Below are 144,179 nucleotides of genomic sequence, written 5' to 3'. Positions count from 1 at the left end.
TAAAAAATCAGGGGGGCGGGGGTAATACTTCATTCCCCAAAATCGAAACCATAACCTAATTATTTGTGCTTACGCAAGTCGTAAAACTTATTTTATAACTATAGGAAACAAAAATCGTTTAAGCCCATATTGTTAAATAATATTAAATACCTAAAAGTTATTTAAAAAAAAAAGGTGTTATAATAATTTGTTTGAAAAAAATAATGTGATGATCGTTCATAAATAATATTATTTAATTTTATTAGCTACGCAAATAATCGAGAACGTCGACAAATGACAAAATATATCAACATAATATTATACACAACAAGATAAACGTGAAATAAATGTTCTTATTCTCGAATAATATACAATATTTGAGGAAAAAATATTTTTCTCTTATAAAAATATGAATTGCATCCTTTTTTTTATTTTACACGTTTTAAGATCTCTGCTGTTGGTATATGCGAAGGAGAGGGGTAAAATGATAACATTGGACCAAACACGCACTCACATAAAATTACGCTACTGACCACACGGACTTTAATATATTCAAAAGCAAACAGATATTTTATAGCATTTAGAATGATCACTGCAGCGGCATTACATTTATATTTTGGCTTTCGCATTTACTATGATTAAGTACCTACTATACTGTCCCACCACCATCACCCCCATCAACATATGTGTAGAATTCACATGCATGCGATAATTTATACCCTTAGATCATATTATGTGCAAAGAAAATATATGGATAAACCGCGTGTAATAAATCGATTGTAAATGTATATTATATTGATGTATGCGTATATTATAAAAACATTATACATATGTTTTACGTCCAACATGCCTTCGAGACGAAAGATCGAGTTTATGAAATAATAATAATAAAAACCGATTGATTTATATTTGTGTCCAAACCAGCGGATACAGGTTTTTGATTATCGTGTTCGTGTATATCATATGTAGGAGCATTTTTTATTTGGGCATCGAGGGAATTTCGGTGTATTTATACTGTAATAATGAATAATGATACATATTGTTATGTGTACGTACAATATATGTACATGTACGACAACGATATAGGCGATATTGGAGTATTACTTTCGTTTTCGTCGGTATATTGTTTTTTTTTCTAATTTTATGGACTTCGCCAGTGAACCGATGGGTATTTACTATTGCGGTGTCGACGGGTATTAAATTGTGTTTTGTAACCAAAGTTTTCCAACGTCTCGTGTTACGCATATCTTCCAGTTCAGAAAGTTTTTGTTTTTCCACGTTCCACGATGAGAACCATATATATTATGCAGTATGACATATTGAGTTACCAATTACCAATAGATATTTTACGTCTTCGTGTAATCGCATTGTATCTACGCGTATGATGTTTATATTATAATATTATAGCCTTATAGGTACACGCGGAACACAGAAGACGCTGTTATAGATTATGATCACTGATCGCTTTCACGATGTTACAAATAAAACCGAGTTAAGTATACACGGCGGCCGCACCTGCAGTCATACACACACACGTACACACATATACACACACATACACACACACACCTTGATTCTTTTTTTTCTTACACTACGCAGTGGGTATAGTATACAATATATATATATATATATACGTCATCCAGGTACCTAAATAATGTTTATATATATATATATGCATTTTGATAAACTCGGTCGAAACAAATGCAAATAAAACGTATATAATATAATAATTATCACCCTCTTATATCTATATATATATAATATAATATTATGTGTTTTTTATATACATATACACGCCGCACTGTATGTATATACTTTTGTTTACCTCGACAGTGGTGGTGTGCGTATGGCGAAGAAAAGGCAAACACCCCTTTCCCATTGTTATCCAGTCGCGCGGAGGCATAAATATACATATATGAGGTACCTACGCGTGGGCGGGATAAAATCCAAACAGGTGCCGCGATCATTGTCAAGACCTGACAGGAAGAAAAAAGAAATCCTTAAACCATTATTATACAGTGTATACACTATATATATTATGTATGGTATACGTATGTGTGTATGTATATTATACAACCCGATTGCACGCATATGCAGGGAATAACATAATGATAATCGTAATATAGCAACGGTGAAAAAATGGGTGTTTTTTTAATGAACATCGTCGGCTCGCGGACCTTGCAGTCGTCTGCGTGTTGCGGTAGATGTCTATAGATCGAATCGGTCGGGTAATGGTGGATGTCGGGTATAACGGTACCTATACACACATTTACGCAGACACGCAGACGGGCCAAAAGGGTTAACACTATATAAACGGGCGAAAAAAATCGTGTGTATACCTACCCTCGAGGGACAAGGTAGGCGAAAATCGATGGGGTTAAAAATGTAAGAAAACAACGGTACATTCGCCGGTTCCCACGACCGTAATACTTATAGTATTCATCATCTGTACATCTTTTTTTTTTCGGGTGTGTTGATGAAGACTGATTGAATTTCCGGAGGAAGACTAAAATTGCAAATGATCTCGAACCGGAACTTGGAATTTTCGGGGGAGGGTTAAAAGGGTTTATTTTTTTATCCCGAACATACACAGTATTGTACCGTTATCTATACACAGACGAAAAGCGGATTAAAAACATCGATATAGCGCACTCAGTTCGTAGTTCATACATTACATATATTGATCATTTGTTATGTATGGCTATCTAGTATCTATTGCATAATGAAAAATGTATAAGAAATATACATTTAGTTTTTAATATTGACAGAAATATTTGCTTCAACGTTATGAGCACTTGATAGTTGATAGTTTGATTTTGTTCAAACATTGTGTAGGTGAATTTTTTATTTGAAAAGAAATAAAATTGATTTAAGAAATACCTGTATCACATAGCGGTACCGGCACTTGTAAATAAATAAATAATTTATATATATATATACGTATATGGTATATACATAGTGTTATAAAATATACGACTTGTTCAAGGAGAGAAATTATGATACTGAGCGCTAAATAAACAAAAATAATTTCCCACCTTTCATAAACATTAAGTGGTTTTAATAAATTCCAAAGCAAGTAGTTTGACAGTAGACAAGTAGACAATTTTCGATATTGTAAACTAAATTATATAATTTATAGTTTAAAATATTTGTCTTTGACTGATTTATAATGATGCAAAATATAATAAACGGGCATAAATATTGTAATTTAAGATTTGTTTAATGTCGTAAATATATTCAGTGTTTCATTTTATCTATTCTTCATCTTCTGTATCTTTTTCATTGAACGTTTCTTTTTTTTAATTTAACACTTAAACTATAAACTCTACTTTAAAATTTAAATTATAAATTAATATAAATCCAACTTAAAACTCAAACTCAAACTAATATAACATTAAGATTGATTTATTGACACATTTATCTATGCATAAAAGTACTCGAAAAAAAAATATTGTACGTTAGTCATGCATAGGTAATATTAATAGTAGATAGTATGCCAAATACTGACATATATTTTTAAACATTTAAAAATGTATAGTATCTACCAAGAGAATTTTTAATATTTATTTTTTGAAAATTAAGGTCAACATTGTGAATACTTCTTGAATTTTTGACACCTTTTTAATTTGTACATTACGTATTTTAATAGTACCTATACTAACCTAATAGTTTAAATCTAAATAATAATAAAATTAAAAACACAGATAATATTTAACATCTACAGAGTAATAAAAATAATAAATGTATACAAGTACGTGTTTGGTACAACCAACATTCAGCAATAAAATTACTTTTTAATTTTACAACTATTTGTTTATTTAACTCGTTTGAGTTATTTGCCATCATTTTATAACGATCCTATAAAAATACCGTATACAACTGTCAAAAACCCATTATTTCAACTGATACACACCCTGTAAGTCTTTTAATTTGTAGCGATTCGAGTTTTACCTCAGACTATTTATCACTTTTACAGTCGTACACTAAATTTGAACATCTTTTTTCGCTTTTCTGTCAGCTAAAATGCATACACATGTGCTAAAATGAACCCCTTCGTTTTTATTATATACACAGCTGCAAACGATCTGTTTAAAGTGTACTCGACTTGTATCGTATACGTAAAATATGTCACTTGATTGTACTGCATGCCCTTGGCATACAACGTTTACTACAGAAGTAGTACAATTTGTGTACACAATTTATTATATACGAAGCTATGAACCTATCCGCGTTTAAGACGATTAAAATCGTCAAAGCATAATCTGACAGGCAACAGCTATAACAAGTGTAAATTTTACTTGTACGCTGTGTGTATAAATTGCGATGACGTGAACGTGTATATGTTTTTGTTTTCCGGCAGAAGTGTCCAAGTCCTTTAGTACTCGGTATATACTCGATAGTCGATACAAACAATACAATAAAATGTTCATACAGAGTATGAAAAATGTGACACATTGTAAACGCAATCAAAATTTGTTTTCGTATTTTTCTTTCTCTTTCTTTATTGCGTCTCTTCACGACTGATTACGCGGTCTTAAACTGAAACTGAAACGGTAAAATAATAATTATAGGCATAGTATAATATTTGACAAAGAACTCGTCGGAATGTTAAAAAAAAAAGAATATGGTACTTATCGACCTTGCGGTAGAAATATTGGCGAGTAGTGATTTTATAAGATGTGAAGTCGTGAGGAGAACTACGATAACCTGGGAAAATATATTGGACCATACACACAGGACAGTCGGACAGTGAGTGTGTCTGTATCAATGTAAATAACTTCGGTAATTTTTCCGCAGTGTAATAAGATAAATAATAATTATTGGAGACACACTAGAGTCCGAACGCTGCAATTGTGCAAATAATGTATTAACACGTCATGTGTAATATAATAACGTATTGATCTCTATAGAACACACAATCAATAAACCGTAATTACGGCAAGCTAGAATAATAATTGTATTATTTTTTTTAATTTTAAACACATGTGGAGAGGCCACATTTAGGATACAATACGTATGCGTCTATGCAATACACAATGTTTAATTGCAAAAACAATACTTTTTCATTATACGAACACATAGTTTTTATATAACAATAATTAGAATAATATTGTTATGCTTCGTTTTGTTTTTATTACAGAGTACAAAATCGAACATTTAAAATGAATTTAATTTAGGACCTTCTTACGCATAATACTGACCTCAGTCAAGTTGCTCATTTAAAATTGTTTTTGTTTTGAATGTTTAGGCTAACCCTGTGTGACCCAATGACAATAAGTCAATTACATCGATTGATATACTATATGTTGGTCAAACATATATCAGACAAGAGACAATACTGTCTGTATACGATTTATGAACGCACAAAAACAGGCCCAAATATACAATAACATTACACGCACGTTTTTTCATTTAGGTAAATGTGCAATACAAACAAGATTTTGAAAGAGTCCAATTATTTTATGTTTATATCGATTTGAAATAGCTAAAAATGTCTGAACATAACATACTTCCTAAGCACTAAAATCACAAAATAAAAGTTTCAAAAATATAACGTACCTATATAATGATAATATATTATATATATTCTGCAGACGCATTGGTGTATACTGTATAGTCTAACTGTATATATATATATATATGAATATATATGTATAATGTATATGACTTAATATTTTTCTCTTCAGCTTTCTTATCGGACAATATCGAACGTGCAAAAATATTGCTCAATACGATCAATTTACATTACAATCTTTTTCTCGTGTTCCTAAGTATGAACCACGGTATATTATAGTATACTATAGTCTATAATATACCGTGGTTCATATTATAGTATACAATAATATACCGTGGTATGAACGGATGGATGCAGTGACTTTCAACAATACATTTTATTATTTTAGCTGAACACGCGCATGATAAATTGGCACAAGAAAATTATTTATTTATTGATCATCAACTGTACCTACAGACTACAAAGTTTATTATCTCACATTAAAATATTAACATTAGATTAACCTATAGATACAGACATTTTTCTCAATAAGAAATGAAATTATTTACATTTGCAAATGGCCCAATTGCTTTGTACAGTTATTCCGGTACGGATAATATTCCTTTCCGGTCTCTATAGAATTTGGACAGTGGACGATATTATAATGTGTGCTTGACTGTACACACGATAAGCATAATGGATGTTTCATCTTGGCAATAATATCATTATATTACTTCAGTAAGTAGAAGAATTGAATACGTTTAACGGATTTTGAATACACCAAACACGCGTACACGAACTCGTTCGCGCCCAATCCGCATAAATATATTGTATACAAGTATTGAAGTACGTAATTTATTGGGTTTTATTGTATATATTTGTACACATTATATTATAGTGCACATACTGGCACTATATAATGTACACGACGTGGAAATAGGGCGCAGTTCATTTTCACGGCAAATTATTATTCGGTCGAGAAGGGTTAAGGGTCCAATAAATCACGTATGCCACCTACTATTGTCGCTTTGTCGCAGTCGTCATACATATACATATACATATACAGGCTCGCTGTACATATACGCATGCACTACCGCCGACACGTGGTGCACGGTCCCGTACATTTCGTGACATTTTGTAAAAATGCAATATAATTTAGGTCCACCGAGAAACCCTTTTGGCCGGATAATAATGGTCGAAGGACTAGTGGATGGTGAATTTATTGGTTTATGTCGAGCGAAATCGTCGGACACACGGAGTGCGGTGGGAAAAAAAGATAGGTGCTGTCCCCCCCGCATTGTCGGCAACCGATTTTATTTGTGTTTATAACAAATTTTTTCACTATAACCCCGGTGTGAGGGTCAAGCAGATTTTTTTTCGTATTGTTTGCGTGTCATCCGTATTGCGTCATTGGGCAAACGGCCGTCGTATTTTAGGGTATTAAGAACACTGAGAACCGAGTAGGTCTTTCTAAATATATACTAATAATATTGTTCGTTTTGCTATTCTGTTCCTATATATAATAATATGACGTTCAAAGAAATTGGGACTTTTCACATGCAGGTAATCGCTTTATTTGTCGGCATCTGTAGACCATATATACAGAGCCTTACTGCCTTAGGTATATAATATGCTTTATAGGCATTCAGTGCAGACTATATGGCTGCATATTATATAGTTGTGTACGATTTACACTGCAGGAGAAGGCGTCTATTTATTTGAATCCACCTTTCTATGAAATATAAATAAATATAAATATGATTTTTTTTATAGCAATGCATTATTAGGTATATGTTTACCGTATACGCCGTTATTACTTAGTAACCTTGATTAATTTAATCGTGAAAATCTTATACGACCATTTAGTTAAAGCATGAAAATAGTATTTTTAATCTTTAAAAGAATATTTATTGACATGTTAAACGACAATTAAAGATGTAAAAATGTGTGTTTTTTTCATCTCAAACAACAGTATAATATTATCTAAACTCTAAAGCATGATTTTGAACGAAATACGAGTATAATACTATAATATTAGGTGTATGATTCTAATATATTACATTTTATCAAACTACAAATCACACTTCGTATTTGTCATAAGAATTTTGCTGAATATTAAAATTTACATACCCGTAATAATGGTCTTATTCTAAATGTAAATAATAATTAAACGTGTCATTTTGCTTTTCTATTTGTATTTTTGAATTATATAGACTTAATAACAATAACTGACGAAATTCATAACGAGGTAAAGCATTCGTGTTATTAAATAGTTGTAAACAGAAAACATCATTATTCCGTTTGTATATGATTAAAAGTTATAAGAATTCCGAGAAACAAATATTAATAATTGTTCAGTAGCATAGGCGTGTCTCGACGAAATATTATGAAGGGTTCCTCAACACACCCTGCAGTTGGGGTCGTAGATTTCTTCAATGCATTTACTTGACGTCAATAATTATATATTAGGTATATATCCACGATACAACGTTTACAAAATTAATACTTCCAACTAATATATAAATAAATTGTTTTAGGGGTTTACCTAATGTTTACGACAAGTTGATACGCTCACTGATTAGTATAAGTTTCAATTAATTTTTTTTAATCAATAATCGGGGCTAGAGCAGACCAGCCTAATAGGCTTAGGCTATAGAGACACCAAGCATGAGTGTCGGAATGACTCGCAACCTCGTGAGGTACATAACCATATACACTCAAATCTCAAAAGTTAACAACTACTTGTACGAACGATATATATCATATTCTACAAAACTCGAGTACTCTGTCGGTCTCTGTGCATAGATTATACTCAAAAATAGTGCAGTATAACATTTTCTAAAGTATAAAAATATTAGGTACCTATATATATATATATATATATATATATATAGTGTGTCTGGCCCGAATTGGGTAGACGAAATTATTAAGTCGATACTCAAATAACGATTAACGAATGAAAAATATACGCACATCACAAGTGTTTTTTATACTTGGAGGACGTCGTGTATATACTTTAATTGTCTGTCTCTCAAATATTTTCGCATTCGATAGTTTCGTTCGTAGATATTTCAGAAATCCAAACAATAATTTTAAACGGGTCACGGGTGGTAGGTATTACCTCTATTATTACGGTGTGAACGCACTTGCGAAACTCAGTCTGCATTACAAAAAACACACGAGTACAGTTTACATCAGTTATCTACACCAGAATCGCTCTTAGAATTTGCAAGACCCGCGTGGACAAAAGATCATTGTGAAGCACTGAGACCCTTTTGTAGTTCTGTCCCAACATAACAACACATTTTTAATCGGCTTTTCGGCTTTATAACAATGATTTGAATCAAATAAATTGTTTACATAGGTAACCTTTATATACTAAGTTTAAAATGTCACATAATTCAACATTATTAAAAACATAATTCATTTAAATACCACAGTGTATCTATATTTTAGTGTATACATTTAATAACTATGTCGTCTATATATAACAAGAAAATGATTTTAGAAACAATATAAAATATAATATGATAATTCCTAAATCTATAGAAATATTGGAAAATGTGTTACAGCTGTTACAGGTCATTTTCGGAATATATCAAAATATTCTAAAGACGTTTTTTTTTCGTTTAGTGTTTGACAAAATATTTTTAATTCGTAAAACAAATGAATACGGTATTATCATTATAATAATTATGTACCGACTATTCGTAGCTGTTAGTAATATCTGTAAATTCATAAAATGTTTCTTCAATTTTGTATTATTTTATATCAGTGATCAACTTGAAACTATTATTCAACATAGTGATGGACATCATTATTGATAAATTATCATTGATTAAATATAGCACTGACATTTAGATAAACGATAGCCGATAAATGTCTGTCATATAATATATATATATATGTATTTATATGTTTATAATATAGAGTTAGAGTATAATATATTTTCTACAATTTAAAGATTAAAAAACTTCCTCCTAAGAATGGCCTTGATACCGATTGTACCTACAATATATAGGCTTATGTACCAAATATAAGGCGAAAAAGGCACTACAAGATATTGCGACCTATTCCAACCGACGTCGTATGCTGTGTGTATATAATATATATAATATGCGTAAACGCTGTACGACTCGGGAAAATATTATTATCATGTGTACACGAGTACACGTGTTTTCGTGGAGGAAAAAAACTGTATACGACTTCCCACTCGTTTAGAACACGCCTTCGGCTGTCCGTTTATAATAATATTCGCCCGACGAAACGTATAATTTCCTAAACGTGGGGGGCTGACGCAGTCGCGGTAAACGATACAAATATTATTATTATATACATACGACGTCAGAAATATCGCCGAGAAGGGTAACTTTATAGATATAGGTACTATATATATTACGGTAATTTACTCAAAAGGGCATTTATACAACATCGACGGGTATATTATGTAAGTATGATAAAAATTAACATTATCCCCGCGAGGAATCGGTGCAGTATATATATATACATATTATATTATACAGATAGGTTGGTATATAGGTGGTGTGTGTAATGTATAGGAACACGATTTTAGCGTTGTTAAATGGCAACCCAGCAGGTGTTTCGAGACGATGCGTGTGAATGAAAATCATATAATGATAATTATTGTTTTGATGAATTGCCTAACAAGAATACATGTACGTCTCTTAACGATGCACTAAATGAAGTGATAACTGACAAGTGGTATCTTATTTTTTTTTTTTGTATTTGTTTAATAGAAATTATCCTGAAAGTCAAGTTCTAATGCGAGAAATGTGTAAATTCGACGTGCGTGTTATAGTCAAGCAATATATTATTATTATTATTATTATTACTATGAGATGACACATTATATACGATTTACGAAGCACGAAGCGGGTGAAGCATTATAATGGTATAGAAATTATGAAATAAATTAATATGTTTCTTATCGGTCGTAAATATAGAAACGGTGTGGCGTATTTCTAAAATCGTATTAAATCCTATGTAAATCGTGATCGACGTTTTTAGGCTGAAAAAAAATAGGTACAATAAATTCTTGGGTACCTATAATATATATCATACATTTTCATAAACCGCGTATTATTTTAACAATATTATTTACTCTTTGTTTAAACCTTAAACCAATACGACTGCACTACAAAACAAACAGTAGGTAAGAAATAATTGAAATGTATATTATTGGTATTATGATATTGTTCTCAACTTTTTTTGTGTATATCCATTAAAGTGTTTTCTTCTCTGTATTGCACAAAATTATCAATTTATAGATTAAAAGTTTAGTAGTTTGAAGTATAATAATATAAAACATATAGTTGGAAAACACCAACGGATCGAAAACGACAAAAACTGGTCAACTCTTTACGGTTATGAAATATTCGACGCAATATACACACGAAATATTTACTAATATTATGAAGAGATCTCGTACACAGTGCGTGCGTTGTGCAACATATTATAATAATAACACGAACGTATGAACTTTAAATATACGCAAAATATTTTCCAGCTAATGTTCCCATTGTATTTATAATTTTCTTGGTCTGATGAATAATAATTTGAACACACAATATTTGTTTTAAGGAACGGAACGGGTTCGAAAACGAAATACAAAAGGAAAAAAAAAGAGCCGCGTATTCAAATTCCGACGAAGCGTGTTTTTACCACAAATCGTCAATAGGTATATACATGAAAAACAACAATGTTGAATATTTAACTGTATCGATGGGAAATAATTATTTTTTGAATAACTTGCGACGCGAAATAACCGCCTGAAAGGAACGAAACATTATGCAGAATACTATTTCGTACCCGACAATGAAACACAACATACGTATAATATATAAAAACGCTGTGCATTATTTCGTGCCCAACCCAACTACTCCATGCCCGTATGTATACAATACAAACGTTCGAAACCAATAATAAATATGTATGAGGTGCTGCCGAAAATAATAACACGCGCACGGAACCAAGTGGTTTCTAAATCGTACAAGTCGATAGTATAGTATACCCATACTATATATAGTAGGAAGGTATGTACATTATATAGGGTGTCTATAGCCGTGTTTGTCCCGGTCTGCAGGTAGTATAATTCGGTTCAACGGTAATTTCGGTTAAAACGAATGCAAAAATGATAAAAGTTATCATATTATATTGATTTACGTTACTTTTTATATTTATTCCACCGTTGGTCGTTCGTTTATATTATGCTCGGTTGACTTTTGTAAATATTTTTAGAGTTCAACTCGAACGTAGTGATATATTACGTAACTTTTGTCAAACGCGAAGTTACGAGCCGGCGCCACGGGGCACATAATTACTAACTTTAAGAACGTATTGAATGATGATAATATTATGATGATGCTATAACGGTTTTACATCCACGGATACCCGCTTTCTTGCCGTTAGTTTGAGTTATTTTATTTACCAGTAAAAATACAAGTGTCCACGCACCCAAACTCGAGATTCAAGTGTTTTTTTTTTTAAGTGTTTTAACGCGATCGTAACTTAAACGTTGTATAACACCCTGTATATACGTGGCGAAATCCGACACGCGGTAAAGTCGGTTTTTCGAGACAAAATATAATCTAGCCGGAATCTCGATCTCAGAACGCGATATAACGCAGACGATAATGACGGGGGCGGCGAACGTATGAGGGGAAAAAGGCGATAGTGAAATGTACAATAAAGTCGCCGTTATAATTGTTTTGCAATTTATTCGACCTTATGACGTCGACAATGACGAGTGTGTGGCTTATGCGTGCAGGTATACCGTCGTCATGGGGACGCACGTACAGTGTTCCGTGCTGCAGCGGTGGTGCGTGCGATTGCCGTACATAATATTAACGTGAAAAATAAATTAGCTTGCGTATAAGCAAATTTTTCGGAATTGAAACCCTGACAGATCGGCACGTATATGATATGTTTTGAGGGCAACGACGCGTCGATCGCGGTGAAACGTCTGCAGTCGGCTATAAAATGATTATAGAAAATTTTGCGGTACAAGCCGGTTTTATTTTTTTTATTATTAGTATTATTTTACTATTCCGTCCGCTATCGCGCGGTCGATTACGCCCGAAATGGCAATTGCAGTTCGGAATACGAAACGAGACTCGCGGCGATGGTTTTCTGTACATAGTACACACATAGATATTATTAACATTAAAACATATACATATTATATAGATAGGCACCTCCTAACCGCTTGCATTTATTTTAAATTCGTACATAATATGCGCTACACGGAAATAATAACGCGTTGCACCGCGACGAGAGGGGCGTTTCCACGAAACAATAATAATAATACAACATGAACAACTTTACTATATATAGGTACGCTGCATAATATAATCATCCCGAATATCCGCCATAGTACAGGGTGTTGTCGCCGAATTAAAAAACAAAAAATGTATAGGTAATAGGTATATGCATGTAAAGCATGTAAAGCGCTTTACGATTTTCTTTTTTCGTTGTAATCTTGTATTTGGTGACATATCCGATTAAGGTATCAAAAAACCTAATACCCATGGCAACCAGCTGCAATGACTACAGTGAAAAAATTATATGGTGAGGGAATACACCTTATAGTGTTTACCTAAAGTCTTTAAATTAGTCGTCTATAGTTTTATAGAAACACCAATTTTTTAAGTGTCGAATACCGTCGACTGCCGATTGAAAGTTCGATACATCGATACCGAGCCCGGTAGGAGTACACCTCCCCACGACTCCCTTTCGGATCGTCCTTTCGTGCACGGGATATATATAGCGCTAAATTTTAAGTTGGCAGTACCACCATCTGTTCACACGACGGATATTTGTCAAGGTTTTTTGGTTTTTTTCGTACGCTCGAATCGGAGACGTTACTGCAGAATACGATCACTGCAATAAAAAAAATCTTAATTTAGTGTATACGAGTTATATTATTGCGTTTTCTTATATATGGCGATCCATCCCGGACAGTGGACACCCTATATATTATTCAATGGTACCGGGCCCGGTCGCGGTCATCGCCGTCGTCGTCTTCGTCGAGTTATAATATACGTATAGGCGTAGGTACACGTATATTAGTATATTATATTATATTATTATATATAGTGTAATATATAACATGATATTATATCGCATGCGGTGTAAACGCAGTGTTATTATATTGCCTCGTCCGACCCGCGGAGATCGGCATAATTCGGCGTGTGGTTGCGTGCGCCGCCCCGCCGATTTTGTTTTGCATACAGATGTTTCGCGCGACGGCGGTGGCTGCGGTTTGACCCGTTTGCGCGGCGAAAACTAGTTCCGAGAGAGAGAAGTGAAAAAAAAAAAAGACCAAACGCGCCCGCCGCCAACGTTAAATTATTATACACAGTACACACCGACTTATTATATTATGCGTATTATGTATACGTGTATATTTTATTTATTTATTATTATTATTATTACTGCTTTTTTTATTTTAGCGAACATGCGCGAAGCCTACGGGCCGCCGCCATTATCTGCGAGGCCGTTGACACCGCCGCCGCCATTTCCTCCGTATATACCACGCGCCCGGCGGCTTCGGGCGATCGCCAAATTATCGGTTAGGTGCCGCCTGCCTACCTGGATCTGGTTGTGAATACGTTTTCGTGTTGTTTTTTTTTTTTTTTTTATCTTTTTATTCGTTCGCTCTCTCGTAATCGCGAGTCCGACGGCGACGACGGCGACGACTATACGACGACGACGATGACGGTCGTTTAAAATAAATGACTATTATATTATTATTGTAGTATAATACACGTCCGTAGTTTTTTACGAATAATAATAATACGTGCTGATAATTGTGGCGTTATGCGCTCGCATAGATTATACTATAATCATATAATAATAATAGTAATAATACTACACTATTACGCCTCTGCGACTCGCAACTCCGACAGAGTAGGTACAAATAGGACATGTCTTACAAACATAATTTGAAAGGATTTACGTCACAAAACTTTAAACGTTTTAAGGATTTGGCAATAATACCATGTTATCAATGTATTATTGTACTTGCTGCAATTTATAAAAAATATACAATTTTGTGGGTGATATACCGATCATGGAAATCTAGTAAATTAATTATACTAACACATTTTTTAGTGGTATATATAGTAATAAGTGTATTGGTTTTTTTAACGTACTGGACTGTACGCTTTGATTAATTATTTTAACTATTTTTATAACTTATAATTCAAATTATTAACCAATTGATATAAGATAATATGGAAAACAAACATAAGGTTAGTAATATGAGACGTAGAGAGGGAGTCGTTCGTCTAGTATTTAATATTTATAGACTCTATTACTTTAAATAGTCGTATAAACAATTTGAATCGATCCCTATTACCCCTCGGTCGAGCATAAGATACGTCGCTGGTAATGCAAATTACAGATGGCGAATATATATATATACGTACATGAGCTTTCATTATTATTATTATCATCATACAAAGGATATTTTATTCGTTTGTAGATTACAATTTTTTTCAAGTGCTGATGATGTATGAACGGAAACGCGAAAACGAACTAACGATTGTCGGTACTAAACGACCGACGTTTTCGACGGTGTACGGGCGACGTGCTTCTCTCCGGAAACGGGTCCGAATAGACCGCGTCCGTCACTATGCGATACCTATGGCTATGATTATGTAATATGATGTATATTTTATTATTATATTATTGTATATGTACAGTGCATATGCATGGTACATCGTATACTCACACTGGCTGTTCTTAAATACATACATATTATGCACTATTATTATTACTATTCCTATGGGGGGAGGGGAGTGTTTTTGAAATTGTTTTGAATAGTATTTTTTCTGTTAACCAAGTAACAACAATTACTATACTATTACAATCATTTACTTATTTTTCACAGAAACAGAACGATAACGAAACTGACATTTGCGAATATTTTGTAAGAATTATAAAATATAATTATTAATTATATAATTTAGTAATTACAGAGGCTAGATCTAAAAAACCAAAGTTCTCAAAAATTGAATTCAAACGATACAATAAGTATATATTCAAATAATAATAATAATAATAATGAGTATACATTACATATAAATTATATTTTAATTTAATAGTTTATAATTGTATTTACAATCGAATACCTTTAAAATATCATTATAAACTATTTTCTATTGATTTGTTTAGAATAGCTATACGCTATAGAATGCTAGATTACTGAATATATTTGGTGATTTCGACCTTATGTACATTTTCAATTTTAAATATCCTCTTGCAAGGAAAATAACTAATAATAATAATATTTTACGTTAATATCGTGCATTATTGCTTCAATTGTTTTATTTGTTTACGCAAAAACTAAAATATCCAATTAATGATTAATAATTAGTACACACATTAAACGCATGAAAAGATTTTTTTACAAAAATATTGTTAAAATGCCCGGGGGGCTAAAATCTAAAAGTGTTTTTTAAGGCTAAGCCCCCCAATACTCGTCCACCATAGTTGAACCGACAGAAACGTTAATTTTTTTTGCAATATATTAATAGATGGAAGCGAATTTGTTAGGATCGCTCAATACAATGATTAGAAACATTAACTTTAAACATACGTGCACACTGTTGAAACGCTGCACGTTCTGTTTCTGCAATGTTCGACAAATATTTAGATTATGGTTTCTTAGTTATTTTTTATTATAGAAACGAACATGTTTACTAAAAGCCATTAAAACTATACACTATATAACAGCACTGATGACACGTGGGAGAATTTTGAAGAAGGGAGTTGAGTTTTTTAGTATGATCAATGATCAATATATATATGCAGTCAACTTTTGAGAGCACCATATATAAATCCAAACAAATATACATATATTATGTACATTGTACATTATAGAATCGGTAGTATCACAGGTTATGTATAATATATAAGTTTTTCAATGTAAACTGATTTTTACATAACTAAATTCGTATTGTTTGACGTTTAACTCAATATTTCACTATAGCAAACAAAACTAATTTAGGTTTGAACGTTTAATTTAGAAGTTGTTTACGAGTTTCTCAATTAGCATAAACGTGGCGTCACGTCCTTATTTTCGAGCCAAGCCTTCAATTATTCGAAAGTCATCTGTGTACTTAATCATTAAAATCATGATCGAGCCTACTTTTATTTTTATAAACCTACTTTTTCCACCCAATTGTGCAATTTCTATCTAAAGAAAAAAACGCCTATCACACAAAATGTTCGCCTACGTACTCGGTGGACAGCATTATATTATTTTGACGCGTTTATCTATTTTCCTCGGCAGGTTCTCCGTTCGAGCGTATAAAATACACTACGGCTGCAGTAGCATAATAATAATAATAATAATATATTGTTTTAACGTTTCGTCCGTTCGTGTTATAGATAATTTATAGCTTAGAAATAAAAATAAATTTGTCGATAGTTTTCAGCGATTCTCGTTGTAATATAATATAATATAATGCTCTACTACTCAGTTTTTATATGTGTGGTGTTTTGCTTTGCAATCAATTCGTTGTAATAGGTTATATTATCATATACATATACATAATACACTCGTATACCTAATACGTATAGAGACACAACGTACACAGATAAAATCAGCATAAACGATTCGAGCCAAAAATTGGCCGTTGTTTTTGCAGTCGTTGAACCCAGCACGAGTTGTTATCGCAAAATATAGGTTCAACGAAATCATTTGTTAAAAATAATTACATTTTTACATGATGTCTAAAACTATATACAGGTAATATATAATAATATATTATAATGTAATATAATATATTATATCGGTTTGTATAATATTTTATCAATTACGAAATACATTTTATTTTAAACGCTAAAAGTTTGATGTCTATATGTTTTTTATGAGACTCCCTTGGAATCTTCCTTTTCCGAATAAATGGCGCCAAATTAACCCTAGCCTATTCTGACGATAAATTCCATAATCAAGCTCTGGTTTCATATAATGATTAACTATATAATATTATTTTGATATATTAAAAGATTGTCTATAAATACTACCTGTTTTAACCTGAAAAACGATAAAAATGTATGAATTGAAGTATAATGTTTTTGTTTTAATTTTGCAACTTGTTCGATGTTCGCTGGCAATATAATACCTATACTTTGTTTAAAAGTAGTTAACATCAAAAACAAAATAATGTTATAACATTTTGAATGTAAAAATTAAAAAAAACAATTTACATCATTATAGATCCATACTTTTTACTTCTAAATATTATAAAAATAAAGAATTTTCTGTTTTATACTTTTTATTATAACAACTGTTTAGGGTCTTAAATAATACTCGTTTAATACGCGCTTCAAAATGGCATATCATCACAAGAAAAAAAAACCATGCACATTTTTCTAAAGTAAGTATATTATCATATTTTATACATAAATATTGTTAAAATTATCTTTAACAAATTTTATAATATTTTACTAAATTTTTAATTTTTTTAAATTAAATTCATCACATTGATCGTCGACGTAAAATTGACACCTTTATGAGAATTCAGTTTTAATGGTAATTTCAAATTAAGTATCTATTGTTTATAAGTTATAACTAATATAGGTAAAGTATAAAAAAATGATGGACTATTAGTTTTCAACTATCTACTCAATAACTCTACATCATCAATTCATCAGTATGTCTACCGTAAATAGTATTTAATATTTATATTGTAGGTATAATAATTCATATTGTGTAATGTGTATATTAACATGAATTTAAATATACGTTTATAATTATAATTATGCAAATTATTACTTTTCTATATATTATAAAAAAATATAATTGTTCATTGCATGTATTACTTATATTCTAAACCTAGAGTATGAACAACAATTAAATACATTTTAAAGATATTTATTTTCCATTACATAAAATATTTTAGATTATGAGCGGAGCGATGATGTATTGGTTTTATATTGAAGTGCGTCTTTTCAAAATTTTAGTTGTCACCTTTAAAATGGTTTTTAAATTTGTAATAACCATAATCTTTAAGTAACAGCTAGATACCTAACCCAACTAAATAACTATATACAATTATACATTTTCATAAAAATGTTAACTGCTTTATTTTGTGTCAACAGACTTATAAATATTTCTTCAGAAATATAAAAACTTGATATTAATTTTCAGAAAAACAATAATTTTCATCAAAATATGTTTGACTCTATCCCCGAGTCCTGATATATATTATATATTATAGTGTAATCACTAATAAAATATTGGCGATAATCCAATGCACTATTTTAATTAACTGTTATGGCGTGTAAAAATGCTAAAATAACCACAATTGTTTTAAGAATATATTTTATGTAGGAATTCGGGTATTTTTCGGAGAGAATACCAGTTAATCTACTTAATTCACATCAGATAAAAATGAGAAAAATAACGACAATGTCGTGTACTTTTAGCCTTTAGGCCCATGTATAATAATAGTCGTATGAATATTAGATTCTCATTTATATAATATTATGTTATATTATTATACACATTCAATGTGCAACTATGTATGTATATTCCAGTCAACCTTCTCAACCGACTGCGGGTTGTCAAACCTAATTAGAACCGCACGACCGGTTTGCTAGCTTGAAATATATTCCTGTTACCTATATGCATTTAGATCTATCATACATACCTGTGTCTTGCGTTAACATTTTTCTAACTTCGAACAAAAAAAGACTTATTTAATTTATTATTTTAATTACAATATTATTACCTGTTTAATTGCCTTATTTTTTTATTTTTTACATATTTTATAGTGTTCTAATTATACGACGAAAACTAGCGAGATTAAACACGTTTACCCTTTTTAAAATGTATTTTTTCTTTTCTTATTGAAAATAAAAATAAATGGACAATAAAATGCAGTCTTCTTAATTGTTTTCAAATTATAAAGAATGCGTACATAATATTATAACAGAACAATAATCAGTTTAATGAAGTATATTTGGAAAAAAAACTAACCGATTGAATAACGTAATTTATAAGGATGAGGAGTGTTTTGACGAAGCGAATTGTTTTATTTCGTTTATAGATGCACAAAACTAGCCTAACCTGACGCGTCGCACTGTCGCAGTCACTGAAAATTTCTGGACATAATACACAATGGTGGTTTGTGGATAGTATATATTTTACGGTAAAGACGCGAAGAGAGGAAGAAATAGAGAGAGAGTGAGAGAGTGAATGAAAGTCTCTCAATAAACGAAATAACAACTGGTACTAATTACTTTATAATATACGCATTGTACACATATATAACGGATATTCTGTATCCGTGCATAACAACAAAACACGCAGACACACGACCGTCAGGGTATATCGAGCGCTATCGACTTTGTTGCCGTTTGTTATCCGCAGTGTGAATAAACTGTAATAATATATTATATATAAGCATACACGTACACATGACACATCCATACATTCACATTCACAAGCACAATAATAAACCACGTCATATCCTCTATCCTCTAACCAGTATAACCGTATATCTACTTGTACATAATATTAATATTAATACATTAATATATAATATACGCGTATATCGTCCACGATATTTTACCGATATTCTGATTCTACGGTACGTTATCGTCGAATGTTTCGTAAACGACACAAGCACACAAAAAACGATATTTAAAAATATAAAAATGAAATAATATACGCACACCCCCATTGTGGTAATAATTTGTACACTTAACTATTCAATCATGTATACCAAGGGTGGCCAAACTGCGGCTCGCGTCGTCTTACCGCAAGACGTTGGCAACTTTTACTTGTATCTATATAAAAATATGTATAGAGAAATTGTAATGATTATTAATTTATTATTCTATGTAGGTACGTTTGATGCCTATCTCATCTATACAATAATAACAAATGGGCCAGTTGTGTGCAATGTATTTTTATTTTTTTCATTTTGATTTTTGATTGAGGATTATTTTTTCTTGCTTTTGGATGATCTTGAATATACTTTTAATTTTATTGTGCGGCTCGCGAGTATCTTCTCATTGGCTACCCCTGATATATTTTATACATGTATATACTTACCATGTACTACATTGCATGATGTGTACAGCGTACAGGAATGGGTTAAAAAACTTTAAACAAAAATGCCGAGGATAATATAATATACACGGTTATTCGACGGCGGCGTAACAAATCGCAGACAGGAAGTCCTTGAAAACGCGCTCCGCTATACACACCCGAGCAGTGTCACGGTCGAATCCGTTGCGTCGAGGCCACGCCGAGGATGATTTCAGTGTCTGCTCCGTATACAATGTATATAAATGCATGTGTGTGAGTGTGTTTCAATGTTTGTATCACACAATGTATAGAGCCGGTGTTATTATTATATTATTACTATTATTATACTATTATTGTTCCAGTTCAATTAAACCACTGTTGAGAAGGTCCGACGACACCGACGACCGTAATCGATGCACGCCGAGATTTTCCACGGTTGTGTGAAAAACAGACTGCCTCATATATCTAACGATCATCGAATGTCATCCAATCGCCAGAGCCGGGCCCTAGTCGAAAAAGTATAACCCAATAATATTAAACTAACTAGACAGGGTGACTCTTTAAACAATTAAACATTCATCACTATCTCCGCATTTTGAAGATATTTGTTTTGCATGATTTTAACTATTTAAATGATGTTAACTATTTGAATTTGTCGCAAGTCTTGCATAATTTTTGTCAAAAATCATCTTTTATGGTTTAAATTTTTGACCGATGGTATACATTTTTGATTTCGTATTCTCAAGCAAAATATTTTTATGAAAATACATTCTGGTGTTACAAATTTAATTTTGAACGAGTAGTTAATTTATTAACAATTACAGTTACAAGTGTTTAAGGTTTAAATAAATTACGCATTTTGTTATTACATTACAACATTACTCATAAATCATAACAATTAGGTAATACAAATTAACAACTCTTTTAATATTATAAGATTTAAGAATGAAAAAAGCTAAATTTGAGAAACAAGTTAGCACAGCATGCTTTGCAAAGTTAATAGTCATTATCCAATGTATTGCCTCATCGAAAAAAACATTTTACGTGACTTTATATTTTGTATATATTATTTATATAATATTATGTTTGAAGGAGTCCCTATACATTGAATTAATTTAAACATATTTAAAAAGCAAACACTTACAACGAATTAACTATTCATTTTAAAATACTGTTCTTATTTATTGAAATTTTCAATAAAATATACTACTGCGGAATATGAAATTAAAAATGCATACTGGAAAAGAAATCAAAAACGTTTGTACCTATGTGTACTAAAATCAGTGTTAAGTCACCAGTGGTGGATTTAGTGGAGGGTGTTTGGGAGCTAAAGCATCACCCCATTCCACGTATTTTTATTAAAAATTACTAATAATTCACCAATTTAAAAAAAGTAATATATTATGTTAAATTATTTACAATTTTTATATTACCTAATTATGTTTAAGTACCAAATTATTATTTTTTTTTTTACCCAAATTGTACATAATAAGTACTTTAGGACTATTTTTATTAACAAAATAGCACCCACCATAAAAAATCCTAGATCCGCCACTGTAAGTCACTGTTTACTGTTAAAATAATCACCCTAGCTATTAAATATTTGCATAAAAAACTAATAATTAATAAATATAGGAAATAATTGATCTATTCCCAAGTTTCAAACAAGGTATATTTATAATACAGTACCTATAGCATAAATATTGAATACGTTTAATGACATGTTAATTAAAAAACGTAAAATGCGAAATTATAGATAAATTTGAATTGTATATAATCTTTGGACCATATTCCTATTTTATAAAAATATAATATTAGTAATATTTTGTATGAAGTGTTCCTAGTCGAAATAATGTTCACAAATAATCTGAATTTTTTTCTAAACGCTAAAATTATCATATAAAATACCATTAAACCACCCATAAAAAAGATTATAATAATAACAATTATTATTATCATAGTATATTAATGTTTAAATTAGAAAAATCTTTTGATAGGTACCTACATTAATAAATTGCTAATTACATTTACATTATTTTACAAAGACATAGGAATAGTATAATATTACAAAATTAAATCGATGGACATTTTTCATAATTATAGTATAGGTAGTTAAAGTATTACTGTTAAAAACGAATTCATATTCATTAAATGTATAACAATAAATTAAAATTGTTTGTTCAATAATAAATACATATTAGAATAATTTAATGTGTTAGTTACATAATATACTAGTAAAAAAAAAATAATACAAATAAAAGTATTACAATTAAAAAAAAAAAAAATATTTTATGTAGGTAATCTACCCTAAAAAACAAATACTATATAAACAAATTCTATGTATATAGGTATAGTTATAGTAGATTAATAGATTCAATAATATTTTTTTAATTAATATTAAACATTATTTAAGTCTATTGTACCTATATAAGTTTATTTCCCTAGTTCTTTAACTAACTTTATATTCAACATTTATAAACCAATAAATTAAATTAAACTTAAGTCCGTTTATATTCATTAATAAATATACATATGGTATTAATAATTTAAATAATAAACATAGTAAATAAAATATTTCCTATAAAGTTTAAATCTTAAACTAAAAAATTAACATTTTATTTAGGTACACGATTTTTGAAACGTAATAATAGTAATATACAATAAACTGCAGTGATTATTTAAAAACACTATTATACTTGTCAGATGTCAGTTGTCCTGTAATCTATGCACCCATTATATATTTACAATGTTTGTTATTTACAATTGCACTTCGAGCGCCATTATAAACATAAATTGCATATCTGTAGTAAACTTTTAACAGGTTTAGGTAAATATATCACATTTACTAAACTGGTATAATATTAAAACAGTGTTAACAGCGTAGGCGTAGTTTTATCACATTTTTAAAATTATTGAAACTGTTTAGAGCGAGCAAATTAAAAAGTAATTTAATATTTACTGAAATTATAAAATAAGCCGTGAAATTGGTTATTTTTTTCCATTATTTATGATTTATTTGTATATTTAAACATCTATGATTTTTGGAAAATTTACTTTAAAATAAATATTGAGTATTAAAAATATAAGAATAAATAATTAATGCTTGCGTTGAATAATAAAGTAGTTGTAGCCTTGTAGAGTTGTAGGCATAATAATAATTATATTTAGTAATAAAGAAAATTTACAACAATTAAAAATGTATAAAAGTGTACAAAATGAATGATTTGTGATTATCTATACCTTTTTTTTATTTGAATTACCAACATGGGAAATATAAAATATATTATGTGCAGACATAGGTATATAATACATGTAATTGACTAAAAATAATTTGTTTGAATTGCATTAGGCATTGGCTGTATATTTTAATGGGACTGTCTGTATATTTGTAAAATAATATAACTACAAGTTTTATGATGGGCTTTTTATCTTTTTAATAATGATATTTAAAATCATTAAATAAGCGGACAAACGAAATGAGCTCTCGCAGTACAGTGAACCAATTTTTTTTTTTTGCCTTTTTTTGTCTGTATATTTTTCGTGTGATAACAAAACACCAAATACCTACTTAATGAATGATAACTTTTTAACTCTATACATATATATTATTATTTGTGTTGCAATAATATACGTAGTTCGATATAGTTTATCTCGGAACATGGGCGTATTTTATGAATTATGATAGGTAATATAATATATGTATATCTAAACCTACCATATTGGCATTGAATATATATACATGTATTATATTTATACAACTTAATCGATGGTATTGTAGATATATGTTTTTATAAGAATAATCTCAGGAAATTTGCGTAAATAATATATTTTTTATTATCTATATAGTATATTAGCATATATAATATGTATTATGCGTGTAGCCGTGTAGGTACTTTGTACAAATATATTACGATCTAATATTCTAACGTAGAAGGTAGGGTATACGTTTATATGTAATGAAAAATAAAAAATATCGCGATTATAATTGTACGATATAAATATAATATAATACACCAATCCCAATACTATATAGTTCAATATACATATTAGACGTATATTAAAGTTTATTTCAATAATCATAAATATAATATGATAATAGTAATAACATTATTATGTTGCTGTCGTAGAATATATAATTTGCAGAACACATTGACGCGTACATTGACGCGAAGCGTTAGGTTAAATTTGATAAGTGAGATTAGCTGATAATTAACCTTCATAATATCAAACATGTAAGTATCTATGTATAATTTGAATATCCATTATCCAAGTTCATTCAATACTGAATACACTGCCGTTTTCCACAAAAGCTTGACCGTTTAAATCAGTGTTGTTTACTACGTTAAAATATAACTGTACGCGTTATATAACCTTAACGACGATAATTATTTTAATAATTATTATTCATACATCACGTACACTCACAAATCCACAATCGTCAATCGTATACGTATAACGGTCATACTTTACGTATTCTATTATTCACTTTTCAATTAATTACTGTTTCGTGAAACGTTTAAACGAAACATTAGTTTTTAAAGTGTGTTTTCTCGCAGATAATTCATAATTACATAATCGTTTAGAATATATATATAGTATATACATAGTAAGTCATCGTTTCAGATACCTAAGTATTATTTGATCCTTGATCGTATAAAAATACAAATTGTTTGTATTACAATACATATGTTTCAATTATCTATTAGCTGTATTGTGTATGCTCTTGTATAGTCTTGTTGTTTTGTTGTTTTTAACCTACAGTAATACGGAATATTATTGCCCAGCACTCTGGCCCGCGTAGATGTATTGTTTGTAGGTATAATTTAATTTGCCAACTAGTTTCGGACGAAATTATTATTTCATTCGTTTCCTTTTCTAATTTATGTGAACATGTGGTGCGGTCGTTGATAACCCATGGCTTATTAATGATGGCGTACAGTCGGAATTGCACGTTTGTTAGACGTGGGGGAAATGGATAAAAAAATTAAAGAGAGATAGCTCTTGCGATAAGGGTTTGAATATTTATTTTTCGATGCCAATTTAATGGGTGTAGTTTATAGTTTTTTTTTTTAAATACGCAACTGGAATATTATACATACGGATATACGTAACATACGTTTAACGTTTTGAAGATAATATATTATAATAAATAACAAACCGGCGCTGCACCACTGTACCAGCGTGTAGAAATATTTAGCATATTATATATAATGTGCAAAGAAAGCTTTATAAGTTATAAGTTAAACGATCAAGTACGTGTAAATTGTACGGTGGTAGTGATCAACTGCCCTATATAAGTAGAGTAAAGAGTGAAGACAGAATTAAATTGTAGGCTACAAAAACCTTTGATGTCGAAGCATTAACAAATAAAAATAAACTATACTAATGATTTTACTTTGTGTTATCATAGTTTATACTAGTAGCTAATAAAAAAAAAATGTATTTATCAAAAGAAGGAAATTATTACTGTTTAACTACAAGCTACAATAAATCATAATATGTGACATAATCCGAAATTCAACCTAATTTAGATTTATTTTTGTGTGAAAAATCTGGGCGTGATCATAATTATAGAATTATATGACAACCCGTGAAATTTTAGATTTGAAGTCGACAAACGCTTCAAAATTTACAGCGAGGACAGATATAGACTTAACTAGCTAATTTCAATTATACTCTAACTCTAAGTCTCTAACTTAAATCAATTATTCTTAAAATCTAATATAACAATGTATATAGGTTTTGTTGTTTTGGTATATTTTTTAAAAGAAAAATCACTTTTAAACTATAAATACAAACATATATTTTTTTTACCTACAGATAAATAATATAGCATTATACCTTTCAACTATCATCTTGATAAATTTGAATTGAAAAAAACTTATTGAATAATTTTTCATCTTCCGCACTTTGTATTGGTATAATAGCATTATTTATAATACATATATATGAAAAAATACAAAATTATTGGATGGTTTGTTAAAATTTAAAATGTTAGTTAGGTACTTGTAGTTTTCGAACTTTGCAAGGTACAAAACCACAAAGTACGAACTGTTTTATGTGCGTTATAAAATTCTATGTTTGTGTTATTTTTTCGCGCACCCTCGTCTAAAGTCAACGCACGAAACATAGAACAATATACATGTACATATATATAACCACTGTTTTATATCTATCATTAATAGGGTGTTCGAGGGGGACATTACGACCCCTGCAGTGCAATGGGTTCGTGAGCTTCGTAATAACTAATGGTTTCGTGAAAGGTGCGCGTCTAGGTATATATCGAAAAATAACCACGTAAATATGGCAAAACAACTATATATAATGTACAATTCACTCTATGACATAGGGGAAAGTATAAATCGATAAGGAAGCAAAAAAAATAAAAAATTAGGGTGATTTTCCAATGGTTGCTGAAGCCAAACAAATGGCACAAGTATATATTATATTATACTTTATACCTGCATAAATAGGTTTTACGCGTATTTTATTAAAGAGGGTGAACTATACCTACGACCGCACTGCCTATACATCATACATGCGTTATATGCGTATTATTGCTGAACTTAAATCGATATACATAGTTGTGTTGTTATTTTTTTTCTAGTTTAAAAATAAATATTGTATAAACCCTGGAAGCTAGAATAATACATGGACAAACAATTTAACGTTTATATAAGCGGTGCGATGTCAGGTGTCTGCAGCGGGGATGATAATCTCCCGCACTGAAAATGTTTTGCCATCGGCAATACATTGCCGCAGACTGTAGTAGTACCATTATTATATATTATATAATCTCTTTAGCCACTATAACGCATATTATGTACATTGCTGTTTGCTATTATAGTGGTTACTGGTTCCCAATGTTCGCGTGTTCCCACGCAGTATGCTAATATTTCATATTTGCGGTTGGTTTAGAAAATTCTATTGATCCGAAGATGAACAATTACAAGTTACACAAAATATAAATCAAATTTGAATGGAGTGACTACTTTTGTGTGTTTTAATTCGCAACAATAATCGTTTTTATCAAAACTATTATTTGAGAATATAGAGAAAAAATGATCCTAATTCCCAAGTGTTCGGTTATAATAACTATCATATTCGTGTATTATGTTATAATGTCAATATATGAATATCGCATATTGGTTTTTTTTTTTTTATCTTTTTTGATGAATAGACTTATGTGTTAAGCCATTATCCATAAAATGTAATCGTAATTGGTAAACAAAAACGTGTTGGAACGTACAAGCAGTTTCTGGGTGTGTCAAAAATACGTACAAATCATAATAGTATAAAAAGTACGCACCTGCCTTGTATAATAAAATAAATCGGTGGAATTAAAACTCAAAAAGATATATATTGTTTTTTATTTATTAAAAATCATAGGTACGTGGGTACTACGTATTCAATAATGATCAAATATAATAACATCTTATAATATTTTATAATATATTGTTATTATTGTTGTTACTATTTTAATTATTAATAAATTATTGTTAAAAATGTATTGTAAATTAGTGAAGTAAAAATAATTCAGTTTTTGGTTTACAAAAAAATACAACAACAAATATCATGTTGACACAAATATGAAGACGAAGGCACCACACTAAGATATGTTATTTTGGTATGTCACACGCTGGCAATATAGTGAGAAACTAAAAACTCGTTCACACATGTGATTTACTTTCATGTTTATAATATGTGTTTTAGGTTAGTGTTTTTAGCTAAGTGTTAAAGTTTTAATCATTTATGATTTTTCTACTCGATGTTTTTGGTAATATGCCTTACACGATTAAACACACGGAAGATAAAGAAAACGAAAATTTCAGGCGGGGTGTGTTCTAAAATTATACATTTAAACTTAAATATAATATGTTTTAGTATTAATTAAAAAAAGTATTTATTTATTTTTTCATAATTATTTTGCTTTTCATTTTAAAATCATTCACATGACAATATAGAGTCATATGACATATCCTGAATGTATACAATAAAAATGTTTTATCTTAATTTTGAATACTTCAAGTCATGCGTATTGAGTCAATTTAAAATACATTTATATAGAGTTATTTAGATAATAATAGATAGATATTTTCCACAAAACTCGCCGATATGCATTTTTTTAAGTACCTGTATTATTTTAATAAATTTATTTTTATGCAAACTTATTAGAAGGAAAAATGTTAAAAATTGCGCCAATCAATAATAATAAATAAATAAATTATGAAAAATAAATCATACCTCAAAACAGAAAAAATAGCTCAAATTATATATTTTAAATATAATAAATACTCTTATTTATTAATATAACTAGTGAAATGTAGTGTACATAGTTGATTTTTTTATAAAAGTTTAAAGTACTGTCATAAAAATAAAGAGATTGTGAATGTGTGATTATCATTCGCCTTTCGCTTATTAGCTTACATCATTCCAAAGTCAATGTTGTATAATAAATATGAATATTAAATAAACGATCTGAGGGTAATTTGGATAACTAAATGTTAATCTATGCTTAAAATTATTTTAAAAATTAAACGAGAATAAAAATAAAATTAATTAAAATAGATAGAACTAAACTTTAAGATAATGATAAAGTATATATTTAACAATTAAATACAAAAAAAAATGAGTATGCTGAGCCAAAACAATTACTTATTTATCTTGACAGTGAACTATCTGGTTAACGAAAGTTAAATTTTAAATTAAATTAATTTACCATTTAAAAAATTCAAAAAGACATATTTTATAGTAAAAATTGTAAATTAACAAAATTATAATACAGTCTGGACAAACTTAAATGAGTAATGTATAGGAGTTTCAAGATTCTTGCAATGTTAAAAAATTACTTGAACTGTAGGAGGTATTTACTATTTAGTACACATTATTTGAAAAAATGAATATTCATACTATTTATTTTTTAATTAAATATTCACTATAAAATATGGAAAAATTAACAGTTGAACATTCATTTTACTAAATTAATTGTTTTTAAGTTAAATTTATCGACATGAAAATATTCACTTAGGTAAAATACAAGACAAAAATTAGAAAACAATATTTTGTTTATTTAATTTAATTTAATTTAAAAAATAAACATTATATAAATACGCTATTATATTCAAAGAATGAAAAATTATATTTCTCTAAAAATATAAAAATATATTTTGGAAATTTATTTTGTTTATTTATTTTATAAAAAAATATGAAGGTAACATAAAAAAAAATACCTTATAAATCACTACCTATTTATCTATATTTGGTATATCCGGCATAATGTGATTACAACATTTTCAAATCACTAATTCAATTATTAACTTTGCGTTTGAAATAAGTTAGATAGTTAGAACTAAAACTAAGTAAATGTAAACATTTAATAACTATTAAAATGTAAAGTAAACTTTTTTATTTATTCCTGATCGAATTTCGATTTTTAATTTTATTAAAGGCAGTTTATATATTGGCGTATAATGTAAAATAATAAAATTAAAACTATTAGGAATTGCGTTAGGACCTTTTTTTTAAATTTAAATATTTAATAAAAATAGAATTTCACCACTTTATGCATAAACTAATTTTTTATTTTTAAATTTTAATACTTTTAAAAAATCTTATTCAATAAAATAAGACTGATTATCAATAACAAGGGTATTTTTTTTTGCTCCAAATTTTTGTAAAAATTGGATGTTTTTCTAAATAAAAACACATAGATATAAAAATTTGCATTATTTTCTATTTGGATATATTTTTTTTATGACACAAATTTTTTTGTAAGTAACGAAAATGAGCACCGAAAACGTACAAACAGTAGACACTCACCGAACCGAACTAAAAAAACTAAAACAATAACGGAAACTTTATACTCCAAGAGTAGTGTGCAAAACGGTTGCCACGGGCGGACTGAATGCTGTTGTGAATAATTTCTGCTAGTTAACCCTTTATTTTTTTGCAGCCAATGTCCTCCCACTCCGGATAGTGCGAAAACTCAATTGTGTACAGACTAGTGGGGGGAATACGTAGGAATGTTTACAAGAGAATTGTGCAAGGTCAAATATGCGTGCAAAACATGGCGGAGTGGCCCAACTCAACACAGATTGTCAATGGTCAGTTAGCAGTTTGCACGCCCACCCGTTTCCGGGCACCCCGGTTTATTTAGACGCCACGTGCTTTCAGCGTATACGGAGCGAGCAAATGTCGATATTCCAAATAAACTAAACGACCTATAGTTTGCAAACGATATTTAATGACCTAGTGACAAATTTAATTTTCATAATTTTATAAAGGTTTCAGATGAATTTAGTTTTGCTATATATTCGTCCTTATTATACAAGATATATAAAATTAAATATAAACTATAATTAATGAAAAATGAAATATTTAATATCTAACTGATTGTAACAAGGTTTAGACTACTTATCGTTTTTTTTTTTTGTGTTCATCACTGTCTACAATAGTACCTAACTATGAATTATATCGTAAAATCATAATATAATGAATATAATCTTAAAATTATAATTTTAATTGTTATTTTTTTGGTCTACAGATAGCAGTTAAAATTATTAAAGGTTAAAATTAAGACAAATTTCTGTTTTTAATATATTCTAAAAATGGCAGAACTTGCTGCCGTGCACCTAATAAGTTAATGAATAGGTAAATGGTATATAAATAATAACATTGCACGCACATTTCACTATATTATAGTGAATAGTTCAATATTGGTTAAAAAAAATTAAATATATTTTATTAAATATTGATTCATTAGTTAATATTGAAATAGCTTATTTCGGTATAATTAGCAAAATTAGTTTGTTGTTTTTTATTTAAGAACTTTTTAAGAGATATCATTATTGAATAATTACCGCGATAGTTAAAATGTATATATTTCTTAATTTTTACACAACTCAAATAAACAATAATTATTAAGAATAGTTAAAATAATATAATTAACATTTCTTAAATGGGAAAAATAAAATAATATTATAATAAACAGTAAAATAATGTAAAAATAATTAAAATCAGTAATTAAAACGTAATTATGCCAAAGCTATACATAATATATATAAAATAATATTATAATACATAATTAATCCAAATCTTCTTATCACACTTATGGATAATTTTAAAATATTGTTTCTTTAGTAATTTTTTATTTTTAAACATTATTAACATATTACATATTAACGTTTTTTCTTATGTATCGCCTATATATAAATATAACATTATTACTAAAATAAACAACATTATATAGGAAGATAATAACTATTGCACGTTAAATATGCCATTATTTTAGAAATGCAATATGAGTTGAAGTCTATTATATATAGACCATTCTAAATTATTAATAGCAAATTTTAAAAACTGATTTTAACAATTAATATTTTCCTGAACAAAAAACGTGAATTTAAGCATTAAAATTAATACTGAATATAATAAAAAATTATAATGAAAAAGGTGTAATGTATTTTATAGGTACTATATTTTATAACATTACTCGTATAAATAATGTATTCAGAATAATTTTACATTTGATTTGTATATTTTTTGCAAAATGATAAATACTTAATACATTTTATAACTGATACGCCTATTAATATTTATTAATTTATTATCAACACAAAATAAACTATGAAAACATTTTTAAAATTTACTCACACTTATTTATAAATTAATAATTATTATATAAAATGTAATGATAATATTAACTTTAATTTTTTACATATTATTATTTATTTACTCATTGACGTGCTAAATACATTTTATCTTATTTCATTGTTCAAATATATTTTTAAATTATATAATTAATAATGCATTTTCGAATACTCGGAGTATAATATTTTCCTAAAATCATCTTTACTTATCAATTCGGGTTGTTATACAATATAATACAAGTTTTATTTTATATTACAAAATAAGGAGTAAAACCATGTCGGTACCATAAGTCCATATAATATATATTATATATATACGTATCATAAACGGCTCAGTATTATAACAACATCATTACTATACCTAACGCAAGACCCTTTTAAGTCTGAATTTTATTACTTATTCTAAGATCTAAGCAAAAAAAAAAACTGCCTTTTTATTCGGTATTTCAGATCTCAAAATACTTCCGCCAAAGGAAGGTAGACCTTTTGATGTGTTCCGACAGAGGTTAAAACTTTCACCCGAACAATATACATATACAAACAAATAAAATAATATTGGCATTTAAATTCGGTATGTCGTGTAGAGATTAATTGACGACAATGTATACGTGTACAACAAATAAATAATTGTTATTAACTGCAGGCTTTACAGTTAGTATATATTGTGGTATAGTATAATATAATAATATATATATATATATATTATATAAATGCCGACAAACTATATTTTTCGGCGTGATAATCAAAGAAATCGTATAAAGATTATTCACAATAATATGTTGTTCTCTATATCGAATACAAATCCAGTATGGTTACGCTAATAAATAGTTAGGACAGCATGGTTAAAGTGGCTAAGTATTAAATTATATATTAACGAAATTACGAATACATAGAGCATATTGACGAAAACAAAATATGTAGTGCAATATCAACAAATTATTAGGTATATATCAATGCGATTTTTGTAACTATTTATGTTATAAAAACGAATTTTTACAATACATGGACAAATTCCACGTGTGCTTCATATTACTGTAGTGTAAACGTAATTTATCTAAAATCTTTCCTACACGGATGAGTTATTATGAAAAACTCAAATTTGTTGTGAAACGACCGACGTGATATCTCCTGGGTCGTATATCACACGAGTCGCGTTTCATTATATGGTCCCTTGGTCTTGTGAATTATTACTAATTGAAAACAATATCGATGGGGGCAAAGGGTAGAAATAGGATTATTATATTATTTTCTATTCGCTTACGGCCAACACAGGTCCAAATCGCCCCCATTCGTATTATCATTTATCTGTACACTGCACACAATATAATACAAACGACATATTATTATACTGCACCACCGTTGCACCGTCGCCTCGGCCGACACAATATTATTTTGTTCAAGAAATATTGCAGTGTATAATTTACTTGGGTGGAACATACAATCCAACGGTACGATTTGTACCGCATGGTTAAACGGGTCGTAACACAAACAAGTATTAAATTGCGTGTTAAAACCAAGTGAACATACATTTTGTACTCCGGCGGTTCTATATTTTCTTTATCTGCGATGACCAACACATCCCGTCATAGCATATTTTGTAGTCCACCCGAGTGCCACCCTTTGTTTTCTATTTTGTGTAAGTATCCTTTATAGTCATCGATGTATATATTAAAAATAATTATTGTTTTATTTGTTAATACGTGATTATAAACCTAACTACAGCGTATTTTAAAAACATTTTAACACTATTAAAAATGCACTAAAAGTGTAAGTAGTGTTACAACGTAATAGTGATAAACATAAACGTATAAGTATTTTAAATATTTTATATCTACCTATTCGATTCAGAGCTCGTTTGATCTTATTTCTACGTATATAAACTACATGTGATAGCCGAAAAAATACTTTAAAATTATATTTTTATTTCAATACCTATAATATTATTTTTATACGCTAATATTGCATTATGAAATACTCGATAAAACTGCTTATTCATTTTCTCAATTTTTTTCATATAATTTATTCAAACGTATATATTTCTTATAAAGAACACCGTGCTATGAATATCGACGGTATTATATTATTTATGCATAATATTGACATAAAAAGGATCACAACGACTTGTTGTATAAATATCCGTATCGCATTTTCGACATGAGAAATTTAGCAAAATGCATTTTTAACAGGTTGTATTGTGAATATTGTATAAGGACTGCGGAAATACACGACCTAAGATAAAAAAATAACTTGAGGTCGCTAAGACAACATTTATGCAAACATTGAAAGGGTGAAAGGTTCGTGTAGGTCCGTCATATAATATAAGGGAGGTTGAAAAACGTTCAGAAACCAATGGTAGTATATATAGGTTGGTAATAAACAAGTATATAATAATATAACAATTATGAACTACTTTGATACAGTTTGTGTGTATTAAAATTTAAAAGTACTATGACCTATATAGGGGGAGCTTAGAAATATAGAATTTTATTTTTTGTTTAAGCTTTTTTATAAGTTATAATTTATAATTTATAAGTTTATAACCAATAATTTTCAACCTAAGGAAATAATTTTTTCTCGTGCACAACGCGTGACTCTTTTATGCAATGCAAACGGTTCCACCCCACTCTAAATTCTAAAGGTCATTATAAATAAGCAAGACCCAACAAAAGACGATGATTAGGTCCTAACCGACACGTACACCATACATGCAATTTACAATAGTCATTATTTTTGGACAAGACAATAACAAAAAACCTTTATAATGAAGTCATTTGTAAGATTTTTCTAAACAGTGACTTAACTAGATCATATACCAGTAATTAAGCATTAAAACATATTCAAAATACCAAATCGTCATCGTCTTTAATATGTTAAGCATGCAAATAGTTAAGTACCTAATTCATGTTATGATCAACCCTTGATCAGCGGCGATGCCATTTTAATATTTAACAAAATCTAGATACAATATGACATATGTATAGTATATAATATATTATTGTATTCCAATTTTAAACATTTTACTTTAAGCTATATACGTTAATTTGATACAATAGTTTATTAAAAATGGGATATAATAATATCATAGCGAATTTTTAAATTGCATGCATATTACTATAAATTTATAATTTAATATTTTTTATCTTGATAATAAAAATAAAAAAACCAGGTAATTCGCTATATTGTGTGGTAGTTTTGGAGTTTGGTTCGATATTGAGTAAGTCACTGTAATATATATGTCAAAATTGAATTAAATGATAAATTATTGTTCAACTCTATTTCTACAAAGATATTTTAAAATATAATATTATAATACTATTAATGTTACAGTATTTTGAATACATTTTAGTGAAAACCATAGACATAGAGATCATAATGTTACTAATATTATTATTTATTACAATATTATTTATCATAATATATATTATTATAAAAGTAAATACCACGTTTATAATATAAATAGTAATTATAATTAGTTCAAATACTTTTAAAATTGCATTATATATAGAAAATAATAGTAAAAGAACTTACTAATAGCAAAAAATTTGAATTACAACATATGACTAAATTCGTTAAAGGTAAATTTATTTTTTCGTTTAAATATAGGTATAATTTTGTTAAATATTGAATTTCTAATATCTATTTATAAAAACAATTGTTACTAATTGTGATTAATCTATGAATAGAAATGTTTAAATATATAGTTTTTAATAATATTGATATTTCTGTCAGAGTATTTTTTAGCACATGCATATATATAGTCGATTTTTATATAAAAAATAGTTCAATATCTGTATTGTTCAAGTGAATGAATTTAAATAATTTCATTATTATTATTTATTTCAATGTTATTCAAGAATTTTTATGTCATTCTTCTTAGCATTTTTTTATCACCATAAGAATTCTAGGTAAAAACCGATTATTTAATATTTCCATGACTACATTTGTCATTTGCATTATGCATTTTTGAAAACCGATGGAGGACAACGATACCTAATTACGTATCGTTTCGACCTCGGAGTTGTTATTTTGGTAAGCACGGCTAATCTGTTTATTTGGCAATAATAAATGCACTCGGGGCGTGTAACAACCTAACAATATTATTGTCGCATACTGCTCGACAATTTGACCATACATCATGTTTGCATCTGGTCAAAGTCAACTTTCTACACGATCGTCGTCGCGCGTTTCCGCGGGGCACTAGCGACATGAGAAAAATCGCTATACTTAACACAAAATAATTTGCAATTGTTTAACGAAAATATTATGATACATATGATAACAAATGGGCAACGAAGATAAATGTCGACTATACTTGCACACCCGAAAATAATATAATTACGTTATCGACAGCACACCCTTATTATCTAAAATCGCAACAGTTTCAGTAGTTTTACTGGGCCATAATATTATTATATCGTTGAACAGCATGTGTGTCCGGCAGTTCCTAGGAGGTCCATGTGGCTGGTGCCTTTATTATATAAGATATTATAATATTAATCGTCTTCAACAAACCAATATTGACCTGATAACGAATTCTTCGAAAATAGTTATTCATTAATTGCAAACATAATGGTACAAATATGTTAAAAACATATTTTGTTGTTGAAACTGCGGTTATGCCGATATGTACAAATTAAACGATTCGAAGAAAATAAAGATTTCACTTATGTTTAGGTCGTTTAGAGTAATAAAAGTTTAATAAATGAACACATTTAAATGACCGATTAAATACATTTTTTATTATCCCGATTATGATAATAGTTTAATTTAAAATTTAATTCTCATCCCTTCCCTTAAAAACTAACCTAAAACCATGAAAATTAAAACTAGTTTTAATGTTCAGGCCTAGAACCTTCTTAGACCAAATTGTATTCATTAAAAAATCTAAGAATATACTTTATAGTATAATATAGTTTATATTAACATAGCATACCACTGCGAGTATATTTTAGATTATAAAATATACTCTTAATAATAATGACCAATGTTATACACGATGGGTACTATACATAGAAAAACACATTAATTATTATCGTTATTCAATTTTAGCAAATATAAATACAATAATGTAAACATTAGTCATAAAAATAAACGACACTACGACATTAGCTACAAATTAACTAATTTAAGATAAATTGTGTATTGCTAATATGTTCAAGGTTTACATGCCATTAACACTATTTTGACGAAGTATAAAAATTATTCATTGCTCAACCTGTATACTGTGTCGTCTGTATCGTAATTAGTGTACAATTCTGGCATAGGTAACTCGTAAGAAAATATATTTAAATGTGGGTTATTAATTTTATCACAAATTATAAAATATAATTAATTTAGAACATGAGTAGGTATATATAGGTATATAATATAATCAAAACACAGAGTATCCGTTTAAATTGTTAAGGAAGAAATGCGCATATAAACAACAACCAAAATGTATCCTTGGCCAGCATTGAAAAAGATATTAAACTATACTAAATAAAACAAACTGTTTACTACAGCTTTAGAACTTGCGTAATTTTAGAAGCTATTATTTTAACATCTAATAGTTAAAATAGTTAAAATAGCAACCTGATATAGCCTTGAAAAATAATGTTAAAAATGTTAATTACCATCATAAATAACCTTAATACCTGAACTTCGCAATGTCTAATACTGGTTTTCCTAGACGATTTTGTTTATGATGTATATTATACAATTTTGATAAATATCAAATATGATATATTAATATATATGAAAGTCTAATCACTGTATAAATTGAACTATGAATGATTAATGTCATTTTTTTTATTTATTTTGTTTCTATGCGCTTTTGTAATGTACTATATCAATTTTAATATGCAATCTGCAGATGATAAAAAATGATTATAAATAAAACATTATATAATAACATATACTTATAATGCTTTATGATGATAAAAGATAAACTTTTAAAAGTTTGTGAAGTTGTACATTTCTTTTTAATTTGTGCTTTATGCCGTTAGCTATTAGGATATAAAGATCATTTGTGATGTCATTTTTAAAGTATGTGCTGTGTAGGTACTTGTGTGTTGTGTGTATACATTTTTTGACGAGGAATTTTATTTTGATCCAGATGAATTCTATAGATGGTCTGTTCCCCGTGCAAACTAAAATCTGAATGTAGATTATTTTTAAATGTTGTCTCAAAATAGTGGCTCCTCTACAAGTTTAAAACATATACATATGTGAATATGTGATCCAAAAAAAACATCGCCGAACTTCTCGAGATACTATAGTTTTTCTAAACGTACAAATCGTACAATATTATTGTCCAACCGTGTATATAGAAACAAGTAACAAACTAACAACATAAATTATAATATTATACTTGAACAATTAGTTTATAATAATCAGTTATCTCTGTTCGTTTTAAGTATATAATAATACAATAAATGATTAATAATAAGTGGATGTTAAAGAAGAATAATTAACAAATAATCACTATAACAATAATGAATTTATTTAATTTGATTAAATATGTCAATGGAAAGGTAAACGGTTGTTGATACATGATACATTTATTATTACTACTTAGATACAAAGATTTTTTTATTATTAGATTACGTTATAATACAGTATATTATCGATTTTAAATTTATAATATTTTAAGTTTTCAGGTAGGATATATTTTTTTTACTAAAAATAAATTATAAACAGTACCTATTTATTTCTTTAGTTTCTTATAATATGTAGGTAGGTGTTATGACTTATGTGTATGAACTATGAATAGGTATTAGCAGAGGTAAATTGTAAATGTTTTTTTTTTCATAGGTGTGGGGGCGGAGGAGAATAAAACATTTTTTCACCGCTTTTTCGTAATATTTTACATATTTTTAAGAATTTGTATATAAGACGTAAATACATAATATAAACAAAGCATATGTGGATGATCTATACCTAAATCATAGAATTGTACGTTAAGCATATATGTGTATTGATAGCAGTTTACAAATTAAAAAAAATATCGGTATAATTTTAAAGGTAAACAACGGACGGTTTATTATTTGCAAACCTAAACAAAGTCATATATATATATATTTAGGAAATATATTCACTGTAATATTTTACAATAGAAAGACAATTTTAATTATTGACGGGCTGAAGTATATTCGCCGCAGGCAGTGGCCCTACTCAGTAATCGGGTGTTTACCCCTCACCACAATAAAAGAATCTATATGTTGGAAGTTAGAGCTTTAAAATATTTATAACGTGTACCTATGTACGTCCAACCGCACTATTATTTAAACAAATTGCCGTCTACGACACTAAACCCGCCGGACAAGACAGACACAATATGAGGTTTACGCGGTATGAATAGTACGATACAGCCGATGACGATTCGGTGCAAGTTCCTGTCCTTCCCTCCTCCTCGCCCCCTCCCCGCGACAACCAACTCGCTCGTTATATTCACACGGAAATCGAAAAAACAAACCAACGTTCGTCGTACCGAGCTATATAGTGTTCGCATTGTGTGCAAGTGTCGTCCGCAAGTGTCACGGCAGTGGCATCGGTAGGGAAATCGTATCCGACGGCGCGTATTGCGCGCTTTGCATGTATAATTATTATTGTCAGAGGAGCCCGCCGCGGCGGCGTCGCCCGTGAAATACTTTTCGGCGGTTGCGGCAGCGGCGGCGGCGACGGGCGTGGGCGTGGGCACGAGGCGCGAAAAGTCAAAGAACTCGACGCGCGCGTGCGTTTGTTTTTCGCTTCGGCCTCTAAAAATAGCGCGGCCGGGGCGGTCGTTTCGCGGTGTGCGCACGGCGAGAGCTCTCGTTCTCGTACGACTCTGCGGCGGCGGCGACGGATCATAATAATAATAATAATAATATACCGCGTACACGTGGTGTGCGTTCTCCGGCGCGCCCGTGCAAAGAGCGTGGGCCTCGTCGCGCCGCCGGTGACCCCTACCGAATACGACGTATGTGCGCGTATTTTGTGTTATTGTTATTTTTAAAGCGGCGTCGGCCCGTCCGCACAATTTCCGCATCTCCAACTCCGTGTAGCCGCCGTCTCTCGCCTCTACGTCTCTAATGCACTATTTCACTGTCCCTCTCTCTCGCTCAGCGTTTATATATATACATATGCATAAGTATGCATCCGTACAATATTCATTATTCACCAGCTAGGCCTCCGCCCGCCCGCCCGTCAAGTCCGCCGGCTGCTATGTATTCTGCCCGAATATTCGATTCATTATATCTGCGGCGACGAGAAGGGGTTCTCTACCAGAAATAAGTCTTTTCCTCCCTAGCCAGTGTGTATTTATACTTAACGCCGTTAAAAAGCCTCGCGCGCCCGAATCGGCGACGACTGATTAGAATGTGCCTACCTATCTGCCCGTGAGTTTTGCGTGTCGTTACACATATACATATGTCCCGCGCCAACCGCACAAGGCACAGCGTGTCAGTGACGTCGCGTTAATAATAAATAACAATAATTATAGGTATATTCATTAGAATATTATATTATGCCAACATATTTTAAACGCATATTATTTTTATACATATACGGTACGACCGACGAACACGGTTGGCAGTAGGCACCTCGATGGCTTGCCGGCAGCGTTGTCGTGGTGATCGCGACCGACATCAAAAGACGCCAACGCGTCTTGCACAGTTGCACTAGCTTTTTTCGCTATACCGGTGGGCCCACGCGAACACCTTATCGTGTACACGGCTAGAATAATTTAATAAAAATACCAAGTATATACCCAACCTCCGCCAAAAAAGAGAAAAAAATCATTACGGTGAATGGTAGGAGGGAATCAACCTAATCGTTTCAGAAATAATAACAAATTATAACTATATATGTATAATAATATATTATGGTATTCTGTGTAATAAAACCATAATATGTCCAAATTTATGTATGTTAATCCAATATTTAGCTGAAATATTTTGTAATAAATTGATTTAATTTTATACACAACCAGCAGTGTTAGTGTATTAGTGTGTAAGGCATTTCAACTCATTCATTTCGCTAGACTAAATTTTTGAGATTTTAAAGTATTTGTAAAGTTTTTTAATGTATTTAAATGGTTTTTATTGAATTAAATAGTTAAATATACATTTATAATTACTACTAACCAGTAACCAATTGTATAAATAATGTTCATACAAAATGTGTACGCCCGTGTTACGACGTTGGTTGTTTATAAAGTATATAAATTATCGCTAGGATTCTGAAAATATAAATAATAGCAATAATAAGAACAGGAGTTATTCCATATCCATATCAAGCCGGTAACTGGAGTTAAACGGTACATAATAATATTAATTGTTATAATTACAGATTATAAATACGTTTTGTTTTTGTTTAGAATATTAATTTAAACAACGGGATGATGGTGGTATAGTGTTTCTAATAGCCTTCTTAAAATAATTTGCAGTCCCCAACTTTAAAACTCAATTTGCGCCACGATGATAATACATACGGGTGACACTTTCAGTGACGTAAACAAAGTATTCTATAATTGTTTGCAATTTTCAATTCTCTGTCTCTCTGATGATAATTAACTACTACTTAGTAAAATAGTAAATATCAGATATAGTTATTCTTGTAAAATGTAATAATAATAAATAATATGCGTACGTATGTTTGTATGTGTGTGTTGTTATAACCGTATGCATAATATTATATTATGCTTATACAAACATAATATATTTATTAAATAAATAATGTGTAAAAATTTCAAAGTACATTTTTTTTTAATATACGATAATTAAAATTTGTGTTACAATAAATATCCATAGATGATCTTCTACAAATTATTTGTATTTAATTTGCATAATAATTAAGCTTTAAATGAATAATGATGTCAAGTGAAGTGATACAATTTTTTTTTTACTATTTTAATGTTCTTAACTATTGTCACCTACCAACGCGAAAAACGGATAAACCCAGTATCCACAATTTTTTAGCAATAAATCGTTGTATACGCCACACGTACTCGATATATTAGTGATATTACGCGTTATAGTCAAAAATAAAATACAATAATTAATTTAAGGAGGTCTAAATCATATGATGAAACTGTGTAACTAAATATTTACCTTACCTTTTATATTCATTCTTCTGTTTCTTTCATAATTCGCCGAATTTATTTTTATTGTAATCTTGTTTACAAACAATTGTATGACCTATGCCTTCCACAATGGATAATGTCTTAAAATATACAGAACTACAGAACTAAAATAAATGATTGACAAGATTCAAAATTGTATAACCATAAAGCAAAATACAAATCCGTACAAATCCGTATTCACTATTGAAAAAAGGCTTAGATCTTTATTTTTGTGACCATTTTTGTCAAAATAATATGTCTTGTTATCTTTCAAGTTGTGGTGCCATTTAAATTTTATTAGAAATTACGTTTCTATTTTAAAAATATAAATATATACTTTAATGTTTAATCCCAATTCATTTTTGCAGAATAATCAAATATGTAATAATAATAATAACACAATACAATTTTGCATCCATTCAACATTTCTGGAAATGATTGTATATAATTACAAAAACATAATAATTATAGATTATATAAAAGTAAGATAAAATGAGAACAATAAGAATTTTAATATGGTGCATTTAAAAATATGTTTCTATTTTAATTTTGGATATTACAATCATATAATATAGAGTATATTCAATTAGTTCATAAAATTATGTTAAATATTTTGTAATTTTGTTAATATTTATCATATATTATGACATTATGTATATTGTATATAATTAAAATTATAACTTCTGTTTATTTGTATTATTTTGTATAATGTAGCCATTGACATATATTATAAAAAGATTTTATGACCATTAAATCAAAGATTTTTGTTTGCAATTTAATTAAATAAATGATCATGAGATAAGAGCTGGTTCCAACATGGAAAATGTGGGTCAGCAACTCGGAAAAAAAAGGTAGATTATAGACTACAGACAAAAGTTTAGTAAAACAAAACGCTAAGGCAGTAATCTTAAAATATAAATAACTTTATATCACTGAAATTCGAAACGGTAAAGTATTTGGCATTGGCTATTTGAGTAGGTACAGTCGTTTAATATTCAATACAATAGCTGTGAGACAGACAATTTATTATATTCGATATTTTACTAAAATATGTCAATAGAAACAGCAGTAATCATAATGGTGAATGGTGATAGTGTAAAATATATCATGTATAGTTTTTTAGGTGGAACTTAAATTCGCATCATAATCATACAAGGTTAAAATAGGCATTCTTATTAAAATTTAAAAATTAAAGAATCAATATTATTTTATATACTTATATTTTTTTAGGCGAGTCTGTTTTTGTTTTATTTGTATGAACAATTTATATTTTAAATCATTAAGCCTTAGTTCTTTCTTTACTAACCTTGGATTTTAAAACTATGTTATTAGATCATCGGTTTAAGTATTTGATGTAATAATCCAGAAACACATGCAATTATACGTCGTCGCCGAGCAACGTAATGTAGACAATTATTTTCTACTTAGGACTGAATAGACGTTTTATGTAAAAAATAAGTTTTGAATTTATCACCATTAAATCGATTGACGTTGCTCGTCATGTCCGGGTATCTCCGGGCTATAGATAGGCCTACGTATTCAGCAGTTTTTTTTTATTCCTCGACCGCAAATCGCAATATGGTTCAAAAACCGTTATTGAAGTATGTGAAATTGGCTATCCAAGCAGGGCAATAACTGATAAACAATTAAAACGTAATAACTGTGAAATCGGATAAACAATTTATTCTCGTTTGAACTCGTTACAATTTATTTTATTGATTGAATTTCATAAAATTCTTCAATTATTATAATATATGGCATGTTTAATACCTAATACCTACATAAATATCCAATAAATGTATTTACTCTTATTTTATTGTTATTGCAGATATTGCAGTTACAAACTTACTCATTTCAAATTCGTCAAAATCATACAAAAATCTATTTTTATATCATTACTATATCTTATTACTGAATAATTAATCATTGTAAATCATTATTAATTATTAATTTTCCATATTTTATGTTGCACTATTGCAGTCTAAATATACTCATATTTTTTAGAGATACTAAATAAATAATAATTTCAGGTAATCTATTATTTTGAAAAAAGCGGATTGAATCAAAAACATTCTTGTAACAGTATAAATTGTATTGTTTACATTATGTAATTAATCTAAAATTTGAACATCTAACATAATATTTATTTTTTGTAATGACCTTGAACTTCAACGTGTAAACATCATGTTTTTAAACAAAAGAAACGCTAATTGTGACGATTCTTATTGATTCAATATAATTTTTAAATTCAAAATCAATCTTGGGAATAATATAATTTATTGTTTTTATTAAATGTACATGAATTCTCGCAGTGTTAGACCGGAAAGTTTGATTAATAGGGAAAAATTAAAAGTGAAAATAATAAGAATAATTAATATTTTATAATTTGATCCACTCGAAACTATTACTGTTCACTCGTATTTAAACGTGATCTAATAATATTAGAAATAACGCAATATTTGTACGCGTTTAAACGTTCAATAGCGACAAAATCGTTCTCCAAACGTCACATCGCGCGCACACACATACACGCGCGCGCACTACGACAATTCTATATAGATATAGAAACAATATTATTACAACTACTTGTTATTGCATCGTTGAAAACGGACAAAACGGGCGGAAAATCTATTGAAAATCTGCCGGGGAAAAGATAGCGAACATCGCTGCGCGCGTGTAAACAGAAAACATGTTATGCGTGTCGTTTTTCCTTTTCTTTTTCACTTCATTTTAGGCACCACTCCAGTTTGAATATTCAAATATCGTTGTGCGCGAGTGTGTGTGTGTGTGTGTGTGTGTGTGTGTGTGTGTGTGTGTACAACACAAAATAATATACGCGTGACGAGAGGAAGAGAGCGGATAGCTCGCCGCGAGAGAGACGAAAACACACACACACACGCATACGGAAAGTCATAAAAAACAGGATACTCAAAACACACACATACGCATACGCACACATATGCACATGCACATGCGATATGCGTAAAACGCACACACACACACATACACGCGCGCGCGTAAACGCATCCGCGTAGGACTTTTTCGGAGTAGGAGCAGTGCACACACACACACGCGCACACTCTCTCCGTCTGGAGAGAGATAACGTATGGTGAATTGTACGTAGTACATTTAATAATATTATTATATACGCGCACACACACACACACACACGCACACACGCACACGCATAACTATTACTATGTGTCTACTGCATATGCCTACGACGGCGCTGCACCGGTGGTGGGGGGTAGAAAAAAGTGCGTGAGTCGCGTGCGTGTGTGCGCCGCCGACCAACCCGTTTTTTTTTTTCGGGAGAGAGAGTGCGTGTGCGAACGATACGACGTCGCAACGTGCGTATATATACACAGGGCGGGGTGGGAGAGAGAGAGAGAGTGCGAGAGAGTGCGCGGCGGTGACGTTGCGCCGGAGAGTTTGTGCGAGCGGGAGAGAGTGCACGTGAATGCGTGCGTATACGAGTGCGGCGGCGGCGGCGGCGGCACATTATTATACGCGCGCGCGCCGCTCGCCGAAAGAGAGTTGCATTTATTCGGGCGCACCCTGTCGCCGGCGTTACAACCACCGCACTGCACACGCACGTCGCTCGCACACACCAACACACGTCACGCACACCGACAGTCGGCCCGGAGTCGAAGACACGACCGATACGCGTACGGCCCCCGCCGCGAACGTCTTACGACTCTCTCCTTCTATCTTTCACCACTTTCGTCGCTGTTTGTTAAATGTATTTTGTATGTTCGTATTTATTATGTTTTATTATTTATTATAATATATTATAGACAATTATTATTATTTTACTAGATAATTTATTCTATTGAATTTTTAAAACTACAAAACGAGAAAGAAAAAATTTGTTCTATATAAAATATATCGTAAGAGTTGTTTATTCGTTTGTTTATTTTTTTTTTCTTTAAAAGTTTATCGCCGGTACTTTAATATAATAATAACGTTTTCGTACCGAATTCGCGCCGAATCGTCTGCTCGGGAGTGTGCTGGATGGGAAATCTGCAGTAATCCTCTGGCTGATCCAGGAAATGCATCCCGGTACGTATTTACAAGTTCTAATTGGATTTTATTACACACTTTGTATATTAATAAATCGTAAATAGTATAGTTACGATTAATTTATAGTTTATACGGTGCATGCGGGTCGGGCCATATAGCCACTTGACGGGGTTGGCGAAAGTATTCCCCGCCAAATATTAATTATGTAAATCACTGATGGATACCGCGGGTTGCATTTATTTTATTCAAATTTTCGCTTATGCAAATAAACCGGTTAACCCTAATAATGTACCCTATACGGGTCACTGAAAAATTCTCGCGTTCCCATGTCCCGTATGAGAACCGTTTTTTTACTTGCAGATGGTTTGTTATATTTTACATTGTCTCTCTATACCAACGGTCTTGTAGACTACAGATCTTTGATATTAACATACATAATATAAATCAGCGGTTATCAGTGATTTGACTTTCATAAATATATTCGTATAGGGCCTGTAATTTCATAAAAGCCTTGCTTTCGTGTGTTTCATAAGCTTTCAAACAAATAATAATTTGGATATTTTCGAAAAATCTTTGTTTTCCATTATCCATTTCCTTTGATTATCATTTTATAAATTATCAATGCAATCGGAAATCGCTTGTCTTTCGAACGGTATTCTATATTCGCCACCCTTACACCTGTCATCTGCACGACACCTGTTTGCTTTTACTACATTTTAAGAAAGTTTTGCTTGTATTCAAAAAATTGTTTGATATTTTGTTTTAAATTTGAGAACTTTATTTGGTTTTTTTTTTCACTAATGTATATCTAATTAATTTGTAATGTTACGAAATTACTTGTGTAATGAGTAGTATAGGAAATATAAAAAATAAAATACTATTAATAATGTAAAATAATAAAATATTACCAAGATACGTACAGGATCAGTTTCCGGTGATGTACTTTTTGTATGGAATTGTCGGAAAGTAAATTATTTTTTGCGTTATTAGCGATATTCACTGGAAAAGGTGTGTTTCCAACCCCTCCGCACCTAATTTTCGTCTGCCTCCTATACGCTATCCTCGGTTAACCGTGCGCACTTCCTATTTCCCACCGATCGCGATGACGAGTATACAATTATATTATACTTGTTAGTTGCTTTTAATACAAAACCATTAATACGAATATAAAATAAAAATATATTTATCATAATAGGGCGAATAATAATTTTATATTTAAAATAATTACAATTCAAGTAATTTCTCGCCTATCATCATTTGAGAGTGATTGTTTGTTTGATGATAAAATATAAATTGGCGAAATTCAAACTCTAGAGACTAGAATATTATAATTATCTGCTTCTACGAATAATTGATTTTTGACACACTCAGATAACGAAATGGCGATTATGAACATGGTGGGTGTGGGTGTACTTTAATTTTTAGAACAAAATAATATTTTTTCAATGGCGATTATTTTAATGAAAAAAATATCGCAGATACTTATTAGTTATTAGTTATTTTATATGTATGCATTCTATAGTCCATTGCTGTTTGTTTTTAATGTGTAATGTGTAGGTACGTAATATGTATGCTTATGCGCTGTGGCTATAAATAAGTAAAAACTAAAAACGCGTTGCTTCATTGCTTATTTGCTTATAACTCTAACTTTACTTATTGTTTTATTTTTGCAATAGCTCAATTGTTTTTCGTCATAAATAAATAAAATATATATTTATTTTTGTATCTATAGTTCAAATTACTTGTTATCTTCTATTGTTAATCGTTCTATAGGTATTTTATATATTTTTAGCATCCGAATGTAGAATGCTTCCTGTTTATTTGAAGTATCTTTTTTCTCGCTATATCGAGGGTAATAATTGTGGGTGTGTCATTATGCATCAACTTCTAAATTTATATTATCGTACGTCGACGCATTCAGAATATAATGTTGATAAAAGTTTTTGTTCTTGGAAAAATATTGCATTATTTTTCGCTATTGATTTTTAATTTGATTGTTTTGATTTATTGCTAAGAACTAAAAGCATAGTAATAGCACATCGTATAAATTAAAATTAAATTTTGTATAAAACTATATTTTGCTTTATAAAAGTGATTTTTATAATTATGTTACAATTCTTGAATTCAATATTTAGTTAACTGTATTTTATAATGTAAAATAAGTTTGGCATTTTTTTATTAAATTTTCATTGGTCAGCAGTTAAATATTGTAAGGATATTTTCTATTGTGTTCATATTAAGAAGTTTATTACACATACACTAAAATTAAGTATATTTCAACTTGTTTTAAGATTTAATTAGTAACACTCTTGACATTCTTGTATGAAACTCATGGGTTTCATATAAAATATTGATTTATTTAATGATTCACTAAAATTTAATGGATCATTCGTAGGCTAGATACTTAATCGCATGTTAAAGGGATGATAAAACATTATTGATTGATTAAATTAGAAAAAACTAGGAAGCCTCAGGAACAATCTATTAAACTTTCATTTCATAGATACCAAATAATGATAATATTTCGTGATATCATTAGCAGTTCAACAGTTGTGTATTAGAATAATATGGTACAAATGTGTACATACAACATATTATTATAGTTATGAGTCGTTATTGTTTTGAGCATACCTACATTTTAGTATTATAGTTATGAGTCGTTATTGTTTTGAGCATACCTATATTTTAGTATTATATAGGTTATATTGATATAGGGTTTTATAATTGATACTAAATAAATGATTATTACTTTAACAATCAGAAATACCTTATGTATATATGAATATTAAGTATGAATAAATACGTATTATATAATATCAATTTACCAATGGAAGTTTTTAGTCATTTTCTTGAGAACACTTAGAAACGGACGGGCTTAACTTAAAATTAAATTGTCCCTACTCAAGAATTGTTGTTATGGCGGTTGAAAGTTTTCTATTTACATTTGCCATCAATTAAATTACGGATCGATACTTACAAAACGTTTTGAGTACATAGGGGTGTCCATAAAAACTCATCGATTGACAAAGTTTCAACTAAAATGAAGCCAGCGGGATACTCGGTCGACGTGTCCACCTCCGCACGTCAAAACATGAAATCTTTTGTAAATGACAAATGAGATAATTTTTTGAATTAGGTGGTACGCCGCCCACCACGGAGACAAAAGTAAAAATAATATAACAAGTCAACAAATAACAAATAAATATAATTTACTTAATATAAAGTACCGTTTTAATAATATTTGAATACACATCAAGTTTACACAAATGATTTATTTGATTATTATTATTTTTTGGCAAGGGTTTATATGTTTCCAGACAACGAGTGAGCAGGTAAAAATGGGAAAGACACCCTCTGTTTCGTCAGACCCACGTTCCAGACACGATTGTCGTGTTTCGCAATTTTTTTTTACACACACCGATGTCTACCTACTTAAAACGTGAAAAATAGTTGCCACTGGTTGTGATGGGTGGGAGGGGTCCGTCTGGTCTGGCGGACTGTACCTAAAATACCGTGTCCCGTTCGAGGGTTGTTATGTCTGGGACCGATTCCGTATTCGCGATGCCGTTATTGTATAAAAAACGTTTTGTTATTATGCGGGCGTGTGTGTATACAGAGTGTTTCAATTGTTTATCGGATATATTTTTTGGGTATAAACAAAAATATACCGTTGAATCATTATAACATCATACAAAAAGTATAATGTTGAGATAATATTATTAGATATTATAAATATTGTAGTATAGAATAATTATTCTTTCGTTTGTGTACTCCATTGTCTGCTTATGTGCTAAATGTGTAATTTAATAACTAATAAGTATATAACTGTATAGTATATATGGCATATTCATATTTCATAAGTATAATTTTGTTGATAGACTTATGAAATAAACGAGACGTTAAACGATATTTAATGTAAATAAATTAAAATTACCATTTTAATAACTTTAATAAATATTAATATATTATTGTCTTTAGTCTTTATGTTTGAAGATTCGTCAACACTACCTATATCTATTTAAGAGTTGGTAATGTTAAATTGTTGAGTGGGAGTTGACGGTCGGAATTTGAAATATTATTCATACAAAATATAGAATTATCAAAAGTGATGGTTTGTTTTTTGAAATTATATTATATTGTGGGAACATACTGTAGACAATTGGGGTTGTCGTCGTGTACGGTTCGTAGATAGGGTAGACGAATGATGTTATGGTCTGTCGCTTATTCATTTTTTTTTCAAATGTCAAATGATGTTAACCAACACAGGTGTCTTTTCTTTTATACAACTATTATAATGAATTGTGTATTCTGTTTTCTCCAGAACGAGAGACACTTATTTATGTTTGATTTTAAAATTTTTTTTCTAAAACAAATCCTCGGTTTTCACTCTTGTGGATTGAATTTTTGTCAATGGGTCGACTTTGTGTCAAAACAATCATAGTTTGTTACGTATTTTGTCTAGACGATCTAATTTTAAATGTGTTTACAATATAATTGAATTACATATTTGTAATTATGGTAATTATGATTTTTTCCCTATTTTTCGAGGGGGGAAGATCATTTTTATTCAATCAAATAACAAATGATCAACCATTTTTACATGCATTGTCTAACGTTTGACATTAGTATTTAGGATATTACATAGTATAGTGCATATTGAACAAATATTACACACATTTTTACTTATTTACATTTATATTTCATACCTATTTGTTCGTATGTTTTAATAACACTGAAATAGTGTCAATGGATACCTCCCTTCAAATTAGTACGTGCCCGTGTATCTTTTTTTACATTTATTACTTATTATATTTTATTGGATACAGATTGAAAATATGCTCTTCCTTTATTTCTTAAAATGTAATAATACAAATAAAAAGTGTAAATAGCTATAGGTAGTCTAGTCTATAAATCCCCGTCCATATACGTACATATATCATATATCGTACATATATATATATAATATAGTCCATTACGGAAATACGTGTGTACTGAGGTTTCCGTAGTTAGTTTGATTTTATTATGTGACTTAGATTAATAAATAATAGATTGATAAAATATTATTGAAAGTTATGCTTAATCTAATTTAAAATTCTATTTTTATTTTTAGATTTTTAAAAATTCAAGTTGATGAACAGACATTAAATTGAATTTGATCAAAATGACTAACAACCATTTAAACACGATTTCTGGACAAGACCAACAGTACTGTTTGAGATGGAATAATCATCAGACAAATCTAACTAATGTATTTGTTCAATTATTTCAATCTGAAGAATTTACCGATACTACACTGTTTTGTGAGGGTGGTCCACCCGTCAAATGTCATAAAATGGTATTGGCTGCGTGTTCATCATACTTTCAGTCAGTATTTGCTGAGGTACCTGGTAAACACTCTGCAGTTGTACTAAAAGACGTTGGCCATTCTGAAATGAAAGCCATACTTGACTATATGTACAAAGGTGAAGTAAATATTGCTCATGATCAATTAGCTGCTTTGCTAAAGGTTGCTGAAATGCTAAAAGTCAAAGGACTCGTCCAAGACAATACATATCAACCACAGAGTGCAACCCCAACTGTTGACGAAGACCGTAATATAATAAGCACTTCGTCTCCAAATCATGTATCACCAGATGGAAATACGAGTGCATCCAAAGATCTCGCCATCAACATTAACAATAATAATGAGCATAATGATTCACCCCCGCATAGTACTGGTATTACCCACCAATCGCCATTCTACAACAAAAACTACTATGGGAAATCACCACCATTAACTGACCATAGACCGGGAAGAAGCAACGTTCCGATGTGGCCAATGCCTGCCATGCAGATGTCTTCAACACCCGTGACAAATGCAATGTTTGGTGGTAGTTATGATGCTATGATTGCTGGACATCCGGGAATGTCACCGTTGCGTCGCAAAAAATTGTCTAGCATGTTGATGGGCCGAGATACACCTATATTAAGGACTGTACTTGGTCAGGGACAAGCTGATTCCTCACAACAACTAGCTCCAATATTATATGGTTCTGAAGCAATGGAACATCATAGACCTCAGTCTAATGGATCTGAACATAGCAGTCAATTTTCAAAGGTCAGTATTTAATTTAATATTTTCTCTATACGCATAGAAAAATACAAATTTTAATATGATACTTACATTGATTGCAGATTAAAATAGAAGGATCAGAGCCTCATTCTCCATATCCTCCTGATATGTCAATGAATGACGATGAAGAAATTATAAGGGTAAATAAAATATATACTTATATATAGCTATATTTTAAAATGTTTTAACTTATAACTATCAATGTTTTTTTTTTTATTGATTCAATATTATGCCTTTCTTAATTATTCAAATTATTTTTATACCTCTTGAAATTGTAATTACCAAAAGTCAACACTTGACAGTATACTTAAATCATTATTAAAAATATTTCAATAATTTTTTTTAGATGGGAAAAATGAATAATTCATCCTCACCTCAATCAATGTATGGCGATTCAAAAAGTAATTATTTTGTTAATTTACTTCTATTTTTCAGCATTACATAATTCTTATGTATTATTTTAGCAAAATTGTATATATCATATTATTATAAATTATGTTACTTTGTTACACAGGTGGTATTGTAACTCCGGGAATTGCAACTTATGTCCCATCTCATAAGCCTGAGTGGAAAAGATACAAACAGTATACACGGCAAGATATTATGTCAGCAATAGATGCTGTTCGAACTGGCATGAGTGCATTACAAGCTTCTCGAAAATTTGGAGTTCCGTCTCGTACCCTCTATGATAAAGTGAAGAAACTTGGTATAACCACAAGCCGTCCATTTCGCAGATCAGGAGTCAACAATGGCAATCTTGGCTTTGCATATGGATTAGGTCCAGGTACTAGCAGTGTTATGTTCTCAGGACAAATGTCTGGAGCTGAAGATGAATCAGGTCATTCTACAGCCATGGAACATGCAACTGCTGGTTTCTTACATCATGCTCTTGGATTATCCGGAGTGCCTTTAAAATCAGATCATGAAACCTCTAACAATGGGCATTCACCTCGTTCAGACAGGATGGATGATGGAGGCTCACCATGTAGCCCAGAACTGATTAAATATGCTGGACACAGAGAAGACACACGATCACCAACTCCGACTGACAATGATGACCAAGCGCAAGATTTATCAGTGTCTCGTAAATCTGAGTCATCAATGCAATCAACACCTACATCTAGAGTTATTATGGCGCCTATTAGTCAAACGCCCTCTGTACCCATGTTAGCCGCTGGTAATGACGATAGGGACTGAAATGGTGGTTTACATTGGATGGGCAGTATGTGCAATCCGAATTCAATAATTGAATTTTACTGAAACCTAATCTTAGTTCTAGGCTATTTAAAGTCACCTTTTTTTAGCTTTAGTAATGTCATTTTAAAATTTGGGTTAATGATAAAAGACGTACCAGGGTTAGTTGGTGCAGAAAAGGTTGTATAGTTAAATTGAGAATTTATACTTCAATATTCTCTTGGATTTAAATTATTTTAAAATGTTGACACTATATTATAAAAAATATAAGTTTTTGTTTTTGGGTCAATCAAACTTGCAAATTTTGGGTATAACCTTGATTTAATTACGTACATTTTATTTACAATTTTAATTTTAATGTGAATTTCAAGTCTGAAAAAATTTAAATCAAAAACATTGTTTCAGGTAGCTAATTAAATGGTTGTATTTTACATCTAATATCAGGTAACATTTTTATAAATGCCATTTAATCCCGACAACTGCTCAATTATCGTTATTTAAGAGTTCCTTGTATCAAAATATCTACCAAAAGTTGTAGGTACCGATTGTAAATAACTGACTACAATTACAAATGCTTATCCACTCTATTTTCACTTAAATGATTCCCTCCATTTATTATTATTTTTATTAATATTCATGAAACAGATATCTCAAACCGCATAAGACTGCTACTTGTTAAAATATTATGTAGTTAAGTAGTAATAATATACATATATATTATATTTTGTTTAGTTAATTTAAACCAAGGAGACTGTTTTTAATGTTAAATAATCTACACTGATACTTCTAAATAATGTACTAACTAATGTGTTCATGCAGTTCTATGTCATAATGTTACACAAACATTGTTAGAAGCTTTATTATACTCAATGCTCAGTGTATCAGAAATGAAAATCATGTGTTCATTAGTTTTAGCAAACACTATTTTGGGGGCCAATATTATATTTGTATAATCCAGTTACATTTCACATAGTTAAATAATAAGACTGAGTAGCCTTAATTTTAAAAGAACTGATACACATTTTGACTGGTTTGATTTAAACATTCTCAGCTTTGTTCCTACTGAGGTTTATCAATTTAACTACAAATTGCAATAGTATATTATTTATGATGTCTACAGGAACAAAGGTGTGAATTCAAGACTGAGTTGGTTTTTTGTTAGAAAAAAAAACATTTAACTTGAATAATTATATAATTTAAATTTTTGGTCATCTGTTATTGTAATATAGTTAATTGAAAAAAAAAGTAGAAAATTCATGTTTGAATTTACTTGTCTGGGTAGGATGCAATTTAGACAAATTTGGACTTTGTCGATTTTATTTATTTGTTCTACACAAATTAGTATAAATCCTTAAAATATAATTTAAAGTACAACACTAAAAATAAATAACTATTTTTAAATGTATTTATATAGAACTACATGCCTTCATATTATTACAAAGTATTTAAAATGTAATTTAAAAAATATAATTAAAAATGTATCTCATGTTTGCGACCTTTCATTGTACATTTTATTATATATTACTATATTGGTATTGAAGACTTATGTTTTTATTTATTTTTATTTAATAATTGTTTTGTTTTTGTTCGAGTTATTTTAACTTTGGGCTTTATTAAGGGTATTTATTGTAATGCTAATTAAAAGTTTAGATTTATATGACATGTTGTTAAAATTATATTTACTATTTATTCCTTTTTATTTTTGCAAAGAATTGTTCAATTATTTTGGTAAATTGAAAAATTTATGTTTTGCGTTTTTGTTTATACTTTATATCATAGGATTTTTACTATTTAGATTAAATATTGTATAATGTTAATTAAAATTTTTGTATTTAATATTAAAAAAATGATTTTTTTTATCTATGTAAATGGAAGTTAAACTGATATGTGCTTGAGATTTATACATTTGTGGAATATAAGGTTTAAAAATAAATTTTTTAAGAATATTATGTTTTTCATTTGTACTAAAAATACAAGTGCAAATTTTAATGTTTTAAATAAGTGTTCTATAATAAGTTATAATTTTTTAATAATATGTTTAAATAGTTTAAATAGTTAGACTTACTATGATGATAATTATAATACTATTATTATTTTGACTTAAAACTCAGTTATAATTTTTTAATCTTTTTTGACTAATTTTTTTTTAGGAAAATTGTTTACTAGGTATAATAATAAAATTTATAAATTATATTATATATTAATAATATTACTATTTTATCTCATTTATTAGACGTGCTTATTTTTTCTTACATTGTTTTGTTACATCATATACAAATTATTATCATGTATTAATTATTTATTTATTTTTTTTATTATAAGACTGAATATTGTTCTAAGTTTGTCTAACATAATTGATATAAATGTGTTTTCTTCTCTAAAAATCTTATAAACATACGTATAGGATTTATCCTTTGTAACAATAACTAATATGTTGTAGTAAGTTAGGTTTAGTAGTAAATCTTCATAGTTATATACTTTATAATATCAACTATTCATCTGATTAAAAAAAAACAATTTCTTTATAGAGCATGGTGTGTGTTTCATACTATCAATTATCATTGTATAGTTTAATATTTATACATGTATTATGTATTATATATATGAACAAATAATACAGACTATTTATTTCCTACTTTAAAAATGTAGATCCAATGGTTGAATGGTAATATGGTTTGCAATTAGCAACTTTTTTTATTAGTGTAATAATATTATACATAACATATATAATATTTGTACCTTGGTCTAGGTACCTCTTTTTACAATACAATTCATTAAAATTGTAAGTGATAAATAACTTCTCCTTACAAATAAAATATTTCAACTCAAACTTGATGTTTATTTTTTGTTATTTAAAAATCATAAAATCATATCTATCATCTATGGCTAGAATTATAAACATTTTTTTAAATTTAAATTCTAGGGATGTAATATTGACAAACGTAAGTATTTAAATATTTGTGGAAGTAATGCGAAAACAGTTCCCACGGCGCCGCCAGTTTTAAACATGGAAAAAAAAAAGTATTTAAATATAAAAAAAAATGTAATTATTGTCTGATTAATTTTGAATACAGTTAATATTAACAATGGAATGCAGACACTTAATTACTAATTTGGTATATATTTGTTAAAAGTTTATTACTTCTATCTTTTATATAGGTAGGTACCTATTTTTAAACAACTCTGAATCTAAAATTTATGTTAGAAATATTATTGTAAATGAATAAAATAAAAAAAAATCGATACAAATTTGATTGAACAAGCTTGATTTTTATATCACAACTTTTTTTTTTTATTTATATTTATATAAACTATAATACATCAGAAAATTACCTATTATTATTTTACTATTAATTACTGTGTTATATAGTTTTATATTGGTTCTTACCAGTGGCGAAACGAACCTATTAGATATATTTTTTTATATCTTTTCAGCGTTATCGTGCTTATTGAAAATTGTAATAATTCAATAATATCATTGAAATACAATAAAATTCATAAATAACAAATTTACTTTGCAAACGACTTCGCGTACACACGTAAAGGATACATGACGTAAAAATGTTTGATTCAGACCAGGAAAATTTCTCAGTAATTGAAAGTATTATTAAATTTAAATTTAAACAGTACCTGTTTAGCGTAAGTCTTAAAAATAATCACACAGTATCTTGTTTTGTTTTTTTATTACTAAACAATATAATTACAAGATATATTATAAGAATAATGAGCGTATGTGATCTGGCGAAGTGCACTAGTGCACACGATACTATATTAAATATATGCAATATGTGCGATCCATATTGTTTGTGTTCATGTATGTATAGTTTCATAGAAAAGAAAGTAAAATGCCTGGTCCTTTTGTCGTTTAAGCTGTAACCATTTTCCGCACTATATCCCTGCGATAACTTCTTGCGTTATGAGGTATGCTTTCAAAAGTCTCCCACATGAATAATGAGGGCAGCAGTTTCCGGCGTAGGTTACGATTATCTACCCACTGTGGTGGAATGGGTAATCCCGCGACCGGTGATATCATACACCATGTTGTGTGGTCTGCGTTCGGGCCGGATTCTTTCATGAGCTGATGGCAAAAGAAGACGGCTTCGTTGAAATATTCGGGGGACTCTTTTGCTACGGATGTTGGTCTTATAGTTGATAGGAGGTTTATTTGTTTTTCAGCGGTCAGGGGTCGGCTAATCACTGTTTGTGACACGGATCCAACTTTACTCAGTTTTGAGAAATTCACGTTACAGACTTTAAAACCCTTGGTAGTTTTTAAAATACTAGATATCATCAATAATAAATCGAAGTTCATAGCAGTGTTGACGAGATCTTCACGAAAGCTTACTTCAGTAATGCCTGCGCCGAAAGCTACATTTTTAGCTTGTGAATGGCGGTAGCCGAGTGGTCTAAAGCCTATCAGGTTTTGGTTTGGCTGTAGACCTTCATAGGTCACGACAGACCGGTAAGGACCGGGTTCGGCATTGCTAATTGCGTTCATTATTGCCTCAGAAAGCACTCCGAGACAGGGGATCTCTTCATACAGGTTGTGCAGCGAGTCGTCGACTCCGGGTCCAGGAGGCTGGAGTACTCCGTAGTAGCCTCCTCTACCACCGATTTGTTCTTGGGGAAGAGTAGGGAACGTGACGAATAGATGATGTCCAAACATATTCACCACGTTACCGAGCTTTTCTAACTGTAACATGATGGGCATGGGCACACAAAAAGATATGGAACCGATTATATGTAGCACATTCCTCTCTGCTTCGTCAATCGATTGGCCATTAGTCTGCTTGATTGTTATCATACGCATCCAGATACACGCAGTAGTGTAATAGTCCAAGTACTCGGGCAATAGAATTCGATCAAGAGATGGATTGTAGGCAAGCAACAGTTCGTAGACCAGACGGGACACTTCGATGGCTGCTGGAGTGGATGATGTGAACAATTCGTGGCGGCGTTCGCGTATTATCATATTCGCCGAAAACATGATTTTATACACGAGTATAAAATGTAAAGTAGCACTGATTATACCGAATAACGCGAGAAATGGCGATGGCCGAACACGGCGTAATACAAGCACCGAGCATATAATATATATATAACTGCGTCACTGCGCGACGGTGGTCGTGGAGTTGGACAACGTGTCAAACGCGATAGGTACCGCACGACTGTACAACACACGTTAAAAACTAAGACGGCGTAAGTATGTAAGCAAGTAGATACGTACAAATTCAACACCCAACGACGTTAACCGCGTCATCGCCGTAGAAATATATAGCGCGGAGGCGTGGAGCACAATATATTATACTATATTGGAAATAGCACGGGCGCACGGTACACACTACACTACAAGACCGTGATGGAAATAATCGATTGTAATATTATTATCTTGAAAATTATATTCATAATATTATAACGTACATAATATGTTGATATGTGTATATACACTCCGTACGCCGCGAGAATGTGATTACTATACTTCGAGCGTGCGACTGTTGTCGCCGGGTATTATGGGTGGTCGTACGGCGAGTTTTGGTTTGGTGCGATACGCCCGCAACGGCCAACCCACAAGCGAACGGCGACACGGAGTATAATGTCACGAACCGTGATAACGATAGAGTACTGTAAATGATAATACTGGAAAAAACAACAGTCGAACATAATTGTTAAAGACGAACAGCCGCGAATGAAAAAAATTATAATACAGGAAACTCATGGGTGCAGACGTGCATTCATATTACTCATATACCCAAACAGTGGGGACCAACTATACCCGCGGAGTGCCAGTCTCGGTTTCACTATTTCGCTAAATTTTAAAGTAGGTATTTGATTTAAGAAAATCGTTATCGGCAATTTTTTTATGGCCTATAATAAGAGTATATTATAATATGCGTATAGGCATAGGTAATAAACTAGCTAATAACCAATAAATAGGTACTGCTGCAGTACACCACAAATTACAGCCAACACTCTATACTGCATAAAACATTTTGTGATAAAAATACAAAATTCCATTCTACATTGAGCTTAAAAATTAACATATATAGTTATGATATGTGTAATTACATAGCCATTAAATTAATTATATTTATATTTATTATTTGTGTACATTACTCGTTAGTCATTTCAATAAACTCTCGAGTTTTGGTGAAATGTTGATGTATATTTTTAGATCATTCAATGTTATACTTTCTCTTATTCTTATGGTGGGTACACTGATACTTTTAAATTGTAATACAAAAATTAATAAATATAATTATTAAAATATCTATGTTGGTGTGGGAGACATACGCAATCGTGAACATCAAATTTCCACAAATTATTTTTTTATCTACAATTTTGAAGCACTTTTGCTATTAGACTTGAGCTAATAGAACGTAATGAACGTACAATTTAAAATTAATCCAAAAGTTTTCATTGAACTTATAAGTTATAACGCTCAATTTCATAGCTCCCATCTTTCTGGAAACATGTACGAAAATGCAATCAGTATTTAAAGCTTAAAAGTTGGATTAAAAATATGGAAAATGCTGATTTAATTCGTATAGAAGAAACCATGAAATAATAAAATAAGTACAAAATTCATAAAAATATTATAACATATTTGTCAAAAATTAGTTATTTAAGCGGTATACCAAGGTATACAATTTTAAAATTTATTATTTTAACCTTTTATTATTTTTTAAACGTTTTGACTTGTGTTTTTGACTTAATAAGTCATTTTTAAAAATTTAATTTTTACTGATCACAGATAAAAATTTAAATGTGGCAATGTTGCACCAGTGAATCATACGTACCTAATCGTTTGACTTTTGGGGTAAATATTAAAGTAAATTGTTTTACGTACACGCAATTGTGTGATACCCCTCAGGAAGCGCTATTTTGAAGTAACACAGGGTATACATTGGTGGGCATAATATATAAATAATTATATATTATTTGGTTAAAAAGTCTACCTAATGGGTAATATAACTGAATTGTACTTTATGTTGTTTTATAAACATTGGTAAATTAATCAATGCTAATTTCTATACTTTCAATCAAATGTTAATTTTTTAAATATAAAACAGAAATTTTATCTTATTATGTATTAGTTAAAAAATGTTTAGTGTTGCACAGGGTAGTATTTGTACAAAAAAAAGTAAAGAATTAACGACATACATTTGGAAAAATTTTTATTGTTTATTTAATTTTTTTTATATACATTTAATAATATAACTAAACAATGTATCGTAATTAAAGAAAAGCATTAGTTTTCATTGATAAAAGTTATGTATTTTTTTACATTTATACATTATTTGTAAAGGAAAAGTGATCTATTTCTTTTTTACTAATTTTATAAGTAGGTTAGGAATATATTATAATCCAAGTTGCTTTTAAAAAGTAACATATACCCGCACTGGTTGGTTTGGTGGTTATTTATTTCTCCATCTTGTTGGTATACCATAATTAATATAATAATTGGTATGTTAGTAGTAATATACAAAAATTGGGAAGAAGCGGTGGTTTAAACTCGATCAGTGAACCCCCTTCCAAGTATTATGATATATATACATTTTATCAGCTGAGGCGCTAAACTAAATAGTTTTATGATGACAAAATACATCGAAGTCGAAATAGGTATAGTGAACCAAATAAGTAACATATAAGTTGATATGCTAATAGAAAAACTTGATATAGTTTAATAATCTGGGGATTAGGACAATAGATTGTAGAGCATTGATTAAATTCTATTCTATAATCAATGGTAAGAGTAGTAACTAGTAGGGCTAGGAAATAAAAGTATACAATATTAAAATAGATACCGTATACATTTGATGGTTTTAGATCGGAAATATTACTCCGTTTTTCTATATTGTTTGAAGGTTTAGTACGACTTTCGTCATTTTTCTCGTGACATATCACCACAAAGAGGTGAAGTATCGCCATCTAAAGGTGATACATCAGCACATAAAGGTGAGGCATCGCCACATGCAGTTGACATATATTATTATACTGCAGGTATGTAATATATATGTTCATAATCGATGTCTAATTGCCTCTGAACATCTATTAAGCTAAATTGTTTTGTCTCTGGTACAAACCGCCACATAAATAATGCACCACAAAGGCATAACACAATGTGAAACAAGAAGACATGTTCGATTGCGAAAAACTTGTTCATTTCGTATGGAAAGTAAGCACTTGCTAAGGCTAGTAGCCAGTTTATAGCTGTTGCAAAGCTTATTCCGTACGACTTTACCTAAAAAATAACCATAATATTCATGTATTTATTTACTTAAATTATAATTGTGTATAATTGGTTCTCTTTTAGATATTATTATTGAAAATATTAATTTATATATTTTAAGAAGATAATATATATTATGTTATGAGATATTATTAATTGTACATGTATTATATAAGTTTTAATTATATAAATAATAAAATATTATAATGAGGTAATTTATACGTACTTGAGTCGAAAATATTTCTCCCAATATAATCCAAGGGACAGGTCCAAATCCTAAAGAATACGCCATAATGAAAAACATAATGAGAATCATCGATATATATCATTGAATGCAGTAGTAGCATTTTGTTGCATTTTAATAATGATGCAGAATGCCAAACCAACCAAACATAGACACATAATCACTGCCGAGTATATTAATAACATACAACGACCTTTGCTGTCTATGATAAATATTGCGACAAGCATCATAATGACCTAAAATAAATTATTCGATTTAATGTATAAGTATATTATACCTATGTTTCAGGCGTGAGCTGAAATGTAAGTATCAAATTCTGACGTAAAATACAAATTTGTAACTAACTTGAACGATTCCTATTGCGATAAATACCATTTTAGGGTCCACGTCAATGTCAGCCATTTTCATTACAGGAAACATGTACGATATCATTACATTTATACCACACATTTGATGGAAGAACATACATCCGACACCGATCAACAGTGCTTTGCGATCCGCACGGCAACTAAATGCGTCCAATATATGCCATGAGCTTTGTTGGTATGTGTTGCGGTAATCGTAAAACTATTTAAAAAAAAACACAACCATACGTGGTTGTGTTTTGTATTATAAATCTCTCTTACATGAAATCACATGTAATTATCTCTCTTTTTTCTGTTTATATTATCATATGTATAAATATAATATACCATTGAGTGCAATACGTCCATCCTAAAGGGTTCACCTAACAAATTTATTGTGCTTAGACTTTCGTCGTTGCTATGGTTTGGTTCGAAAAAATTGTTTGACGTTGAGTACGGCAGTTTAGGAACAAAACACAATCCAATCGAGTGTAATTTAACGAACAAGCTGCAATACACGTTGAACGGCATGCTGAAAGGTTGATGACTATCATATTGTTTGAATGGGCCAAACACGTCGGATATCACGACACCCATTACCATGATCGCATAGAACAGTATGCCCATTCCGCCTACGAAAAAAAAATTATTGTTTGTAAGTGATAGAAATCAAATGACAATCGACCGATGTTTTCCGGTGATAAATAAAAATGAAAATGAAAAACACAGATAGAAAAAACTGTTATTCAACTGCGCCTGATTTATTTTTATTGCAATACTGTAAGAATTTTTTCATCAGGCTATTAGTTATAAATTATAATATTATGTGGTAGCATATATATGTTACCATATATTATTTATTAGTGTTTATATACTATATATTTTATTTTATGGTAACAATTGTCAATTTGTAAGTACTAAAAGGAAAAACAAAAGTGCGTAATTGTAAAAGATACCTCGGAACTTTGGGTGCGAAATTTCGCCCACGTATGCGGGTACGATAGCGGACATAGCGCCTGAACAGATTCCGAGTAATAATCTACTGGCGACCATCAACTCCGTCGATGTGACTGGTAAAGTAACGATACTCAGACCGCCGATCAAAACAGTATCGGAAAATTCCATGCCCAGTCGGCTGTCAAAAAGTCTCCAGACGGGCCCTGAGAGCAATGCACCAATCACGGCACCAGCTACGAAAAAAATGGGCGAAAGCGAGCACCAAAGGTCAGCACCGGAAATCGGTGATGGAAAAATCTATGATCCTGACTGCGGGATCAGAGACGACCATTCCATTTGTCGGATTATAGTACCGATAGCCATCGCCACTGATAATACTGAAAACGTATAAATATATAACGCGATGTACAAAAATATCTACACATAGGCGTAGACTTGTATTTTTTTTTAAAATAATTTAAATAATTTTTAACGTACCAGTAAAAGCGCAAACATTTGTTGATGATTCCATTGTGGAATTAATATTTTTTTGAGTTTAACTGCTGTGTATACAATACAAGAATAATAAATACAACCTTTACAAAAACGCTGAATGTGAAGGTACGACAAAATCAAGTCTGTTTATTTTATTAATAATTGTTATAGTAAACATTTATCCATGGTTATTAGTTTACAGCAATATAATAAAACACTGATTACAATGATGTTATAAAACGAATCTTCGTATTTTTGTTTGTTTATCATTAAAACATTATTATTTAGTAACGTATCATTATAGATCATAATTATTACGAATTATAAAAGAAGCGATTTTCGAAAATGAAAAATACGACAAACAATTATATTAATTATCGAGACTTTAGTGTAATCGAATAAAAGCATTGACTTATTTACAAAGAAATCCGTTTACTGAAATAAATCCCGTAGGTCAGATTGGCTGTAAATTATTGATAATTAGTCAATTACACGTACTTTAAGGTGGCTCATTCAACCATCATGAAAATGCTGTTGTACGTCGTGTCGGCTATATGTATGAGCATCTTGAAAAAGCCTTAGTGAAAGGGCAATCACGCCTAAATCTTGAAGCTTTTTAAAGAAATTCTTAGTTTTTAATAATTATTTTTTCTGTAACTAAACTATTTCTGATAAAATTAATATTAATAAAATATTAAAATTATTCACAAATGATTATAATCATATTTTAATTTGTTTTCCGAAAGTCAGCAAAAAAAGTCAATGGGGGGGGGGGGATATAACCCCTATAACCTCTCCCCTGGGCATGCCACTAGCTGTTGTTTGGTATAATAAAACATTTTGAGATGATAACTCCCCATCAAATATTTTTTATTTTTGTTTAGATTCAAAGCGTAGGTAGATGATTCTATTGATTTTACAATGACATTGTTGTTTTAGTATTTTATGAGTAAGTACCTACCTACTTGATAAATTGTCAATAAAATGCTTCAATTTTCAACTTTGAGGGTGGTTTTGTATAACAAATTGAATCTGGTTTGTATTTAAAGGTCAGAATTAAAAATTTCAAGTATTTTTTTTTACAAGCGAGGAAAATAAACAAAAAAATTAAAGAAAAACAGACATTTTTAAGCTAAAAAAATGTTGAATACCTAAATTGATTTCTTTATTTTGTTATAATTCAAAAAAGTGGTCTATACTGACCATACTCCATTTTATCATAGTTCGTGATAACTTATCTTCTATACCACGTTATGACCACAGATTAAATAAGGTTAGGTCGGTTGTGTTTTTATTTAATTTGTGATACGATTGCAGATAATATATATAGATAATAAACTACATATTATATTATTTTTATATGTGACTATATAGTGGCTATGATAGTGAATTAAATAGTAAATCACACTTTGTAGTAAATAGTAAATAGTAGGTACATAATATCTATTATCTATAAACCTTGGGTTTAGGTAGCCGTTAGGTTTTCTCTGTTCTCATGATATTAGTGTACAATAAACGGTTGTATCTTTAAGTTGATGCTAGATGATTTTCAATTTTTTTTTTTACCAATTGAATCATTCTTGTAAATTTAATAATTCATATTATATCTCATAATGCCACAAACATCTAAAAAGAAAATGGAATTATATGCATCTATACTAAAGAAGGATATGAATATTGAAGCTAGCTCTAGTCCAACTACGGTAATATAAATTTTTAAAATACCATTATTATCGTTAAATAAAATTTATTCTGATTAAATATTATTTTAATCATTTACAAGCTTTTATACGTAGTATATTATTTAAAATGTTCGTTTAGTAAATACAATTACAAATTATTTAAACTAATTGTTGAATTTATTTTTATTTATTTATTTATTTTAGGTTCTAATTTTTGCTACTCCAAACTATAGAGAATCTTTAATTGTTTTCAAAATTGTTATCTTTAATAACTGATAGTGATAAGGATTCTTAGCTAAAATTGATTAAAAATTAAACAAATGTAACATTTATTAATTGAAAGTTTAAATTAATACCTACTTCTCAGTCACATATATTGTTTCGAGCAGTCCATGCTTCAAATATTAAGCAAAATGTTTAGTACTTATCCAATAAAGCAATAAGTATCCATTTCATCTGATTTTCTATCAATATTGAAATTAAATTATCATTGCTCAATATAAATTTAACCATTTTAAAAACGCTGTGATAAGATTAACCTATGCTCAGAAGATTCAATTAGTGTTGCAAGTTCTGATGGATTAAAGTCCTTAAATTCATCTACTAACTTTTTGCACTCTTACTAGTCTTACTATTCCCATCATCAGATATTACAGTCGGTTGGAAAATACAACTAATTAAATCACTTATTTCATTAAGTTTTACTAATATTGTTTTTGTTTATGTGACAACATTGACATAAAACTATATATTATATACTATATTATACTATTTAAATATTTCATGTATATAAAACAATCAACTGAATTTTTTTTGAACAATTTCAAATTTTAGTACAAGACTCTTATGACTATGTAACCTGTGGAATATCCCACCTTTATTCATATATTGTATCCATCTCTGGATTGGTTGATAAATTTAAATAATTAAATTGATTTATTTTTAAAATTAAAAAAATAGTTATTCACTATTAATTATTTTGTTTTAGAATTTAATGGTATGCAATTGTGGATTGGTGAATGGTCTAAGTAGAAAGGATTTATTGCAAGTTTTCTATCAATATGGTCAAATAGAGCATATAATAATGATACCTTATAAATCATATTGTTTTATTTCTTTCACTGAAATAGAGGAAGCAATAAGTGCATGGAACAAAGTGAATGGAAAATTCAATGGTCTTTCTGATGAACATAAAATGTTTTATTTAATTTATACTGTTTCAAGTAATGATTATTAGTATATTTAAGACAAAATGATTTTATGTAATTTAAATTTTCCATCACAGTTCCACAATCATTAGAATTGCCAATTACATTCCCCCCGGGATTAGAAATTATTGACAATTTCGTTACAGAAGAAGAAGAAAATTTTCTGTTAGAATATTTGAACGAACATTGGTCCGGGTCAAGTAAAATTTTTATTAATTTAAATTCTGTGAATGATAATATAATTAAGTTAAATATCTAGGTTCAATGAAGCATCGTCAAGTGAAACATTATGGATTTGAATTTAATTATGATTTCAACGATGTTCGATATGATACATGTGATCCAATTCCTAAAGAATTTGAATTTATCTTAAATGCTATTTATTTGCGTTTAAATTGGCGCCCTAATCAAATAACTATAAACAAATATTTACCGGGACAAGGTAACAATATTCAAAAGCTTAGATTATGTACTAAAAATTCTGTATAATATTTTGTATTAAAATTTAAAATAAGTATTAATAATTTTTAACTTTTAATACTTAAAATAATTGTTTGTCTGTATATTGGTTCTCTCATGTGAAGTAAAATATCTGAAACTTAGTATCTTTTAGATTTGTTTGTATGTATCATTATTACAATGTGATGTAAAAAAGTTTACAAAGTATTCACATTTTTAAATCCTTTTAGCTACAACATTAAGTGACTAATATATATATAATAAATCATAAACTGCAAGTTATCTAGTGTATTTTCGTATAAGTAATAAAAACTTCTAATAAGAGTATTAAGTGAGTATAATTTTTCTCATTCACTCAAAACTTTTATATTAATTCATGATAATAAATTGAGAGAAATTTTAGATTTTAACTCTTAACAGTTATTTTATTATTGTTTCAGTAAAGAACCACTTATTTGGTTTTATGTGTACTCCTATTTTTTTGGGCTTTGGCAAACTATAGTATAGACTAGTTTTCATATAATTATTATATATTTCTTAATTTTTCAGGAATTCCAAATCACATTGATAACATTACAGTGTTTGATGAATATATTTTGTCTCTATCATTGAATTCTGATATTATTATGGAATTCAGAAAAGACTTACTCAAGCAGAATGGAATTTTTATAAAAGCAAAATCTCTTTTAATTATGTCTGGCGAATCAAGGTATGAATGGACTCATGGCATAACACCCAGAAAAATTGATATGATTAATACAGTAGATGGTCCTGATGTTGTTTATCGTGGAACTAGGTTTTCTATAACGTTTAGAAGAGCGATACAAATTATTGAAAATATTCAGGTAAATAAAATAGTAAATATTAATAGTTTCTATAACCTTGATAGCAACTTGTTTATAACCTTTAATATTTCAGAGACAATATTAATTTTTTAATACATTATAATTTATTAGAATAAATGTATTATATGAACTTATATAAATGTATAATTTAATTTTCAATTAATTGTAGTATTACTGTTTATAGGTTACAAAAGATTTGTATGAAATATTAGGTTGTGATAAAACCACACCTTTTGAGACATTAAAGGATAATTATAAAAAAAGACTTTTTAAGGTTCATCCTGATAAAAGTATTTTGTCATCATCATCAGCTGCTTGTGCTGAATTGAATAAAGCATGGAGTATTCTGAAAGATCCCGATTTAAAAAAAAAATATGATGAGCAAATTGAACAAAGTGATATTAATACAGAAGTAACAATCTATGATTATCTAAATATTAGTGATTTAGAAAATAACGAAATAGAAGATACATTTTCCTACAGATGCCGTTGTGGAGGCCAGTTTTTAGTGCCTAAGTCAATGGTTATTACTGTTGATCAGACAGAACCTTTATTATTTCCATGTGATGATTGTTCTTTATTTATTGAAGTCATGTTACCAAACACTAATGTTTCTAAATAAAAAAGTATTAACAATGAATTAATAAACTGGAATAAAATATGTGTGTATATTTTTGTATAATATGTATAAAAAATATTAATTTACTTGTTTTTTTAAAAAAATATAAGTATTTAAAACAACTCAATCATTTTTTTTTTGTTGTTTAATTTTAGCTGTACTCTGTACAACTGTTGGAAATTCTAAATTATTTTTGTCTAATGGTATTGTGTGATTAAATTAAACCTGTTTGCCTTGATGCTTTAAAGTTTATAATATGTTTATAAATATAGCATAAATAAAAAATATTATAAAATTGCAAAATTAAAAATAAATATTTTACTAGTTTATCAACATAACACTAATTATTTTTTATGCTTGTCTTTACATATTACTTACTTAAAGCAAAATAACACAATTTAGCCAAATCTTTGAACTTTAAATTTTCAAGTTAAATAAACATGTTAAAAAAAGGTATATAAATTGTGAAGGAAAAAATTAGAAAGGATGTATATATTCATTCTACTTCCTTAGAGTTGCCCAGATCTTTACCAATGTTCTCTACTTATACAAATTATTTTTTAGATGAACTTTTATTTATTAATTTTAAAGACTACCTATCTTATTTTTTAAATACATACCTGTATCGCATTTTTTTCTAATTAACAAATCAGTAAAATATACAGCACACTTTGTTCTATAATTAATTTTGGTTCATTTTTTACACTAAAATTATAGATAACTACTAGTTTACTACTGGTTAAAAATTAAAATTTGTTTTCCGTTATTTACTTAATCACATTTGAAATTGGAATAGTTACTAATTTTATAAATTACAAACATGGATATATAGTATATATATATTAATATATTTTAATAAGATGTTGAGTACAATATTTTTTCAAGCCTCAATTCATAAATTGTTCAAAAGCTATAAATTAAATTGAAATTTAAAATGTTATAATATTTTTTAGTGTGTTCAGAGTGTTCAGACCACTTTTGTTGACTTTATAGCTATTAATATAAACTTAGTTCAGCAGAGACGGCGCTACCTTTTGCGAGGCCCTGAGCAAAACTTATTTAACCAATAACCATTGAACATCGATGTAATTAAAAGCATGAGGCTCTTGAATGCGCGAGGCCTTGTGGTTCAGACGAAAAGAGTAGTCTACTTTCGTAATCTATTACCGCCATTTTAGACTCTCTATGTGCCTCGCACAATACATGATATTAAATTCTATTTATATTACATTTTCATCTACATAATTGTCATAACTATTTCTAAATTATCGTGCCGTCTTATCTTTTTGCTGCACAATGAGTTGCATACGTCCCGCCGTGCACACCGTAACGACAACGCGTTTCACCGCGGGTCGCGGACAAACGATGTGATCCTCGTTCAAAGATTGTTATATTGGTTCATTTGGTTCCTATTATATTTTTGATGATAATTAATAAAATTGTTGTTAACACTAACCATATTCCGGCAGCGTTGAATGTTGATGTCTCTGTTTCAAGTGATCCCACATTTTCGGCAAAGTTGGAATCTGGTCGTGACTCGTGACGTCTACATCATCCTCTTTCTCGTCTTCTCTTAGCGGCGCGAACATTACTGCGTGCTCAAGTATTCATCGACCATCTATATGTCGTATTTATCCAAAATACACTAAAGTCCATGCTGCAGTCATATTCATATTGTAACGTACCTATAGGCTATAGCAGGTGCTCGATGAGCGAATCGACGGCTCGGTGCTTCTCTATATAGGCTCACCACGCCAGAGCCAGACATTAGTTTTGCTGAATGCCGGAAAAAAAGTCCCCGTTAATAAAATCATATGAAAAACATGATTGTACCCTCCTCCGACGTGGAATGTGCACCAAAGTACCTTACTGGATAGTAGTAGAACCAACAACGTGTGTGAAGGTTGGAATCATTGACGCAGTTCTTCACGACGGTTACGTGCTGCGTGACCATGTTCTATATAAGGAAGTTGCAATTATTTTCATCGTAGTACACGGGGTAGCGGCTATAGTAGACACTTCTTAAACGTCATCTTTGATGCGCACCAACAAATCGGAATCTGTACAGAACTTGCGTAAATTGACCCGTAACGTCACCGTCGTCGGGTTTTCGGACCGGTTGCTTACAAAAGATTCTTCAGAGCGGGATATCGTGCGCATACTTGTTCGACGAATGGTTCTTGCGTATGAAGATCCCGACAGAGGATCGCTCTTTTATATTTCGAGTCGTATCAGATTAGATATTCGATATAATTACAATCGTTACAAAAAAGAAACATAAAAATTCAGTGGGTTATATTTTCACCTACTTTACTTGAAATTTCAAAGAGTTGAAAACAGTCACGATGTCCTATCACTTTTCTATGATTAGAATGGTTAGATATAGCGCGTTACCGTTTCCTATTTTTGTTTGTGTTTAACCTTGTTACCGGCCGCAACCAAAATATAATATCTTTTCAATACACCGTAATATCTGTATTTCTCCGTAGTATTTGGTTTTTAGTTCAAAGAAATCAAAGCTCTCCTATAGATAACCGTGGTTTCATGACAATCAATCACCGTAGTTTACAGTATGAAAAGAGTCAGAGTGATGTGTACATATATAGGTAGGTACTTGGAAAAAATTCACTTTAGTTGCCACGCATATTTTTTCCGTTTTTGATTAATTCGTCTTCGTTCTATATTTATAACAATGCCGTTATTTTATAACTATCTTATTATTATTATGTGCATAGGCGTAACTAGTCCTTTAAGTTAGAGGGGGGGGGGGGTTGATTCTTAAAAATATTTTATAGCAAATTTTTATAGTAGGTCGTTCAATACGCCTACCGCCTTCAGTTGTGAAGAATTGGATATTTCATATTTGCACCAGGTGGTAGGAAATTTAAAATAACACTGGAAGAGATTCAAAACAGAATGTTTTTCATGCTAAAAAAGACTCATCAATTATATTCCGCTGCAGGTAAGTAGCTATTGAATAATAGGTAAGTAATAATAATATTGACCAATCTAATAATGTATATTTTGAAAAAAATTGAGATTCCTCTTCGTCTTGTTTTATATACTATTTTATAAGTGGCGACGTGGTAACTCTCAGAAGAGTATTTGGAAAATCTCTGCATGTGAAAAAAAATTAGATCATAAAAAAGGCCAGTGCTTTTATATTTATATAAAGGATAATGCGATTTGTATCCAAAGAACCGATGCTCAAAAATTGTTTCTCATTTCTAATAATTGTAAATTTTAGTTTATAAACTGTTATTATTATTATATTATTTTGCTACACGCCTGAAGAAATATACAGTTTATAATTATAAGTTATAACGCTCTACCTCTGTGGCGATAATATGAACTAGTTAACCGCAATAAATGAAGATTTATAACCATTTAAAAGGGTAGGGGAGACTTGGGATAGGCGATAGCTAATCTGTATAATTTAAATCTTGGTCTTAGAACTAATAGGCGCTTTATTGGTTAAGATTATAATTATTTATATATATATACATACATACATACATATTAGATACCTATTTATACTTTATTAGAAAGAAAATTATAAAATATAGATATTAAATATAGTATTTAAATGATAAAATATTCTTCACTTACGTCCTAATTCTGCATGACCAACCACTTTACCAACCCCTCTACAACTGATAAGTCCTATAAATCTTGCCAATCTTGGCAGCTCGCGAGTTCCGGGACCAACTGTTAAATGTCTCTAAATAACGCTAATGTAGTAAATTCTAACGTTGTTTGTATTTATAATCTGTCACTGTAAATAACATGCTATCAATGTTAGCACAATAGATAGACATAAAAAATATAGTGCAGTTATAATTTTAATCTAAGGTACTATAGGCATCATCTGATATCTATTATGTAAAATTGTAAATATGTAATACACATACGCATGTCTTAGCCCTTATAGGCTTTAATGCTTTATATAGGTTGTATAACCATGTTGTTCTTATACTTATATATACAGTGGCGGCTCGTGGTGTTCAAAGTAGGTGGTGTGCAATTATTTTAAAAGTTGATTAAACAAAAAAAATAATCAGTTCAAAATATAAATGTAATTAGTAAAATATTTATTAGCATTTTTAATTTTTATTTGTGCGACCGCTTGACGAGTGTGCAGTAGGAGCTGCACACCAAAGTCACATATAATTGCCGATTCCCCCACTCGATAACTAAGTACCTAAACGTATTTTATACGGACGGGCGGTGTTCAGACTGAGCTGCACACCAATTGATGTGTATTTGTTACATAACTCAATTACATTTTAGGAGTATAATAATAATAAATTGTCGTTTTTGTTTTTAAAATTTAATTTTTTTTATATAATAAATACCTAAAGTTTAACAGATATTGTATTAAAATTAATAAATTAGTATACATTATTATTATACATTTTTACTATTATATCTATATTAATCTATGTGGTGTGCGCACACCTGCACACCTAGGCACGAGCCGCCACTGTATATACATATATATTACCAAAAAGTTTCCTATTATTAAAATTTACCTATATATTATAATTTTTTGTTATATAATAGATGTACCTAGGTGATTTATGTAGGTACCTATCTAATTTTTAAACACTGTTATTCTTTTGGAAATAAATAAGAACACTTAGGTTATTAAAAAACAAATAAATATTTAAAGTAGTTAGGTATCTATATAATAGTTATAAGATAAGTATTAATCTAAATATAATTTTTGTCTCTTATTAGTCTTATCCATGTTATAATATATAATGCCACAAAGGAATTAGGTTTTTATTTAAAATAATTACATTAATTTAACTATTTTGAAAACGTTGACATGTGGATACTATAATAGTAAATCCTTTTCCTTTGAGTAGGCATAATAGGTAGCTTATATTGTTATATTAAGTATTCAATCGATAGTACCTAAGTAAGATAAGTAATGGAAATACTGAAATACAACAATTTATTATTTTAATATAAATCAACAATATTATTCTTTACTGTTCACTGTGTAGAGGTACACTAAAACAATATATCATTTCTTATTTTACTCTTTATTTTGGAATTTTCCTTGTCTGATATAATCGTGTAGTATGTAATATGATTTTTATTTTATATACCTAACCTTTGGTTACATCCTTCTTAAACGCAATATCATTACGATAATCTATTACCTACCTTGTAGTACTTTAACTTTAAATCCAACACGAACCTATTGCTCGTACTATATAACAAATCAAATTATTCTATAAATGGAACACGAGTGTGTTTTTGGCAATCTATTACCATACGTGCGTATCAAAAATGGAGTTAGACATGCGAACATTGTGTGGTTCTCAGTCAATTCCAAATTGCCAGTGTCGGAATAATATCAACAGTTGACCCAGTTTATTATATGTGTTGCCTTTTATTTTGGACTATTTAAATGTTAAATTTGTAAAAATATAAGATATATATAGTGGCAAAATATGTTTATTTTTACTAGGGAATTTAAATTAGTGTAGTAAATATATATTTATTGTGTAATTTTTTTTTGTTTTCAAACGTTTATTTCTATTTAAAGTTTAAATAATTAGAATATAAATATAATTTATAAAGTGTTTCAATTATAAAACAAAATATGGCCGATGTAAACAAGATACTGAAACTTGATAGAGTGTATACAAATTTGGATTATTTGAAAATAACGTTACCCAGCGATCCAGATTGGCAGTTGAGTACTTATAAAAAATTGGTAGAAAAACAAAGAGACATGAGCAAGCAAGAAAATATGTAAGTATTATTTATCATTGATATAGTTTAGTAGTTCATTTAATGTTGATATACCATACTACCATGTACAATCATAATGTATTATTGATGTTATTTTCTAAATTTATATAGTAATCAGTTTAATACATATTGCTTATTATCGAAAAAGTATATTTATTTTATTTATGTAACAAAGTATTCTTTTTTGAATATATTTGTGTATTCGATCATGTTTTGTTTTAAATGTTTCACTTCCAATTGATTATTTAATCTACTGTACATACACTTATAATACATAAATATTTCTTTATAATTATTAAATCGAACCTTATCCTAACGATAGATTAGGTAGTAGAATATACAATTGTCAATTAATATTCTCTGTTAAAATCATATATTATTTATTAGAAGAAAAATATAAGTAGTAGATAATTGTTTTTAATGTTAACTGAATATCTTATGATTAGCAATTACATAATACATAGAAAACAAAATTATGCGTAATTAATTATATAGAATTTAATAAGTATTTATAAAATAAAAAAATATATATTTTAATAATTATGATTTACTTAAAAGTATATTTTACGAAGAGTTGTAAATTATATTTATGTATATAGATTGTCTTCTTAGCATTTCTTTATAGAAGTAATTCTTGCTAACAAATTAGCCGGTGTTGATTATTTTTGATAGCTGATATATTTAAAAACTTGATTTAATTTTTTATATATTTTGCAAATAATTTAAATACTGAAGCATTACTTGATGATTTTCACTTTTATGTAGTATTTTTTTTTTAAAAAAAATGGTTTAGAAATGTTATTATAATAATTTTATATTTTAGTATTAAAATGCCAATATTTACTTAAGTTCCTATGTTTATTATATTTACATAATATAATTATTAGGGTAGATGATCCAGTTTCAATGGCGTCGTCCTTAAAAGTTGGGTATTTATTCGAAACTGCGTTTCATACATCGCCAAAAGAAACTGACGAATTATTGGATGAGGATTACATATTGGAATTTGAAAAGGAAATAGTTGTCGAGGAGTTCGACCGAAATACTGAGCTCTGGACAAACCGTGAGGTGGTGCTTGCGGCTAAAGTTCTAAGTGCAAAAAATCCTAAGAAACATGGTATAAAATTTGCTTCTGATAACCAGATGAGAAGAGTGTATGACATAATATTTGAAGTGTTTAGATGTAAGTTTATAACTATATACATTTTTGTATTATCTGTCTGCTGTCATATAAATAAAAAAAAAATGAATCAATTCGATTATCATAAACAATCAATAAAATTATCTATTTTCAAAATAAATAAATAACATAAAAAAACATAATAAAACTTATGAGAAAAGTTTTGAAAATTATAGATAATATAAAAAAATATTAATTATTAGGTCTTATTCTTATTTTTAGATAGAACGATTATCAACGACATTTTAAATAATATTGATTTTGAAAACATCTATCCAAACGTAAGATTGTTTTTTTCTATTCTTAATTTTAACACACTTGTTAATATATTTTAATTTTAAAAAGTACTCTAAGATGACACTTCTTGTATGGCTGATGTCTTTTGATTATTACCGAAATAAATTTAAACCAAGAAAATTAGATGAAAAAGAGATATTGAGTTTCAAGACATTAAAATTGATTGAAATAGCTGACATTTTAAAAGAGATAAAAATTCAATTAGCCGCATCTTTTTCGAAATTTCGAATAAAACATTGCGCTTTATCACTGTCTGATATGCTGCCAAGACATTTACGTAATGAGCGATTCAAAAAATCTTCAGAAACCGTAATTAGTTGTTGGATAAACACTTTCTTGACCAGGTGACTTAAATACTTAATTAATAATAATATACCTATATATATTATGATTCATATTTTTGTATTTATACTTATTTATTTTTACTTAAAGCACAGAGAACGTTTTAACTGTATTAAGTGAATTAGGACTAACTCAAATGAAGAATTTTGAAGATTTAATTCCCGAAACATTTAAAATGGATCATTTATTGCCTTATTTTATACATATTTATCCAAAAGAAAAATCGGAGTTTTTAAAAAAAATACCATTGTTCCAGAAACATTTATTGATTTTGCAGGTATTTATTAATATTATATTATACAATAAAATACAAATTAATAATCCATTCTTAAAAACGTCGAGTAAAAGAATCGTTTGCTATATAGATAGTTTAAATATATTTTTATTTATTTGCGTTATTACCTATAAAATAAAACGATAATAATATAATATAATAATATAGGACATAGATACAACTCAATAATATTTAATTACCTATCTACTTCTGCAGCCTGCATTTTCATGTTTAAAAATATTTAATACATTATTAATAGATAAAATATTAGTTTATTATTTATTAAGTTTAGTAATTTACATACCTTTTATTCAAAATGCATTTTGACCATTTTGCTAAGATAACATAAATTTAATTTATTATCTAGAAATAATTCATTACAAATTAAATCATTTTATATTAAAAAAAAAAACTAATGTCTTGTAATTTATTATTCGTGTATAAATGTATAATGTAGACATTTATTATTAGTTTATTATTATTGTATATTTAATATTCGGAATATAAGTTCTTAGTTATATAATAGATCCTATAAGTATATTTAGAAAATATAATGTATAAACTAATATGATAAAAATTAAGCTATAAATCGAAAAAATATTTATCAGGTGTAAAGTGTAATGTTATAAACTTATAACTTTATTTAGATTTAAAATCAATTTGTCGGACAATTTAATATTAATTATTACATGGTATTTTTAAAGTGATAAAAGGTTAAGCAATGTTATAATACATAGGATACACCTCTAATATATTACACATCACATATATATTCTCAAAAAAGGCATAATCTTCAAATAAAATGTTTTAAAATATTTATGGTTATTATATAATGTAAACTGCGATAACGTGATTTTATTTATAGGAAGATAATTATTTTTCAATCAGCGTGGTCATTTTGATTTAAATATTAAAATATAATAAAGTTAATAATTAAATAGTTATAATAAAAATACGATTCACTATTCAAAATTAAACAAATCAAATATCGATTTTAGTTTTTTTATACGTCTTGTTATACTTTTCCTGCAAAATATGTTGATGTATAAATAATAAATACCAAATATTTATCTAATACATATACTATTTACTATTTAGATAAGCCGAGTAGTGTGAGAAATAAATTAGACTTATGGAATGTACCTATATAGAACGTAATTGATTATTTACCGATTAATTCATTTTATCTAAGTTTCAATTGTTTATAATGTATAGACATTAGACAATTTACATGTCTGCAAACTTTTTAATTATAAATATATCACTTTAAAATATGCAATTATAAAAATACAGAGGATTACCATTTAAAACAAGGAAAATCTGTCATGAATACTCCGGAGATAAAAATTTTCTAAACGATTTTTAAAATAGCAGTGGTAATAAATATAAAAGTTTACTGTGAAAATAAGGATATTAAATTCGAATATCACCCAGTATATAATTTGTATTCTTTGTTCCCGTTTATATAACCTTAATAATACTTAATGATTTGGTCATTAACCTTTTTTTATCAGAAGTCACTAATCAGCAGTGTACTTTGTTTTTGAAAAAAAATATTAGTTTTATAATCTTACTATTATCATATTATCAGAATAGTAATTTTCTACTCGAATAAAGCATAATTAAAATGTACTCTTGTTTGAGGAATAAAGAATAATAGCTCTTAGCAAAAACATATAGATAGCAAATTTGAAGTAATTACATCACACTTTGATAAAAACAATTACTTCAAAAATTATGATTATATGGATTAATATGGATTATATACTTTTACATTTGTAAGTTTCGGGGTACTCAAATTGTTTTGAGGATCTCAATAAGTGCAGAGAAGAACAACGTATTGGTAAAAAGTTTTTACTATAAATTATATAATACAAATAGGTTATTTTTATTCATGTATAAAATATCATATATAACTTCGAAATTTAGGATAAATAAATTCGATTGATGTACATAGTTAATAATACATTGTATTATTTACAATTGTTATTAATGTTTCCATATAATATATTTACATAATTTATCTATCGTTATTTAAAAAATATACACTCGTAAAATAAAAGCAACTATAAATAATAAAATATAATATATAGTATATAAAAAAAATAATTTTTTACAAACTATGTTGACATTTTGAAAAACGAAATATTCTGTTTGCATCAAAGTTGACATGTATAATATTTCAGCAAAAATAATTCCACTTATTCATTGAGTTTTAGTGACAAAAAAAAAAAACGATATTTCTAACAAACGACGACTATAGTATTTTCGGAAAAACGCACCCGTCGCCGACTAAACGCGGTACGAGTCCTTCTCCTGCTACAGTGCACGACTTTTATATTATAATATTATGTACCTATATGTAACGTTCTACGCATTCGACGTAAGCGACAAGTCGTAAACATATTGTGCAGGTGTGTTCGACTCGAATTTATAAAAACCGACTTGTCACCATTCACCAACCTCCTCCTCATCCTTCTCTGCCACCGACAGTGGTCGAACTTCTAAAACGTAGTGCAGGCGTTCAGACCAAATCGTCCGTCTTCCTGAGCTGAGCCTGTATGGCGGCGAACGTTTTGCCCTTAGTCTCGGGCAACCACAGGAAGCAGCTGACTATGGACGTGAGACTGAACAGCGACGATATCAGATAGTTGCGGTACATGCCGCCGTCGTCGGCCAGCACGGGGTATATCTTGAGGGCCAGGAACGAGGCGACGGTCAGCGTGATGGTGTTGACCGCGTTGGCTATGGACCGGGTGTTGGACGGGAACAGTTCGCAGTTGATGGTGGACAGCAGCGAGCCGAGGCCGAGCGTGTGCGCCACGGACAGCCCGCCGACGGCCAACACGCACAGCCACCCGTAATCGGTGACGTCGTACGCGGTGCACCGGTCCACGTAAAAGTACGCGAATATGGCCGTGTCGAACGCGAAACACGAGGCGCACGACACGATCATGAGCGGCCGGCGGCCCACCCGGTCGGCCAGCACGGTGGACGGTAGCGCGGAGAACAGCACCGAGCACGCGAACACCAGCGACAGCTTGTTGGCGTTGACGGCCACGTGCATTTCGGCGAACGTGATGGACGCGTACGATATGAGCGCGGTGACGCCGGCCATCACCCGGAACACGGACAGGCCCTGGACGATGATGAGCGCCTTGAGGCTCACCCAGTCGGTGAACAGCTCGGTGAAGGACGCGTTGCGCATCTCCTTGCATATGCACTCGACCACAGAATCCATCTCGTCGTCCACGGAACTGCCGGTGTCGTCGCCGCGCAGCCAGACCAGCGCCCGTTTGGCGTCGGCCAGCCGGTTCTTCATCACGTAAAAGTGCGGCGACTCGGGTATTGTGGCGAACATAGCGCAGAACACCACCGGGCCGGCCATCGCGGCGTACGTCAGATGCGTGTAGTCCAGGTACATGCCGGCCGCGTACACGTACAGTATGCCCACGTACATCATTATCTGGAACATCGTGCCCAGGGCGCCCCGGATCTTCGGCCCCGCGATCTCGCCAGCGTACACGGGCAGCACCGTGTACGCGCCGGCCGCCAGCAGGCCCTGCGCGAACCGCACGGCCAACAGCCCCTGAAACGTGTCGACGTACAGCAGGGCCACCCAAGTGGCCAGCGCCATCGGCCCGATGATCTGCAGGCTGGGCTTGCGGCCCCAACGGTCGGCCAGCACGCCGAACGGCAACGACCCCAAGATCAGACCCCAGTCGATAACCGATACGAACCACGATGTCTCGTCCACCGTCATCGGTATCGGGCTGTCTGGTCCTTGCAGTTCCTCCATGATCGGAGACGTCCAGCCGAGTATTATGCCCACGTTCATTATGGACAGCGATCCTGCGCACAATTTAACAGTTACGTATTACCATATGGTTATATTTTTATAATAATTACTATGATATTTTATTATATATTATTTATATACTTGACGTCTTGTCACGGCGATATAATGTGTGCTGGTGATGAGTATTACATAGGTATATTATAATGAAGTTGACTGTTTGGGTTCAAATTAATTCTAATACGTCCATATTTATTTAATTTATATATTTTAAAATATTTTATCGTACATGTTTTTACAAGTTTGGTGATACATATTATTATATACTTATAAATTAAAATACTTATAATTCGAGTAGGTAATTGAACTTATTGAACATAAGTGAAAATAAATATTAGTTTAAATGACACAGGACATAAAATTTACGTGAATTTTTACACTTTGACGTGAGTTATCATTAGTGCCATCTGATAGAAATTACCTACGTATTGTGGAATACGGTGCAGGACGGAATCCTTCGAATATTATATGCAAAATTAGCTTAAATTTTTAAAGACAGTCCCCATACGGACCAACATTAGTTATCTACAGTATATATAAAACAAATTATGTATTACTTATATAAACGATATAATTTACATTCAGTAAGTATCTATTGTACAAGATGATTCTTTTATCGTTGAATACTAATTATTTAAATGTTTTTGAAAGTATTTTTCTTACATAATTTACAATTGCAATAATACAACAGTTTTTATCGTTATAATTTTGTATATTTTTTACTTTTTGAATGACAAAATACATTTTTAAATTCATATTATGAAAAAAAAAAAATTTTTCCGAGTATTTTGATACATAAAAATCGGAATTTGAACGAGCAGTTTTTGAGTTATAAGTATTTAAGTTAAGTTTAGCGGTGTGGAGTAGTATGAGAATACTCTGTAAAATTTTGTTTTACTACTCTGCTCACCTAAACTTTAAATACTTATAACTTAAAAACAATAAAAACTACTCCAAAAATTATTTTAAGTACTTCAAAAAATTAAATTAAAAATGCATGTTATTTAAAAAAGTAAAAACTTAAAGGAGTGATAGTTTTATTTGAGATATTAATTTGTAGTTTGAGGATAAATGGATAAAGAATTCTCAGTCAGGGACCTGGGTTAGCCTTACAAGAGCTTTTTACTAATTAATTTTTCGGGTAAGTTTTTCATAGATAAAATTTCTGAGGTATTTATGTAGTGAATAGTTAGAATAATAATTTTATATTAATTTATGATCATATATATATAGTAATGCGAATAGAGATTTAAATTCATCTCTTAATACCTACTTGTTTATGATTGTTGATTAATAGTTATCTAATTAGTGTGTATATAATAAGTGCTTTTTAAATATTTGATTTTAATTATAAAGATAATGAAAACATTTTATAGGTACCTACTAGGTATTATATAAAATAAAATGAGATTTTATTTAAATAAAAAGAAAATGTATTTATTGTGGTGTAGTATGTATACGTACACATCATAATAAACTTTAGATATTTTATATTTTAAGCACAGAGTACTTCTATAAGTACAACTAATAATTGATCAAATTATAAAATATTAAATTAGGTAACTGTAATTTGCCATATCAAAATTTTCATTGAATCTCGTGTTTTTATTAAATATTATACAATGTACTTTATGCTTTTTGTAAATATTCGTTAACAATATAAATTGCCAATATTATTTACTTAATCTATAGGTACTTTTACTATAGACTTTAGACTGAGTTTAGACTTTTTATAAAAAGTATATGTCATCATTTTCTTATCATAAGGTTATTCAAATAAATTACAATAGGTACCTACTCCTAATAAATGTGTATATTTGTTATTTTTATGTTTCTGTCTAAGACCTCTTAAGATTAACAATAAGCTATGTATACAGGTAAAAATACGTCTACTTTTGAAGTATTTGCATTTCTCATTCACTATAAATCTAATACGCAAATAATTCGATGTTGCGTCAAAATACATGATATAGATAAATTGATAATAAATTGATAAAATAGTAAGAGAGTCGATCTGTTTAGCCGTGTTCAATTATTCTAGTTGTATATAGAAACTAAAATAAAAGTTATAACACGCATTTAATAATAATTAATTTTGTAAGAGATTCATTTATGACCGATTTATCAATAAATCCGGCAGTCGTGAGTTAAATTACATAGATAACTATGCATTGTTTATTTTGAATACAGCTTTGCTTTTAAAGTGACGCTTTAGGATATAGGTACTCATAAGTTATAGTTATATGATGTCTTTACTTAAAAAAACCTATGTTATTACTTAATTATCAACTATTAAGAATTAAGTAGTTTAACTATGTTCGATTTAATCGATTAAAAAAAATATATTTTTCCTAGAGCTCCAATTAAAAAAATAATAATAGCTTTTAAAGTAGTTCTGAAGTATGTAGGTTACAAAATTGAGGGTTCCAATTACAAATAGGTATTTGTTTATCTTGTTAGGTTATTCTTTAATAATTTAAAACTTAAAAAAAAATCTCTTTAATCAGTTTAAGGATATGTAATATTTTTTTTTTCGATTAAATTCTCAACTAACAATAACTAGGTACATTTAATTAATTGGCTGATATTATATCATATTAATTTAAAACAACTTAGGTTATCGTACTTAGGAAAGTTTATAAATTCAAAACTGTTTCTTTTTAAATTTATTATCAGTTATCTATAATGTATTATATATCTAACTTGTCACCTATCGGGTAATAAATAATACAACCATATTATTATTTTTTAATTCAGTACATTTTTAATAAAGAATAAAATAGAAAAAATATATTGGATATTAATGTTTATCAAATATCGACATCTCATTCTACGCAAGAGAAAATAAGTTGTCCTACGCTTAAATATTTTCATAAATCTGAGAGGCGAATAGTCCGGCGACCCCAATCCATTTGTTATCTATTCGTTTGCAATTCAAAACATAATAAATTAATAAACTTAATGATTTAATGTTTTTACCAATTATTTATTTAAAGTTGCATAATCTGAAAATTATTTTATTTTATTGGACTATGTATACAATTTGAAAATCACTTTATTTAATAAATGTTCCATTAATATTGTTATTAGTGACTTAAACTTATAATACGTTTTGATATAATGTTATTATTAAAAAATTGAAAACCTTTTAATTAATAATTAATATATTTTAAACTAAAAAAATTGTCATAAATTATAGGGTTTTGCACAGTTTATAATTATCAAACATACAAATTTTGGATAATTCTCAATATTAATATTCATTGCTAGCAAAAAAAAAAAAAAATAGTAAATTACTGTAAAAATTATAGCTGCTTAATGCAAATCTAAATTACTCAAATTAGTCTAAAAATTTTTTATTAAATTTCTTTGTTAAGGCTATGGTGATTTAAAAATTGAAAATATGTTTTATAAAGCCACCCGAATAAAATTGTATTGTCTATCTAAAAAGATGCAGCCTAACCAATTTTGACGGGCATTAAGACAGTAGGTATGATTAATTCCAATGCAATTTGATTTTTTCTTACCTGCAGTTGCAGCCATAAATTGTCTCAAGATTCCTTTGTTTATCATTTTGTTTTTGTTTTTATTTTTTGAGATTAAAATCGATTACAAATAAAAAATAACTTATGAACAATAACAAATGCTTATGGATAAATAATCGTCCAAGAACGTCGAATAAAATTAATGAGACTGTTATGGTCTTCTAGTAATAACGTTGTTCAATTTTTAGTTATTTATTATTTGTTTTAAACATTATTGGCCACACGCGTATGTGACTGTATTTAAAAAATGTTAGTCAGATCGACGGCTTGGACGAATGTTGAATACCGAGTGGCAACCGTAGGTCAGGCTCAGACACTTATCGAGACAGACTTCTTATCAGTTATCTTTGAACTTGCGAAAACCAACGAGTACTGACGACTATACAACATGAAACATAAATCTGAACAATATAAAATAATCCCTTAATTAACGAATGTCACGTGTTATGTTATTTACTATGATAATTTCATATATTATATAGGCATTATAGTACTGAATGCGTTAAATGTATGCAATTTACATAAATGTATATAGGTACATTATAAATAAATATTTAAAATTTAATATTTCCGTAAGGTTTGGTTAATTTCAATCATCCAAGATTTTATCTGATTTATAAAACACTTATACTGTACAGTGCACAATAATATAGTATTTGTAGAAGTTTTAATTCAATGCAAATTTATTTGAATATTATATCAATCAAATCTTATTTTCCAATAAATCATCTTTGTTTTATAATTTACATAAATTTAACTATTTAACGTACGTATATTTTTTGCTTAAAATTGTAATATTGATATTAGTATAAATATTAATTAATACGCTTAGAAGTGTTAAAACTATAGTCAATAAATATATAATTAACCTACCACTATTAAAAGAATTTATATTATTTTTTACAAAATTATTTAAATTGTCTTATTCATCTAGTAATTGCGTTATGATTATCTGTAGTTAATTATTCTTATTTGAAAATTGAACTAGTATGAAAAAGTAATACCTATATAAATGTAAAAAATAGAAAAATAGAAAATATTATTTGCTTAGAAATTATTAACATTTTTATTATATGTCTGTATATAATTTTCATTTTTTTTCATATTTCCTAAGTAGATATTATAACAATATTTTTAATGTTTATGTTATTACTTAATTACTGGTTTGACATAGTAACTACAGGTACAAAGTTCATCACTGCATCGATAGTCAGTAACGAGATTATTACATATAAAAATATGTATCTCTTATTATTTATTACCCATGTGACTACTGGTCTTCAGAAACAAGAAGTATTATAAAAACCGAAACCGTCCAACTTTGAAAAGCTATATCTCGCAAACTAATTAACGAAAAATAATAATTTGAACGTTAGAAATCATAAAAAAATAGCCCTATTACTTCATGACATTTTAAGTATAGGTTGCCATTTGAAAATCAAAAATTGATAATAGTTTGGCCAATAAATATAAGGGTGAAAAAAATTAAAGTGTTATACAAATGTACAAAAGTATGCAACTAAAATTTTTAGAAAAAAAAATTTGGTAAAAAGTCTATACTTTCAGAAATAATGAGTGTTCTTCCATAAAAAAATCACCCTGTATATGTATTTTACTCGTGTGTACAATTATATTTATTTTTTATTTTTAATTACAAAATAACAATTAGGTACATATAAATATTTTTTTTTAATACAATAATAACAGGTTAAATATTTATACAGGTTAATACAGTTAACTTAATATATTTAACCTCTATTAACCTGTATTAAACTGTATTAACCTGTATTAACCTGTATAAATATTTAAACTCCTATCCATCACTAGGAGACTCTGCTGTGACATTATCACAGATTTTGTTTATGATGATAGTGTTATTATTTCCGTGATTATAATAATTATACACATTTCCCTGATCAGCTTTTATTGATATAGTTGGTTTCTTGTCATTACCAAAATGACCTCCTATGGCTTTGTATAATTTTGCTACTTTTGCATATCCTTCACTTAACACTAGCAAAAAGTTCTTATCAGCTGTTTCTATGCTGATGGATTCCATTGAGTTTATCTTTTCTTTTAATAAACTGATCTCTTTGAGTATCGACTGGTTATCTTTTACCGTAATCGTGTTATTGTTGGGTTTCTAAAAAAAAGAAATTAAAAATTATAATAATTGTTATACATTCTAAACTTAGTACTTACTAATTTTGGCTTTCCAAAAAATGTCGAGTTTGCCATACTATAAAAAAAAAAACATACTAAAACTAATATACACAGAATATTTTTCATTTTAGTGTATCTTTTATCACTTTTTTCGGTATAATCGTCTTCAATCTAAAAAGAAATACGTTACAATATTATTTCCAGTTACAAATAACTGGAAAAACATTAAAATATTAAATACTTACATTAATTATACAAGATTGCATTCTCTTTCACTGAACACGACGAATGAATTACACAAAATGAATGTTTATTTTAATATTTGTCTAGCCTTCAACGTAACCATGTATGGTTGTTGGATTTTATCTGTTATTAGCCAGTAATCCTTATACAATATTTCAATCACAATATTTCGAACAATTATTAGAGACTATTGAATACAATAATATAACGAATTATATTATTAGTATGATTTAAAATTGTTGATTGTACCTTTATTATCTAATCATGTCTAACGATATAACTATTACTTTTTCCACTATCCTTTCAGAGTAACAAAACGGTTATATACGATACAAAGCTACTGCAGTCGTAGATAGCTACTCTGAAAGGTGATTTCACAGATCTAAAAGTAAAGATAAAATCATTGGAAGATGATATTCGGCAAAGTACAAAATCTCTATTAGAGTCTAAAAGTCGTACCAGAAAAACTCTATCCGATCTCGCATCAAAATTACTTGTACACGCTCTAAGCACAATAAGCACATGGCGGAGATAGTTATTTGTTAAGCGTGATCGGTGTGTTTTAATTTTTTTCGCATGAGAAAAAGCTTGTTCACACTTATATGTAGATCAGTAGATCCAAAAATATAATTATATTTTTAATTTTTGAAAATGATGGAGTAAGTTCAGCAAAAAAAATAAAGGCGATTGTTTGTTTTAATTCGTTTTTAAGAACATTTTGGGACTGGAAATATATTATTTCTATTTAAAATTTAACAGGAACATTAATCGGATTGATCAGTAATTTAAAATATTGTGAATATTATTTAAAATCTTGAATGTGATTACTAAAATCGTATTAAAGTGTAGAAATAGATTGAAAAAAATTAACTGATGTTAATAACAATTCAAACAAATTTTTACAGGTTAGAAAATACGTTAATTTATTTTTTTGTTGAGTTTCAATTTTACTTAATATGAGACCACATATAAGGAATAAGTTGATTTTTACCTTGTAATTTTATATTAAGGTCATTCGTATATACTTCAATGTATCAACAAAAAACGCTATTTCAGAAATCCAAACTTTATTTTTAAGTATAGTGTATAGTGAAGAGTCTTCTCCCTTTTCTTCCAAAAATTGTGTATTTCTTGCCGTAACATAAGACCGAGACGCATTAAATAAAATACAATTTAATAATTATATTATCTTCTATATATAGATAAAATGTGTTTATTTAAGAAAATAGCTAAAAATATATAAAATATTTGATTTAATATTGCAATTTTGGAGCGGGTCTTATGGTATAGTTACGTGGGCGGCTGGTTGCCGACCACTGACCTAGATGATGCGCGTGGCCGTCAATGATAACGAGCTGCCACTGGAGTTCATCGGCACCGGCCGCTCATACCGTGTCTTGTGCGTCGTGCTTTGCGTTCGACACGACCATCATTTGTGAACTTTTACGTGGACCTGTGCCCCGCGTACGACTATACGTCACCGAGTACCGGTGGCTGTGCGCGGTGGCCGTCGGTGGACTGTTCGTCCCGCGCACTCGCTCGCCGCTGTCCACCATCAATTGTAGCGAGCTGTTCTCGTCCAACACCGGACCGCCATAGTAAGTCAACGCAGTCAACGCCGTCACGCCGACCGTCGTGTCGTTGCTGACCTTCGAGATGTACACCGTAACTATCATTTGATATCGTCGATGTTCTAGCTCAGGAAGTCAGGCTGAGTTAAACCGCTGGTTGTGGACAAAGATGCTGATGAGCGACAAATGGTATACACGTCAAAGTCGGTTCATATATAAAAGACCGATTCGAGCACTTGCATTACACTTTTATGACTTGTGTCGAGTGTGCATAAGACGTTACATGTTATTATAAGTCGTGTATAATATATGACTATTAACTAACAATACAAAATGGTCCTTAAGTAGATGTCTCGCTCATTTCAAGCTTTATAGGTGGTCACCGAAGTAAATAAACGTGGCCAAAAAAAAAATATCGTATATTACGTACTTGATAATTTAATGTGTAGAAAACTAGATAACCAACGAATCACTGCTAAGCCATCACGCGATGTATTTGGTATTTATTTTGTATCGTCGAATCGCTTATTTATTACGTATTGATAATCGGATAATAGTATGAGGTATGAACTATATAAACATTATAACATAATATAATTGTGTGTAGACAGTGACTACTGACTAGATAGATACTTATAGACACATTTCGCCTTCAAATTTCTTCCTAACTGGACGTTTGACATACCTACTATATTAACTATTTATCCAATTTCTATCGTTATTAATTGTGTACTAATTTCTTAAAAAAATTAACATTTTGATTTTGAGGAGCCAGAATAACGCTATCTGCAGCCACCCGGTTTATAAAAATATTAATTTTAGATTTATAAGTTACAAATTGTGACAACATTAATTACTTATTATTTAAAAAAGTTTGAGTTTGAAATGTTGATTTTGGAATTCTAGGCAGAAAACATTATCTACTTACATATACCATGTAGAAGTATTCAATCTTATATATTATTTATTTATTATATATTATATTGCATACCATTTTTATGTCTATTATTTATTAGACTGTATATTATTGTTCAAAGTTCAAATCTAAACTCGATTTTCAGTTTAATTCACTTGATATATGAACCATGTACCTATGTGAACATAATGTCTAGCGTACATGTATCCTGTATATATGTATAAATATATAAATATATTATGTTTAAATATGTTATTATAATATTTATATTTCATGTTTTTGAACTACATATAGATATTCACGTTTGTATTGCGTGTTGTGCCAATTTCATCGTAGGAACATTATAGGTATATAAAAAAAGTTTTTATCTTTTAAATAATAAATTCCAAACAACAGAGTTAGCGAGCGTGATACGTATTTTATTTGGTTTCATTTATTTCAAAGTGGTGAATGACCTAATACTTTAGTATAGGTACTATCTAACGAGTTATTGAGTGTAAATCAAATGTACCTGTAGCCTGTCCTAAGTAGTAATTATATCTATTTGCAATAAGTACATAATATGTTAATACATAATTTACACATGTATTATGTACACCAAAACCTTGCAACAAAAGATTTGAATTGATTTATTTGTGTTGTATGCGCTATGGCACAATAGTTATTGTGTTATTTAATATCAATCAAACAAAAGCTGCTTTAGCTATATAAAATAACGACAGTGATACATTTTATGTTTTATCTACTATGTTAACTCTCCGAAATACAATCATAAATAATATTCATCTTACTAAACAATTAAAACTAAAGTTAATTTAAATAATATTTTTTTCCTTTAAATTTGATAATAGGTTAATTATTTAACCAACGATTATTTTATAATTATTTATTGCCATTTACTTTATAATAATGATTAAGTTAACTGTTTTTCATTTCAATAAATAGTTAAATGTATAATGTTAATTGTTATTATATATTTACTAATTAGTTATACTTACACAAATAGTTACCAAAGGTTAGGTAAGTTGAAACTTTTGGTCCGACACTACATTTAATTATTTTTCTATTTTTTTTAAATTATCTAAAATTGTTTAATTACCTTAGCCAAGTTCACTGGACGACTATCAAACATTTTTTTAATATACTAGGTACATACACACACACACACACACACACACACTAATATTTTTCTTTAGCTTAAACGTACATTTTTTTACCTTTTAAATAATTCTATGAAAGTCTGGACTACTGGATAATCCTTACCTTCCAAAGTTACGGCAGTTACTATATCACTTGAAATAGAACGATAAAAGTTTTGAATAATACGTTTTCATTAAATCACTCCTACAAAATTCTTCACATAAGTACCAATATATATAAATTATTTTACTGAATTATGCTAAAACTATTTGTATTGTTATAAATATTTCAAATTTATTTATTGGTTATTGGTAGAGATATAATATCCCGTGTAAACAATTTCAATAGCCGAAAAGTATTAAAAATATCGAAAACATAGAAATAAAAAATAAAAAAAAATGACCAAAAATATATATAATATATATATAAATATATATAATGAATGTCAATATTTTAATGGTTATTAAAATGTACCATTGACATTTGTTATATTATACGTATTGGGTCGGGACGGTTATAGTTTTGGACTCTGAGATCAATAAAATCAAAACAAATTAAATAAATACCTACCTAGAATTTTCATATCAATTTAACAAATATTGAAAAAAACCGGACTATGTCTTAATTAATTAACAACGGCAGTATGAGTTTTTTAAACCAAACAAAACGCATTTAATCAATTATAGGTATCAAGGGCGTTTTATTGTTCCATTATTATTATTATTATTATTATTGCGAGCATGCGATAGAATCCTACTACTGCTGGTGATAGATGTGTAATGTCTCTTGTCAGACTGTCAGAGTGAATTTTTTCATATATTATGATTTATTTCAGTCTATTCTAATTAATTGGACTTAGAGTCTATAACTCAAGACTTTGGTTTATTTGAGACGCGTGCGTTTCAGTCTGCCATTTGTGTAAACTGAAGTCCGACACGCATCAAATTTATAGTACTTTTGTAATTTGTATACAGTATACACTGTGTATCGGTACATTATTGTTGCCAGGTATATAATGTAAAATAATAATCTAGTGCGACAAGTCACAACTACCGTGAGGTGCCTGACAAGCCTCACTTTTGCATATACCGACAAATTATTTTTTTAATACACAACATAAGAATGTTTATAAATTAAATAGTTTCCAACAATTTTTGCAACAAGTATATCATAAAAATATTTTCAGTATACGTGTGATACGAGTTAGTACAGTAGTAGGTACGGTACCTATATAATATTTAGTTTTTAGTAGGAAATCAAAAAGTGAACGATTGATTTGAATTAAAATTATCCGATACCTTTAGTATACTGACTATGGAAAATTCCTCAATATCTCACTGACGGAGTTGAATTGTAAATAAAAATAATATTTCCCACATACTCGAAATAAAGAAAATACGTTTTACAACAATAGATACGTGTACACACGTTATAGGTACACTTACAACATTTAAAACGATTTTTGTATCGATATCAAACATTTCATTTTATTACTGCAGACGAAAATTTATAAATTTTTCTCGATTCCATAAATCATATAATACGAGTAGACAATGATAATATCACTATAGGCAAATATTAAATAGATATTACATTTTTTTTCCTGGGGAAGAATTTATGTATATATATATATGGTACCTGCTGCATATAACTTTTAATTTGTATAAATTACGATGTTTCGTATTATAACAGGAACGCAGATATTGTTTGGGCCCCGCTATGCTAGACCGAACGATGAGCGCCAACAAGCTGTGCGGTAACGTAGCTCAGACGCATTTTACGATCCAGACGGCTGTCGCCTACCTGGCATCTCTGTTGTTCAAACGGAAGCAATCACTCATCGTTTACGGGGCCGCCGAAAGGTTTGAAAAAGCATATTTTACATCGTATCCGACGCAGTATACATAAAGTCAGTTGCACCGAACTTATACGTCATGTGAAGCGATCGCTTCACTTCTTAAATAGATTTATCGCATAAAGTGGACGGGTGGGACAAAAGTTTTGAATTTTGCTTTGCAAAAAAATCTGAGTTCGGCGCCACAGCATACAGTGTAAAGTAAACAATAGTAAAGGTAACACGAAAAAATTCCAACGTATGATGATCTTGAATTTGATTCGGTCATTTTTTTACTGCATTGTGAAATATTCAATTTGAGATAACATTTTGTACGAAATTAAATTATTAATAATACAAATTAAAATACATGGCATTATTATTAAAAATAAATATATTTTAATAATATACAATAATATTTCATTTTCTATTCTTCCGTAAACTGTAATACGTTTGTATATAATATTTATTTGATTTTTAATCTTTTACTAATATGCCATCGAAATATTTTATCGATCGACTGTTATATCATAAATACATAATTATTATTACGGACTATTAACTTGTATATATTTTTTATTCGTTCAAGGAAAAACGACTATTACAACTATTTCGTTAGCCTGGGAGTGCAGAACTGCAAATTGCTCACCGAAGATTTCCTCCAGTCGAGCTCCAACAATCAGCTGTCGTTGGATATCGTGTCCGTTCTGGCTACACCGCCAAACACCAATACTGGGGTAAGATCGTCATAATTTATCATACCAGATTGTGTGCCGAGTGCTAAAAGCAGAGCTTAAATTGATACAAAATATAAAACAGTAATTTGATTCCTATATTTTATTTTGAACATTCAGTGTATTATGGCCCCTTACAACGAATCATTAGGCAAAGAATAAGTAGATACCTTATTCATTAATTTACCGAACCAAACAATTTTTTTTTCGAAACCTATATTGTAGCTTTATTTATTTAATAAAAGTACCTAATAATAAATAATATATCAATATTGTAGAAACATAAATTATATTTTCCTTAAGACTTAATACATGCACAATGCACATAGTATAGTTGACGTTTATGATGTATTGTGATGTCTAATCATAAAATATCATTTTACGGTACCTATGTGGCTAAATGTTGTTAGCGGATGATAAAGTACTGAGGATTGCCAGTTAATCATTTTTATCAAACTAAAAAATAAACATAGTGTTGACATTTTTAAAATAAATAATGATCTATTTTGAACAGAGGAGAAATAATTTCAATTCAATTTTAAGGCGTCGGTGTACCATTAAAGGTGTAGTACTTAAGGCTTTAACTGCCTTTTCTACTTTTTACTTTTTTTAGAGGGTTAATGAAAAAGTTTCAAAATACCTAACAGATTTTGAAAAAAAAAATAAAAATAAAATACGATCAATTTTCACGGCTTAATTATGTAACAACAATAAATTAGGTACATTTTATAATTTTCATTAAATAACGTCTATATAAAAATATTGTTTTTATTTTTGGTGGGTGGATATCAGGATATGTATTACAACTACTACAGGAAAAACTGTGAAACACTTTGAAACTTGTGATATAACACGTATATAATGTACAATATAGTGATTTAGTGGAAAATTACGTGTACAGGTCACGGACCCCGTTCAGTTGGTGTGTTCAAAAGGTGGAGACCTGACGTTGCTCAGAGCCGTGGCGTCGTTGGACTACACCGAAGAGTCATCAGACATACCTTGCATGTTGGATCAGAGAGATACTCTGCGAATGGCCATGTCTAAACCTCAGGTGGATAATCCGTTTAAAATATATTACAATTTAAATTTTAAATTTTCTATATTTTGGGCTTAACTACCTAGGGGTACCTATGCATAGAAATATATAATTACACAAACCAATTCAAGCATAGTTAAGCCCTTAAAGACTTACACAAAAACAAAATTCGAACCTTTCAATTAAAATATTTTCATTGAATTACTAAAGCATCCTTTTACAGTTTTATGTCTAAAAATCTGCACACTGTTCCAAAGACCTTCTGCTTCCAACAGTACAAAGTGTAACAAAATCTTTTGACATACGTATCCGTCGTATCCAATCAAAGTTCAAACTTTCATAACCATCTCACTTCTCTCATCTACACGAGTCGTGACTATTTGTACTGAAATTTTAGCATTCCAAGGTACATCTGAAAGATAGAAATGTAAATGGCGTCACAACATAGTTTTCGGATGAATAAATACAGCCCAAATACGTCAATATAGATAAATTGATTATTCATACAAGCTTCGTCGACAGTCTGTCCACTCATTAAAACTTTCGCTTATTAAAAATTAAATTACTGTTTGTGAAATTTATTTATGTCAATATTAATAATTAATAATAAAAATATTAATTTTTTTATGAAATATGTATATTATATAATTAAAATGTTGTCTTTTTGTCCCAGTTATATCGGGCCGTATAGTCGTATACGTATTTATGACAATATATATTCTGTACGTAATAGGTGCAAATCGTGGTATACGAAACGCATTCCCGGTTGGAGTTGGAAAACGGTGGTATGGTCAAGGCGGTGGTAGAAGAGATGAACGGATGGGCGTACGAGAAGCACAACATGGACAATTATTCATCGGTGAGCGCCGAAGATAGCAACAAATTCAGCACTTCTGTTGAAACACCCTGGCGACCGGCAGTTTTCCATCCGGTTCAGGTTTGTATATGAATTAGTAGTACATTATAGTATAATAATATAATACATATTTACAGTATATTCATTAATCATAATTTACAATTATAAAAAAAATAAATACAGGTGGTGCAAAAATTACACCTGCCTTTATTAATGAACCATTTTTTATAGTAATATATATATACGTGAAAATCAGAACCCGTTTATAAAAAATAAATATAGATTATTGATATATAATATATTATCATATTTATATAACAACTTGGAAGACACATATTGCAAACAGAGTTCAATATTTTTTTAATTTCAAGATTTATTTGACATTATTCAAAGGACGTAAAGATGACGAGTGGAAAATTCTCATTACTTTCCAAAAATGTTATGTTTTTCACATCATTACTTCATAAAACTGTTAAAATCTAGGTACCCAAGGTTCTAAGTTTTTGTTTTCTTATTTCAAATCATCTATATTATTATTTATTTTTAAATAATAAGCTGTTTTATTAAACCTACGTATAGGTGTAGGTATTAGGTTTTCATTGTATACTTCGCTATTGCCTATTCTTGTTTTTTTTAAGCGTGTTATCTTTTTTACTTCATTTTAAAATATAAATTTTTTCTTTTAAGGTATAAATAATTAAAATATTATTTATCTGTAAGCTAGTGCATAAAGTGCATTTTAGGAAAGAAATACTTCTTAATAAGACTAGGAATTAGGAATATCTTTGTTAAAAACCACATGCGCATGTGTTTATAATTCATATTAAGATTCCCGACAAAGATCGGTTTGAGACGATGATACTGTATCCGGATAAGACAATTGAGAATATGGAAAAGAATCATGTTACTGGAAGTCTTTATTTGGCCGCCGTCAAAAGAGTGGTGAGTACCTAATATACAAGTAATTAACTATTTCCATTCAGGCATATAAAAAATATAGATTGTTCAAAATTAATTATAAGATATACTTATATTTAGGATAGGATATAGCTATAGGCTATACTGTGTGTGTATCTTAGTAAATACAATTTAAATAATTTTTTTGTAGTATAATCCTATATATTCCTACAGCATGGAGTTGTTAAATGTGTATTAATTATTATTAAATTAAAGAGACACGTCATTAACTATTATCGTTGTAAGTGTTTGAGGTTTTTATTTAAACTCCAAATAAAAAAAATATTCAATCGTTATTAATTTACACACATTTTACAAAATTATATTGTTCTGAGTTTGTAAAATTAGGAAGGAAACTGACATAAGTGTATTTCTAATAGCAGAGCAGGTATGTATGAAAACATCTACTATTCCAACATTGTATTGTTTGTTTACAAGGAATTGATGACTTTCGACGCTAACCATTTGATACGAATGGCTGAGCAAAGAGGGCTGTTCGGCAAGCCGGTGAAGGGACGTAAACAGAAGATTCCCAGTCCCATTATACTGTTGTCTCTGACCAATAGCGATGAACCCAGGTAACACTGATGATTGATGAACAATAAAAAAAGAATAAACAAACACTTGTAATTTTATCAAATTAAATAATGTATGTGACTTAAACGTATTTATTTTAGAGTCATGTTGAAATTTGAACAAATGCACGTTTTGACGCCTACACACGCGTTTCTTCAACGTTGCGCCAACAAAACACTACAGTGTCCTCGTTATGATAAGCCGTACGACAAGACTTCCGTAGCTGTCCGCTGGTGGAGAATAAGCATACGCCATGTAATCAAAGCATTGAGAAAACCTTTTTTTGCGTGGACCAAAGTGCAAATGGTTAGGTTTGGAAAACGTACAAACAGAATACCACTGAGATTGAAAAAAGTCACTACGTCTTTCAAACCGCAAAAATTAAAACGGATTTATTCGTGTTCATATATATGTTTGTGACGTATAGTATAATTAATTGAATACATCAATAATAATATGTAATATCATATATTAAAAACATAAATATAAATATTTTATTAACTAACTCTCTTTTGTTAACAGCAACTTGTAAAGGTCGTGTGTGCGCTTCTTCATCACTATAGTCTTAACATTTGGTATTATATTATTTTCTTGAATTTTTGGGTGGTTGCCATTGTTTTAATTTTATTCAGCTGTATTTGTTGTCCAGTTGCACTTTTAAGTATTTTGAGGTTACCGTCTTGTATTTGACGGATAGAGACAGTTTTTGGCATAATCCTAGAATTTATTCCTCCTTCAATTCTTCTAATTTTATTACCAGCCGATATGGGTAATCTGTTTACGAATTGAATATTTCCTGTGTTTTGACTGGGAACAGAGAATGTTTGGTAACCACTGGGTACTAGGCTTTTCGGTGCTTTGTTCACTACTAGCTTCACTTTGGAAGGCGAGTCATATGCAACCTATAAAATTTAAAAATATAAAATATTATAAAAATTAAGTGATGTGTCTACTTGTTGTTTGGAGTATAGAGCTCTGATATAATTGTGATGTTTTATATTATGTATATTTTTAAGAGCATATTACATGGTTATAAAGAACATGTCAACTCAAGTCTTATTAAGTAATTACTAATTATTATACACATACCTGTTTAATTTTTAGACGTTCGGGAATTGTAGTCCTAGACACAGTAGGGCATAAAACATCAAAATCTTCGTCTTCATCAACAGGTTCTTCTTTGACAACCATTTTCCGTTCATTAAATTCATTTAAATTTGTAATGAAATAGGAACCGTTATCAACGCTCTGCTTAACTACTTCTTCTTGTGGTTCATCTGCAAAGACTATTGGCATATCCAATATTTGATCAGGTGTGATTTCTTCCATGACAGGAGCAGTCGTTTGATTTTGTAGTGATTGAAAATTTGAACTGCATACCACAATATTCTTTTGGTCTGGTGTGATCATTACAGGTGAACCATTCATAGATGTTAAAGATGAAGCTATAGTATTTTAAAGAAAAATAGATCATTAGTGGATGCGAATACAATATACATAAAGGCATATGTATTAGTATTGAGCTGAAACATACTTGATTGAGAAACATTGAAATTGAAATTGTCTTGTTCCTGTAATAATTCTGCTAGAGTAGAAAATTTTTGATTTCCTAATTTAGGTATAAACATTTCTTCTTGTTCTAAAAAATAAATTTAAATAACCTTAAGAACATTTAACACTTAATTTTTGATATCAAATGTTATCATAACATAATAATTTTTCTTCATTGCAATTGGCGATTTCGCATTATGAGCAACGAGGTAACCGTCCGCAGTCAATGAGAGTTATCAGCCCCTCCGACTACTATCGCCGACCGCGGACAGTAACCTTGTTGCTCATAATGCGAAATCACCAATAGTAGTAAATAACATAACAGTATATTATAATACCATGAAAATGTAAGGTCAATTCAATCATTTATTGCTAATTATTTTAACTTGGATCTGAATCATTTGTGGTGCATGATGGTAGGAGGTGGAAATAAGTATCTATTCGATTTCTGCCATCATGCCACTAGTGAGTAGTATCCAAATTAAAATAATGAACAATAAATTATCGACAAGGAGTTTTTATTGTATACTTAATCTTTGTTATAATTAGAAATATTTGTTCATATGGAAAGTTATATGTAATATTATCTAAAATAACTTACGAATAGTATTTATGGTGGAGTCAGGATTTTCACATTGAAGATAATATTCCTGATTTATACCAGATGAAGGGGGAGGCATAAGTTCTTCATCTTTAATCAATACATTAGAAGAGCCCGGTGTTTTGATAGATTTGCGATTTGCAGTTTGTCTCTTCGGAGTTTGTTTATTGGCAGAAACGATAAGTTTTTGGTTTCCTTTGTTGAGGCGTGCTAAAGGTTTGTCTAATTTAAAACAAAAAATTCTATGCTGAATATAAAGTCACCATGTTAGTTTGTAACCATAGAATTATATAATGTACAGCGAGTTTAATGTAATATCTATACTCTGTCCGACATGAGAACATGCCATGGCCTGATGAAAATTGGTACTTCTGCATAGAACCCAGCCATAGTGAAACCAGTCTAGAGGCAGGGTGTTGCGTACGGAATTGGCATGTTTTCTCTTTGGACAGAGTATAGTTTTTAACCTAATGAACTCATAAACTATTTCTATATAATATATAATATTATACATTTATATTATTGTATTCCAGAACATTTTTATTACTTATATTAAATCCACATAAAAAAAAAAAATATATTAATAAAAGTCTTACTAGTAGGTTTTTTTTTGGAGAACACGGGTTTTTTAAAATCTGTATTTTCAACATCAGGCTTACGAGTTATTTTTGGTGAAGGTTCCAAAATGTCTTTTAGGAAATTTCCAATTTCTTCCTATAAAAAGATTTAACTATAAATATTTGTCAAAAGTTAATTATTAAGAAGACGCCATACCTGCATGTGTTGTCATTGTCTTACAACCTACCAAATTTAAGTTTAGTTTAACCAGTTTTGTGTTGTCTGCTTTAATATTAGAGTGAATTGACTTACAATCAAAACATTTTCTGTGCTTTCTCATTGGTGTTTCACAATATTTTAATTATTAAGTGCATTATGAGCACTTTTATATTTTATTATTTAATAAAATTATAACTCACTTAAAAATTAAATTAACGTAAAAAACCAATAAAAGAACAAAAAGTTTGATAATACAGTTCATTAATATTTAAGCTAAAAACATAGAATTGGTTCTACTGAATTGTATACGTTATACATTTGTAAGACAGAAACAACACCACATGTGGGTGTGACATTCTGTTAATAGTGTCAAGTTAAAACTATACCAAAACACATCTGTCTACTAGTTTTTGAGTGACTGCCTCTCTCATCTTAGTAGAATGGTTCATAACCAATTCATCATTGGCTCCACCAACTAGTATATGATTGGTCTTACATTTAAGCTTTACTCTTAATTCTTCCATATCCAAAACCCTATAACATTTTATTAATTTTTATTAAGAATAATTTATTTTCAATGTACTAATAAAAATAAGTAACAACGTACGGTGAAAAGATACTTAGCTGGCCAGTCACAAAAACTGTAGGACATTCAAGACCCAAAATACAATCACCCTCATAACCTCTTTTTACTTCGGATGAATTAACAATGAATCCAATACATACTAATCCATCAACTTTTTCTAAAACAGCTACCTAAAAAACACAAAAAATTTCTAGTTTATATGTTTATAATAAATTTATACATGTGTTATTAAAAATTAAAACTTGTAACTTACAATTTGTATATCTAAACCATTTATTACACACATTTATAAACTATATATATTTATTGTTTATTATTTGGTAGCAAGTAATATTTTATGATAAAGGATTCATTTTAAATTTCAACGACAAAAAAATAAAAAAATAATAATATTAAAACATATTAATTTTGTTCTTGATTTATGGGGTTAGGTTCAAAATGGGTCTCAAGTATAGTAGAAAAACAAAAACCACCTTTGGGGATTTGAAGTTCAAAAATAAAATAATGGATACTGGATAGTATTTATGGAAGTTTATCACCAGGGTTAGGCATAGATTCCCTACATGGTTATAGTTTTTTTTGAGGAAAAGATCGACAGACTTTGTCTTTTGATAAAGAGAAACAAACAACATGAGGCCTTTTGAGATTAAGTACAAAATAACGAGAATAATAGAACCATATTTTCAATAGCTTCTAAGTTCTCAATGTTCTCATGGTATAACTTACTCAAATACCCATATCCGTTTGTAATACCATATGCTGGTATGATATCCTAATTTATCTTAGAAGAACATTCATCTATTTAAACGTAGGTTTTTTCAAAACATAAAAATGCTAATAATTAACTTCAAAATTAAAATAATATAAAAACCATAGCAGAAAGACAAACAATGTTTTTCACTTTAAAATTTAATAATTCAGTCTAAAATTAATAAAAGTTAATCTAACACAAATTGGTCATGCTTAACCCTTTATGTGTTAGTGACATGTTGCATGTATTCCACTTGTCAGAAAACAGTGAATGAACAGAAGTATTTAAAAAATTTTTTTAATTACATTTGTTATAATAAATATAGGTTTTCATCTGGTATAGTCGTGATAACACACCGTGATAACATAATAACCGCGAAATGCATTCACTGTTCAAGAGATAACACTGAGTGATAATGATAAATAACATTCTAACATTTAGCTATAACCTGATTAAATATTTAGTGGTTGATTTTGAAAGATAATAAAGTGGCTTCCAAATATGCCACATTTTCATAAATTACTTAATATGAAAAATAGGTCTTCAAGTTAAAGGGTTAATATTAATTTACTATGTAGTGTTTTATGCAGGTGGGCAGTGTCCTCTTTAATTAGTTATATTTTTTTGTATACTCTGTTAACCCAACCCAAATTATAACTTATAACAGTTATACAGTGAAATCCGCTTAATGTGGGCACGTTGGGACCAGCCCTGTGCCTCTGTTTGCCAATAAAAGCCGAAATTAGTAGTATTAATTATTTGTATTGGGACCAAACCATATTGCCCACATTAGGCGGAATCCATTGTAATTAATATTTTTATTATATAATTATAAGTTTGTTAAAAATCAATATTTAAAAAAGAAATATATATATTTCTCTACAATTTTAACTGGCCATTTTTAAATTTTTCTAGTTAACATCCATTTTTAGTTTCTTATTTTAAAGTACTTACATTTATAAAAATTAATTTTGCACTAGTAGTTTGAGTTATGAGAATTTAAAGTTAAGGTAAGCGAAATAGAATGGTATAAAAGAGTCATAAAATGTTAGTTCACTATAAAAAAATGGTAAATATATTATTTTTATCAAATAATGAGTGTTTTAGGTTAAATTAACCACCCCTTATGAGTAATGAGGATATCCAGCAGTATATTCATAACAATATGTTAATATTGAAATTATATTTCCATTAATATCAATATTTATTATTTACTGTTATATTTTTGTTTAATACTATGTTGATAAAAATACGGATTAATAAAATATATTTACTTGGCAAGCTATAGCAGCGCTGACTCCAACACCAGCTAGGATAATAGGTCTGCTGGCATCTTCAGATCGTACTGATATAACTTTACTTCTTGTAGCATCTACCATGGCTTCTAAACTAGTTTCTATATCTAATTCTTCTTCACGAGAGTACTCTTCATAATCCCATGGAACTGCGATAAAATGAAATAATTATATATTAACTTAATTAAAAAATAATTTACATACTTGTACAAGGTAATCTACTTAATGCATAACACTAATTTAATCATTAAGTTATTGTGATTTTAAAAAACTAATTTATTTTTATAATCATACAAGTGTCTATACTCTATATACATATAAATTATTTTAGTAATTTTTATATGTCTAATAATTTGAGTTATAAGCCAAAATTCAATCAAATAACTTGCTTGTCTAGAAATTCGGGTTAGCGGGGTTTGAATTATCGAGAAAATTTATCCCACATAATACATACATTGAAAAACAGGAGTCATTCCTTCGAGTTACCAAAAATTAGACTAATAGAGGTTCGAGTTATTGAGGTTTCATTGTATGTTTCATATTATTGTTTTAAAAAATAAAAAAATTACTTGAAAAAATGAGTCTACACTATAAATTATCATTCAATGTATATGCTTTGTTTACCTTTTGCTGCCAAAGCAACATCTAATTCTGCTAAATATGATAAATCATTCATCCAATCATAAGTCCTCGTATTTGGTTGTGTACAATACCCAGGAAAGTCAGGTACTAATATGATGACAGGATTTTTTGGTAATTTTAGCTAAAATATATTTTGTAACTTTACTTAATTGAATATAATTAGTCACATAACATTTAAAGCATTTATTATACTTACAGGTGGATAAGTTACCAACATATAGTTGAACGGATCAACAGGTTCATCTAAGTTAATTGACTTTGATTTTATTTCTTCTTTAGAACGTCCTATTGAATTTGCTGATATCATATCATTTACAAACGTTGGAGCAATTTGCTTCAATTTCTATTAAAATATAATTATACATAATAAGTAAAATGGAAATAATAATAACAATAATTTAAATACCTCTAATATATCAATATAGGATGCAAGATAGTCATCTGGTAAATTTGAAATGAATAGTCCATGCAACCATTGCGACAATGATATGTCCCAGTGAGTGTAATTAGTTAATAAATGGTGCATTTCAGCTACTGATTTTTCAGTACTGATGATTCTTTGAACATATTCTTGTACTGTACCTTCATACGTTAATCTCGATAGGCGATTTGTATATAAAATAGATAGAGCTCTTTCAAACAAAGTACGTTCTAGTTTATTCCACCGTGTTCTATAACAAATAATAATGTTAATTGACATATTATTATTACTAGAACCAAATTAAATTGATTCATGATGTCAATGATTAGGCAATATCAATGTTTTTCAAAACTTCTAACATTTTCTGAATAATAATGTCATTGACATATCATATTCAGTTGTACAAAACAATTTTGAATTGCATTAAAAATCATGCAGTTCAAAAATATTTATTTAATAACTCGGGATTGTTATAATGATATTGGAAGTTACAAACATACTTATTAATATTATCTTCCCACGTTTCAGGGTCTCTAGGTAATTTTGAATTTCTATATGATTCTATTGATTTAGCTTCAACTTCAGGTCTGTATGTTAATAACTTCACATCTTTGTCAACAGTTTCAATGTCAATTTCATCAGTAGAATTTTCACTAAAAATAAAAATAAATGTGTCAATTAAATAACTCGAACTAGTAGATTAGGCTTACTTTTGAACAAATCTGTGTATGAATAATGTTTGAATTGTAGAACACAAATTATCTTGATGATATTCGGATGACGAGTAACTGTGTTCAGTCAACGTTGCATTATGTTGGTATTTCTATGCGTTTACATACAACAATAATTCAATTTTATACATTCATAAATAAACATTAATTAACAGAATAAGAACATACTTTTCTTTGGGATATGTGTTCCAGGTACGATGTGAAATCTGATTTTAGTTCTGAGTCCACGTCGGAATCCATTTTGAATGTTGTATTGTCTAAAGAAAATGAAACAACTTGTAAAACACTTTTCTAACTACCAGATGATGTTCTACAATTGTTTCAACTCTAAATAGTTAATAACAAAACTAATAAAATAACATTTAACAGTTTAACTATAACACTTGTGTTAATGTATCAAATAATGTAAACAATATCTTATCAAAAGTCAAAACTGTATAAAATAATATAAAATGAAATAATTAAGACTTCAGTTAAGTAAAAGATAAAATTTCGTTACATCAACACCACGGCCTTAGTAGAACATAATAAAAAGAGAGGTTTGCGCTTGGAGAGAGAAATATGAAGTAATCATTGTTAAAGCGAGATAAACAAAACACAAGGATTTCATGGAATAAACTAAAAATGTAATTTATTTTTCCAATGAATTTCACAATTTTGAATCAACGAATCATGTATTTTGTGTTTTTATTTATATTATAGTATTATACATCACAAATCACAATTCAATACTGCAAAAATTATATTCTACTATTCTAGTTAGGTATATTCTAATTTAATTAATATTAGTAGGTTGCAGTAGTGAATATTATGTTATACACGAACCTTTAGCTGCTTAGTGAGTTCATTTTTTTTAAATGTATAATTAAAAAACACTAAAATTGAAATTGAGTTTTATACGTAAGAGAAATAGAGAATGGAAGAGTTAATGGAGTTGTTTGATTTTATTCAATTTGCAGAGTAGAGACATCATACAACAACAATATATCTAATCCACTAATCTTTCATGCAAAAGTCATCTATTATTTTTTTTGTAAAAATGTCTGTTTTAAGTAGAGGTTGTAGCCTTTAGATAGAGATATCTAAACTTAAAAAAAAGAACACAATAAACTTTTTCGAGAATTTGAAGATATTAATGACAATAATGATTACAAATAATATAATTCATTTTAAAACCTATAAATATGAATACAAAACACAAAATTAAGTCGTTAAATTTTCTTAAATGCAAAAAGGAAATAACAATTTTCATCGAGCTTAAATAGTTAGTTTTCTTTCTAACGACTGTACGTCTAAACGATTATTACTAAAATTAAATTCTTGTAATTTTTCAATTTTTGAATGATTTTAATTGTAAAAATCTTTCTTAAAATCAAATCAAAATAATTTAATGTTATTTTCTTTTATAAACTATATTGTCCAAAATATCCATTAAAAAGTACTATAAATTTCTTTAAAGTATAGTTTTAGTTTTTGTAATTGTATACAGCAACTAACTGTCATTATTTTAAAAATAAAATAAAAACTGGAGTTTGATTCTGTGAAAAGCCAATTTGAATTACAAACATTTAATAAATCATTGGTGGTAGGTAGTTTGGGTTAAATACATATAAGAAAATAATAAGGAGACCGACAATATAAGCTTATAAAGTTAATACGCTCATGAAATAAAATTGTGTAAGTACTCGTTGTACTCTTTTTCAATATTATTAAATTACTGTAAGTACCTATGAATAAGTTCGTAATTTCGAAATAATATTTACATTTTAAACATTTTAAACCTCAGGCATTAAAAATAGAAGGTATACTGTAAAACTGACAATACTGTATGTACTATGTAATATGTTAAATGTTTTATATTTTTGCAAAATTTGTATAGATGAACAAACGATAGCAGATTGGCAGCAGAGAAATGGTATTGTTCACACCACGGTCTTAGAAGATCTTCTAAGACCGTGGTTCACACAGAGCTTCCTCTGCTGCCGGTTAAATGATAAAAAAAAGTTAAAAACGAAATGTATTTAAAAATAGTTTGTGAATTTTCAGGATTCGAATACCCATTAATCATATAAAATAAATAAATAATTTTGTAACATTATTCATAAAGAAATTTCAAATTTTAATAATAATAGTCTTCGCTTATCGTTATCACATATTAGTTTATCTCTTTTCTACTTCTACCTCGTATAATTTTTTATTGGTTTAAAATGTTTAAATATGTTAAAAGTTTAAAACCTCGGAGATACACTTCTTTTTCATAATATTTTCATTTATGATTTATGAATATGAAAAATAATTTCAAGAATATATTTTAAAATATTAATAAGTAATAACGAATTATACAGAATGTATATTGTTTATTAATAAGTATTTTTCATAGATAAATGTATAATACATTTACAAATTTACAATCCAAGTTAATAACAATCATTTTTTAATTTTTTTATGCAAAACTACTATAATGTCAAACCAAGAATAATTTGTAAACCTTAAGTTTATAGAAACTATTTTTTTCCAAACAAGGCTAAAGCCCATATGTTTTATTGATTTATTTTATGCATTTATCTATATCTAAAATAATATTTTCAAGTTTTAAAATTTAAAATATTTATTTTATATTTGTGAAGACCGATAATTTAAAACAAGCCATGAATTTTAATCGAATAAAATGTTTAATAAAACAGTATCCAATATTATATTATAATACACGTAAGTTGATAATAAATCCTTATATTTATTTTTTTTTAATGAAAATATTATTATTTAACTGATACTAAATAAGTAAAATTCTTTAAGAATGTATTTTCAAAACATGTATAACATTATTTCATCATATATTTCATACGATTTTAATTAATATATATTCATGTTAATGTTTTAAATTTAAGCTTTTTTATATAAAGTTATAAGTAAATGCGTTTTTTACAGGTATAAAAGATGTTGTTTTATATATCTGTTTTTTTTTTAGTATTTTTAAATGACTTACAATAGGTAGTATAAATAGTATAATTATTTATGTACACAGTGTTAATTAAATATTATTGATAAGTTGTTACATTATACTTACACTTTCTCAATCAATTGTTTCTCCTTTGTTTTTAAATCAAGTGCAACTCTTAAATGCAGTATAACCCTATTTTAGTTTGTTTATGCATATGTATAAATAATAAATATAGGTATATACATTTTTAAGACTTTAAATAACAATTTTATTCATGAGTAATATTGCTATTGTTATATAAGTGGTCTTTAAACATAATACATACACATAACAATTAAATTAATTTTTTAAAGATTAATAGATATTTGATACATTGTGCAGGCTAAATATGATATGCTGTATTTGAAATATTATCGAAAATTACTTTGAAGTGAAAAATGTAACTAAACAATATTTTTCATAAGAAATAATCAAAGTAACTTTTTGAACACCTATTAATTTGGCAATCATATTATATTGTTGCTTGTTGTGTAATAAACTCAACAGGGTACATATCGTTGAAGTATTGATTATAATTAATTCAACATCTATTATTTTGTAGTCCAAATTTATTTTTTATCAATAAAAATTATTCAAGTGAAATAAATATTTAGATCTATATTAAACAAAAGTCATTTATTTAGATATGTTCTAAGGAAGTACAAAATTATTTATATTATTACAATTTATGATTTTATTAACTAGATAATATACCTAAATAATACCTAATAAATTAACTATTTAAGTGTTTTCAATAGTTTTACTACTAAGCATGAACAGGTGACTTTTTTAATTAAAAAATTACTATAATAGAGTAAATAATAAACGAGCAGTATTAATATCTACTACCTACTTTATTTTTGGTATAAAAAACAAAAATGTAATAACAGTTAAAATTTATTTTCCATATAGATATTTATCTTTCCACGAGCCTCTTGCTTTATTTATTGGAAGTGTGCCTGATATTTGTTTTTGTTCTTCTTGCATTTCTAATAATTTTCTTTGATTTTCTTTAAAAACTTCAAGTGGGTGATCAAACTGTTTGTAATATGAGAGTACTTCTCGTACATCATTCACTTCACTTGCTGAAACTACATTTAAAAACTCAGCTAATTGAATCAACTGTTGATCACCATCTTCGCCTGTCCATCTGGGTATTACCAAAGCATTTTCCCTTTGTAATTTTACTGAATCTGCATTCCAATCAATCATAATAACTTTGGATAAATCACGGTTAATACGGTCAATGTTTTTTACGTGATGTCCATCAATATAGTCAGTTGCATTCTTAACAAGTCTATACATAATTACATTATTTTTATCCAAACTGTCTAAAATTGGGTAAACATTAAATCCATTCGAAGCTGTGAATACAACTATTTCATAATTTTGAGATACTTGCTCTAGGAAATGATCAACATTTGGCCTCTTTTTAAATCTCCATCCAGTTGTATATGTCCATTCTGGGTGAACAAGCAGGTCTGTCATTTCTATAATTAATGTGTAAGGTGGTTGGATATATGGGTATGGCAAAGGATCAGGCAATAGTTTTTCATAAGAAGGTGCTCTCATCGATTCAAAAAACTCTCTGACGGCCAACCGTCCACGATTAAACAGACGTATTGGATATATATCTTTTTCATCTTCATCTTTTTTATAATAATTGTCATCCATTAAAACATAAAGACCAGTGCCAAGAACCATCATTAAAGATGCACCTATGAAGAAGAACCCTATTTTTAAGTTTTTTATCGCTTTTTCTTTTTCCTTACGTCTTTCATCTTTATTCTCGCCAAATATATCTAATGGATCAAGTGCACGTGTCGTTCCTAATGTTTCAGCAGGTTTTTTTTCAGATTGAGAACTGTACAATTTCTTGTTTAACACCGAAAAAAACGATGGTTGTATGTTTGTTATCAGTTTGAATGTATTTCTCTCGCATTTGCAACACACTGCTGTTTTGTTCAAAATAGTAGTGTTGCACAGTCGAAGTCCTCGGAATAAAAATTGTGCCATATTTATGTTGTTCTATCAAATGTTAATTTGTAGGCATATTATAGAAAAATACTAAATATTATATACATATCACCAAACCTGAAGCTTGACACTGAACATCAAAGTCACCAAATAACCATGATGTAACTAACGTATAATGCAAATAACTAATAAGTAATAATAGTAAAAACAAATAAATTTAAAGTTGACAAACTATGTAGCACTATGTAGTATGAACGAATTAAACTAAATACTAATAAATAACTATATATATTATAATATGGCACTATGGCAGATAGCACGGTAGACAGGCAGAAAAATAATGTTAGATAAGAAAAATGAAAACATACCGGTGGACATAACCTCAATTGACATCAATACGACAGTACATAACTTTATATCAAAACATTCAAAACTGTATAGTTTAAAATCTTAAACCATGACAAAAAATACTAGTTACTAGTATATTTACAGTTTGTCATGTCTTAAACCACAAAAATAAAAAAAAAATTTTATGGTATCAATCATTAACCATTTTTTTTTTTAAATTCAAATAACTAAAGTATTAATTAGGCAATCAAAAGTTTAAAAATTTATAACTTTTGTGTATTAGTTATGACAAAACTGAAACTTTTATAACTCATATTTTAATAATTCATAAAATATTTGACATTTAATTAAGGTACCTATTATTTAACAAAAATTTACTAATTTTTTATAAATATTTTTTCATATTATTGTCAATTATTGATACTAATATTGTATTATTTATTATTTAGGTTGCTGTCGTTTCGGTATGGAATCTTCAACTGAATATACAGAAATAAGTGAAGGCAGAGCCAAAATTCGGGTGCCTAGCTCTAGCAAAGTATTTTATAATCCTGTGCAAGAGTTTAATAGAGATTTAAGGTGAAATTATACCTACATTATTATCGTGTTAAACATTAAAAATAAATATATCATGAATATTAATATATATGCATATAACTCAAATATCGTTGAATTATTCAATTATGTAACCGCGTAAAAAGGTTTAAAATATCTTGACAAATTAACTGATGATTTTTTTTCCAAATTTTTATTGTTTTTCTTAGAAATTATTTTTAGTTGAATATTTAAAAGGTTTTGTATAACTTATAAATAGAATAAATGTTCAAAGTAAAAATAATTTTTTTTTTATTATTATTTAATATAATAAAATTTAATCATGTTAAAGTTTTTAATTAATTTACAAATTCCTCTATTCCCCTTTATTTAAACAATTAAAATTATTTAACTAAAAATGTATGTTTTGCTTGAAAATTATTTATTTATTTTTTATTTATTTCAGTATTGCTGTTCTTTCAGTATTTTCTGAAATCCATCATAACGAAAAACTGAAAACCAGAAAAAGACAAAGATCCCCTGATGAGAATAATACAACACAAGCTGAACCTGTGAAACTAGAAATTGGAACACAAATTGAAGTTGGTTGGATGTATATTGTTAATTTTTATTTATAAATTATATTTAATTGATTAGCATTTAGTAAGTAAACAATTTTTTTTTTATCATTTTAGTCGGGTTTAGAAATATTAGAAGCATTAGCAGCCACTGGTTTACGAGCTATTAGATATGCTCTTGAAGTTCCAGGAGTTAAACAAATATATGCTAATGATATATCAAAAACAGCTGTACAAATAATGAATAAAAATATTGAAGAAAACAATGTTAAAAATTTAGTTACATCTACACTTTATGATGCTGCGTAAGTTTTATTTTTTAAACCATTAATAATTAATTATATTTATATCAAGATAAACAAATAAGTTACTAAATTTAGAAATTAGGGAATAAAATCATATATTTTACATACTCTCGTGCGAACATTTAAATATTATAAAATTAAAAAAACTTCTAAAATTAACCTATTTAACTTTTTATTATGTTTTAAAACTATGTTTTTCATGTCAGTCTTTTTTTTAATAACGTTAGACATAGCAAAAACACGTTTTATGTCAATATTTAAAAAAAAAACTACTTTATTATACAGTGGAACCTCGATAACTCGAATCATGTGGGCAAAAATAAAATATTCGAGTTATCGGAAATTCGACTTGTAGAGGTTTGAATTATCGAGGATCCACTGTATGTGTATTATTAAAACTTATCTAAAACTATGTTAAAAATCCTAAAATATTTGTAAAATCTAAATCAAAACTAACTCATTTTTTAATTGCTTTACAGTTAATAGATAATTGCATCACGTGTGTAATATATATTTATTTTTTGTATAGACATGTTATGAGAAAAAGACAATTTGAATCTGAAACTAAATTTGATGTTGTCGATTTAGATCCTTATGGATGCCCAACAAATTTATTAGATCCAGCTGTATGTAGCCTTGCTGACAATGGATTGTTGTTAGTCACTTGCACTGATATGGCTGTCTTAGCTGGTAATACACCAGAATCGTGTTATGCCAAGTATGGTTCAATATCGTTGAGATCTCCAGCTTGTCATGAAATGGTATATGTCTCATATCTATAGCTATTTAAATGTATTTACTAAGTTTTTATTTATATTTATATTTAGGCATTAAGAATTGTTTTACATACAATTACAAATGTGTGTACTCGATATGGTCGTTATATGGAACCATTATTATCAATAAGTGCTGATTTTTATATAAGGGTATTTGTAGTTATACGTACTAGTCCTTTTATGTGTAAAACAATGTCTAGGTAAATATAGTTCATACAATTGTAGTATTATATAAATTAAATACTAGTATAGTAGTATATTACATAAAATATACAAATTTATTAACAAATTTTTACTTAATAGCAAAATGTCAACAGTGTATAAGTGTAGAGGATGTAATATGACAACTTTATTACCATTGGGTTCTGCTAAATCAGATACAAAAAATATGAAATTTACTCTTTTGTCTGGCCCACCAGTTGACAAAAAATGTGAACATTGTGGATTTCCTCATTTAGTAAGTGGTTATAATTTAAAATTTATAAAAATTATGTTTAATATTAATATTTTATTTTATTATTTTGATTAGGTGGGAGGTCCTATATGGACAGGTCCTTTGTATAACACTGAATTTCTCACTAAATTGTGCAATTACATAAAAACTGAAGAAGCTGAAAAAAAATTTAATACCATTAGGCGAATGAGAGGAATGTTGGGTATGATGCAAGAAGAATTACAGGATATTCCATTGTATTATACAGTACCTTCACTTACCAACACTGTTCATTGTGAAGCAATGCCATTGAGATACTTTTTGTAAGTATAAATCAGTTTATTTTTTTTCTGTTATCTACTTATTTATAAATAATTGTACAAAATACTTTTAAACTCTTACATTAACACTTATTAATGTCTACTATTTTTATCTAGGGCAAAATAGAACAGCAACTTGTTGCTTTTTTTTTATCTTTATTCTCAAACATTTGTTAAGTTGAATGTAAAATATAAATCTCATATTGAAATGTATATTTTAATGAGTGATGGGTTGAACTGTTCGAATCTCGAACCAAACCAAACCTCTGATGTTCAAAATTCGAACTCTGTATAATAAAAATTCAAACTGAGCTATCAAGTATTTTTAGGGTTCTAAAATTGAACTATACCTATAGGCCGTATACCTACATTCATAATTTTGCTATTTTTATTTTTATCATATTTATTGTAGTGAAAAAAATCAATTTTTGGTAAACCCATGGTAATATTCCGATATCTCGGCAATGCTGTTGGTGAAAATATGTTTACAAAAATGTTGAGTTGCGTTTGATTTAAAATGATTCTAAGTTCAATTCGGGTTTGAAAAAATAATTTAAAGTTCAGTTTGATTTAAAAAATCAGGATTTAACCCATCACTAATTTTAATCAAAACTAATATATAATTAATAATTATACATTAAATTATGTTTAAGTCATATTATTTGTTTAATTTTAGTCTAAATAAAGTTCAACATAAAAGAATTATGAAATATTTTTTGGGTGATATAAAAATTAAAAAACATATTATATTAATATATTTAATGTATTTTTTTAAATAATTTTAGTTCTGCATTAGTGGGTGCTGGATACCGTGTATCTTCATCACATTGTGCACAAAATAGTGTTAAAACTGATGCACCTCAATCAGTTATTTGGGATGTCATCAGAACTTGGGTTCAAACACATCCAGTATCTGAAAAACGATTACAAGATTCCGTTGCAGCAAGAACAATTTTGTCTAAACAGTCGATGACTGAAATTATTTTTGATAAAAAATATAATACAGTACCCAAATCATTGCAGGGATTAGTACGTTATCAACAGAATCCTGCACCATACTGGGGACCAGGAACTAAAGGAAATTCAAAGTAAGAATTTAAATATTTATCCTTTTAAATTATTTATTATTATTAGGGTTGAGATTCTTGTTTTAAAAAAATGTAATATGTAGATAAATTAATATGTATTAAATAGTGTAATATTTAGATTTTCTTCTTAATTACAACAAGCTATCTCATTTTTCAATAGTATTTCACTGCACTCATCCGTGTTTCCAATCTTTTAATTATTGGTTCTGGTAGAAGACTAAAATTTGGATACATCTCTTTTAACTTTTTTTGCGACTGAAAGGTTTTAAAAATATATACTTTACTTTAATGGTTAACTTGTCCATTTTATAAAATGTTTATTGTTTATTTCTTATAATTTTACAATTGTGATGAATTGTATTTACAAAACATCAAGACATGTCAAGTATACTTTACTAAAATACTAAAATAGTCACCATAAATTTCAACAAAATATAGTATTTAAGTGTCCTAGATGAATACTCATGAAAATGAATTAATTTAATATTAAATTATTGCTAAAAATAATGAATTATGCATAAAATATAAAAAATGTATCATGACAAAATAATTAAATATATGTAAAATAAAAGTAAGCTCAGAAAAAAAAATTTAACTTTTGTCAAAGTTGATTAATTATATCTTATAAGACATGCATTGCAGTATAAATCCGAGGATCTAATTTTTATAATATATTGTTATTATAAAATAATATTATAGTTGTGTTATTTAATTATTTTGATTTTTGTATAATTTAAAATTATATTTGTTTCAGACAGAAAGTTGTCCTAAGTACTACTGAAGTGGAAGGTGAAACGGATATCAAATGTTCTAAATAGTTTAATTTTGTATGTATCTTGAATATGACATGTTTTGTTATAACAGATTATTTTTACAATATAACCTATAGTTTATAAACATTGTGTTAATTTATGGAATAATTTATATTATTATATATAATTTATATACATTGATAACATTTTAAAATATCTATTACTGGTCATTAGTGATTAGTAAATATTACTAAATAATGAATGTTTGCCATAAGTGAATCAATATTATTAAAGATTACATAGTGGATAAATTACTAATTTTATGAAATCTATTTTGCAGTTAATACAGTTGTTTATTATATTTTTGCTGCGTCATAACTTATAATGTTTACATTATTGAATTATAAATTTATTTATTTTAAGAAAACAATTTAAAATATCAATAATACAATAAAAACAACTGTTTTAAATTTTCTAAGACTAATTTGTCTTTAATATAGATCTCAAGTCATAATCAAGCTATTATTCTTTTCTCAGTACAAAATAATTTTATACATATAATAATCCAGTGCTTTTTAGTTTGTTGTTAATGTTATTTTTTACAATGGAAATTAAAAATCAATTGTACAGGTAAATAGTAAATACTAAATAGGCGCATGTTATTTCTTATTAAATAGGAAAAATATGATCGCAGTTCTCAGGATAGTACCTATTTTTAATTTGTTATTTTATGATCAATACATAATAGCTTTAGTCTCGGTGCACATAATTCAATCTTTAGTCCAATATAAATTAAACAATGATTTGTGAGCATATTAAGTACATTTTTATACTTAAATTAAGTATTAATTCCAATTCTAGTTTTAGGGATTTGTACATTTTTAAAAAACGTTAAGTTTACTATTTTAGTGATTATTTTAGTATTTTTTCTTTATGGCATACTATATACATTATACTATATGATACATAATAAATTGCAAGTATTGGTTGTAAGGTGAATGACAAGGAACTGTTGTGAGTAAAGAAAAATTCATATTATACTTGTCTTAATTTTATTAATTTATATGCTATATTATTTTGAAGTTATTATACCTAGTTTTGAATTAATATTTTACGATATATTATAATGATTTTTAATTTAAATTTATTTTGATGTTTACCTATGCATAAAATAATATTTTAGGTGAGAAAATAATAGGTACCTATTCTAAAATGTATATGCAGGTGACAATATCATATAGGTTATCTAGTGTATAGAGTTACTTACTATAGATAGTACCTAGTATTACAATAATAATAGTACTTAGTCTAATATAAGATAAAATAACTTTGACAAACCATCATTTTTCAGCAAGAGCTCTTCTTGTTTATGCAGTAATTCTCGAATATTGGTTTAATAGTGTCTTTGCTCTCAATTTGATATTAATTTAATAAAAATGGCATGTACAACTATGTAAACATGATTTACATTTATTTATAAAAAAAAACTAAAAGATGTTTATAATATCTAAATATATAGTAAATAAATAATAAAAGTTTAATATATAACTAGTGTTATATATGTTCAAAAGTATTATTGATGAAAATAAATAATTTAGAATAATACATTCAAGTTGTATATTCCATTTTTATATAATTTTATAAAAATGTAGGTACTTTGAAAACTTAACTTAAAATACAATTGTAGCATGTAGGTTAGGTACCTTATATTGCACTTTTTGTCATAATCTGCAGACTTTTCCGAAACAAAGATTGATGGATATATTTCGTCCAAAACGTTGAATTCTTTTTGAGATTCACATAGTTCTACTAACCAAAGAAATAAGCCAAACACTTGTGAAAATGAATGACTAGCGTTTACTATACAAGAACAAAACATTAGTAGGTACAACATTTAAAAGTTTAAAATAAATAAATTAGTGATACATCAATTATGATTAAATTATGGTTTAAACTTTAAACTGAAAAATTATAGGTAGGTAACCATAAGCTAACTGTTAATAAGTCATTATTTTTACTGTTTATTTTATTCTATTTACATATTTCAGTATCATACATTTATCATACACTGAACACATTAATATGATTGTGTTACTTAAATGAAAAAATATGTATAAATATTTTTTTTTCAAAAATCTTATGAAGATGACGAGGTAGGTATATAAATAATAAACTTAAATATTACTATGATCTGCCACTTTTAATGTATCAGAGTATCAGACTATCAGTTACATAATGTACGGCATGATCTGAATAAATGGTGTATTTTTAAGAGTAGTTATGACCTATTATTTTTTCAATGGTAGTATACAGTAATGGGAACAGCTTAATAAAATTTAAAATTCAATTATTATATATATATATTATATATTATTAAGTTTATAATACCAGTCATAAGCCACGATTTATCCATTTTTCCTTCATAATAGTATTTTATCATAATTTTCTTACATATATTTGTTTTCATTGAATATTTGATTTCTTTCTAGCTTATGTAATAAATACTTACACATACCAGTAAATCTAGAAGTCGTCATTGGCTTTATACTACCATTATTTAGAATTGTATTTGTATTTGGAGTAGTCAAGAAATAATTTTAAATCTACAAAATTAATTCAATTACTTATAGTACTTTATAAAATCAAACAAAATTGTTTTAAAATAATGGTCTAATGGTACTCCCAATTCACTATTAAATAATAGTATTTAAGAGGTCAATATTATAGGTTGATCCACTTTAATATTAAGATTTCAAATGATAAACGTGAACAACTGTCTACATTGCATATGGTCATGCCCGTTTCCGACTAAAGTTATACATTTCCCTTTTTGACCAAAATCATACTCTTCCCTTTTTGCGCCAAGTTTAAAAGTTTAATATTTACTATATGTTTTACATAAGTATAGAAAAGTATTTAAAATATAAGTTGTACAAAATAGTTGTATATATATATTATATAAGTTAACAATAATAAAAATAATATAATTATTTGCTCAATACTTTTTACAATTACTAAGCGTATATATATTATACAATAATTATTGTTAAAATATTATATAGAATAATAATATATTATTACATTTATTTTTACAAAAATAAAATAAAAAATCCAGCAAATTTAATCAATTATTGATATTTTATCTTGGTCATAGCAAATAGTGACTAAAAATATACCTACCTATAACGATTACCATCAAACACGATGACCACCGATCAAATAATTAATGACATAGGTATAAATAATTTAGTACTTTCATAAATGAATAACATACAGTAAAATATTGAATTTTTTAGTTTGGCCTAAAAAGTGAAAAGTGAATAAGCCGAAAAGGATGAGGGTACGATTTTGGTCGAAAAGTGTCTCGCATAATATGTTTAAGGACAATAAATGTGGGTGGGATGATTTGTGGGATGACCTAACTTAATCTTAATCTCACCCTGACAAACACTTATTCTTTATAATGTGTAAATAATTGACAAGTATAGTATTTTCTCATGGGACAGAATACAAGAGATATTTAATTATAATTATATTATATGTATATAGATAATACTTTGTGTATAGATGTTTGTTGAAAGGCAGGCTTTTTTAATTAAAGGTCGCATTTCTTTTCTATTTTTAACTACGCCATAGTTACTATAACGTGATTCTGAGTTTGAATTTCGACTCTTACAATTAATTTTATGAATTTTAAATTTAAATACATAACTTAGTAAATAACATAAATACTTGTCACTAGAATTTATTCCAGGGAAATTTGGATTTAGATTAGGTGTAGAAGCACTTATTTTATCAATTCCGGTACCTAATAGCTATAGATGTAGTTTCTTGGTTTTTCGATGTTGATAGACACTGTTTTAGGCGATGCTTGGGTAAATTGTCTAATGATATAGATTTTTTTCTCTCTAATAATCCAGAGTTCTCATTTTTCGCTAAACATCCAGGTTTCAGAAGATTCGATTTTTTAATCATACCGTTATTTTCTTTATTATATTTAATCTAATTTTTAAACATATTCATCATTGTTATAATTGCACTGTTATACAAAAATGTATTACAAAATGAAAACAAGAATACCTAATATTATTACTATTAAATGATGATTTTTGTCTTCCACGCGTAGACCCGTTGGCTGTCGACGAATGTCTTCCAAAAGATACCTTTTATTATTTTATGTTTTTAATTCATTAATGTATTTAGATCTAACAAACATTAAAAAATATTTTTAATTTTTATAACTTAAGCGGATGCCACACTCGCATGTATCGTTTGTTTTACAAATGTGCAACATAGACAACTTGTGTAGAGCAAAACCAATTTTGTGTTGTTATCAGGCACGTATAAAAAAAAAAATTTCGGTGGGTGGGGGTTTACAAAATATAGTAATACAAATTGTGCCGCTACATAATAAAACAATTTTTTCTTCGTTACTCGAAATTATTTCGGGAGAGGGCGGTTGAACCCTCCTGTATACGTCCCTAGTTGTTATAGTACTTTAATATTAGAGTGAATTTACCTATTATAAAACTAATTAAAGTTAAGAATATTATTTGTGTTTTTACTTTGATGTTTAATGATATTTTAATTTTTAGTCCAGTCACCTACGAGTATGCAAAATATTACAATTTAAAAATACTTAAAAATCGTTTAAAGATAAAAAATATTACAAGAAATAAAAAAGTTTGTACTTTGGAAGAGTGTTAACAGTGATGTCCTTGAAGTTTTAATTTAAAATGATACAATATAAAAAAATATATACACCGTAAAAACTAATATTTAATTAAAAATGTTTTGAGCCTGGGACGGTATCTCAGCATCTATTTTTAAAAATATTTTATACAGTAGACATTTTTCCAATGACATTGCATATCTAATAATAATTATTATAATATAATTATGACCTGACAAAAATTGTATTGCCCATAAAGATTTTTTTTGCGATATCCAACTAAAGTATAAACAAATGGAAACGCCAGCTGCAGACCTAAACTAAACCTAATATGTGAATTTGGTTATGATAGCTTTTGTGGTTTCAAAGATTATAAACGCACAACCATGTAAACATAATAAATACATTATATTATAGAATATAGATAGACAATCCTCTGGCATACGTAAGATTGTTCTATGTCGGAAGGGGTGCTTGAATATAAAATATAATTATACTCAGTTGTCACCAAAATTTGGTTTTAAAAATAAAGTAGACGAATTCTTAATACTTACTCTCATCAAACATAAAAATACATAAGACATATAAATCAAACTTTTACATAATTTGATTACAAAAATAACGGCAATAGAATACAATTTTATTTTTATTTTATCTAGTCTAAAAATTGCAGATGTTTAGCGCTCATGTGAGGTATTTGAAAATGTTTGTACAACTTCAACGTATGTCAAGTGTCAATTCTTCTTTTCTATTTATTTTGGATAAATAAATAACATAGGTGCATGTTTATAAATACACGTTCTGAACGCTTTTGCTTACTATTTCAGTACAGTTTAAACTTGAAAATATGAAAAAATAATAATAACAATACTGCCAATGGGGAAAGGAAACTTTGGCGTGTTAGACCAGCCGGCAGCCACTTTAATAGAAATCGTATATTATCGTTAGGTAAGAACATTTTGAAATTTAATTTTGTGTGTATAGATAAACATAGTATGCGCGTAATTGTAAATATTATCAAATCTATACGGTTAATCATTTTTGAATTACAACAAATAATTAATGTTTTTGCAGAAAAAATGGTAGCATTAATTTTTTCAAAATTTGAATTTCAAATGTCCATAGACTATAATAGAAGAAAAAATTGTGTAAATATATTTTTGATATTTTAAAATATTGTAAAAATAAGTTATGATAAGAAACTTGTACTTGAGTCATTAATACTGAAATTGAAAAAATTATGGTTTTTAACAATTTTATCTAAACTACAAAATTATTATTTTAATTAATTATATGGGCTGGACCCTTTCTCTAACAGTCTCTAGCTCCAAACACTCCAAACTAATCAACATAGCAATACAAATTATTAAATTTTATTATAATTAATTAATTATTAAGCAGACACTAAACTTCATCAAATAAATGGATATTATTGTAAACAATTAACGAATAGGTATGTAAAGAACTATTGTATTAACTAATATAATATGTATAAAAAATATATATATACATTAATATCAAATGTCAGCCAATAGCCATTGCTGTCGAAGCTTTTATTTCTAATAATAATAAACAAAATAAACGTTTTCTATATATTTCGAAGTTTTCAAATTGCTGAAAGAACAACTAATTGGATTGAGAAATCGTTATCTTTCATCCAACGTAATTAAAATAAAAGAGTAATATACGCTAAGTTATGGGAATTTGGCAACATTATACAAAAATCTTAATTAAAAAGTGTAGGTACACAATCATGTATCTCCAAATGAGCATAATTATTAATTTCGCAATCGGGTTTGCTCTTTTTTTTATTGACAATATCGTTATTATAGTAATAGTCAATAGGCAACAGTTATTAAATTATTAATAAAAAAATAGGAATAAATTCTTTTGTTTTAAAATGTTTTGTACTAACCAAACAATACGTAAATAAGGAACACAAACATGTAAGATAAGAAATAAATGAAATTTATTCTAAATTCTCTTGACGGATAGGTATTTTGTACACTGTTCACGACGCTCAATACATAGATGATTTATGACCCATGTTATCAATACTGACATTTTTCCAGAGTAATGCAGTCGGTACCACGGATCACTAAATTATCTTCTTCTTCTTCTTCTTCTTATATTATAATAAAACGTGATCTATGTGCATTGTGCGCCGTGCGATCGATTATATTAATTATTATTATTTCTACTAGCGTGATTTTTCGAATATTTTCCATTTTTCACAGGATTTTAACTGGACTTTTTCAGAGTTTTTCCAATCCGTTTTTTTCATATTCACGTAATGTGCGTCTTTTGAAAGACGTACGTGTGTACAGTTTTTTCGCCGTTTACGTTTGTAGCGATCGCGATAACGAGTACGACTGCCGACGACGGTCCTCCGGACGTGTTTTTCGCTTTTTATCAACTCAAATAAGATCGCAAACGCCGATCAATGTACGAGGCATTTATTCTATTTTTTTGCTTAAATTTACACGTATACTATATTACGCAGAGCACTGATGTTTGATTCGAAGCCCGTTTATCGATGCACAATACTGTTTTTTTGATTCAATAAATTGCATTATATCGTATTTATATATTGTTTTGTTGTTCTCGGTAGCTTTAACGGGTTGTGCTGTATATCATAAAAGTGTTTCTCGACGACGGCCGTGTCGCAAAGTACTGTATTCGTGTACTTGGGTGTATGACAAAAATATTTTATGTTTTTGTACACCAAATAATGCAAATGTTATTAAAACATTGATACTGCTGTCAAGATTGGGACACTTTTCTTTTTGCAACATTTGCCACCACGGAAGGAGATACATTTGGTAATTTCAAGTATTCTATTTCACTTATAGTATTATAATATGGATGTTAAGTGCAGATAAATACATTAAATAATATTTAATATTGTTCTGTGGTAAGATTTATATTATGTAAATTAGTTAGGCTTCTGGAGTGTAATAGATATCCAACACTCAACTAATAAAAATCAATGTATAAACGTTGTAATGTATTTTTATTAATAATATGCAGTATTAAACAATAGTATTCATTAGCTACCATGTGTTCGTTAAATTTTGCTTAAGAGTAAATAAATAATTTAATAATAATGGAATTAATAATCATCAATAAGTTTTAAATTATTGCTTCAATTGTTTATATATCATATTAAATATTCGAGTATAATTCTACAGGTTTTAAATTTAAATAATTATTGTATTGTTGAAAAAATAGGTACCTATCTAATGAACCACAATATATGTATTAATATTTAAAATATGTATTGAAATTATACAGATCATGTATGAGCATTAATATTTGATTCTTTGAATAAATTGGGTACATTCAAATAGTATATAATATATACTATATTATCTTATTATTCATATTAGGAATAGTCTGATTGCTTACCTGATGGGAGGTTTAATTTCGTTTAAATAGTTTTCCCCCGATGGTATCTGACATCTTAATTTAAGTTTTAACACGTATTCGACTAACTTTTTCTTCTACAAAACAGCATCAGACTTTCGACGTCGGGAGTACAGGTATCGATTTGCATCGGTTAAGGACTGTTAGCTAGACACCCAATTACCATTTTTACTTTTTAGTATTTTTTTTTTTTTATTCATTCAAAAAAGAACTGGGTATGCGACATAATATATAATAGAAATATAATTTCATCCGTGCACCACCCACATCGTCCGCGATCAGACGCAGTCGGATAGGTTTAGATACGTGTAAATTAAACTCCCCCGATGATTATGGATTACTTAATACTCAAACACGGCAATCGACTTAATCATTTTCGCCTACAAAACAGCTTCCGACTTTCGACGTCGGGAGTACAGGTATCGATTTGCATCGATTGAGGGCTGATAGCTAGATCTCCAATTACCATTTTTCATTTTTCATATTTATATTTTTTTTATTCATTCAAAAATAAACCGGGCATGCGACGGGACACGGTATTACACCGATTGATGACTGAAGCTAGACACTCAATAAAAATTATCGGCATCTTTTTATTATTTTTGAATTAAAAAAAAAACCAGGCATGCGATGCGACAAACTTTTACACCGAATGATAACTGATAAGTTATAAAAAAACTGTTAACTCAAAAAAATACGGTAATCGACTTTATCACATTTTTAGTGACCAATTTCTAGACACCTGATCACCATTTCCTACCGAATTTCCGGTTAAACGATTTTCACTCAACCACCTTGAAGGCGCCGAAGGCAGCTTCTACACACCGGAATCGAGTTTAACCAGCCCCTAGTTTAAATATAAATAATGTATACCGCGCTTTCATAGTTTTTATAACTTTTTATTGCAAAAACGAAGTCTCACCGACAATAAATAATTTAATGAGATTTCATAATATTCAATTTTTTTCCAAGTATAAAGATTAAAGTAGTGAATTTACTTTTTTTTAGTTGAACCACTATTATTATGTTTTTTTATAAAAATAAACGTTTGATTTTAATTTCAACATAGTCTTTTTTCAATAATTATATATTTATAATATAGGTTGTCATGGAATATTTTTTTTTAGTTTGTTTGATGTTTAATTATTTTTCAATCTAAATTACAAAACGAGTTTGCAGTGCTTAATATTATTTGTAAAATATTAATCTTGGTACTTATAGTAAAATTAAGAACATTTATCCATTGCGTATGTGTTTTGTCGTTATAATGGAGTTTTTGGAACGATTTTCTTTTTCGAGACTTCGATGTAAGTAGTACACTACAGTGTACAATATGAACATTACAACAGACAGGATAATATCTAGACAGTATCTAGACGTTGATGTTAGCCGTTCGTCTTTCTTCGTCGCACTGCAATTTTTTATTCATTTTTTTTTTTTAATTTAAAAATTTATTAATATAATATTATTATTTGTAAAGCATAACTCAGTTTAATGTAGTGTTAACAGACCATTTTTCTAAATCTTTATTTTTTCATATGACAAATTGTAGTAAAATAAATCCAAAAAATAAGAAATAATATACTCATTGTCTTTAAATAAAAAATTCGCTAGAATTAAAACATTATTATCTACAAGATAGTACTCTAAGCATGTTCACCCTTATTTTTCCTCTTTAATAATAAATTTATAAAAATTCTGATTTTTAAACTTTTTAAGTAGGTATAAACAATATATACGGTGTTTACAAATACTTGCAGGATTTCTTTTACAATTAAAGGAGTTCCCAATGACTATACCAACTTTTTTTATAAAATGTTTTTTTTTTTTATAAATTATAATAATCAAATTAACTTTTTGAACATTTTAATATTTTTAAATAGAAATTCGAACAACTAGTTGTAGTGTTATTTAACTTTGCGCAGTAGTATACCCAGGTATAGGGTATACTTTTGACTGATCCCCTCACAAGAAAAAAAATAATTTTGTATTAGATTGTATTTTTTATAAAATATTGTTTTGTTATAAGTATGTTATAATGATCAATGATAATGTTTTTCTTGAAAAAAAAAATGATTAATACAATTAGTGGTAATTGTTTATTTTGTTTATAATAATAAAAGTAGGATAATTTGTAAGCTACCATCCTTTCCTCTATATAAAAATCATTTTTACAAAAAATAAAAAATAATGGGTTTGTTTATAAAAAACTATAATATAATTAATACATTCCTTGCCTCTGGTCAAAAGCTAAAATTTGTGATTTATTACAGCTGTACTGTCTGTACTATCATTTTGCATTCGAGATCGTTTGTTGTACAGCGAATGACAATCAGTTAACATTTATCATGTATTTATAATGATGTTTTGTTATGTGTCAGTCATAAATAATAGGAGGGTTAGTGAAAAACAGTGATTATGGTAAAAATAAGTAAGTAAATTCTAATAATACCTATGACTTAATACAGGTACTAAGTTATTAGTAGTTTTTTAAGAGGGTATCACATCCACATATTATATTGTATCTTTCTTAAAAACGTCTAATATAGAAAATTTGTGTTCAGCATAACCAATTTTGTGTACCTACCTAATTTGTTTTAATATTAATGTAAATCGAACTATTATCCACCTTAAAGTAAGAACATTATCGGGTTTTTTATGTCAATCTTTAAATGAGTTAAAATTATGTAAAATTATACCTAACTGTTATTTAAAAAAATACTCATAACCCTTTTAAAAAAAAAAAATTAAAAATTTAAATATCCTAAAAAAAGCGATGAACGGATATAGATTATATTGTTAAATATAATAGATATTATAGTTAAAAATATAAGATTTTAAAATTATTTGCACTCTAATATTATTAAACCAACTTCAAAAAATTTGTTCTGTTCAAATTTTCTATATTGTACGTTTTTTACAAACGTATTTACAACACATGTGGCCATGTGGGATTGTGTCCTTCTAATTGTTTATTTTTGAGATTTAATAAATTATTTATTTAGTAATTATACCCAGATATCTTATTATTAACCTAATTAATTATTCTGTGGTATAATTACTCTAACTATATTATATGAGAAAAAACTACAATTTAATGAATAATAATATTTAAATAAGATTGTTTACTTTGTTTGCTATCTCACTAAAATTATGAATTTTAATAATGTAGATAAATATTTTTGTATTTTAGAGCCATCCTCACATTTTCAATTGTATATTGGATTGGAATACTGATCTTATTTTGGTCAACTGTTCAAACCAAGAATTCTGTATTAAAGTAAATACAAAGTTAATGTTATTAAAAAAAAAATATTAATATGATGACAACTACGCAATCAAGTATAAATAATATTATAAATTCAACTCATATTTATTTATAATTTTAACTTGCTTGCATATTAATGGTATGTCATAATTTTTAATTGTTATAATATATTTACATAGTTTTTTATTCAACTTTTTCAAAATAAAATTATATAGTATAAAGAGAAAAAAAACACTGTTAAATTTAAGTGATTTGACATATTCATATTATTTTAACGACTGTAATAATTATTATAATACATGTTTATCATCATAAAAAAGCATTAAAAACCGACAAATTCTATTCAATGAATTTTATAAACAATAATATATTTAATCCCGTCTACAGTTATATTGTTGAATTAAAAACTTATTGTACTTGGTAAACAGATCAATTGTAAACGTATTTTAATCATTTAGCTTCACGACACTGTGCGGTCTGGTTTTTCTTTTAATTGGTGTGGGTGGTATGAAATGCTGTATGACAGCATTTGACGTGGAAATAGTCATCGGAAATAGTCAAAACGTAACGTCAACACAGGTGCACGGATTCTGTAGTACGTTATACTATTCCATACACTTAGGCGTGTTATTCGGTATGATTATTTCGCCAGCCACGAAAAAAATTGTATCGTTCAAAGGACACAATTTCGATAAATATTCTATGCGATTTGGACTGGTGGTCATCATCGCGATGTCAATCTCAATTGGTAAACATATATAGAGCCTATTGTGCTTTAAATCATAACCTGATTAGATCGAGTTTAGAGAATTAAAAAGGTAGTGGTCGGTATAATACATACCTACCTATTTAATTTTAAATGAGTAAAAATATGATGTAAGTTGCGAAACGTCAAAATATGAATACAATTTTTTTTTAAGGCGTACTTGTTTGTGGAAGCCCTTATACTTATTCAAAAAATCGTTTACTAGTATTCTATCTAAAATGATAAAATGTATTTTAGTGAGTATAGTTTTTGGAATATTTCATTTAATTTAAAAATGTTAAATTTTATAAAAAAAAAAAATATTAATTTCCAATACTGATATCCAATGATAATAATCACTATTTTGTAGTATATTGTGTATCATTGCTCACAGGTTTCTTTGTGGAAACGATTAAAATCACGCTGCAATGATACAAAAAATAAACATTGGTTAGAATTAGCAAAAGATTCATTTTCAAACGAAATTATAGATGACACGAAGAAAACGTTACGCTTACTTTGTCTTTATATACCTTTATCGGTATTTTGGAGCTTATTCGACCAACAAGTTAATAATATTAAAAATACGTGCAATTCGTATTAATATTAATTTTATAAGCTTTCTATCTTTTGATTTAGCATACAACTTGGATTTTTGAACCATCACGGACAAGCGACCATTTAATTGTCATAACATTTAAAGTGTACATGCTAAAAGTGGTAAATCCCTTGCTCGTGCTGTTTACTATTACATTTATGAACCGTATGGTTAGTATAGAATATATTAAAGAAAAATCTATAAAAAAATCGAATACCGAAAAGAAAAGGCCAAATATAATTTATAAATGTTTAAGCAATAGTGAAAGTAGGGTTGAAAAAATATAATATGAAATATGAAATTAAAGTATAATCAATGTTGCATATGATTAAAATATATTATAGGGTAGCGTAAGACATTATTGATAACGATGTTATAGTGAATAATGTTATTTGCATACCTGCATTTATTTTGATTATAAAAGTAAATTTTTTTAATAGGTAATACTCATTATATCGAATGTTTTGAATGTAAAAAGTTATTTTTTAACTATTCTTTTCTTTTTAAGTTTTAAATTCTTACTTTATTGAATGGCAGTAGGTATATATTTTATTTTCCAATGAATCGAAATAGTATAACAATGTTTTGTGAGGTATCTCCTCTGGTACTGGTACTCTGGTATTATTCCAATACGCTCATCTAAAATATGTATAACCAATTAACTAAATATATAAAAATAACAATTCTCAGAGAAATTACTCTGCTAAAGAATGAGTAGTTTAAAAAAATGTTATTCAAAACAGTATAATATATAAATTAAAATAATAACAATTTTTAAAAAAATTTTAAAAATGTTTAGCGGTCTTTAATTGAATCCCATTTTATAACAGAAAATATATAAATCTTGAAAGTCGATTTTACTATATTATATTATTGTGTGTTCATTTGTGTGTAATATTTTTAGAAGTCAATTGTAATATCACTAATGGAAAATAGTTTATTTAATGAAGATAACGGTTTATGTAACTCGCCTTCAGCAGTGCTTATGCCAGGAAATGTGTACATGAATTCAGAAAAAAAGCACTCATACATGATACAGTAAAGTTCAACATGGTTATTAAAAAAAAAAAAAAACTAATATTTTTTATTGGGGTAATCTGTTTTGTATTAGTATAATTGTCCCATCAAATGAAGATGGCTGAATATCCATTTCTCAATTCCAAAAAAAAAACAATTTTGAAAATTCCTTCTAGTTTGTAAGTATGATGAAACAATATAATTTTAATGAATAAAAAAAGGAAATAAGAAGTGATAAGAGCTTATATCAATTAAATAAAATTAATTATCAAATTCTTAAATATTTCACGAAGCGTTGAAAAATAGTATGACAACTGCAGCTACCATAGAATTTTGATAATATTTTATTACTCATTTACTTTAAATGTTGCTAACTTATAAGTATCTGACAAGTGGCAAGTACAATTTCTTTAAAACTGTGTCGGTCTTAGATGTTAACAACATTATTAACTATTATAGCTAGCTTAAAAAAATGTATACCTATCTTGATTTATAGCTACAAATAATTTTAAAAATGATTAAAACATTTTATTAATACAATTTTAAGGTATACACTGACTATAAATAAACTTACTATAAATTATATGGCTGAAAAACAGAAACCTATTTCAATGAACATCTTAAAATTTGAAACAAATTCTATTTACATATACAAGAATGAATATGATAATAAATTAATTAATTCTGTATGTATACCTATAACCTATATAACCTTTTGGTCTAATGTACATATCTATACATATTTTAATCACAACACAATATTTTTAGAAATTCAAATCGAATGCGGTTTTACAAACCCGTGTTATAAGTAAAGTGGTTATTATTACCTCAATTAATTTGTATGAGTTGTATGACATTTGGTGAAACACTGTTTACAATGACTGGATTATCGTTTTCCTTTTCAAAAGTAAATAATAATAAGTTTAAAAAAAGAAAAATCATTTTAAATTTAATATGTAAGTATGTAACTTAACTATTATACGCATAATTAACTATTGTTAATTATATAAACATCAATCAACAGTCTTAAATAAAGACAAAATCGGCTGTATGTTTACCTATTGAGATTGACATCGCGATGATGACCACCAGTCCAAATCGCATAGAATATTTATCGAAATTGTGTCCTTTGAACGATACAATTTTTTTCATGGCTGGCGAAGTAATCATCTCGAATAACACGCCTAAGTGTATGGAATAGTATAATGTACTATAGAATCCGTGCACCTGTGTTGACGTTACGTTTTGACTATTTCCGATGACTATTTCCACGTCAAATGCTGCTATACAGCATTTCATACCACCCACACCAATTAAAACAAAAATCAGACCGCACAGTGTCGTGAAGCTAAAGGATTAAAATACGTTTACAATTGATCTGCTGTTACATAATTTACAGCCAATTCTTCAAAACAACGGTAACAATGAAAAGCGTTTTGAACGCATTTAAAATGTAAATATTATTGTAATTATGTGAAAATATACATATTTGTTTGTATAATAATTTAAATATTGTACGGTGTTACCTAACGTAAAAGTTTCCATCGGCCATCGGCGTAGTATTGAATTATTTGCTCTGTTTTTATTGTATCGCCTATAACTGGGCAGCTATCAAGGTATTTATACCTATATGGCCATGTATAGTTATTAGTGGCGTTGGCATTGTTGACAATATGTATTTTTAAAATAAAATTTAAAATCACACACACACGAGTCGGTGATCCGTATATTCACGAATAATGTGTAGTAGATATTATTAGGTAACAACAGATAACAATCAGAACATATCCGACTATAGGTACTCACGTAATAACCGCATTATTAGAGCAATTGGTTGACTCGATAACCCGCGAAAGAAAACAATTGAGACTTTGAAAGACAAAAATGTCGGCTTACATTTTGTATTATATCGGGCCGAAGTATACCTACGAACCGTACGAACCGAGTGTCCACATTGGCCGTATAGATGTAAGTCTAATGAGAAAATTGTGACTACGCTAGTGGCGGAATTTCTATGGCGTCAGAAGATTGAGCAGCCACCTGGGATGTCAAATTTTGATCGATTTGCCAATCGAATTCGGAACCTAACAACAGGCTGGCAGCGTTATTAAATACGGATAAATGATAATTGTATGGTTGTGCTCCAGCAACTGTTATGTATAACGCCGCAACTAGGTTTTGTAGGGCCCTGGCGCAAAAATTGTTATGGGGCCCCTGAACTTGTATAATATATTCATAGATAAAAGGTTTGTTTCACTATAAAGTAAATTGTTTCTACACACTACACATAGCTTCCAGGGAGTAGGGATAAACCTTTATATAACTGAACTTGTTTTTGTTAACTTGTGATATGAATACTATTATATTATTTACAATATTAGTTTATTTACATTATTCAAATGGTCCTCATTCATTAGGTAAACTATTGCACCCAGTCGAGTAATTAAAAAATCAAATTCAAACATAATGTAATAATAATAATAATAATAATAATAATAATACCTTATGGCTTATATTATTTTATTTTGCATTATAAAATATTAGTGATGTGGATTTTATGTAAAAAAATGTTTTGGTAAAATTGATAAATTTTTATACAAATTCAATTTATGTTATATTATTATAGTTATACGTTATACCTATTGAATTTTTTCACAATATTATAGTATAAAGAAGCCAAAACAAATATAAAATAAAGCATTAGTATTTAATCTCTTTATTAAAAATAGCAATTAATAATTTATTATAGTTTTTTTATTCTTTGTTTAAGTAGAAATAATTAATAAGGTATAACAAACTGTTATGTCTACAATTTGTTTTCATCGAGGTTTTCCGCGAAGTTGGCCTACATTTTTTATTTAAGGGGATCTCGGCGGGGCCAAGTTGTAAATTAAAATATTTACTAGTCATATATTTCGGGTTAATTCGTTAACTACGACAGATGGTCATTTTCTTATTAGGTATTTGTTGGTATTGTACCCCAATAAATTCAGTGGACAAAACAGTAAATATATTCATTCTACGTCGTTTTTAGGTTCTATCTAATGATTGAACACGTTTTATTATACTCTATAACATTTCGTTGTAAGGCATAAGATAATATAATATTATTATTAATATTATGCAGTGCACATTGCCGGCTGTATGTTATATAAGCGATATTGTTAATATTGTCACAACCTCCTTATTACAGCCTACGGGGATGACCCGAGTGAGGAAAACTGTTGGATTGTAATATTAATCTGCCTAAACCCATGTAAATCGATAAAATGTGATTATGCGGTTTGTATAACTAAAAAATATAGTATTAGTGGGAATTGAAAATGTTTACACTTTCGTATATTTATTACGTATATTTTAAAATTAAGATAACTCACTTTTGCTGTGTAATAAATATGTTTCAAATAACCTACTTAAATATTATTTTATATAGGTCATTGACCATTGTAATGGATATGTTAAATTTGAATTCAATGTTAAATAATTATATACGAAAGACTTTTCCAAGCATATGAAACGGATGGATATCTCTAACAATAATTTAATCATAAAATATAAGTTATAAGTCAATGTATAAACGTAGTAACGTACCATAATATAATGTGAATAAGTTCATCATTTACGGTACAAAATATGCCTACCTTAAAATTATTACAAATATTTTGAAAATTCTATTGTGCATAAATAGTAATAATATACACAACAGTGAAAAGTTTTAAGTTTCTATGGTTAATGTTTTTTGAACTATAACAAAACAACTATAAAACCAATTGTGAAAAAAATAATTTTTAAAAACGATGGTGTCTGATGTATTTTTAATATTATATTATGTTGTTATAAAAAACCCTCTTATTATATTTTCAAGATTTTTGACAAAGAAACCATAATGTAATCAAAAATAAAAAATAAACTGAAAAAAAACCAAGAGAAGAACATTTTAAATTTCTATAGGTAATAGCACAAAAAGTAAAATTATTTTGAAAATTATATCATGTTTAGAAAATGCTAATTTAAACATTTGGTGAAAATTTAAATCATCTATGGCTATTATTTTTAGTCAATTCAATCAGATTTCAACCTATTCCATTGTAAGGTGTAAGCTTATAATAACAATACATAATTGTATGCAATTTATAATATATATCAACAGACAACAAATCCCTGAATTAAAATTGAATGTTAAAATCCTATATAATATTCATTGTAGATACCTTCACCGAAAATAAAATAATTAATTACATATTACGTAAAAAAAGGCATTGTAGCAGTTTTTATATGAAAGTACCTATCAATTACATTAATATATTGTGTCATATCAAATGATAACATCGAATTTATCGATTAGTGTAATATTATTAATTTTTTTTATTGATTCGAGTTGCTCCTAAAAACATGGTAAATTTAAATTTAAAAGTGTAAGCAAAATGTATTTAATATACATTATTATAATATAATAATATATTAATATATTATGTTACCTATATACATTCTTTACTTTAATGTATAGGTTCTTACTAGCAGTGGCGTAGCCAGGATTTTTTTTAGGGGGGGGGGGTTAGTAATAAAATAAAATAAATCTACAGCCGTGTTAAAATAATAAAATAATTTAATGATAATGATTATTATCACCATCAGTGCAGTCGATAACGTGAATACGGTATAACAGAATACATTTCACCACGAATAAATGATTGTATTTCTATATTATAAACATTATATTTTTGATAAAAATACAGCCGAAGCCCGAAGGGGGGGATTCAACACCCAAAACCCCCCTGGCTACGCCACTGCTTACTAGTAATAATAAATGGGTTTTAAATTTTCGATCATATTATCTGATAACTCACAAACGTTATTTGAAATTATTGATGAGATTACATTTTCACCTAAATATGAGTGTTGAGTAGATACTTACCTATAAGTATCAGCACCAGCAGCTGTCTGAGAATTTATATTTATAATACACATTCGACATACATATATGTTAATATTTTTGTATTTTTTAGGGTTTTTATTCGAAACCTCTATCGAGAGATTCCATTTGTCATGTTATTGTCAAAATAGTGTTTAATGAGATCGCATTCTGTATTGCTAGAAATCCTAACGCTCATTTTATATTCTATAGTCAAATGATATGGTTTAATTTAAACTTTGAATTTAACGTAGGTGGATTGTACATTTTGTAAGATTGTAGGTAATCAGTTTTCTTTTTTTTAATTTATAATGTTATAGCTCTAGTATTCAGAATAATAATTATTAGGTACCTATAATTATTAGAATTTAATATATTTCATTTATATTTATTTATTTTATTTTAAACTATTATTTGATACTTTTCAATTCTTCGTATTTGTATTTTATATTTTGAACAAAATGTATTTAATAATTTTTCTAATTATAAAGATTAATGAATTATTTTTAATAAGTTATTAGTGACAGTTAAAAATATTTTAATTCATTTATTTAATTATGAAATATTTTAATGATTTGGTTATATTATGAGTATAAATACACATTTTTTTTATCGTAATGATGATCAACCTTTTTTTTTTTAACTAAAGCTATAAAAAAAATTTTGGTGGACCAAGTAATCGTTTTATTATTAATTTTGAAAAACAGGATATTTGAAGTCCATTTTCCGTTTTTTTTTAAACATTGCGAACTGCAACCACACAACATAATGACATGAAATAATTAAATAATTGATATTTGATGATTAGTGGATAATGAATAAGTATTTAGAATGTTTATATTTAGACAAAACTGGAAGTTTTTTTTTCAATTTTGATTTAATTTTAATACTTTGGCGTGTCGGTTAAAAATATTCGTGGGCCGGATTTGACTCACGGGCCGTGGTTGGTTACCACTGGTGTATAATAGTGTTGCTAACATCAGATACAACTTAAAGTTATATATAATATAGCAAATAGCATAAATTTACAAAAGTAAAGTTGATTTATAATTGAAATATAATTTTTCATGTCAAAACTAAAGATATTTTTATCAATTTTTATTAATAATAGTTGAAAATAATTTATCTTAAAAAGTGTTTAAGATATATTATAATGTTTGTAAAAACCTATAATTACTGCATATTATTAAAAACTATTTTCATTGTTCAAAAATTGGGTAGGATATAATACTTATGTTGAAAATGTAATGAAAAATAGTAATTTTAGTCTATTTAATATGCAGAATTTTATTTGAAAAAAAATATTTTTACTATTTTATTTATGTGCATATAATTATATAATTATATACATTTATTTTGAACAATGAACATATTATTCTTATGATTTTTTTTATGATTTCTAATGAGTTTTTTAGTTTTGTTGTTTTCTAGAGATTTTCTCAGCTGAAGTCTTTCTGATATTAATCTCGGTATTTTCGTCTCCTAAGTGGTCCCGACAATGAAGTTTCAATAGCTTACGGTGATAAAATACCTAAGCAAAAGGCTGAATTACTTTGCTAACGTCAGATTTGATAAATTAACGCACGAGCTACTTCGACGGCGAGGAATATTCCGCAGACTGTTAGAAATATTGTGAAAAAAAAACACAATTGAAGGACTTTTAAAAGTTTTTGCGCATTGAAAAACTGCACTATAAGATATAATTTTCAATGAAATTTAAATGTATATTTTAGTTTTATTAAAGCGTAACCATCGATCGCTACTCAACACCCTAAATAAAATACCCCAATACCTATACAGATTAAATCGTATTCGTGCTATATATTATAGTGTTTATAATTTTGAATTATACTCGAATTAATTCAATCATCGAAAACGTACCTACCGTGCATAATAGTATAATATAATAATCACTCATCGGTTTATATACCTACTATATAGTTTGTATAGTTTATACAATATTGTATTCCGAGAATACGGCCTTGGGTCAGTTTGGGAATATGACGCGTTTGTATATTGTTTATTTTTTTTTAACCATTTTTATTTAACCATTGATTGAATAAATGAATTGGCTATGTGCCATCTACGTAATAAAATAATGAATATTTAATTATTAATCGGACAAACAGGAAACTAAGGAAATTGATTCGAAAACGTTCATCGTTATTTTTTAGTGATTATAATATTATTATGTTTGTTTTAATTTTAGTGAAAAGTGTTATAAATCTATAAATATTATTATTTTTAATTGTCGCGCCGGACTAATCTTTTTGGCGAGAGGACGAACCAAAAAAACCTAGGAAAGTTCCTTAAATTATTTAATATTCATATAATATGGATAAACATAATATTTAACATTGATTTACAAGTTATTATTTTTATTTATTTATAAAAATGTTTGTTTGTATAATACGTCTACGTCTAAAATTTTGAAACATAATAATTCTCTACCAGCTATAATATTTCAATTTTATATGTTTCAGTAAAGTTATCGGGATATAATTTTGTTTAATTTAATCGAATAAATGAGCAATGTTTGACAGCGGTATACCTACATCTTAATTATTATACCTAAAGCAATAATATAAAGAGAAAATGTATATTTTTTCTAATGTTTCAATTTTAAATGAATTGTAAGTGTACCCATTTAATGTTTTACTGATATAATTAATGTAATAAAATCAATTATGGGTGTATACTGTAAATACATCAATACAATTATTTTTTATATCAATAAAAATATGTTGTCCCAGTGGCTTTAGATTGTTAAATTTTATTATTTTTTATTTGGAAGTGTTAATTTGTTTTTTTTTATTAGTTGAAAATGATTACTACGATTCAATTAAAATTAAAATAAATAATTGTTAAATAAAAGGGCGTTTGTTAAATTGTTATCGGAAAGCTAAAAGAATACTATTGTGAACACCTCGACCCCTATAATGTATGAATTCAATTAAAACTAAACGTTGGTAACGTATTTACTACGATCGTCTCGTCATCAATTTGTTTTCTAATTAAATATATAAGAATACGAAAATGCATAATATGTATTGTACACCTATTAAATAACATAATTGGTGGAAAAAGTGCATACTCTTTTGATAATCTTATATTTAAAAAAAAAATAATAATTAATGTTTTTAAACACTACAGCTAAAGTATATTTTATATTATTTTATTTGATTTATTCAGCATAATTTAAAATAATTATAAAAAGAGCTTATACGTATACTTAAAGCTAAGCTCGTATCTGGTATACGGAGTTTTTTAGATTAATATTAGAATAATACATTAATGTAATTTTCTAGATATACAACAGTATTGATTAAATTATTTTACTAATAATAACGCCAAAGTTTTCTTGAATATTTATATTTGTACATATCGACATTTTATAATTTGATTGATACACATTACAAATATTCTCATAAAGATCATTAACTATATTTTATTAATTGTATTTTTATAGATTTTTTCAATTATACGCATTTATTATTGATTTTATTAGACTGAATTTCACATAAACTTTTTATTAGATTCTTTATATCATTATTCAAATGGTAGAATATAGTCTTTACCATGTCATCAGAAGAACTTCTTGAACTTAATAATTTTGTATAAAGTAATAGTTTAATGTAGTTTTTTGTTTATCTATCTGTTATTTCTATGTCATTGCGTATGCGCCTTTGTATGGATTTTATAAGAATTTTTTTAATGTTTAATTTATGGATAGATAATATGTTTGTATGGTTAAATAACTCGGCTGATGTGCATGTTGGCGGAAGGAAGTAAGCTACTTTTATTATAATTGTTTGGCTATAGTATGTTACGTACTATTGTGTATAATATGTTCTGCTTGTGCCTCTCCATCATGTTATACCATAATATAAATGATTATCATGGTTTATTATTCCATATAATATAATACTGTTTTAGTTGTACTCATACATTTTTTAAAGTAAATAGATAAATGAATAGACTAGTTGTAAATATTTTTAAAATTGTGATATTTTATTGTTCGCAAGATTAGACATTGTAAACGCAGCACTATATTTTCAACCACTTGACAGCTTCAACCTAGGTTTCGCGAAGGTTTTTGGATACCTTTCTGAAATTTAGTTGTAGGACATCAGTCAACGTGCCACAGACTATTTGCTCTTCGCCACATCCTCAATTAGATTACTCTGACACACCCTATTTATATAGAGCATAGTCACATTTGTCCTCCTCAGTTCTAACTATGTTGTGAGTCAGTTTTCAGTGTGTTCTAAGTAACGCGCGCGAGTTGAACACTTTTATGTTTGGATTATCTACCAAAAAGGACTTCCGGACATTTAATGATTTCCTACGTTTTTCCAATTTTCACTCAACGTTTCTATTCGAGTTTCTATGATCCCAAATAGAAAATGGAGTGTATAGATTTTAAAACGTTCGAGCGGTGTTTAATAATTTCCCTTGATAATCGAAAATCTTGAGCGGTTTTGGTTATTTTTTACGATATCTAATATTTGCTAATACTCTCGCCTTTCCACAGAATTGATAAATCAGTGGATCTGTCGATTTTTACTTCTATATACCTCGAGTTTTCTTTATTTAAGATTATCAATATTATCTTGGAAAGGGGCGCAGGCTTAGTATGGCTACGTAGAGTCAGTTCGGTATTGTATTATTATACTAATATATTATTATACAATATAGCCATACTTATAAATCATAATTTATCCTGTAGTCCAACAAGATTAATTAATTTGTATCCGTTGTGAATCACTCACTCCCCCTTTCTCTTCAACAAGGTGCTTTAATCACTATATGTTGCGGCCCGTGTAAGATATCAAAAATATGTATGTGATCCAAGTTTGAGTACGGCTGACTTATAGAGTCCTAGATGGCTATAAACGTAGTTTAATGTCTTAACATATTTATTTATTTATTTTTTTTTTTTAGAAAAATTGATGAAAGTATAATCATTAATCAGTGTATTTAGTATTAATAGTACCCGTTCTAGCGACACGACCAATCTGCACTGTCCGTAGTATAATAAGACAATATGCAAAACTACAGTCAATCTACCATAAAAGTACACTAATTTGACATAATATACTATAACTATATTATGTGTTAAATTATTATGGTATGATTATAATTCGAGTAAGACGTAACAAAATTTATAAACGACAAAAAATCATTTTTTTTTTAACAAATAGCTTTTAATTTTGGGTTAACACCGGCACACCGCTCAGAATCATTTCGTCGGATCTCTGCAGTGATTTATCGTTGCTTTCATACCTACTTAACGATCCCAAGTCCCACCACCTCCTTACGCACAGTTATAGTCACCCATCTAACCTAGAACCGCCCGGCGCCTCGTAATTTCACTTTATTATTTTTTTTCATAAAAAATGCAGTGTATTGTTTAGCTCATTGTCCGGGTGAGTGAAAAGGCGCTGGCACACCGCGGGTCGGACGGCGACACGCGGAGAAATTGTATTTATCGCCGTCGAGCGCGTTCTAATTAAAATATTCAGCGTCTACATATTTTAATGGCTATATACCTATACCTAGATACCTCCCGTGCGCGATTATCTGCGGACGCCCCAAGTTTAATAAATTGAATTACGACCCGAAACAGTCGGCGAGGCGGTGTGTGTTTCCTATTCGATTTCTATTATGCATATGTAAACTATTATCTACCGTCGTATTATTGTATATTGTGCACCGCAGTGCGCATTGACCATATATATTATAATTTACCGATAATGATGTATTACGCTATACTGTATCGTTAGTCGAGTCGTCGGCCTTCCGCGCGTCATTGCAGCGATTCGATTCACTCGACAATAACCGGTGGTAGTGCGCCGTCTAATTGAGCGCTAACGACTGGAAAACGGTTTGCCGTTTCACAGTTTTCCCCGATAACGTATAACCATCACACACCACCCGACTACTGTCGCGCAAGACACGCGACTTGTATAACAATTTGATGATGCACCGCCGCCGGACGACGATCGGTGGTGGCCAATCGTCGCGGTTTCTGTCGACGATCGGCGCGTGGCTGTTGTTGTGCTGGTGCTGCGCCGTCACGCCGACTTGTGCCGCGGAATCGGAAGACTTTGACGATTATCGTTTCGACGGCAGTCTCTGTGAGTTCTACCAGCTCATCGAGCCGGGCAACAGATCGTACTACTTGTACTCGCCCGGTTACCCAGACCAATACCTGACCGCCCAGCAGGACCGAGAATGCCGGTGGTTCGCCAAGACGCCTTCGCCCGCCGACCGGTTGGTGTTGGACTGTCACGAGTTTGATTTGCCCGAGGTATACTCATATTTATATACCCGAAAATTGTTATGTAATGTAGTGCTTCTCAAACTGTTTTGTCATGGGCCTCTCTAAATTTAATGTAAAACTGTCAAGGACCTCTAACTCACGTCGACCATTAATTATTTTTTTCTTAATTATATACTAAAATTACAATTTCACGGCTCGCCAGTCATATAGCTACGGCCTCCAGTTTAAGAAGCACTGATGTAATGCACCCGTCCACTGCACCTGCATGCTGCTTACCTATATTATATTTAATGTATTGTTGAATATATAATAAGATTGCCTTCTGCAACGAACCCAAGTACTTATATAGTATTAAACGAGCGAATATTAAACAGTTGAAAGCTCTATAAATATATAATAATATGCTGTTCTCTCGTTATAGACTTAGACCTATATTTGAATATAGCCCTTGTTTTTTGAGTTCCTTGTTAGGTTCTTATTCTCTAGCTCGTTTCAATTGATACGCTTTCGGCATATTATTTCTTATAGTAACAATTAATACATACATATTGAAAAGTGAAAATGTGCATGTCCTCGGTCGCAGCCGAAGGGTGTAAGTTGTAAAGCAAATACTAACTTTCTCAAAAAGTTCCTCAACAAAAAGAAATTGACTCACCTAATATCTACTATATAATATATTGTCTTAAATTTTTGAATGATGTACGTTGACCAGATAGATTTTTAATATTTACAATTTTAAATAAATTATTAATGGTTAAAAATAATCGAAATTGTTTTAAATTAAAACATGCTCATATTTATAAAAAATATTAATACTAAAGTCTATGCGGTCAATGCACAGGAAATACTCTTATTTATAAAATATATAATAGGTGCTTTTGCCCAAAACTGAACCAGAGTATCGTAATCGTGGAAATACGGAGTATTTTTGTTCCCATATTATGTGGGAGATAGACAGAGAAAACAAATGCTGGTGTAGCGGCCCCTTTCTTAGTTTCTTGCCTTATACACGCAAAACAACTCCTATCTTTCTATTATCCCACAATATTGCCATTCTTGTATTTAATTTATAATTTATATAATATATATATATTATATTGTATATTATGTTAGTTAAATCATCATTGTAACTATTTACATCTACCGACAACGGTAATATTAATTTTGTAAATAACGATAAATTGAGCGTCACTAAATATATATATATATATATATAAATAAAATAAAATATATTATTCTGTACTTATACATCGACATTTGCGTGTTTGTAACAAAACGTTTTATATTTTACATAATCGTTATAATATTATTTATGCGTTTACTGCGCGTATGTTTTTCCGTAGAGTTCGTTTTGTAAATCGGACGCATTAATCGTGTCCCGAGTTGGCGACGCTAACTTTACGGATGGCGTTAGACACTGTGGACCCAGGTCGTTCACGGCCGTCAGCCGCACCAACAAGATGAACATTAAGTTTGTGGCGAAACGTCATAGCAGAAGCGGGCGGTTCATGTGCTCGGTGGGTGCGAAACGCATAGACTTTTGGATCCCGGAAGCCGTGACGAACCCGCAGTTCTGCGAATGTGGAGAGCAAGACAAGGTATAAAACTATAACGATTATAATAATAATACACTTAGCTCAGTGGCGTAGACAAGATTTTGCTTTAGGGGACGGTGCAGGTTGTTAATTTGTTATTTGAAGGCGGCGAGGTTTAACTAGGATATAACATTTTAGATCATTTCAGTAACCTTATTTGTACAAACCATACAATATTAATACATAGTTTCATTTTATGTAATACATTCACGAAATTGCAGAATACATGAAAGCATTTTTAAACTTTTCTGAAATTTCGGAGAGAACTACAGAATGCAGATCCTTTAATTATTACGCATCGATATAGATATTTTGTAAACTGAAGAATCGTGTAGTTTTGACACAACATAATTGTAAGGCAAAGTTCGTATTTTCGTGGAAACATTTCGAAAAGTTCCACGTGAGAGATGATGTAAACTTATAATTTATATTTTCACAGGGAATACAACCACATTGCTTTGTAAGTTTCAATGTAATCTTGAAGAGGAAACTCACTTCTGTTGCCTCGAGGATTAAACACAATCATAAATACACAATGCATGGGATAATGGTGTATGTGATGAGTGTGTTTTAACTTTTAACCAGGGTGACTCCCGCTATTTGAATTTATATTTTTGATATTACATTTTTTTTATCATCAGTTGGGTCATAGTTTTGAATATAGGCGTTTTTAAACATGTTTTGAAACTAAATTCTATATAAATGCAATATAATAACCATATAATAGTTACGAAAATTGTGCTGGTATATAAACAGTATCGTATTTGTTGATTTAATAGAATATACATAAAATATTTTGGTTACTTGATCAGGAAATCATCATGTGTGTATTGTGTATGTGTTAAGTCTTATACTTATTTATTATTACTTATAATTTATGAATTATAATATAGACGAGTGTTTATAGTAAAAAGTTACTTAGATTAGGTACTTACATTTCTCTGAAGTTTTATTTTAATTATCTTATATTAATCGTGTATAATATTTATTGTGTTATTGTGTATAGGGACTTTGCAAACGATTTTTCATCTTAAATCATTTGTTTGATGGTCGACAGTGCTATCTCTCGCTCTTTTTTTATATCGGTTTGTAACAGTCGTATACTAATAGATTTAGATGTTCACAGGGAGTGTTCGCCAACGGGAAAACGGCCGGCGTGAACGAATACCCTTTAATAGCTTCGCTGATCGACGGGCAGACGGCAAACCTGTTTTGCGGCGCGACGATCATCGGCAGGCATCACGCACTGACTGCAGCCCGTTGTCTGACAAACGTCAATCCGTTTCAAATTGCCCTTTTGGTCGGCGACCACGATATGTCATCTCTAGGTTGGTGTAAATTAAAATACTAATAAACTGTTGTCATGTAGTGGTTTTGGGAATTGGCCAAGTAGTTCTTCATAGACCCACGAGGCGATATGTACTGTATCACGCGTTATACCTATATTTTGTGTATACGGTTAATTCAAATATTAGAATATTTCGTGGATAGAGTTATAGACACATGTGTTACTATGTTAGATGTTTGAATCAATATTATACATTAACATTAATATATTTATATTAACCGACTTCGTCTGGCAAAAACGAGCAAATTTAATAAATATGATATTTTGTGTATTTTGTTTTGAGTGTAATAGCTTCATGAGAAAATCGGTTTAGGTATAACTTTACTCTCTCCTCCTCTAAAGAAAATGTAAACAAACAATATAAACTTTTCACTACCAAGTGAGTATTAGAACATTTTTTTTTTTAAAAAGTTTTATAATAACACCACTCAGCTGAAAGCTTATAATATTCTTAATTTATTTCCCAATTTTCCAGGAACAAGAGGTAAGTCTGTAAAATATACTCAATACTTGTTCCATTGTGTACTATATAAATTTAAAAAAACAAACGTTTGGCGATTAAGAAAGTGGTTTCAGTTATTTCTAGAACGATCGGAACCAACCTTTTTTTTTTTATAAGTACTGGGAAAATTTAACTTTTAAATATTAACTTAATCCAATTTGTTATATAATAGAAACCACCCAGTTGAAAATTAAAGATTTTTTGCTATTCCTATAGGAGGCGACGTTAGAAACAAACAAAAAAAAAAATCATTTTAGCAAGACTTAAATATATATTATAACTATTTTAACTAAGCAAACTTAAAATTATAGTCAGTTATGAAATGGTTATACTTATTAAATATTTTCAACCTCGTAAAAATCTGGAATTTACAAAATCATATGTAATCCGCACCGTAAAGCAAAAGTTATAAAATATTGTTTTTTCCGAAATTTAATAAAGTATATATTATACATTACACACGGGCTTTCATTATTTAATAATAAGTTTTCTATTGTCCTTAAAATATCTAATTTTCTTTAAGCTCAATTTATTATTCATGAAAATATCTCAATTTGATTTATTTTATTTTTACGAATGCGTTAATGAATGAATGAGGTCGTTTATTATTTTCCGTAAAATATATATTTTAAATGGTAATCCTTCTTGTGTCTTTTTACAAAATATAAGTAACGTGGAACCTTTTTATAAAAAAATGTTACATTACATAAATTATTTAAGAATTATAAGAACTTTTTAAGTTAATGCGAGAAAAGGTCTACGACGAAGCAATTATGTCACATTATAAAAGCGTTTTCATCCTCTGATTACCGTTTCTTCATTTATTTTTTTTACGATTTAAGTCATTTAAGTCTAAAAGTAATTTAACTAATATTAAACTTTTAAATGTATATATTTTAGTATTTATAAAACTGTTAATTAAGATAATTTAGAACATTAAGAAGCACAAGAAAATTAATAACTCAAATTAAATTTTCTAATGGATAAAAAAAGAAAATGATACATAATTTTTAATTTTAATTAGATTAACAAAAAATAACTAATATGGTATACTAAAAAAATAACGATAACTCTCAAAAGTGCCTCAAAATAACATATTTAATTGAATATTTGAATATTCTTAAGCGTTTTCCTTAAAAAGGTATTTTTTTTATAAGTGTGCATTATGTTTTTTATTATATTGACCATATAAATAATTGTGCCTCGGTTAATTAACTTAATATACAAAATAGTTGAGTTTGTGTATATTTTTTTAATTTTATAGTAATTCAATAATAAAACAATTTTAAACTATGAAAAAAGTGGGTACCTGTACATTGGATGTCAGTGGATCACTATTATGGTTGTGTTAAATTAACTTTAATTTGAATTCAATGGTATATAATTGAATGCGAAAAATTATCCTGAGCAAACTACCTGACTGTCTATTAACCTATATCATTAAATATATTTTTTCATGATTTATATTTTGGTTTAGTTATTAAAGCTATTTATTTCATTTTTAGTATTACAGTGGATTTATACAACTTTTCCGAAAATATTGTATTTACTATTTATTATATTATTACTTATTAGTATTTAATTATTATTATAATATAAATATATATTTTAATATTATTTAATATTTATTTCATAAATTACATCAACTTATGTAACTTAAAGTTTAATAAAATTTTTCTGTAAATACCGTAAATAGTAAAAATAGATTCATACTAATAAGAAATAACTTTTATTAAAGTGAACTATCTACAAACGTCAGGGTCGCCTACACAACACAGTGTAAATATATCAGACATAGTTGCTACAAAATTCAAAACATAAATAACATATAAAATACAAACAGACAATATAATATGCTATAATATAAGTAAAAGTTTTATGTTTGCACAAATAATGTTTTTAAATTATAACAAAATAATTAAAATCGTTCATTTTATTGATCAAAAATAAAAATAGAAACTCCAGGCCATTAGATAAATAGTATTTTTTACATTATGGTTAAAACATTCATGGTTACAAATATATTATAACTATAACAATTAGATTTTAAATAAAGTCATACAAATTGGTTTATTTGAGATAATTGATTAAGTCAAAGTTTTGTTCATGATTGGGTCAAAGTGTGGTATCACGATTGTGGAATATCTTGTGTCCCTGTGATCAATCTTGTCTTGATTGTACGTATTTTAGACAATCTGCAATAATGTGTTTAACAGATAGTTCAGTTCTACAGGTTTGACATATGGGAGTTATCTTCAAATAAGTAATTTCGTGTAAATTTTAATTTAAAATGTTTCTAATGAATTTAAAATATAATAGGATTCAACATATTGATTTATTTATACAATATTAATATTTTATGCACTTAAATAACCCTGTCGAAGTTATGATATAATTTTAGAACTAAGGGTT

At 28.6% G+C, this 144,179-nt stretch overlaps 11 protein-coding genes across 12 annotated transcripts in view; 6 read left to right on the top strand and 5 right to left on the bottom strand.

Moving 5' to 3' along the window:
- The first annotated feature begins 45,735 nt into the window (after positions 1–45,735).
- On the top strand, positions 45,736–56,213 carry LOC132919962 (broad-complex core protein isoforms 1/2/3/4/5-like). The gene is made up of 5 exons (XM_060981927.1): positions 45,736–46,331; positions 51,403–52,389; positions 52,467–52,544; positions 52,751–52,805; positions 52,919–56,213. Exons 2-5 carry the CDS (start codon positions 51,454–51,456, stop codon positions 53,599–53,601), a joined length of 1,752 nt encoding a protein of 583 aa, XP_060837910.1. The 5' UTR covers positions 45,736–46,331; positions 51,403–51,453; the 3' UTR covers positions 53,602–56,213.
- A 5,375-nt stretch (positions 56,214–61,588) lies between these two features.
- On the bottom strand, positions 61,589–63,884 carry LOC132918920 (solute carrier family 2, facilitated glucose transporter member 3-like). Its single transcript, XM_060980279.1, has 5 exons — positions 63,851–63,884; positions 63,373–63,606; positions 62,765–63,048; positions 62,418–62,639; positions 61,589–61,840 (listed from the first exon to the last, which is right to left on the bottom strand). The coding sequence occupies exons 1-5, from the start codon at positions 63,882–63,884 to the stop codon at positions 61,589–61,591; spliced, it is 1,026 nt and encodes a 341-aa protein (XP_060836262.1).
- Positions 63,885–65,196: 1,312 nt separating this feature from the next.
- On the top strand, positions 65,197–68,787 carry LOC132922527 (alkylated DNA repair protein alkB homolog 8-like). Its single transcript, XM_060986093.1, has 6 exons — positions 65,197–65,550; positions 66,518–66,752; positions 66,815–66,937; positions 66,997–67,179; positions 67,746–68,041; positions 68,226–68,787. Exons 1-6 carry the CDS (start codon positions 65,461–65,463, stop codon positions 68,661–68,663), a joined length of 1,365 nt encoding a protein of 454 aa, XP_060842076.1. The 5' UTR covers positions 65,197–65,460; the 3' UTR covers positions 68,664–68,787.
- Positions 68,788–74,228: 5,441 nt separating this feature from the next.
- Positions 74,229–96,626, top strand: LOC132919422 (putative methyltransferase NSUN7). The gene is made up of 12 exons (XM_060981012.1): positions 74,229–74,429; positions 75,317–75,612; positions 75,832–75,890; positions 75,955–76,250; positions 76,339–76,525; positions 91,649–91,818; positions 92,380–92,527; positions 93,426–93,578; positions 94,297–94,500; positions 95,248–95,361; positions 95,815–95,954; positions 96,054–96,626. Exons 1-12 carry the CDS (start codon positions 74,278–74,280, stop codon positions 96,370–96,372), a joined length of 2,238 nt encoding a protein of 745 aa, XP_060836995.1. The 5' UTR covers positions 74,229–74,277; the 3' UTR covers positions 96,373–96,626.
- On the bottom strand, positions 78,387–84,263 carry LOC132919423 (facilitated trehalose transporter Tret1-like). The gene is made up of 2 exons (XM_060981013.1): positions 83,906–84,263; positions 78,387–80,374 (listed from the first exon to the last, which is right to left on the bottom strand). Exons 1-2 carry the CDS (start codon positions 83,949–83,951, stop codon positions 79,047–79,049), a joined length of 1,374 nt encoding a protein of 457 aa, XP_060836996.1. The 5' UTR covers positions 83,952–84,263; the 3' UTR covers positions 78,387–79,046.
- On the bottom strand, positions 85,599–86,535 carry LOC132919424 (uncharacterized). The gene is made up of 3 exons (XM_060981014.1): positions 86,332–86,535; positions 86,126–86,257; positions 85,599–86,066 (listed from the first exon to the last, which is right to left on the bottom strand). The coding sequence occupies exons 1-3, from the start codon at positions 86,350–86,352 to the stop codon at positions 85,737–85,739; spliced, it is 483 nt and encodes a 160-aa protein (XP_060836997.1). The 5' UTR covers positions 86,353–86,535; the 3' UTR covers positions 85,599–85,736.
- Positions 96,316–103,828, bottom strand: LOC132919421 (KAT8 regulatory NSL complex subunit 3). Its single transcript, XM_060981011.1, has 14 exons — positions 103,476–103,828; positions 103,287–103,399; positions 103,077–103,229; positions 102,562–102,826; positions 102,352–102,498; positions 102,138–102,276; positions 101,493–101,662; positions 99,489–99,637; positions 99,268–99,415; positions 98,701–98,818; positions 98,105–98,326; positions 97,487–97,591; positions 97,042–97,397; positions 96,316–96,854 (listed from the first exon to the last, which is right to left on the bottom strand). The coding sequence occupies exons 1-14, from the start codon at positions 103,545–103,547 to the stop codon at positions 96,531–96,533; spliced, it is 2,481 nt and encodes an 826-aa protein (XP_060836994.1). The 5' UTR covers positions 103,548–103,828; the 3' UTR covers positions 96,316–96,530.
- A 1,999-nt stretch (positions 103,829–105,827) lies between these two features.
- LOC132920592 (tRNA (guanine(26)-N(2))-dimethyltransferase) lies at positions 105,828–113,543 on the top strand. Of its 2 annotated transcripts, none has more exons than XM_060983092.1 (10): positions 105,828–106,016; positions 109,062–109,191; positions 109,613–109,748; positions 109,842–110,029; positions 110,559–110,790; positions 110,857–111,005; positions 111,109–111,262; positions 111,335–111,561; positions 112,344–112,646; positions 113,401–113,543. In XM_060983092.1, exons 1-10 carry the CDS (start codon positions 105,956–105,958, stop codon positions 113,462–113,464), a joined length of 1,644 nt encoding a protein of 547 aa, XP_060839075.1. In that variant the 5' UTR covers positions 105,828–105,955; the 3' UTR covers positions 113,465–113,543. The 2 variants fall into 2 exon arrangements, with proteins under 2 accessions (XP_060839075.1, XP_060839076.1); XM_060983093.1 differs by lacking the exon at positions 105,828–106,016 and adding an exon at positions 108,678–108,964.
- LOC132920593 (mitochondrial import inner membrane translocase subunit TIM50-C-like) lies at positions 107,123–108,587 on the bottom strand. The gene has a single exon (XM_060983094.1). It carries the CDS (start codon positions 108,301–108,303, stop codon positions 107,185–107,187), a length of 1,119 nt encoding a protein of 372 aa, XP_060839077.1. The 5' UTR covers positions 108,304–108,587; the 3' UTR covers positions 107,123–107,184.
- Positions 113,544–115,543: 2,000 nt separating the features above from the next.
- Positions 115,544–127,149, top strand: LOC132918919 (solute carrier family 15 member 1-like). The gene is given in 7 exon segments (XM_060980277.1): positions 115,544–115,551; positions 125,223–125,512; positions 125,685–125,705; positions 125,708–125,766; positions 125,904–126,077; positions 126,149–126,277; positions 127,012–127,149. Coding segments are annotated over 7 exon segments (819 nt in total).
- Positions 127,150–137,809: 10,660 nt separating this feature from the next.
- Positions 137,810–144,179, top strand: part of LOC132922543 (venom serine protease-like) — a 7,793-nt gene continuing 1,423 nt past the window's right edge. The window contains exons 1-3 of the mRNA XM_060986112.1: positions 137,810–138,349; positions 139,666–139,920; positions 141,044–141,245. Of these exons, the coding sequence (XP_060842095.1) occupies positions 138,017–138,349; positions 139,666–139,920; positions 141,044–141,245 (790 nt within the window). The 5' untranslated portion in view covers positions 137,810–138,016. The remainder of the gene's footprint in view (positions 138,350–139,665; positions 139,921–141,043; positions 141,246–144,179) is intronic.

This window comes from Rhopalosiphum padi, chromosome 2, assembly GCF_020882245.1.
Source record: "Rhopalosiphum padi isolate XX-2018 chromosome 2, ASM2088224v1, whole genome shotgun sequence".
In the NCBI taxonomy this organism is placed as follows: domain Eukaryota; kingdom Metazoa; phylum Arthropoda; class Insecta; order Hemiptera; family Aphididae; genus Rhopalosiphum; species Rhopalosiphum padi.
This window is presented reverse-complemented; position numbering and strand designations above follow the sequence as displayed.

Bases quoted from the DNA above. Each gene is read 5' to 3' on its own strand.
- LOC132922527 (XM_060986093.1), top strand. From the start codon at position 65,461: ATGCCACAAACATCTAAAAAGAAAATGGAATTATATGCATCTATACTA. The intron at 66,753-66,814 runs GTAATGATTATT...TTTCCATCACAG, and splicing joins TTTAATTTATACTGTTTCAA to TTCCACAATCATTAGAATTG. The intron at 66,938-66,996 runs GTAAAATTTTTA...TTAAATATCTAG, and splicing joins CGAACATTGGTCCGGGTCAA to GTTCAATGAAGCATCGTCAA.
- LOC132919422 (XM_060981012.1), top strand. From the start codon at position 74,278: ATGGCCGATGTAAACAAGATACTGAAACTTGATAGAGTGTATACAAAT. The intron at 74,430-75,316 runs GTAAGTATTATT...TATAATTATTAG, and splicing joins ATGAGCAAGCAAGAAAATAT to GGTAGATGATCCAGTTTCAA. The intron at 93,579-94,296 runs GTGGATAATCCG...TGTACGTAATAG, and splicing joins TGGCCATGTCTAAACCTCAG to GTGCAAATCGTGGTATACGA.
- LOC132918920 (XM_060980279.1), bottom strand. From the start codon at position 63,884: ATGGAATCATCAACAAATGTTTGCGCTTTTACTG. The intron at 63,049-63,372 runs GTATCTTTTACA...TTTTTTTCGTAG, and splicing joins TTCGCACCCAAAGTTCCGAG to GCGGAATGGGCATACTGTTC. The intron at 61,841-62,417 runs GTTAGTTACAAA...GTTATTTTTTAG, and splicing joins TCGCAATAGGAATCGTTCAA to GTAAAGTCGTACGGAATAAG.
- LOC132919423 (XM_060981013.1), bottom strand. From the start codon at position 83,951: ATGATAAACAAAGGAATCTTGAGACAATTTATGGCTGCAACTGCAG. The intron at 80,375-83,905 runs GTAAGAAAAAAT...AATTGTGCGCAG, and splicing joins ATTTATGGCTGCAACTGCAG to GATCGCTGTCCATAATGAAC.
- LOC132919424 (XM_060981014.1), bottom strand. From the start codon at position 86,352: ATGCAATCTTGTATAATTAAT. The intron at 86,258-86,331 runs GTAAGTATTTAA...ATTTCTTTTTAG, and splicing joins TGCAATCTTGTATAATTAAT to ATTGAAGACGATTATACCGA. The intron at 86,067-86,125 runs GTAAGTACTAAG...TCTTTTTTTTAG, and splicing joins TTTTTGGAAAGCCAAAATTA to AAACCCAACAATAACACGAT.
- LOC132919962 (XM_060981927.1), top strand. From the start codon at position 51,454: ATGACTAACAACCATTTAAACACGATTTCTGGACAAGACCAACAGTAC. The intron at 52,390-52,466 runs GTCAGTATTTAA...CATTGATTGCAG, and splicing joins ATAGCAGTCAATTTTCAAAG to ATTAAAATAGAAGGATCAGA. The intron at 52,806-52,918 runs GTAATTATTTTG...TTTGTTACACAG, and splicing joins AATGTATGGCGATTCAAAAA to GTGGTATTGTAACTCCGGGA.
- LOC132919421 (XM_060981011.1), bottom strand. From the start codon at position 103,547: ATGGATTCCGACGTGGACTCAGAACTAAAATCAGATTTCACATCGTAC. The intron at 102,499-102,561 runs GTATTTAAATTA...ATATTTTAATAG, and splicing joins CCTATATTGATATATTAGAG to AAATTGAAGCAAATTGCTCC. The intron at 96,855-97,041 runs GTATGTGTATAA...TAAATTTTATAG, and splicing joins AACGTCTAAAAATTAAACAG to GTTGCATATGACTCGCCTTC.
- LOC132920592 (XM_060983092.1), top strand. From the start codon at position 105,956: ATGAATTTTAATCGAATAAAATGTTTAATAAAACAGTATCCAATATTA. The intron at 109,749-109,841 runs GTTGGTTGGATG...TTATCATTTTAG, and splicing joins AAATTGGAACACAAATTGAA to TCGGGTTTAGAAATATTAGA. The intron at 111,562-112,343 runs GTAAGTATAAAT...AAATAATTTTAG, and splicing joins ATGCCATTGAGATACTTTTT to TTCTGCATTAGTGGGTGCTG.
- LOC132920593 (XM_060983094.1), bottom strand. From the start codon at position 108,303: ATGGCACAATTTTTATTCCGAGGACTTCGACTGTGCAACACTACTATT.